The sequence below is a fragment of the Microtus oregoni genome, unplaced genomic scaffold (assembly GCF_018167655.1).
Source record: "Microtus oregoni isolate MIOR12 unplaced genomic scaffold, Mior012 000058F_ref0000040, whole genome shotgun sequence".
NCBI classification, from domain to species: Eukaryota; Metazoa; Chordata; class Mammalia; order Rodentia; family Cricetidae; genus Microtus; species Microtus oregoni.
In genome coordinates, this window is record NW_024543834.1 from 983,975 (window position 1) to 1,112,633 (window position 128,659).

General features: G+C 49.5%; 1 protein-coding gene across 1 annotated transcript; it reads left to right on the forward strand.

Moving 5' to 3' along the window:
• Nucleotides 1-7,933: 7,933 nt before the first annotated feature.
• Nucleotides 7,934-112,828, forward strand: LOC121438940 (hippocalcin-like protein 1). Its single transcript, XM_041639453.1, has 5 exons — nucleotides 7,934-8,180; nucleotides 90,220-90,307; nucleotides 106,988-107,389; nucleotides 108,901-109,006; nucleotides 111,804-112,828. The coding sequence occupies exons 3-5, from the start codon at nucleotides 107,012-107,014 to the stop codon at nucleotides 111,899-111,901; spliced, it is 582 nt and encodes a 193-aa protein (XP_041495387.1). The 5' UTR covers nucleotides 7,934-8,180; nucleotides 90,220-90,307; nucleotides 106,988-107,011; the 3' UTR covers nucleotides 111,902-112,828.
• Nucleotides 112,829-128,659: the final 15,831 nt, after the last annotated feature.

Sequence of the window (128,659 nt, forward strand, 5' to 3'; positions counted from 1 at the left end):
CCCCAGGAGAGTGGCACTATTAAGAGGTGTAGCCTTGTTGGAGTAGGTATGGTCTTGTTGGAGTAGGTATGGTCTTGTTGGAGGAAGTGTGTCATTGTGGGGGCAGGCTTTGCGGTTTCAAATATGTTCTGGATATCTCCCAGTGTCTCAGTCCACTTCCTGTTGCCTTCTGATCAAGATGTAGACATCACCATGTCTTTCTGCATGCCACCATGCTCCCTGCCGTGATGATAATGGACTGAACCTCTGAACTGTAAGACAGCCACCCCAATTAAATGTTTTCTTTTGTAAGAGTTGCCATGGTCATGGTCTCTCTTCACAGCAATAAAAACCCTCACTAAGACACCCAGCATGTGGTCTCACAGGGGTGCCTCTAGTCAACAGTGTTACCTCTGACTAGTTAGAGGGATGGCTCCCCAGTGATTACTGTCCCTGGAACATTGACATTCATATGACCTGGGTATGGTGACACACCCAAATCCAGACTTACAGAACGAAGGAATGCTCAAGGGAGGGTATTCATGTTACTTTAAGAATTATTTTAGGAGCTGGAGAATAGGGCTAAGGCCTTAAGAGCACTGACTTCTCCAGAGGACCAGGGTTCAATTCCCAGCACCCACATGGCAGCTCACAACTGTCTGAAACTCCAGATCTACCACTCTCACACAGACATACATACAGATGAAAGCACCAATAAAAATATTTAAAATAATTATTTTATTATTTTATATGTACGCATGTGTGCCTTAATATATTAGTGGATCAGGTTTTCATCCACAAACAGGAAGTGGGAAAGGGGGAGATAAGAGAAAGTAGGGTGAGGTTATCAACCCTCAGGTCTGGACACATTTCCTCCAGCAAAGTTCCACCTCCCACAGGTTTCATAGCCTCTCCAAACATTGCCACCAACTGGGGATGAGGTATTCAAACACACCAGCCTGTAAGGGGACATTTCTTACTCAGACAATCACCAGGACCTTTAATACATTTGTAGCGAAGCGAATATACTTTGTATCATGATGTACAAAGACAAATAGTAACACAGTTCAGACTCGCAGCCTATTCTTCTGTATTGGTTTTGAGATCTGCCCGCAGACGCTGGCATTCATCTAATCGATCTGACCTGCAGGCTCTGGGAGTCTGTGGTTTCCATGTCACCGGCTTCAATCAACATTAGTTCCTCCAGAGTTTGCGGTGACATGCTGACACTGGGCTGTGGGGCTTCTGAAGCTCTGTCAGGTTCTCTAAGGAGAAGCACAAATGCTGTCCTGAGTTAGGGGATTGGCCTCGAAGTCTCTCCTGGATGTGGCCAAACAACTCTTCCAATTCATGATTCTTATGACAGCATGGGGTGTACCCTTGCCCAGAGGTCTTCTCAAACCCCACTGTACTATTGCTTATATTGTCTTTCCTGGCCGCAGAGGAGGCTGAGAATCTTGCCTGTGTTTATTGGCCAATGCCTACTTTTGTTTTCTTCAGTGAGATCCTTTTTTTGTTCGCAAGAGGCTTTTCAAGCCATGTCCCTGTTATACTCATGACAGCGGAACCCCGCAGGTCAAGTGAGGCAGGGGGAAATCCACTTAGATGTCTGTACTCTGGGGCCTACCTCCCACTTACCATTTATTATTTATGACTTGAAGTAAATGTCTTCCTCTCTGATGTTTCCAGTTTATTCATTCGTGCAACGCACAGCTCGGTAGGTTTTTGTGGATGTACCATGTATGAATCACTGCCTGATGTCAAGAAGAAACCCTGTACCCAGCAGCTGCCATTCTCCTCACCGCTTTTCCCATCAGCCCCTGCAAACAGGAATTTGTGTCAGTAGTCTCTGTGGGTTATCTTTTCTGGGCATTATGGAAAGATAGACTGTACAGTACATGGTCTTTTGTATCTGGCTGCTTTCACTTAGCATGGGGTTTCAAGGTTCAACACCTCACAGCAGGTAGCTGGAGCCCATCACTTTGGTCCATTGATGACCCTTTCTTTGTAGATAACACTTGGTTAACACATTCGTTAGCGGATAGATTTGGGTGGTTTTTAGTGAATCCTCGACTGGATTGTACACACATTTTGTTATTTATGGTCCTCAACCTGTGGGTTGTGACCCTTTTGTCAAACTTCTATCTCAAAAAATATTTATGCTATGATTCATAACAGTAGCAAAATTACAGTTATGAGCTAGCAGTGAAAATAATTTTAGGTTGGGTGTCTCCACAACATAAGGGACTGTATTAAGGGATCGCAGCATTAGGAAGGTTGGAACCACTGCTGTTCAGAACCCTGTCCCATACAAAATGGACCTGATGGGTCATAAGGTGACCTGTATGCTTAAGTTGTTGACTGTCTAACTGCTCTCCATAACCAACACTGAGCTGCATTCTTGTTGGCAGTGACTTTCAGTCTTTAGTGCCCAGGTCCTTATCTTTATGATCCTAGGCATACTGGGAGGGACAGAGAATTCGCCTTTATGTTCTTCGAAGTCTTGAAAATTTAAATTATACTACTTACTTAATTTTTTTATTATTATTTGCTTGTGTTTTGGTTTTCTTTTGAAACAAATCTCATGTAGTCCAGGTTGGCCTCAAACTCCTTATGTAGCCAAGCCTCTGATTTATGTTTCCCGATGTGCCATGGGGTCAAAGTTTTTTTTCATTTGCTTATTGGTCATTTATATAAAAAGATACCAACCTTCAATTTCAAGTCATGAACACTTAAAATTTTTTTCTATGAGTTTTATAAGTCATTGATCTAGTTCGAGTTACTTTTTGTATAGGATAAGAGGTAGGAACCTAAATTTATTCTTTTTCTGTTTGTTTATTTGTTTGTTTGCTAGATTTATTTTTGAGACAGGTCTCATGTGACCCAGGCTTGCCTAGAACTTGCTGTGTAACTGAGGATGACCTTGAACCTCTGGTTCACCTGTTTCTCCTGAGTGCTGAAATTACAGCACACACACACACACACACAGACACAGACACACACACAGACACACACACACACACACACACACACACACACACCTGGTCTTCCAGGTGTCCCAGCAGCGTTTGTTGAATACACTGTTCTTTCTCCCATTGAATTATCTTTATAGTCATGACAAAAGTCACTTGACAATGTGCCAGGGTTTATTTCTGGACTTTCAGTTTTAATCTGTCCACCCAGATGATAATTTTGACACCAGAACCACACTGGCTTGATTACTATCGCTTTGTAGTGATGACGCTGCTCTTCCATATGGGAACTAGAAAGTGCATTTACTACTTGCCTTGGAGGAAGAGGTGGCAGGTGGTTCTGAAAGTGTAGTCCCTGGACCTGCAGCATCAGCATCAACTAGAGCAGTGGTTTCAAACCTGTGGGTTGCAGTCCCACAGGGGATCACCTATCAGATATCCTGCTTGTCAGATATTTGTATCACGAATCAGAACAGTCGCAAAATTACAGTTATGAAGTAGCAAGGAAAATCATTATACAGTTGGGGGGGGGGTGTCACCCACAACATGAGGAGCTGCAGCGGTAGGAAAGTTGAGAACCATTGCTCTAGACACTGGTCAGAAATGCCCTCTCTCAGGCAGTGCCCCAAGCTTGCTCCACTAGAAACTGGGCCTGTGGCCCAGCAGTCGGCATCCTAACAGGCTCTCAAGGGATGCTGCTGGGCGCTAAGGCCTGGCATTCATTGCATTGCATCTGCACTGTCTTGATGTCCACGGAGACAACCGCAAACACATATGGTTATTGATTGAGCACTGGGGTTGTAGTCAATCCAAACACACTCAATTTCAAAGTTAATGTGGAACGAGAATAAAAAATACCTCATTCATGATTCTCACATTGATTTTTCACATACGTACAGGATTAAGTAAAACGCACCATTAAAATTGATTTCAGGTTCCAGGGAGATGGCTCAGTGGTTTAATGCAATTACCAGACAAGCACGAACACCTGAATCCACATCCCTAGATCCCACATGTTTTAGTTCGCTTTCTCTGTTGTGATAAAATATTCTAACCAAAAGCAGCTTAGGGAAGAAAAGGGCTTATTTAGTTATACTTCCGTGTTACAGTCTACTGAGGGATGTCATGGCAGGAACTCAAGCAGAAGCTTGAAGTAGAAACCGTGGAGGTATACTGTCTGCTGTGGATACTTGCTGGATCAGTCTCTGGCTCACTGGCAAGTGGTGGTGTGCACCTATAATTCCAGCGCTCAGGAGGCAGAAGCAGGCAGAGCTCTGTGAGTTCGAGGCCAGCCTGGCCCACATAGAGAGTTCCAAGCCAGCTAGGACTCCACAGTGAGATATTCTTTCAAAACAAACAAAAACAAACAACCCCTCCAAAAAATTGGGTGGGGGTGCTTGCTGGAAAGATGGCTCAGTGGTTAAGAGTGCTAGCTACTCCTGCAGAAGATTTGATTCCCAGTACCTACATAGTTGCTCACAACTGTCCATGACTCCAGTTCCTAGGGATCTGACACCCTCTCCTGGCCTCCAAGGAGCCCTGGCGTGCACGTGGAGCAGACATATATTCAGGCCAAACAGCCATACATATAAAATAAGTTTTAAAAAAAGAAAGAGAAAATCAAAACCAAAAACCCCTGATCCCTGTGTGAGGCATGTACTAAGGTCTCAGGGCATCAGCAGCTCAATTTCCTGGAATAGAGACTACACTGAGAACAAGGGGTGGGTGGATGGGGGGGCGGCAGGCAGGTCCTTCCCAGTTTACACTGGTTCGGAACAGTGGTCAGGGCCATTGTTTGTATTTAACTTTGGAGTTTAACTTCTCCCCGAGGGATCTGATTCACACAGAACCTGAGCTAGCTCTCATTTTCAGACAAGGAAAAGCCATCAACGCAATGCACAGAGCAGAGCCTCGTGTCAAGGCTTCTGATTCCTGTGGGCGGATCCTGACAGGCTGGGGACTCTCCCTCCAGCCAGCTGTCAAAATCCACAGTAGCACAGACCTGTAAACCCAACTTGGTGACCATGGAGTGAGTGCTCCAAGATCAACATTTGCAGTGGCTGAAGTACACTTCATGGTTTATGGAGCCATTTCCCACTCCTTAGTGTGTCTGAGCCGACCTGCCTCTCATCAAACCTACCTGATGGTGGAGTAATCTCAAAGCCATCAGAGTCTTGTCCTGTAACACTGACCAAACGTGGTACAGCTGGGGCTAGCCCCGGGCCTCCTAACTGACATGTTGGTTTTCTATATATGTGCTGCGTGGTCAGGCTGATGGAAGAGGACATAGTGGGCCTGGAGGAAGAGGCCAATGAAGAGGAGAGAAATGCGCCTATCATTTCCTGGATACTTACTACGCTGTAGGCCCTGTGTGTACACCACCTGTTTAAAAGCATCAATATCCATCCACATTTAGGAACTAAGAGCAGGAGGGGGAGCAAGATGTCACAGTGGGCAAAGGAGCTTTTCTGCCAGACTTGATGATCTGAGTTAAAATCCTGGAACCCACGTGGTAGAATCAAAGAACCAGCTTCTGCCAACTGCCCTCTGATGTCCACACACATGTCGTAGCACATGAACACTCACACATGCACACACAAATAAATAAATGTAAAAAGTAAAAATAATAAAGGGATGCTGGAAACCTCGATCCTGGGTCAGTTGGGGTGACTGCAGAGAATGTTCCAGGCCTGTCAAAGCAGGGGTGGGAGGATGGTAGCTAAGAAGAGGTAAGGGAGGGAATCATTATGTCTCCCAGACACCTCATGAGGTATGTCTTAAGTCCTGAAGGTCCCGCCCCTCTGTCCTGGTGCCTCAGCATCCAAGGTAGGACAGAGGAGTCCCAAAGATGCAGGGGTAAGACCTCCTTAAAGCCATGAGTAGGTTCTGGGGCCCTAGCATCAAGACCAAGGAGGGGTGATAGGTATAGATTAGACTGGCCAAGTGCTGGGTTTGAAGGCAGGCCCCACTACATATAGCTACAACCAAGTTTCTTTTCTTTTAATCTTTTTTCTTCTTCTTCTCCTTTTTTGTTTTTTGTTTTTCAAGACAAGGTTTCTCTGTATAAAAGCCCTGGCTGTTCTGGAACTCATTCTGTAGAATAGGCTGACTTTGAACTCACAGAGATCTGCCTGCCTCTGCCTCCAGAATGCTGGGATTAAAGACATAAATGAGCCACCACCAACCGGCTACACTCATGTTCCTTAAAGTACTATATAAGTTAGCTTTTTATTTAATCTTAACATTAAATTTATTTACTCTGTGTATGTGTGTGTGTTGTTTGACTGGGCATCCAAGAAAATCGTAACTCCCAGAGTCCCTCACAACCAAGTAGGTCCATATGACTAATTCTGGATGTGAGCGTAAGCGGAGAACTGGGCTAAACTACTTCCAGGCCTGGCACCCCAAAGACCTCCCTGAAGTGCTGCTGGTGTTCTCTTGGCGTCCTCTTAAAGGATGTTGCAGACTGGTGGAAACTGGAGGGTTTGCTGACATCCCTAGAGAGAAGCTAGACGGTTTCTGAATGTCTGAGTGGGGGCTCCCTCTTCCAGGCTGAACTGCAACCTGGAAGTGGATGAGTGACCATAGTACAAAGCACCCTGCCTGGACCGACTGGATCTCTGAAGTCCTCTGCCTTTGTCCTCCACTTGCTGGGGTGAGGCTGCCAAGGGCTTCTTACCTGTAACCCGACATATCTGTGCAGTTGGAAAGGGACAGAATGACCTTCGATTGGGCCTTTACTGGGTAGGAAGTCGTCGTGGTCCACGGGACCACGACAAGCCCGCTAGCATCATTGTACAGGTGTCCTGTAACCCTTGCAGCCATCATCCCCTTGCGTCTTCTGGGTTTAGCTTTGCCCTGTTGCACTAGAAGCTGGAAGGAATGGAGGAGGCCCTGGGGCTGCCCTTCACCCTCCTAGCCGCTCCACTACCGGTTCCCCTGGCAGCCTCCTGTATAGTAGGAGTTCACTCGCATGTTTTTGTGGAGGAGGATTTGAAGGAGGGATTTGAGTTTTTCCCTAGAGACGCCAGAGAGACAGTTTTGTCTCTGCACAACAGGCTCGCCCAGCTCCTCATATAAACTGTTTCTGTGGTTACCTGTCTTCTGGGATGTTTGCAGTGGGTGGGCATGGCAGGTGCGATCTGCCAGGGTATGCCGGGAGTTGATGAAGGAGCTACCGTGCCCCTCCCTGGCACCTAGAAGGCCAGCTGTCCCTAGTATGGGAGATGTCAACCAAGCCCCCCTCCTCACCAGGAAACTGAAACCACACTGAATGTCAAGGGAGGCAAAGCCCCAAAGAAGGATCCTGGCCCTCCTCACTGTTTTATAGGTGGGGAAACTGAGACTGAGAGAATGAATCTAAGGGTTTTCTTGGCAAGACCATTGAATGAGTTGGGAGAACTTCAACGGGAATCCAGGTCTTTCTGCCTCCAGGCCACGCTCTCCTCTTTAACGAGGCGCGGGAAGGTGGGTGATAGGTGCACACAGGACTGGCGTGGAGAGGGAGGGAGGAGGGCCTGGCGGGCGGCCCAGAAGGTGCTGGGGTGCCTAGGGCGACTCAGGCCTCTTTTCCACTTCCCTGGCCACCAGGGCCGCACTTCCTGCCAAGAACTGTGGGGGCGGGGGGCGCTGGAGTAAAGCCGGCCCCTCCGGGCGCCGCCTCTCGGCCTCTCCCACACCCGCAGGCTAGAGGCCAAGGGTGAGGGAGGTGGGACCAGCGCTCGGCCCCTCCCCTGCACCAGAGTCCCGTGGGACTGACACCCAGCCGGGAATCTGCGAGCGGTCAGGGTGGTGAGAACCAGGGGTCGCGAACCGAGGGTCCAGCAGTGGGTGTGTCACAGGACGGGGGCGTGGTCGGACTGCAGCCGGGGAGGGGCTCAGTCTGGGGGCGTGGTTGCGGCGTGGGGGGCGGATCCTTAGGAAACTTGAGTGCCCGCCCTCGCCGTGTGCCCCGCCCCGGCCTCCGCCTCCGGGTCCCGCCTTCTCGTCCCTTCCTTCCCGGGCTGGCGGCGGCTGCGGGTGGTGGACCTGCGGATCGGCGGCGGTCGCCCACACCTCGCTCCCTCCTGAGCCGGCGGATCCTTTTGTCTCTTCGAGCGGCGAAGGTCGCAGGGCCGACGCAGCGGCTGCGGGCGCACGGACGCCCGAGCTCCCAGTCACTTCCCTGGCCTCAGCCGCCGCCGAACTTGGTCTCGAGAAGCCGGCGGACCGCGTCCAGTGCCGGAGCCGGTAGGAAAGGGGCTACTGTGGGGCCGCGGGGCTGCGTGGAGGGAGCGTGTATGCAACTGCTCGTTGCGACCCAGCTGTGTGAGTGCGCGGGTGTGTGCGCACCGGTGCTGATGGTGCCTGTTTCTCTGCGTGTTGGACTTGCAGCAGACCGCGGACCATGGCGTGGCTCTAGAATGGCGTGTCCTCGTGGGGATCGGTGTGCTCGGTGGGATGTACACTTTTCAGACTGCGTTGGTGAAATTGTGTGTCGGGGTGCAGTTGCCGGTGGGGACTAGTACAGGGCAAGTATGGAGGGGGAGCCGCTGTGCGCAGCGTGGGAGTGGAGGGGTGGGCGTGGGCGGTCAGGCCCCCGCAAGCTGAGCCCCCGGTTGTTGTCGCTCGGCGCAGTGCGTAGCTCAGGAATATGATGGTACGGTTAGGACCCGACCTGCATAGTGCCTGACTCATGGGTAGCGGGAATTAATCCTTCCCCACGGGGATGGGGGGAGGCCCACAGGGTCCACGTGGGACGCTTGTGGGCTTCTAAAAGGGATGGGGACCCACGCGGTAGTGATCAGCCCTGGGACAGTGGGAAAGATCAACCCAGCCCTGGCCTTGCCGTTACCAGCCCTGAGACCTGAGCCAGACACGCCACCTTCTTGGGTCGCAGTTGGCGTCTCTGTCTTATGGGTACGGTCCCTCTGGAGCTGTCCTTTATGGAGCTGAGAACGCACTATGTGCAGTTCTTGACACAGAGTCTTGCACACAGTAGGTGCTCTTCACTGGATTCTCATCTCTTTAAAAAGAAATTTGTTTTGTCTATATTGTGGATGACGCTCTCATTTCCTCCTCTGCTGTGGTTTGTGCCTCCTTCCTGGCTCTAACTTGACAGTGAAAGCTTGGGAGATTCGAGAAAGTTTAGGCGGCTGGGTGCGCTGCCTTCTGTCCTTACCGCGGGCTGCGTGGCGCGGCCTTCGCGGGTGTGGAAGCCCGCCGTGCAAGGCACCACCCAGCGTCTGCGAAGAAGGTTCCAAAAGCCTGCGACTACAGACTGGAGCCCTTTTGTTCAACAAGTGCCTGGAGGGATGTCGCTCTTGGAATTCGAGTCGCTGTGTGAAAGTGGCGGTCTCCGTAGACACGCAGTCTATGGTTCCTGGAGCCTTCCTCCCCGCCTGGTCATTGGGGAGGCCACCCTCTGTTCTCCGAGCCACTACCGAGCCCCCCCCCACCCCCCAAGAGGAGGGTATTTGCCAGGACTCCAAACCCTGTTAGACACCGCCCCCCACCCCCAAGCCCCACCTGCCTCTGCTCCCATGCAGTCATCCCGATGCAGGAGGCCGAGGTCCGCGAGGCGCCCCTCCTTCCAGTTCCACTCCTTGATTAAAAAAAGAAAAGAAAAAGATATATTTAATAGTATTAAAACATGGTTAAAAAAACGCACTGCCTGGATATGCATACTGTTCTCTACTCAGCCCATTGCCTTTCAACATTTGCTCTGTGCCAGTCCGAGTGGCGTGTGGGGCTCTGCTGCTGCGGCCCTGCCAAGTCCCTTGATGGCTTTCTTTCGCTGCCTTCTTCTTCTTAGTACCCTTCCCAGGTTAAAAACAGCCTTTTAGCAAGGGAGGAACAGAACCTTTTGGTGTCAGGGACTCTCAAAACAGAGCTCTGGTGGGGACTGGGCTGGGCTGGGGATGCCTGCCACCTGCCCTTGTATGGGATGCTCCTAGGTGCTCTCGCAAAAGACCTAGCAGGCACTGAGACACGGAAACATAAACCTCTGGTTTGGGTCCTTTGGTTTGTCTTCAGAACCCTGAGGTCTTTGAGATGATGGCCATCCAGGGATGTCAAGCTGGTTTATCATCCTGATTTGATGTCGGGGACTTTAGAAAGCCACCTGTTCTGAGCCTTAGCAAATTATTTTATATCCTAAAGAGAAAATGGCTTTTGACTGGAATCTTATCTCCCCCAAATCAGATTTAATAATCATTTTAAAAAATCAGTCTGACTTTCTCGGCTCAAAAGACAGACCCAAAAGCTGTCTTGTTTTGTTTTGCTTTCCTGGTTAAAGCCAGCCCTTTGTCTCAAGCAAACCAGTATTTTGGCCTTGGATCTATTTCTGTTTCACTTTTGAAAGCGCCTGTAATTACGGAGCTCTTGAGGTTTTATTGGATAATGTGCCAATGGGAAGACCCAGGGGCTGTGCCTCTCCCTGTCTCTCAGGATGTAGTGCCACTGCCTAACGTGGATTCCTTTGAGCCCTGCTTTTACAGTGTTTCCTAGGTGAAACATAACTGTCAATGTGTCTTAACAGGTCAGAAGCCATGTCTTTGAGAATGGATGTCTGGAGGCTGTTGGCTTGTGAGAGATCGGAGCAGGTGGACAACCCAGATGAACAGGGGTTTGCCCAAACTCTGGCTAGATGCTTACTTATGACCAACAGTGTGGGGGAGAGAGAGACAGACACACACACACACACACACACACAAACACACACACACACAGAGATAGAGATAGAGAGAGAGAGAGAGAGAGAGAGAGAGAGGAGACAGAGATAGAATGAGAGAACGTGAAGGAATTGTTTTAGATGTAGACCCAGTCCCCCTCTCTGGCCACAAGGCTGTGCAGAATTAGAAATTCCCATGGAGGAAGAAGGTCCAGGGCCTCTTGCTAGGTTAGCTCCATCCTTACCCAGAGAAGCTGTTTTCTTTTGTTAGGTGGTAGACCTGTTTCTCTTAGGTTTTTTGAACTCAGCACTCAGGATCCACATCCAGTTCCACACTGGCTAGGCAGCAGGATGCTTTCTGTGGCTTCCTCTCAAACTTCCTCTCAGACTCTGTATTGCCCCTGATAAATGGTGGGACTCTGGGTGTACCTGTAATCCAATGATAATCCCAGGCCGTCCCAGGGAGCCTCAGTGTTTCCTTGGGATTGAAGGTTAAGCTATTTGGCAACTTGGTTCTTTACCTAGGTTAGGATCTGGTTTGTACTGGGTCCCAAGCCAGGCTTGTTTGGTGTGAGGGATGCTTTCAGTTTACGAGTTGCTGGCCCAGGCTTGATGGGGATTATGTATGTTTTTGGAGTTTGTCAGGATCTGATGTAATCGTGCTAGGGAAGGGAGGGCCCATTTGGAGTTAGGGTGAGCCGACACCTGGAGCTTTTGGTTGTGCTCTGCTTGGCCCCCCTCCCGCTCAAACCTACAGTCGTTTGGGGCTACTTTGGGGTGTCTGTGTGTCTTTAATTCTCACATTGTTCTTGTAGTGAGATCCTTTTAAGTTGGGTTCTTAATCTGTGGAGGATGTAATTACATATGGAGGTATCAGGATGGGCTGAGGGGCTAATCCCTTAGTGCCCCTTGTTCTACGTAAGAGGAGAACAACATTCACTTCAAAACCACCTACTAGTGGGGCAGGTTGTAATATATAACTGCAGATAATATAGTTTGACAGGTAAGATGTTTCTTTAGTGCTGATGAGCAAGGCGTGAGCTTAAAGAAATTACACACACACACACACACACGTTAGAGAGCCCTATCTTGACCATGTTGGTTCAAGTAAAAATGAATTTCCAAGGCAAAGCTTTACACCTCAGCATTTATGAACCATGACTAACTGAACCCTCTCTTCTCCCAGGCTTTCCCGGCTCACCGTCTCCCGCCAGCCTGAGGGTAGGAGGTGGCGCTGCTGGGAGCTCTTTTCCTTTACCTTAATGACTCTGGCGCAACGCTTGCCAGCCTAGTGGTTCTGCTTTCCTGGTACCCTATTTGTTTCTTTGTGGTGTTTTGGGTGCAGCCTAAGTTGGCAAGCAGCCAGGAGCCTGGAGGTGGAGGTGCCAGTTCAGCTCTACCTCTTTCCTTTCAGCAGTCTTCTCCAGGAGCCGGCAAGGGGCCTCTGACTAAGAAAGCGCAAGACTGGTTACCACAGCTCTGTGAAGATTCCCATGATCCTAAAGAAAAGGAAGAAAGGGAGTGGGGCTGTAGCTCTGTAGTAAAGCTCTTGCCTGCCTTGCCTGACGCTCTAGGCTCCACCCCCAGGATTGCCAATTAAGTTTAAAATGGAAGAAGGCCTGGGTCAGGGGGTAGGGGAATTCAACTTGCACAGCCTTCATGGATTTTGCTTCAGTATCCTCGGGTCTCTATTGAAACCCTTCCTTTCTCTAAGTCTGCCTCAGCCGAGGCTGAGTCCCTTAGTATGAGTAGCATAGGCAGTGCACCTGCCGAATCCCCTAAACTGGTAGGTGACACACATCTATGTCAATCCCTTGGCTGCAGCTCTGGTTCCATGTTCCGGGATAGGATATAGGGTTCATGATACCCATCCCAGCTGGTCCAAAACTGTGTTGAGCCCACATTTTTTACCTATCATAACTAGACTATCTTCTCTCCTCAGCTGTGGAAGCTCTGTGTCGTAAGTAGGGACGAGGGCTCTTTTCTGTCCCTCATTGCTCTTGGTGAATCTTCAAAGTGAATCTGGACTGCCTGCCTCTTCCCCTCAGCCAGAGCCACTTCCTCCCTTGTACCGTGCCTTCTGGTACTCTCGCTACAGCATTGCCACAAGCAGCTCTATGTAGGGGTGCACATTCGGGCATCTTGCTCCCCCAATCAGGTTTGTCCTCTTACAGAGTAAGTGCTATTTCCCATGCCTCCTGCGAGCCTCTTCCAGTCAGGGTCTGGGAAGGCTTAAGCTGAGAATGGGGTGGGCAAGTCATCAAAAAGCCTTTGGAGGTCAAGGGACCCATGTAGGAGAGCCTCTGCCTAGGAGAGGAGCAAGGGAGCTTCTGGGGGGTCGGGTGGGGATGCCTTCTAAGTGGGAGATGTGGGGAGAGTAGAGGGGCTGGGTGGTTTGCTAACCTCTCTCTCTCCTCCAGAATTCTGTAACTACGAGATTTCTACCTCTGCAATGCTGTACTATAACTCAAATAAAGTTATGGCCCTTTTAAGCGTACAGCTCAATGATATTTCTCTCAGTCTACAGTTACATAACCACCACCATCATCTGGCAAAGGCTCCTGAGTCTTTTCCGAGTGAGACTTCATGCCCATGGGCAGTGACTCCCTGGCCCAAGCTCCATCCACACAGCCCCTTGTCACCAGATTCCCTTGCTTTTCCTTTTCTCCCTCCTTCGCCTTCCTAGGTTTGAGCCAAGGGAGCTCTTCCTCGGGGTCATTTTGGAATCTTCCAGGTAGAAGTGACTTGAACCGGGCGCTTGTCCATCTCATTTCTACATGGCGAGCTCTCTTATTGGCTTCCCTGGCCTGTACCTGGCATAGTCCTGGTCCCTAAGATGGACTCCGAGGACACGTGCCGGACTGACTACAGTTGCTTCCATCCTAGTTCTTTCATCTAATATCTAGTAGATGAGTGCACAGCGGAGTGTTGGAATTTGGGGTACAGGGTATATGTGCCTGAGATGCTGTGGGGGCCTTGCTGCAATTACCGTCTCCTTCATGAAGAACCTGGGAAGCAAATGGCATCAAACCCGTCTCTTAGAGATAAGAGCTGAAGAGGCCCAGGACAAAATAAAGAGCCTCAGACTGTCTGTGTCCCGAAAGGTGAAGACCCAGAGCTAAGCCAGGCCTTGTCCCCTGCTTTGGTTGTCATTATGTGCCTGGTGTGACCTGGCCTGGGCCGTCTTCTTGTACGGACTCCTCATCATTTCCTAAGCTAAGGTAGCACCTTCCGGGGCGTGAGTGGTACACGACGTGTCTTCGTTTGCCTCCATGTCTGGTCCAGCTGGCAGCTGGCAGCAGTAGCTGGACTGTGGCCATGTAGAGGGTTCTCTTGGGACGTAAGTGGCGAGGGTGGGCATCCTTGGGCGGGGGAGTGCTGGAGTATTGAGGTGTGCTCCAATGCCTTCCACATTTCAGAAGGAACACTCTCCTTGCGCTTGCGGGTACTAAGGAAGCCAGCGGAGGAAGGTGCCCTGTTTGACCGGGCGCACCAGCAGAGGCATGAATTGGCACAGACACCCATGCGAGCAGTGCTCAGACCTGAGACCTCCAGACACACCGTCAGGTCCCAGGCTGCTGCTTTCCCATTGATACGGGCAACTCTCATGGTAGACAATGAGGATGTCTTGTTTCCTTCCATTTGTAAAACAGCTTGGGAGAAGACAGGGACCTCTGGCCCAGCCACAGCATGTGCTCTCTGGTGTATTGTCTGGGAGGGTTCTGGGCCCACCTGGACCTTCAGAAGAAAGGTGGCAAGTCTGTGGCCACTGTCGCTGGTTAAGCCTCCTTGGTTGGCAGCACCTCTGTGCCGTTAGATATTTTTCCAATTCATGTTGAAGGGACTGACACGTGTGTGTGTGTGTGTGTGTGTGTGTGTGTGTGTGTGTGTGTGTGTGTAAAGGCTACTGGAAGGGAGCCGGGAATGTCTGGGTTTGGAGTTTGGAAGACCATTTTGGGTCTTCTTGATCTCGTGGCTTCTGAAATCCCCCTTCTTGGGTTTCCTCTTGCATCTACAGGGTCGCTAATATTGGGGCTTCCAATATTCCAGATGACTCTGCAAGTTGCTTCTCATGCTCAATGAGGCTGGGCCTCCTGCCCCTTGCCCAGGTTTTCAGGCCGAGGAGTTTTGCTTGCAGTGCTCACAGTCAGACCCAGAGCGGTGTGCTCACGAATCATACCGTGCTCCTTCTCAGTGAGAGAATGCTCTGTGCTCTGCTTTCAGTCTGCAAAGGGTGGTGCTGCCTGGAAGCAGAACCAATGGCAGTCCTCACCCCTCCCTGCCCCTCCCTGTCACTCCCACCCTTCCCATTTGCTTCCCTGTACATAATTTTTGGAGGGAACTGAGAACCTCTTAAAGATCTGTCATTTCCAGCACCATGCAGGGTTGTTTTTCATTTGTTTGTTTTCCTGCTTACTATTGTTGATAGATGCTGTCCTGGGGCTGCAGAGGTGGCTCAGCAGTTGGGAGCACTGACTGCTCATCCAGAGGACCCGGGTCAATGCCCAACACCCGCATGGCATCTCACAACTGCCTGTAACTCTAAGATCTGACACCCTCAACACACACATGCAGCCAAAAACACAATGAACATAACTATAAATAAATAAAAAAATAGATGCTGTCCAGCCTGGGTTCCAAGCAGGGTTTTCCCCCACACCCTTGCCCAAGTGTAGCTGGGTAGAGATGTCGTTTGTTAAAAACCCCTCCACAGTGTCTGCGTGGGTCGTGTGCTTGGTGGCACAGCCTGGACAGGGGCAGAGCCATGGCTTCCAGGTGGGGTATGTGACCTGTAGCTGCTGCCTTGGCATTTTCAGCTAGTGAAGTTAGAAGCTAGCCCGTCTGGGAGACAGCCATGTCAGAACTCTGGCCTGCCTTCATCCTGGAGTCTTAGACAAAGACTTGCTATCCTCTGTTCCCAGTGCTACTCTCTTGCTGAATCTGACATAGTGTGGCCTGATGGTCCCCTGACCCCACTGTCAGGTGAGATCCTGGAGTTTGGAGATATCAGTGAGAATGGGGCAGATGAAATAAAAGCACAGGCGAGGGGTTCAGGGCCTCTCAGTCAGGGGACCCCACAATATAGGGGTTCTTTGCACCAGGAGCTCCCTCCCATAGCTTGTCTTGGGGAAGTTACTGACTTTCTAGGAAAACCATGTCACTAGGGTCATCACTGCTCATAGTTGTTACCACCACCTACCGCCACCATCAGACCCACCGTTATCATTACTACCATCACGACAGTCATCAGTGTTATTATCCCCACTGTCACCGTCACCACCACCACCATTGTTGTAGTCACTACCACCACCACCACCACCATCATCATCATTGTGGTCACCACCACCACCACCACCACCGCCACCACCACTACCATCATCGTTGTGGTCACCATCACCACCACATCACCACCGCCACCACCACTACCGTCATCGTTGTGGTCACCATCACCACCACCACCATCACCACCGCCACCACCATTACCACCACCACCACCACCACCATTATCATTGTGGTCACCACCATCACCACCACCACCACCACCTGTATTTACTATCACCACCACATCACCACCACCGCCACCACCATCGCCACCACTATCATCACCACCACCACCATCACCACCACCACTACCATCATCATTGTGGTCACCACCATCACCACCACCACTACCATCATCGTTGTGGTCACCATCACCACCACCACCACCATTACCACCACCACCACCATCACCACCGCCACCACCATCACCACCGCCACCACCATCACCACCACCACCTGTATTTACCATCACCACCACCATCACCACCACCACTACCATCATCATTGTGGTCACCACCATCACCACCACCACTACCATCATCATTGTGGTCACCACCATCACCGCCACCACTACCATCATTGTTGTGGTCACCATTATCACCACCATCACCATCACCATTATTGTCATAATCATCACCTAGTCTCGGCATTGACTCAGCCTTTGGGCCATGCTCGTGCCTTGTGGTTACTGGTAGTAATTATGAGGGACCTTGCATAGGATGACTGTAGGCATAGGTATCTCGAATGGATGTGTGGTGGAATATTATTCTGAGACTGGCTCCAGAATTACTGATCAGGAAGCTTCTGGAAAAAAAAAATCCATCCATTTTTTTTCAGGCCAGTGTTGTCTGGCTTGTGTGTTCTCTATGCCCCTCTGGAGAGCCCAGCTGTACTGGTTAGGCACTGTTTGCCCACCTGTCCCGAGGCAGTGGGCCTCTGAAGCTGGAACCCTGTAGATTCCTCCTGGTTGGCATTCCCTTACTGTCATAGAGCCAGGAGCACGATGGATGCCCAGATGTGTGCTGGAGCAGCCCCCACTTGCTCAACTATAGGATGGTGATTGCATTGAATTATTTAAAATCTCCACAGCTTGCCTGAGGGTTGTTCTGCAGGCTTGCGTGGCCAGGCCAGTGCACTAGTGACATTTCCTATGTGTGTCACTGATGGGTGTGTGTTTGTTCTGGGCATTTGTTAAAACTGTGACATAGCGGTCTGGGAGCCATCGAGACTTATGGGTTGCTGAGATGACCCCTGTCCGGCTAATGTCTGGCTTTGACTTGGCATAGGAAGCTTTCCTCTCTAGATTTCAGTCTCCTCATTTGTCAAATGGGAGTTTATGGCTGGATAAGTTCCAAATACCCCGTCAGCTCCACAGTTCAGGAAAAAAAAATGGTTTAAAAAAATGTAAACATGTGTGGTAAGACATATCCAGTGAAGAGTGTACTGAGAAATTTATGTAGCTAGACTGACTGCAGAAAGAAAGAAAGAACAAATTAACGAAGAACCTCCTAGAAAATGCAGACACCTTGGCACCCGCTGTGTTGAGCTGCGGCACAGCAGAAAGTGATGCTGGGAGGGGACCCACGAGTGGGGCACAGGCAAGACAGAAGCAGGAGTGGGGGGTGTGGAAGCCGGGGAGCTGAGCTCTGAGGCTTTTCTCTGCTGGTGCCACCATCCAGCTTTTGCTCTTAGCTCCCTGGCAGGTGGGATAACAAGGTGGGGCTCCTGGGCAGGAGGTGGATGGCAGCCTTGCCCACAGTGGGAAGCCACCAGAGGTTTGCATGTAAGCTCAACCCTTGAGCTCTGGACTCAGTGCCTTATTTAGAAGCTGTGTGCTATTCCCACTGGATGCTTTAGCAAGGAAAGCCACTGTCCAGGATGCGGTCCTCCTCATTCTAATGACGGGTTTTCATACTTGGGAGAGTCTATGCTGATGATCTAAGAGACTGGGAGGCGGTGCTTCTTATTGTGATTAATTGTTAATTAGGGACATGGCAGCTCCATGAAGTATTGCAGAGGACAAGTAATCATACTACTTTTCAGACCAAAGTATATTTAGTGATGTAAAACTCTAACCAGATTTTGCTTCAAATTCATCTTGTGAGAGAACTCCTAAGAATTCCTTTAATATTAGCGCACAGTCGGATAGTAGGAGTTAGTTCCTGGAGTTGAACACCGGGAGTTTAAGCGTTTCCTAAGTATAGGGTTGGGAACCAAAATATGCAATTATACAGACAGCTTCATTTTACTTATGTTTGAGAGGGAAAAGCCAGAGGAGGCCCATGGGAAGGAGGTGCTAAACTGAGAAGAACAGGCATTGAGTATGGCTGGGAGCTGAGTGGACGTGTCTTCCCTGCTCCTCTGTGTTTCTGCGTAGTCTGAGTTTTCCGAAAGTCTGTGGCTTTTGTAATTAGAAAGAAAAGCAGGCTGGAGAGATGGCTCAGCAGTGAAGAGCACTGACCTGGGTTCTGTTCCCAGCACCCACATGGTGGCTCCCAACATCTGTAACTTCAGGTCCAGGGCGTCTGGTGCCCTCTTTTGTCCTCCACGGGCAGAGACATACACTCAGGTAAACACTCGTTCACATAAAATAAATAAATCTAAAAAAGAAAGAGAAAGAAAAGGAAAGAAGTAAGGAAGGAAGAATGAATAAAAGAAAGGAAAGGAAGAAAGAAAGGAAGAAAGAAAGAAAGACAGGCGCCAGATGTTGTGACCCATGCTTGTAATTCCATTTCTTAGGTGGAGGCAGGAGGGTCAGTAGTTCAAGGCCAGCCTCAGTGTCAGTGAGTTTGAAGACAAACTGAATCTTGTCTAAGAAACAAAATATCACCACCACCAACAGCAAAAAAAATGAAAGGAGGAAGGAATGAAGGAAGGAAGGCTGGTTGGCTTTTAAAGGAGCCTTGACACAAGTCTTCCTTGCTCATCTCTTCCGTGGCTTACTCTCTTTAATTTGTTTACCCGACTTCCTCCTTATCCCCAGACTGTCTGGAACCCGCACGGTCCATACTTGTGGCTGTGTGAATTAATGGAAATGTATCATAAATACACCATTAGAATTTGCTAACCCAATCTAAACTCAATACTGAGTAAAATGCATTAGCTGGATATAAGGGGCAATGTCCAGAGTCCTCCAAGAAATCGGCCTTGTCCCTGCAGCCGAGTGCAGTCTGTTCCTGATCCACACTTCTCCACTCCTGCCTTGTTTGTTTGGATTTGAGCATTCGCTTGTCTCTTGATCTGAAGAAGGCTTCCAGCTCCTCATGCTTTTATATGGAGCATTAATTTAAAAAAAAAAACTTACTTATTTTGTGTGTGCATCTCTGTGTGTGCAGTGTGTGTGTGTGTGTGTGTGTGTGTGTGTGTGTGTGTGTGTATGTATGTGTGCAGTTTGGGAGGTTAGAGGACAACCTGCCAGGGCCAGTTCTTTCCTTCCACCATGTGGGTCCAAGGCATCAAACTCAGGCCGCTGGACTTGGCAGCAGGCACCTTTATCTCCTGAGCCATCTTGACAGCCCTCACTTGGGGTATTTTGAAGCCCTGGTGCCAGGGGTCGCAGTTCACTTTTTGCTGTCCTTACTTCTTCAGATACTGTCTCTCGTCCATCCGCTCATCAGACTGGCTGATGTGCCCAGTTTCCCTTTCAAGAGTAACCTTTCCCTTATGACCTGCTGGCATCCTGCCTTGGGAACCAGAGGGCTCCCCGTGAGAATTCTTCATTTTCTCCTTTGACTGAGATGGTGCAGGCTGCTGCTGACTGTTGCGGGGCCATCTCAACCTTAGTTTGGGTCAGGCCAGACTTTTGGTGGCGTCCCTCCAAAGGCTGTTATTCCCTGACGTTTCTCAGTAGTTCAGCCTGCCAGGGCCAGGCTGTTGAATCAGCAGTGGAAAGTTAAGGAGATGAGGCCGCCATGAGAGAAATGGGCTAATATAAAAATTAACTTTAGGGTGAATGAGGGAGAGAGGTGTTGGGAGCTGGGCTGCCTCCAGGCAAGTAGCGTTGCTGTGGCGTGTGGGAAACCCAGGGTTGCCTGTGCGGCCAGTCAGTGGCTACTTATTGTTTCTTGGATTAGATGTGTTTCAAAGCACAGTTTGAAGGCCTAGTCTCTGTATTTATGATACGGAGAAAGAAAACTGCACTTGTCAGCAATATTCCACTTCAAGACCTTCGCTGTAAGGAAACCAATTTTAAAAAAAAGAAAGAAACTGAAAAAAGAACAGGGCTCTGGTGTTCAGAAATCGCTCTTCCTCATGCTGGGTCCTCTGGCAATTCCAGCACCAAGGCAGGAAGTCTGCCTGCCCATCACTGAAGACAGGTATGTTTCTATGGCAACCAGGTAGCGACTGTGGTTTCCTGGGTACCCCAATCATCCCAGAAATGGAAGAAGCCCCACCTTAGGCATGTGCGTGAATTAACTTTCTCTAGGCAGAGGCGATCTGTTCATTTTACTCGCAGTGTGGCTCCTGACGTCACTTTGCTTTCAGTTCTCCTCTGTTTAATTATTGATAGCCCCCCTTCTCTGCCAGGAACACTTGAATGCACTGAGACCGTCTATCCAATACAACACACCTTTGGAACCTTTTGCTAGAGCTAGGAAGCTTGTTTAGTGAGAAGGATGAGTTCCCTGTAGATCCCAGCAAATGAGTTCAACCATTACGGGCTGTGAGCCCAGCCTTGAGCCAGGGCCCAGTACACTATAGGAGCTGGGCTGCTGAGCCTCTGTTATGGCCGTCGTCCCTACATTCCCAGTGTTCTTCCATTAAATACCCGAGAGAATATCCTTAAAAGGCCAGGCGTGGTGGCACACACACACACCTTTAAACCCAGTACCTGGGAGGCAGAAATGGTGGCTCTCTGGTGACTTCAAGGTCACTCTAGTTCTGTTTAGTGAGTTTTAGGACAGCCAGAACTACATGGTGACAGCCTGTCTCCAAACAAACAAAAAGTCTTGGAAGACAGAGAGGGGCCAGCAGAAGGCTTAGTTAGTAAGGACAATTGCTACCAACCTTGACAACCTGAGTTCCATCCCTGGGCTTGCATGGTGGAAGGAGAGAATTCACTCTACAGGTAGGTATGACTTCTACAGGCAGTAAATAAATAAATGTAAAATTAAAAAAACAGAGGTGGAGAGGTTTATTCGGGTTCACTATTTCAGAGGTTTGTGTGACTAGTCATTGGCCCTGTGGTGTGACACAGGAAGTGTTGTGGTTGGGGGGAAACAAAGGGAGAGGAAGATGCCAGGGTCCCATTGTTCCTTTTGGGGACATGCCCTTGATGACCTACCTGACTTCCTTCCACTAGGCCCCACCTTTTGACTGGTTCACCAAAGCCTGCAGTGTTGTCATTATTGGGTTTTATCAACCTGACCCAAACCTAGACAAGGCTGGAAGGAGGAAATCTTAATGGAGAAAACGTCTCCATTGGATTAGCCTGTGTGCACGTCTGTGGGCATCTTTTCTGGATTAATGATTGGTATGGGAGGGCATGCCCACAGTGGGCAGTGCCGCCTCTATGCAGGTGCTCCTGGGCTGTATAAGGAAGCAAACTGAGCATGTCAGTGAACAGCGCTCCTCCACACCGTCTGCTTCAGTTCCTGCCTCCAGGTTCCAACCCTGTTCCCTCAGTGATGGACTGTGATCTTAGCATTCCAAGATGAAGTAAACCCTTTCCTCCCTAAGTTGCTTAATGTCCCGGATTTTATCACAGCAATAGAAACCTTAATTAAGACGGAAATGGGTACCGGGCTGGTGGGGTATTTCTGTGACCAACCTGATCACGTTTTGGGGGAGGATTTGGGTTGAAAAGGCCATTGAGTGCTCAAATTTTAACGGGCTGTTCTCTGGGAGCTTATGTAGTTTCAGAGGGAAGTAAAGACTATCAGGGCTGTATCAGTCATATTTTGAGTTAGAGTCTGTGGTTCTGGCCAGCTGTGATGATCGAGACCAGAACCACTCAAGTGAAACCTTTGCGCAGCTGAGACAATCAATACTGGTTATCTGGGGCTGAAGAGTCAGCCGTGATTAAGAAGAGACCAGCATCATTGAGGAGAAGTCTTCTGGGAAGTGTTTTCCTCAGAGTAAACATATAGAAGCTGGCGTGCAGATAGGCCAAGGCTGTACCTCATGCTTGTGGATGAACTTCATAATGTTTAGGAGTCTTCCATGTGGTACAAGTTTTGAAGGCGTGAAGGGGTCGTGGAGAGCAGCTGAGGTCTGGCCCTGTGAGAGGCCAGGGGAGGCCACTGGTGCAGGTGCAGCCTTAGTTGCAATAGAAACCTCAGGATTGAGAAGATCATGGAGAGAGAAGTTGATGCTTGGCAGCGTGTGGCAAGGTCAGAGTCCCTGAAGAGAGTCTGTTGGTGAAGCTGCAGCCTGGTTGCACTGGAGACCCCAGCATTTTGAAGATGCTGGTACCGTGGGGTGACCGCCAAAGGGCAGCCACAGGTCTCGAGTGGAGCCAGCCTGAGCTGTGAGATGAGAACTATGTTCTGTGCTGGGCAGAGCCGAAGAGGTGGAACTGCACAGGCCTAGAAGGTGACGAGTGAGTCCCAGATGTCTGATAGTGAACATTTTTGGACTTTGATTTCAATGTAACTGTGTCCTGCTTTCTTCTTCTTAGAGTAAGAAATTATTGAACTTTTTATTTTACAGGAACAAAATAGGGTGTTTTGAAGAGACTGGACTTTTAAAGTATTGGAAAATCTAAAGACTGTGGAGCTTTTAAAGTTAAGCAATTTTTTTTTATTGCTATATCAATAGCCGATCTTGGGGACAAACGAGAAAGGAAAGGTTGTAGTTATAGTGATGTGTCTATTTGTCAAGCTGGACATAGCTGAGGGAATCTTGAGAAAATGCCTTTTTAACAGTGGCCTGTAGGCCAGGCGTGGTGGCACAAGCTTTTTATCCCGGCACTTAGGAGGCAGAGACAGGAAGAGCTCTGTAGTTGGAGGCCAGCCTGATTTCCAAATAATTCCTAGGGTAGACAGAGCTACACAATGAGATGCTTTTTGTTGTTGTTGTTGTTTTTTTTTTTTTTTTTTTTTTGGTTTTCTGAGACAGGGTTTCTCTGTGGCTTTGGAGCCTGTCCTGGAACTAGCTCTTGTAGACCAGGCTGGCCTCGAACTCACAGAGATCCGCCTGCCTCTGCTGGGATTAAAGGCGTGCACCACCACCGCCCGGCTGTTGTTGTTTTTTTAAAGTGACCTATAAGCAAGTCTGTGGGTGAGGACATTTTCTTGATTAATGGTTTCTGTGGGTGAAGCCTCCCCTGGATTATACCATAAAGCAGACAGAGCAAGCTGCTGTTTCGGTTCCTGCCTTGGCTTCCATTGAAGATAGGCTGTGACCTGTCAGCTAAAATAAACTCTTTCCTCCCCAGATTGCTTTGATCTGGGGGTTTAACCGCAGCAATAGAAAAATTAACGAAGTATATGGCCTTTGGGGATACTTGGTCTGAGCCATCATAGCCAGGGGGCTCTATGAAGATGATAGGCTCTTGGCTCCCTGCCGACCTGTGGGTGGAGAGGGAGTACATGCCTTGCTGGGATGATCTAGCAGCTGTGTGGTGGGTCTGTTGTGATTCCTAGGCATCTCCTGTGTATTATCTGTCTGCTTGCTTATGGTTATTTTATATACTCGGCAGTTCATGCCTACCCTGGGGAGCCCCCTTCACAATTTCTCAATATCTTTTTATTATTATTATTATAGTGTAGTGTCTGTGCTACTAGGTGTACTACGGTCCTGTAGCACCTGAACTATGTGTACTACACTTGTAGCTGAGAAAGGGGCTGGAGATTTAAATACATACACACACAGAGACAGAGACAAGGAGACATGGGTCATCCTTGAATTCCCCAAGTCTGCCCCCTTTATTGAGTTCCAGGGGAGCTTATATATGGATCCTTAACTGATAGCCACGCCCCAGCCAAACCCACCAGAAACCACTCCCCTGCCATCAGGAACTCCTGAGAGTCTCGTGCTCAGAGCAGCTGCAAGCACAGGAAAACAAGTTGTTTACTCTGGCAGGCAAGGGGGTCACAGGAAATTCAGGGTCTGAGGGTCTACAGTCCCCAACATTATAGTTTTATTTATTTTCTGTGCATGTGTATGAGTGCATGTATAAAGGTCAAAGGACCTGCAAGAGGGTTCCCTCCTTCCACAATATGGGCTCTTAGGGTTGAACTCAGGTCATTAGGTTTTATGCATGGAATCATCTCGTTGCAACCCCCTCCCTCAACATGAATTTCTAAAGGCAGACATGAATGATCGGCTATGCAATGATTGGCTGGGCTCTTGCAATGCTTAGGTCTCTTCCAATACTGGCATTTCCCTTTCTTCTTTCATCCTAGCTGGGCTTTAGAATCTTCCAGTCCATGGGATCAACATCCTTAGCCTCTGTGGTAGAATCTGAGGTGGGTACCTCCCTCTGCCCATGTAGGCAAAGGCTGCTTGTTTGTTTCCGGCTACCCAGACTTGAAATAATCACACAGAAACTATATTAATTAAAATACTGCTTGGTCTATTAGCTCGGGCTTCTTGTTAACTAATTCTTACTTCTTAAATTAACCCATTCCTATTATTTTGTGTTTTACCATGAGGTTCATGGCTTATTGGTAAGGTCCCGGGCATATGTTTCCTTCGGCAGTTACATGGCATCTCCTCGACTTTGCCTACTCTCTCAGAGATGTACCTCTGTTTGGATTTTACTCTCAGAGATGTATCTCTGTTTGGATTTTCCTCCTGGCTTTACTCTGTTAAGTCATTGGCCAAAAGCAACTTCTTTATTAACCAATGGCAATAAAGCATATTCACAGCACACAGAGGGAAGCCCACATCATGCCCACAGGATGCTGCTACACTTCTGTAGCAAATTAATAAAAACCCAGAGACAGAAATTGGGGATCAACTTGAAGGTCAGAGCAAAACAGTGAGCCATTGGCTCTTACCTCTACCTCAGTCTGAAATGGTGATTTTGCCTCCAGGAATCTAAAGTAGTGATATTTCATCTGTATTTTAATAAATAAAGCTTGCCTGAAGTTCAGAGAGTAAAACAGCCACACTGATCAGCCTTACAGACCAGGCAGTGGTGACACATACCTTTAATCCTAGTAACCACCCTAGTTTACCATGGAAACCAGGTGGCATTAGTGCACGCCTTTAATCCCAGAGGAATATAAGACAGGAGTAGGCAGGTCTCTGACACAGCCTCATTCTGAGATTCCTGGAGGCAGGATCACCATTTTGGACTGAGTTAGAGGTAAGAGCCAGTGGCTGGCTGGCTGTTTTGCTTTTCTGAACTTCAGGCAAGCATTATTTATTAAAATACAAATGAAATATTACTACATTTCCTCTTTTTGTCTAAAAATAAAAAAGAAGGCTATAACTAATATAAGAAAAACTACAATAAGTTCAATGACTATATACAATGTATACAGGCAATAAACATCAACAATGTCTAGTTCATTTGCATTTGACAAATTCAGAGAAAATATTCCATATATAACCTATCTCATTAGGTATGTTTTCAAGATCAAACAAAGATATATTTTAGATAGACAGATTATCTTCAAACACTTCAGAGATCTACAGAATATGGCATTTAAGATGTTTTAATAACATAGTCTTTTTATGATAATGAGACATGTCTGCTCCTGGCAGCACCAATCTACTTCAGAGAAGATAATGGGCATTGAAGAAATGCCACATGGAGTTTACTTTCTTTGTGGCAAAAGTAAACTACTGGCCAAGAAAATGCCCTTGCCTTAACTGCTGACAGTATGCTGTCCTAATTGGACAAGCCGGACACAAAAGAAAGTGACTGTCAAACATTGTCAAACAAGGTAGGACAGCCCTTCAGAATATCCTGCTTCACAGAAACGTGTGTTGGATATGCTAGGCCTGTAGACCGAAGAAGGATGCCCCAACATTGCAGAGGAACCTTGGATAACTATCCAGGCAGCCAGCCATTTCTGTCATTACTCATATGTTTTGGAAGTTGCTTACTTGCACTTCCTGCTTACTCAGTTAATATTATGTCCTTCTTGGGTCTCTGAGGGAGTTGAATACTAAATAGTTGTAGTTATAGTTTTCCTTGTTTACCTGATACAGAAGGCAAGTTATGATAGAAAGCAAATTAGGTACAAGGCTTTGGAAGGAAAAGAATGAATTAAAGTGTAATTCATATACCACAAGTGTCATTGTTTAAAAAGTTCTGTGATACTAGAGAAATGGCCCAGCAGTTAAGAGCACATGTTGCTCTTATAGAGGGCCTGAGTTTGATCCCCAGCATCTACATGGTGTCTCACAAACTCCTGTAACTCCCAGGCACTCATGTGGTACATATTCAAACACATAAAATAAATCTTAATTTTGTAAATGCACAACTCTGTCATTTTTAGTGTACACACAAAGTATATTGATACAAATTGATACTGTCTGCTTTTGCTGTCTGTCCATCACTCCAAGAAAGACATCTCGTAGGCATCATCAGTCCAGTCTCTCTTGCCCTAGGCCTGCAAACCATATGTTCTGTTTGCATGGATTTGCCAGCTCTGGACATTGCAAGTAAACAGAACCATCAAACATGTAGCCTTTTGTGTCCAGCTACTTTTATTGAATATGCTTTGGTGCTTCTTGTGGGCATGTAGTACCACATGCAGAGGTGCTCTGTGGCTTTACATGGCACTGTAATAGTCCACTGCAGGTGTGTGTGTGTGTGTGTGTGTGTGTATCCCTGGATGATGACTTTGACCTGTAAGGTAAAATAAACTCTTTCTTCCCCAAATTGCTTTGATCCAGTTATTTAACCACGACAACAGAAACCTAACTAAGACTAGTATATGGGTCTTTGGGAATATTTAGTCCTAACCATCATGGCCATAGGCTCTATGAAGATGATAGGCTCTTGGCTTCCTGCTGACCTGTGGGAGGATACACACACACACACACACACACACTCACTCACTCACACACACACACACACACCTTTCTCTCCTTTGGATTGTTGATGAACATTTGGGCTGTTTTCACTTTGGGACATTTGCTTACAAGTCTCCATGTGGACATAGGTTTTGTTTCTCCTAGGCATATAGTGAAATTCACTTTCATAGAGTGTGACCCAGGGAGGCAGATGGAAGGTGATCTTTGAGGCTATTGGCTGCCTGCAAGCCTCAGTTTGTGGGGTTGCAAGTGCAGAAAGCCCTTCTGCACAATATTGGGAAACAAAGCCTGCCCTTAGCCACCCCCAGCCAGGGAAGCCTAGACAGTTTAGCCAGGAGACATTCAAGGTCAGTGGAAAGGACTCCTGGTTCCAAAGAAAGCCCCCCAATCCCAAGGGCTTTCAGAGCATCTATCTTATCCTGCCTGGAAAGCTGATATAATTTCTGGAAGTTGGGTGGCCTTTTTGTGACTTTATGACTGATGATCCTGGATCAAGACCAGCAAAACAGATAAACAAAGTAGGTCTTTGCTGGCCTTTCCACTCTGAGTGTTGTAGTGTGATGTAGAGAAACCCCTTTCTGTCTACGCCACTGTTTGTAACCAAATGTGTTCTTCCTGGATTGCATGCTCAATGCAGGGTGTTTCATTTCCAGGTCCCCCTGCTGCTAGGCACGTATCGTGGCCGGCTTGGGAGACTTTCTGGTCCCTTCTGTTATTTCCCTCCCCTTAGCAGGCTAGACTGTCGGTTGGTCACCAGGGTGAGGGGTTCCCCCAGACCGACATAAAGGACTTTGATAATCACCATTTTGCTGCTTTGTACTTTCGGACATAGTGTTCCTTCTGCTGGGAACACCATTCCCCCTCCACCTATCTGTACCTGGCAGTTGGCTATGCATCCTTTTGGTGCTGTGCTGAGGAATGGCTCAGTGGGCAAGACCACTTGTTTGAATCCCCAGCAAAGTTAGACATGGTTTGTAACCCCAGTGCTGGAGGCTAAGCAGTAACAGGGGGATCTCAGGAGTAAGCTGGCTGCTAGGTTCAGTGAGAGACCCTGACTGGAGAGAATAAGGCCGCATGTAATGGAGCTGGATGCTAGACCTCTTTGGCCTCTCTGTATGGATGGGGGTGTGTGGATCTGAACACACACATTCTAATAGACCACACAGGCAGACATTCGTGCACACAGATACAAATTTAACAAGATCCAATGCCATAGGCCATATCACCTTCTTCCTGGAGTGTCTTGTGTAGCTTTTAATCAAAATGGTGGAATGGCATCTTCTAAAGAAACTGAATTTCTTCCCAGTTGATGGAGTCCCCAGAAGTCCCCAGAGAGCAGGGCCCAAACAGGCCCTCTTCTTCTCTCTGCACCTAGTCTTGCTCTGGTCTTCATTCAGCCTGGGATGGAAGGAGCTGAGGCAGAGGGAGGCTGAGACTATTGCAGACGCTGATTTGTTAGGTACACACACACACACACACACACACACACACGCACACCTGCTACCATGTGCCCGTACTCCAAAGCTCCCTGCTTTAGCAGCCATGAACTACAGCAGCAGTGACAGAGTCCACTGTCTGAGCTTCTTGTGTGCTAGCCTGGGCAATGGTACCTGTTCATCACACAAATAGGAGTGCCTACCGCATGCCTGGGCTCCTTCCAGGCCTTTGGCTCTCACCAGTGGAGAAGCATCCTTCTCTTCTCTGAACGTCACTGTGGCTCCTTCAGAGACACCCTGGGTGTTGGCTCCTGTCTTCTTATCTTTCGTTCCTCAGTAGGCTCCAAGAACATGGTCTAAAGGATGGACTTCAGGCGCCAGCGAGATGGCTCTCTGGGGAAAGATCCTGCCTCTAAGCCTGATGTCCTGAGTTCAAACCCCAGGACCCACATGGTGAAGGGAGAGAACTGACTCCTGCAAGTTGTCACCTGAGCACCACACGTGTGCCATAGCATGCATGCAAGCACACACATGCAATAAATAAATAAATCATATATAGATATCCCCTGTAGCGCCTGCACTACGGGATGGTACGTGATCTGGGAGCTAGGCTGGAGATTTAAAAACACATGCACACAGATAGAGACATGGGGATACGGGTCATCCTTGAAACAAGAATGCCAAGAATGCCCACTTTATTGTGTTCAGGTGTAGCTTATATAGTGCTCTGGGATTTTTTAGCTGCAGCCACCAGAACTCACTCCCCTGTCTTGTGCTCAGAGCAGCTGCAAACACAGGAAAACAAGTTAACGCAGATGAGGGCAGCTCCGAGCATCTGCAATCAAGTTGTTTATAGGAAATTCAGGGTCTGGGGGTCCACAGCCTCCAACAATTCCCCAAAGGTTGAACATCAGCAAACTAATAGCCGTCTCAGGAAAAGGAAAGAATATTGAGCACAATGAGCAAGTCCCATTGTTGCATCATGGCCTTTGAAAAGGACCAGCTACATCTTGCTGGTTTGGGGGTGGCGGTGTCTGGTGCTGTAGATTCACTGGTCCCTGTCTTTAGGGGTGAAACCTAAAGATGTTGTTATGTAAAATCCAATTAAAATAAAAATTAAATGCAAATACTGATTCATTGTAATGTTAATTTTGAGCCCTGGATCAATCAGAGGCTGTGGAAATGCCAAAGTTGTTAAGGCTGTGGTTGCCATGGTGATGGTGCTGCACAGACTGGGGGGGGGGGCTGTGCAGAGCCTTCTGGGGGATTGCTGTCTGCTGACCTCTGCAGGGCAGGGTAGAGCTCTGCAATTTGGCCTGGGCGTAAGGAGACCTTGTGAACATGCTCTCAAGACTCGGTTCACCTAGAACTACCTGGTTTTCTTGGGAGAGAAAGTCACCCTTTCTGCCTCAGTTTCCCGTGCTTTAGAAGTAGCCACCCAGCAGTTTGAGTACCAGAAGCCATCGAACTTACTAGGAAATTATTGTGTTTATTGGTTCTGAATATGCCCCTTAAAGTCCTTAGCTCAGAGGAGGGCAGGGACAGACCCTGACATCCTGTCCAGCTACCCTTGATGACAATGGCAGTGTTTCTGTTCTATGGTCCATGGGCAGATCTCTACGAGAGGTGGCTGCTTCTGTGGGCCTCACTGGGTTTTGACTCCCAGTGCCCCTTGCCAAGCATGAAGACCTGAGTTTGGTTTCCATAATCCATGTAAAAAAGCTGGATATAGTGGTTTGTGTGTGCAATCCCAGCCCTGGGGAGGCTGAGACAGGTAGACTCCTCTGGGCTTGATAGCCAGCCAGCTCAGCCACTTGTTGAGTTCCAGGCCAGCAACAGATCCCGCCTCACGAAACAAACTGGATGGTACCTGAGGAATGACTCCTGAGGTTGACCTCTGACCCCTCCACATGCATAACCAGTACATGCACACCCTTGTGTACCTGCACGCTCGTGAATGCACACATGCACGCGCCACAAAAATATTGGGGTTCAGAAGGTGACTTGTCTGTGTTTCCTGGGCTTCATGGTGGCAGTGCCAGAGTAGGCACGGGGTCTCAGGCTTTGGAAGGCAGCGATGTCTGCTGCTATACCGCTTTACCTGCCTCTGTATCACTAACACACACGCTCTCCTATTCACCCTGTCCTTAGAGTGAGTCTGCGGAGATGTTCGTTTTAGTGTCACGTAGATTGGCTTGGCGTGGAACAGTGCTGGATCCAAGACGATCTTGGTGTGTTTGAGGGAGTGGGTCTGCTGTGGCTTCCCGCCGCAGCCTGTGCCTTTAAGATGTGTGGTGCACAGCTGCAAGCACATACTAAACACCTGCCTGGGGTGGACCTGGCTCCCAGCCTTTATCAGAGGCCTGCTTTTTCTGCCTCAGCTGGGGCTAATTAGTGCCTCTACCGGCTGGCGTTGGGTCCACTTACTGGCTGTGTGAAACCGGCCTGGTCTTTCTCCATGCTCCGTGAGGCCGTTGGGAAATGAAGCAGCTGTTGGGGGACTTTTAAATTGTGTGGGAAATAGACTGCGGTTCTGATATCTAACCTGCACAGCCTCTGAACCGTCGTCTTCAGTGCGGCTGTCTTTCAGGGCCCTGGTACTAAAGAATGGATGGTGGTCCCCAGAGTGCTGTGCTGTGTCCCCCGCACACAGCGACTAGAGTCCACAGAGCCCTCATGAGAATGAAACTGGGAGATTACAGGTTCCACAGGGAGCTTTGCTCGCAGTCTGGCTTGTGGTTGTCAGGGTTAATTAACAAAGCTGTCTTTCCTCTGAGTTTCTCCTCCATGTGGGTGCATGTGGTGGGGGTGGTGGGGTCTTCCTACCCAAAGGCAGTGGCCAAGAGGCTATGAATAGATGCGCCCAGCTGCCGGGTGGAAGGTGACTTGGGTGTGTGTTAAAGGAGACTGGCATGTCACCCTCGGGTTGTGACAGGAAATGGCAGAACCCTGTGATAGGACCTGCTTTGAAAAATCTTAATGGCCCCTCTTTGGAGGTGGGATTAGGGACAAGGCTGGGAATTAGCCACATGAGAGTTTACGCTGGCCTGCCTTCATCCATATTGCTGCCCTGATCTTACCCCTCACCTGTGAAGGTAGGCGTGCTGGCTGGTTTTATGTCACCTGACACAAGTTAAAGTCATCTGAGAGGAGGAAACTTCGATTAAGAAAATGCTTCTATAAGATCAGGCTGCAGACACGCCTGTAAGGCGTTTCTTAATTAGTGATAAATGGGGAGGGCCAGACCATGTGGATGATGCCATCTCTGGGCTGGTGGTCCTGGGTTTCTGTAAGAAAGCAGGCTGAGCAAGCCAGTAAGCAGCACCTGCGTCAGCTCCTGCCTCCAGGTTCCTGCCCTGCTTGAGTTCCTGTTCTGACTTCCTCCTATGATGGACCACCAAGTGGAAGCCTACACTGAATAAACCCTCTCCTCCCCGAGTTTCTTTGGTTGTGATGTTTCATCACAGAAGCAGTAACCCTAAGACAGCAGGTGAGGGCATCTTGGCCAGAGCTCCAGGTTAGGGTAAACTGGCCTCCTGCCTGTCAGCTGAGTACTAGCCTAGGAGGAGCTTCCACTGAGCCTCCCTGGTACTTGTTTCTCTGTCTCCAGCCTTAGTAAGGAAACGATACTCTTGTGATTGCTCCCTTTTGAGCAGAATTTCGACCACGCACACACACACCCCAACCCTGTGTGTTAGAATTGGCCAGCACTTGCTAACAGATGCCTGAGGCTGCTAGCATGGGTGGCTGGCCATCACAGCCTCTCCTCCCATGTCCACTCTGTCTCCCAAGGAGTTGGACAGCCGCCATTCACCAGATGTACACCTCTCCCGTCAGGCCCCCAGCTTTTGGTCAATTCATGCCCTTCTTCACAGAAAGAGTACCTCGGCCTGGGGGACTCCCTCCATGAACCTGTGGTCCCTACGCTGAAGAGGGGGAGGGAGGGAGAAAAGGAGGGAGGGAGAGAGGGAAGTACAAGCACCTCTTAGCAGCAGTAACCCATTCTATGGCCTCCCTGTGACCTCACGCTCTGTACACCGCACTTGGAATCTCGCCTCACCTGCCAATGACGTGCAGCCGGAGCTGAGCTGAAGGAACGCTTCTCAGTGCTCAGCTAGAGCTAAATGATTCCAAACGCGCATTCTATAGCGCTTAGTCCTGCTAGGGCAGACTTGGCAGTGCCATCCCTGGGGTCACTGGCTCTCTGGAGTGACCTGTGGGAGGCCCAGGTACTTCTGTTTCTACAGAGTGGAGAGTGTGTTGGAGTTGGACCTCTCTTTGTTTCCTGAGTTCCCAGTCAAGATGCATCTCTGAGCCTCAGTTTCCCTATGTGTGAGTCATGTTGACTTGCTTGGAGTGTCGTGGGGGATTCTATGAGCTTTCTTTTTTTATCATGCTCAAGTGAGTTCCTTATTTCGGTAGCACTGGAGAGGGGTTGTTTTTTTTTTTTTTCTAATTTTTATTTTTAAGCCCAGGACAGGATCCAGTTTGTCAGAGTCATCTGTGGGTGTTGGTAGCCTTACCTTCAGCAGGACTTGAATTTGGCCAAGAGCCCTGGCTTATTCCCATGGAGAACGGAGTTATTTAGAGCCAAACTGTGGGGGGCTTAATTCTCTGGGAAGCATTTGCTGCAGACAGCAAAGACATTAATGACTTGCTATATATGTCTTCACAGGGGAGTGATTTGTGGCCAACGCCAGACCCATAACTTCCCATTTCCTGAAGCTTCATTTTTAATGGCCCCTTAGATTTAGGAAGTGTGAAGAACTTGAGCTGATGGGGTTTCAGAACAGGACTGCTGTGGGGGGAGCTGGTCCTGTGGGACACTGAGGGGTAACCACAGAAGACATCACTATCTCTTCAGGAATGGTCCGCAGTGGGCAATCGATGGCCAGAAACCAATATTATGGAAAAGGACCCAGAGACCAGAGGAGGTTCAATGATTTGACCAGGTTAACAGCTCCCAGGTGACAGGACGGTGACACCTGTGACCCTCAGTCTGAAACAGAGCTTCATGCAGGGCAGCTGTGACGTTTGTGTTCCAGCGTGATGGCTTGTTCACGTGCCAGCTTGACTGGGCTAAGGGGTGTCTAGGTAGATAGTAACGTGTCATTTCTGTGTGTTGCTCGGGAGAGCAGCTCGGGAGCCAGCAGATAGAACAGAGGCATTTGGGTCAACAGATTCCTCAGAGTGAGTGAGTATGGTGTCTAAATAGACACACTAACCAAATGTATTGGTTATTTGTCTTGTTGATATGACAATATAATTTACAAAAGTGTTTACTTGGGTTTGCAGTTTGAGGGTACAATCCATCATCGTGGGGATTCAGGACCTTGAATGGGCTGGTCACGTTGCATCCAATCAGGAGGCAGAAAGAGAAGCAGTGGTGGAATGCTGGGCTGGTACTCAGCTCGCTTTTCATATTTTGTCCGGGTCCACATTCCAGCCAACGGGATGCTGCTGCTCACATCGGGGTGGGCCTTCCCAACACAGTGTAGTCACTCTGGAAACGCCCTCTTAGATACACCCCGAGTATACCACCAGTCTCCATGGTGATTCTAAGAAGTAGACAATGAAGATTAATTATCACCCAGCGGGGAGAGTGGACATCATCGCTCCTCTTTGGACACCAAGCTTCTGGTTCTTGAGTCTCTGGATTTAGGTAGAATCCCCAACCAACTGTTTCCCCTGAGCTCCAGTTTGTGGGCAGCAGGTTGTGGGACCTCTCAGCCTCCATAGCCATGCAGACCTCATCCTCTTGCTGTAGGTCTCTAGCTTACAGCCCCTGGATCCTTGAAAGCCCTCACCGGTCACAGCAGGATTTGAGTTACTTTCCAACCCACACCTTCTCCATTCAGGATGTTTGGTCATGGGACAGGGAAGTGTTGTTGGGGACCTAATTATGAAAATTGATTGGCTTCTGTCGTACTGGGGCTTAGGGTGTGACATATGGACTTTGGGGGAGCACACTCAGCCTCTTACACATGAAAGTGATAGTTTGCCTAAATAAGCGGCAGGTAGCATTAACCCTAGAGAAGGGTACCTGTCTTGTTCTCTCTAGGAATTAGCTCCCTGCCCACCCCTGTTACCTGTTGAGACAGTTTCCTCCAAGCTCAGGATCTGCCCGTCTCTATGTGTGGAAATGCAGAGTCCCCAGACCATGCCTGGCTTTGCCAGCCAGTAGCTGCTGGCGGCTGAGCAGTTTACACTTTCAGTGTAGATTCTCAGCCCTCTCAGCAACTCCTGGAAACTCCCTTCTTCGCTGTGACAACCCTCGCTGTCATAGCTTGGGACAAGGGCTGTCCCCACCAGTGCTGTTCTCTAGCCCTGTGTGAGGCACACAGTCCTCAGACCGCTCTTTGGAGATTTGCCTGCAGGCCGCAAAGTGCAGTCCCCTCTCTGGGACTGGCTGGCATCTCTGTGCTACACTTGGGGTTCTGGCCACTTTCCCAGGAGTCCCTGGCTGCCTGCTGTTAGCTGAACACACAGCCTCCTGCCTTTGGAGCCTTGCCTCTGCCCTCTGATCTTGGAGACTGTTTTTTTTTTTTTTTTGGCCTCTTCTATCCCAGAAGAAGAAAGGGTACCATCTCCAAGCACAGGACTGGATTCTTTCTTTAGTGTTCTTGTCACCTGGAGCCCCTGAGAAGTGTTAGCTTATAGGATAGATGAAGTCAGTGTGGTTCTCGGGGGCGGGAGATGTATTCTCGGGGAGCGGGCCGGGGCTTTCCCTTAGAAGCAGTAGCATCCAAGCTCTAAGATAGCTCTGGTGTGTGCATCAGTCTGGGTGCTCTGTCTGTCTGGGTAGTTCACTGGCCTCCACTAGGGCTCCAGCACACTCCTCTGCTCCCTTTCTCCTCCCGAGGAAGTCTTTCTAGTCATCTATGAACCTGGAAATATGGCCATGGGATGGTGTTATCACACCGACTCTCAGCCCCCAGCTGAGCTGACTGTCCCTACTGGGCTTTGGCAGGGAGGGGAGCCCTTGTCCCTGATACCATTTCACAGGGTTGGATCTGCTTTGCGGGTCCCTAAGCTGCCGGCCCCCCGAGGCTCTGCTTTCCCTCAGGCTTGTGAAGGGCTCACAGAAGAAGCTGCTTACTGTCTGTCTTTCAGCTGCTCTGAAGGGGGGCTGCTGGGGCTGCAGAGGACCAGGGCATTTGAATGGGCTCACTGGCTCTGGCCCTCCAGAGTGTGTGTTTTATTCATGTTCCGGAAAGGTTTAATTAATACAACCCTTAGCCCAAGCTGGCGGTGTAACTCAGTTGGTAGAAAGCTTGCCTGGCATGCCTGGAGCCCTGCATTTAACTCTTGGCACTGCAGAAAGCCAGCTGGGGTGGTGTGAATCTGTAGTTATATTCCAGCACTCAGAGGTAGAGGCAGGATGAAGTTCAAGGATATCCTTGGTTACATAGAGACTTCAGGGATAACCTGGGCTATATGAACCCCTGTCTCTGCTGAAGTTTGGAGACCACTAAGCAGGACAATCTCCAGGCCCTTCCACCTCTCACCCATTGCTCTGGAAACCTGTGTCTCTTCTTTTACACCTTCTGGCATTTCCAAGACGTCATAGGTTAGGCTGGGCGGCCTTGGGTCTGTGACAACCCTGACAGCCATGTAAGATAGTCAACAAGCAAAGTACTTGGTATGTGGGAAGAGCCTGTGACAGGGAGACTAGCATCTGTCCCTCACATGGCCTTCCCACACGTCCCAGGCGGAAGACACTCTGTAGAGGGGCAGGCAAAAGCCACACTCCTGCTCCAGGGCGGTGGCCAGGCCTTGGGCTGCCATTATCACTGACCCTCTGCCCTCGGCCTTGTGGATAAGGGTTACCCTAAGAGGGGATGAACATGGCTTTGGGAAAGAGTGACACATGGGTTCCCTCTCAAGCTACATGGAGGTGGCAGATGCTGGGAGCAGGATGCTGCCATGTTCCCTGGTCACTAGGAAGGACACCAAGAAGAAACCTATGATGTTTCCATCTCACTGACAAGACCTGAGGTAAACTCAGCTCAGTGCCAAGTGAGCAGCTTCCTCAACAGAGCCAGTGTGGGAAGACTGGGTTCAGAAGCCTTTAGTCAGGGGGGTTTACCCTGTCAAGCGCTTGTCAGTTCTCTAAGGACAGACACGGGGCACCTCAGTCAGGGCTGTGAGGGGATTGTAGAGTCACAGCCTGAGGGGTTCCTGGGACATTGATTGAGCTGGGCCATGCCTGAGGCCTACTGCAAGAGGCCCACCCTGCTTGGCCTCTGCCCTTGTTCTTCCCCAGCCCTCTGAGCCCTGTGGATGATAGAATTTTCTCATTTTAAAAGTGATTGATTCCTCTGGGCTCTAGAGGGTTGGACCGTAAATCAGGGGGCCAAAAGTCATGGTCGGGCCTTTCTACCTGAGCTCAGGGGTAGAGATTAGTGTTTTTCTCACCCCTGTTCCTGTTGGCCTAAGTTGCAGGTCCAGCCGGTGCTGGAGCATGGCTTTCCACACCTGCCCACACCTCTAGGTCAGGGACTTCCTATTCGTCACCTGGCCACACACCCAGAGTGGGAGATCCCTGTGTTCCAAGTCTTCACTGCTCAAGGCTCAGGATCTCACCTCTGCCCCTGCTGTCTGGTTTGAGCTGGAATTCCTTAGCACTCACTCTCAAAGACCCTGCGTTCTGGAGGTCAACCCTGGCCATTTTGGTTTTGATTTGGTTTTATTTATTCTTTGACACAGTGTCTTATGGGTCACTCTGGGCTGGCCTGGGACTTGCTATATTGATAGACAATGCTAGCCGTGAACTCACAGAGATCTGTCTGTCTCCTTATCACTAGTTCTGAGTGAAAAGATCTGATCTGACACTATGCTCAGCCTTGGTTTTGATATTTGAAGAAAAAAAATTACAAAATTTTGTTTTGGTTTTTTGCTTTCTCTGCTTAGCCCTGGCTGTCCTGGAACTAGCTCTGTAGACCAGGCTGGCCTCGAACCCACAGATGTCCACCTGCCTCTGCCTCCCAAGTGCTGGGATTCAAGGCGTGCCCCACCACACCTGGTTTGAAGAAAAATTTAATTCAGTTCTTACACACAAATTTTGGTTAGACTAGAAAATGCAGAAAAGCAAATTAAAAGACAATATAAAGACCCTTTTCTCCATGGCCAGCGAGTTGGCTCAGCAGGTAAAGGCACTTCTGTATTAGCTGTGACAACCTGAGCGTGTCCCTAGGATACTCATGGTGGAGCGAACTGACTCCTGTATGCTGACTTCACGCATGTACTTTGGTGTGAATCCCCCCAGACACATAAACATACACACACACCACACACAGATACAGTTCTGACAAGTCTTCACAATTCTCCCGACTGTCTTGGTTGTACCCTGACTAGCATGCTGTTTAGCTTGTCTCTCCATTTGTTTCTGTCCATGAAAGGAGTCCCTCTGTCTGGAAGTAGAGCACACAGTCCAGCGGCCTCCAACGGCGCCCGGCTGGGAAGGGGTCAAACCATCTTATTCTCGCCCAGGCTCTGTGGACACCCGAACATATGATAAATCAGTGTGTGTGTGCTTCAGCTAAAACCCGAGCCTGCTTGCCCTTTATTCTGGTGGAGTGTCTTGCGGAGACCAGTACTATCACAGAGTAGACTCCCTGCCTCCCTCGTTCCTTGCCCTATGTCTGGGGAGGAGCGTGGGTCATACCCACATGACTGTGTCTTCTCTCCACACACGTGCAGAACCGTAAGTGAGACGCAGCGTCTGCACGTTAGATGTACCTGTATACCACTCTTCCTGCCAGATTGTCTTTTGCCCGGACAGAGCATTCAGTGATGTTTCTGTCTTGTCCATGTTAACACTGTGGTCCAGGGTTGGGGGGGGGGGGGGGCGGCATGTGGTAGACAGTGCTTTGCAAACATCGGTTCCTCTTCTCCCTTTGTCGTCTGCATTTGGGTTGGTTCAGTAGCTGTGATGAACATCTAATTCTCATGCATGGGAGACTGCCTCCCTCTGCCTCCCTGTGTCTGCACCCTTATGTGGTCTCCATCCTGGTGTGGCCCGGCCTTAATGGTTTGAGTCTAGAAAATAAAATACTGTTGGGGAACAGGTATCACTGATACCAGGGTCTAAGGCTGGGGCCATCATGCTGGGTCTTTACTTCTTTTAAAATGTCTTTGTAAAACTGGGATGGAGCCCAGGACCTCATGCATGCTGCACAAGACCTCTGTGATGAGCTATATCTCCAGCTCCTCTTGTTTTCTCTGGGATCGATTGCCCTGGAGGAAGCCAAATGCCCTGTAGAAGAACCTCATGTAGAGTCCCTGCCTATGGGAGGACCCATCAGAGGATGAGCTCAGGGCTGGCATTAGAGCAAGGCTTGGACCCCGCCCCCTCCCTGCACTTGACCTAAACAGCTGTGGTTCCAGGGTCTGCTGCAAAGCTCCAAGTGCAGGCAGGACCTCAAGAAGGCCCAGCCGTGTCCCCACAGCACCATAGGGGCTGCCCTCTGGCAACCAGTGATTTGCAGCTGAACGGCTTAATCTGCATTAAGGTGTTGCTGAGCATCCTTGGGCTTGGGGGACAGATTTGCTATTTTTAGCAGGGAGTGTGATAAATCCTTTTAGTCTACACAGTGGAAGAGAGGGGTTGTTTATTGTGAAGAGTGGCATAAGAACTATCACGACGACTCTTCTATGAGACCCTGCCTATGCCACCCCACTTATATGAGATGTTCCAGGTGGACCAAGGTGGACCTGTTGGAATTTCTGTCCAAATGCTGAAATGCTGTTCAGATCTCCGACCAGACTCGTTAATTTATATTTCCTCCTGGGACCCCATGGAACTTCAAGTCTCTGATTTGGGGGCCAGAGGAGAAACTGAGCCAAGAATAGTGTAGCCCGGGCTTTCCTGTGTAGGCTCCTCATCTTTGCGAATCTCGTCTCTAGCTGTCCTTACACGGCTGCAGTGATGAGCTTCAGGGACAACACAGCGACACAGTGTAAGCTCCGGATGTTGTGTGTCACCCCAGGATGGTTCGAACCCGGCACCGACAATGACAAATGACAGTGGAGCCATCGGGACCCTTGTGTCTCGCCAGAGGGAGTGAGAAGCAGTGCAGCTGCCTTGAGAAGCCCTTTCACGGCTCCTCAGATGTTCGCACAGAGCTGACAGATGACTTCCATGGTTCTACCTCCAGGCAAACAGTAGAAAAGTGTGTGCACACAAAGACATGGATGTTCACAGCAGCCTCATTCCTAAGAGGTCCCAAAGCGGGAACAGCCCAGGTGTCCACCAGGCTAAATGGATAAACAAAATGAGGTAGATCCACACAGTGGAATATCACACAGCCACAAAAAGAAAGGAGACGCTGACTCATGCTTCCACATGAGGGAATCCTGGAGATATTATATTCGGCGAAAGAAGCCAGACACAGATGACGGTATATTGTGTTACTTAAATGGAACTTCTGGGATATACAAATCTAAAGACACCAAAAAGTAGAATATATTTTGGGGGCGGGGAGGAGGGGAACCAGAAGTGACTGCTGATCTTCCTTTTGAGACAACAAAAGAATGTTCCTGGGGTTAGACAGCTGTGGTAGCATACTACCCGTGAGTCAGCTGGACACCGTTGGGTTGGATAGCATCTAACAGTAAAGAACAAGTCATTTACTATACATGCACAGTGGCTGGGGCTCAGGTCTCCACACAGAAGCCAGGCAGATGCAGTGGTCACCTTAATCCCAGAACTCAGGGCAGGCACAGGAAAGTGCTCCCTAGGACAGTCAAGTTGGACAGCTGAACCTGCCCGCATGGGTGAGCTCCAAGCTCAACCCTGCCTCTGTGAATGACGTGGAGAGTGATTGAGGACACTGCATGTTGACTTAGGGCCTCCGGACATACATATCACACATGTGCACATGTGGGAAGAGGAGGTGGGGGAGCAGGAGCAGGTCACCTTAGCAGTACCACCACAACCGTGCAGACATGAGCAGACAGCACTTTGACAGGCAATGGGGAGTCCCATAAGGGAGGTAAACTGGGGGATGTTATCCTAGCTATGAAGAGGAATGCATCAGGCAGGTATAGCTGTTAGTTTTACAGGGTTATAAATGAGCTTGCTTGAGCTATCTTTTAGCCTTGCCTTTCGCATCTGTAAAGTGGGATTACTCCCACTTTGTCGAGCTACTATAGGCCTGGGGGCTGAAGATGGATGCCCCAACGTTGCAAAGAAACTTTGGGTGACTGTCCAGGCAGTCAGCTGTATCTGTCATTTCTAGAGGTTTTGGAAGTCATTTGCAATGCACTTTGTTTATTTAAGCAATACTTTAAACTTCTGTTGTCTTTGATGGAGTTGAAGACTAGATAGTTATAGTTGTAGTTTTTCTTAGATATGCTAGAAAGTAAGTTAGGTATATAAAATTTTGGATTTACTAAGATAGGATAGACTGTGGCGTATTTTCTTTAAACTTACCAGACACAAATGAATTGGAATTCAGTACACTGTGAACGTAATCTTTACTTGATAATTGTATACAGTCTTACTATGTTAATGTGAAAATTTTTCATTTTTGTTTAGAAAGACAAAAGGGGAAATGTTGGGGTCTATTATGTTCAGGTGTGTGACTTTTGTTTATGCTGCATTTGTTTAACTCTGTGAAGCTGTGACTGTCTAAAACACCTGATGGTCTAATAAAGAGCCGAATGGCCAATAGCGAGGCAGGAGCAAGGGTAGGCGGGGCTGGCAGACAGAGAGAATAAATAGAAGGAGAAATGAGGAAGAGAGGGAGCAATGAGAAAACAAGAAGACATTAGGGGCTCACTCCCCAGCCACCCAGCCACCCCCGCCACCCAGCCACCCCCGCCACCCAGCCACCCCGCCACCCCGCCACCCAGCCACCCCGCCACCCAGCCATCCCGCCACCCCCGCCACCCAGCCACCCCGCCACCCAGCCACCCCGCCACCCCGCCACCCAGCCAGCCATGGAGTAAGAGTGAAAGCAAGATCTACAGAAGAAAAGGAAGAAGTCCAGAGGCCAAAGGCAGTCGGGGATAATTTAAGTTAAGAAAAGCTGGCTAGAAATTAGCCAAGCAAAAGGCATTCATAGCAAAGACCAAACCTCCGTGCGTGATTTATTTGGGGACTGGGAGTCGGGCCCCCAAAAGAGTATGACATCACACAACGTACGGCTGAAGACTTTCTGGGGTGATATAGTATGTGTCTCCCTGCTCTGGTAGGTGTCACAGAGTGGTGGTGACTCTGATGATTGTCCGTTGCTTGTGCCCAGCACGGGACTGAGTACCAGGTGTGTGTGAGGAAGGTGGAACAGTGGCCAGACCCCCACCTGTACCCAGAGTCAGCTTGCAGGACCCTTTGACCCAGCCCGCTTGGAGCTGTGGTCCCAGAGAGCTTGTCTCACTCCCACGTGCTCACTTGAAGCAGCTCAGTCAATCAGTGCTGTCTCTGCCTGATAAGGGACAAGAAAGTGGTTCCACAGCAGAGCCCCAGGCAGCCAGAGAACCGCAGCAGGGGGCAGGGCCAATATTGGCTCATAGGTGAGATAACAGCAAGGAGAATACAAAAAGCATGCTGAATGCCTCCTGCATGCCTCCTCCTGGCACCCGACGATGTATTAGCACATATAATTGTCCAGGCAACTCTAGGACATGCTGAAGCAGCCGCCAGTGAGTGACGGGCTGTCTGTGTCAAGTTCTTTAGAAGCACTGCACAGGACAGTGTGCAAAAGAGGGCACAGTTGCGATACGCTGTGACCTGGGGACAGGGCACTGAGTGCTAAAAGCCGTGTCTCATACAGGTTTCTGTATCTTGAAATCTTTGTGGAACAAAATGGTTTTTTGAGACAGTCTAACTATGTAGCCCTGGCTTGCCTGAAACTCACTACATAGAGCAGGCTGGCCTCAGACTCCCAGAGATCGGCCTCTGCCTCTCCGGTGCTGGGATTAAAGGCGTGTGTCACCACTGCCCTGTCTCTGTGTTTTAAGGGAAATCAGGCCTTAGATCAAGTAGTTCTCAATCTTCCTAACGCTACAACCCTTTAATACAGTTCCTCATGTGGTAGTGACCTGCCCCTGTGATTATTTTCACTGCTATTTCATACTTGTAATTTTGCTGCTGTTGTAAGTCATAATGTAGATATCTGATGTGCAGGGTTTCTCATACGTGACCCCCATGAAGGGGTTGTTCGACCCCCAGGTTGAGAACTCAGCAGGTCTCAGAATCTGCTTGCTCACCCTGTGCACAGCGGAGCTTAGCAACAGGTCCTGAGGAGCAGTCCCTGGGGCTCACAAGCCTCCTGAGGTGACTAACTGTTTGTCCTTCCTGCTGTTGGAGCATCAGAGGCCCTGGGGCTTCTGCCAGGTTTTAAGAGGGGAGCAGTTTCCTTTGTCTCATGATGTGGGGTATTCTTGGTTAAGCCCAGATTAAGATGTTTCTCTTGGTACTACAAAACCAAAAAAGTTTTTGTGTTTTTGCATTTGTGTGTGTATGTTTGTGCCTTAGATAGGGTCACTATTGCTGTGGTGAAACACCATGACCAAAAGCAACGTGGGCTGGAAAGGGTTTGGCTTACATATCTTGAATCCTGGCTCCTTGAGGGAACCTCAGATAGGAACTCAAATCAGGCAGGAACCTAAAGACAGCTGATGTAGAGGCCGTGGAGGGAGTTGCTTACTGGCTTTCTCCCACGGCTTGCTCAGCTGCTTCTCTGTAGAACCCAAGCACCACCCATCTTGGGCTGGGCCTTTCACCTTGATCACTAATTGAGAAAATGCCCTACAGGCTTGCCTGCGGCTAGATCTTGAGGCGGCAATTTCTCAACTAAGGCTCCCTCCTCTGGGATGACTCTACAGATGGTGACAAGTTGACATAAAACTAGCCAGCGCATCGTGTGTGTGTGTGTGTTCCCACAGTCACATACAGTGACTTCCTACCACCCTTCTCTTTTCCTTGCTGATATTTGGGAATGAAATGGGGAGTGGCTAACCCTCTCCCCTCCAAGCTCCTTCCAGAAGCCCGTCAGGGAACCATGGCCACAGCTGAGCTCTTAACCAACTGAGGGGGATTGTAAAATTTCCTAGTCTCTGTGAGCCAAGTGTCCTGAGGTGAACAGGAGGGAACAAATGTTCTTGTGCTGACTGTCCTCAGTGTAGCTTGGGACCCAGGCCATGGAAGATGAGGCAGGACATCGTAGACTCTGGGCTAGAAGTTGTGACAAGGACTTAAGCCTGGTGTTTCCAGAAGGTGCTAGGGGAATGTTCCAGTTGTTAACGTGCTTTGCATACCAGGTGACTCAGAAAATGCCCTTTACCATGGCAGAGGGTGGCTCGGAGGTCAGCAGCAGCGGGCACTGGCTTACTCCCTTGGTATAGGAGGATAAGGTGTGGAGGGGACTGAGCTGGGGACACAGTCTAGATGGAAGGGATCAAGTCTCACACAGGCCAGAGCGCTGCCCCCCCCCCCCCACACACACACTCTAATTTCCTACAGTGATGGCCTTTCAGATGCTGGCTCACCTCTCACCAGGTCCTTATCTCCCTGTCTCCACATTCTATGTGGTCCCCGACCCCTGGAAAATCAGAGCTCTCCTGATCATTCCACCCCTGTCCCAGGCCTGGACTTACTCCTCTGGGTTAAGCCGTCCCACTTTTTCCTCTCCTAGCACAGCATCTGGTCTAGATTCTAGACTTGGCATCGATGTGCAATAGATTGGAATAAATTATATGACCTGTTGCAGCAAGCCAAGGATCTCTTCACATACTAGGGACAGGTTCTCTAGGGGTCCTGCTTCAAACAAGCTGTCCTGGGCAGTGTCTCCAACAACCCCCAGGTCCAGATTTGTAATAGAAGTCATGGCAGAGACCACTGGGTACCATGGGGTTCCTTGGGTTCGGACTTGGCCATGATGAAGTTGGGAGGTTCGGGAGGGGAGGGAAGTGTCTTGAAGCAGAAATTCTTCCTGACACGTGGACCCTCCCAAAGCCTCAAGGAGTGGAGCTGAGGGTCCCCTTATTGTAGCATCCCGCAGTTGGAAGGGGTTGTGTAGGATTAGAGACAGTTTGTTCATTGCTAAGAAACATCGAGAACTTGGCATAGATTGAGTGAGCGCTGGCTGGGGTGGGGCCTCATATTGGAGCCTCTACATGATCTGGGCAGGTCTGCCTTGCCGTCAGTCAAGACTGGCCAGCCCCAGCTCCTGGACACAGTCCAAACAAGACTTAATCCTTAGTCTTCTTGGCTTAGCCAACGGGAGAGGGCATGTGTATATGACAGGGCCCAGAACAGAGTCACCAGCTTGGAGTACAGGGAAGTTTCCCACTGAAGAAGGCTCTGGACTGCTCAGGACATCACCATGTTGACATGGGAGGGGTTCAGCTGAGTGTGTTCCAGGCACAAGGAACAATATGTGCTAGTGTGCCGGGGCCTAGTGTGCTGGGACCTTGAGATTGGCTCAAGGCATGCCTTTTTGTGAGCACCATCAATCTCTTCTCGGGTTTTGTTTGGTCTCCCTCCCCAACTTTCCGAGTGAGGGGAGGTACAGTTCGTTCCTGCTGCCATGCAAAAGTCTCTGTTCTGAGGGTGGAATCCAAGGCTGTGTGGTCTGGAAGTAGCATTGGCCTCTCTGCTCAGAGGTTTTCCCCACCCTCCTCTTTGAGACAGGCCGTGCTGTGGAAGTAAAGTGAGGTGGGCCGCCTCGCCTTTGAAGGCTGGCCTGAAGCTCAGCATGGAAATCGGTGCCCTGCCACGCTGAGGCAAGAACTGCCCTTCATGTAGCCACGAGTGTGGGAGTTGCTCTGCTTCCAGCCCTCGGCTCCTCTGCACCCTGGAAGCCACTGTGACCACGTGTCTGTATGGAGCCAGCCATACTGAAGCCAGTGTGATCAGGCTGGTTGTGCCGCCCTGGTATTGAAATGACTGCAGTCGTGGTTGCTAAACATTCGTGCGTACCTTTTCTGGGGCCACAGACTTCCCTGTGACCCGAGGAGTTCAGGAAGCCACCCCTGGGCTGTGTGGGCTGCCAAGTTTCACTACTGGCCTTCTTAGGTAAATCTGCACTTCCCCTCTGCCTGCTAGGCAGGCACAGCTCAGCTCTGCTTTGCCCTCTGCAGTTGAGAAATCTTGCTATCTTCAAAGTGGGCAGGCTGCTGAGGCAAGGGGCCCCAAGTGTCTGACTGGGCTGGATGCCGCAACTTGAGAACAGTTCAAACGGACCTCAGCTAAAGTCAGTTTAATACTGAAGTGCTGACTTCCTCAGGATGCTACCTCTCCGGCTGGGAACCCCATGAGGCAGGAGGATTGCCTTTCTGTAGTGATCGGGACAGCTGTCATCTCTAGTCAAAGCAAGGACCAGTGTTGGACCAGAGAAAGAAAGAAGGGAAGAAAGGAAGTGGGGAAGGAAGAGGTGGAGGAGGGAGAGTAACAGGAGAGGGAGGAGGAGCAGGAGGAGGAGGAAGAGAAGGAAGAGTGTGGGGCGAGGGTGTCTTTTCTCAAAGAAGATCTGAGAATTTTAAGATTTATTTTGACTATATCTCTGTTTGTGGGTGTGTGCGCACATTTGTGAATGTGTGTGCGCATTTGTGAGTGTAGGTGCTTACCCAGGCCAGAGCTATTAGATTTCTCTAGAACTGGGGTTACAGGCAGTTATGAGCTGCCTGATAAGGGTGCCAGGAACCAAACTTGGGTCTTCTGCAAAATAAATGTTGCAGGTAGGGTTTCTATCGCCGTGACCTTGACAGCTCTTATAAAGGAAACCATTTGTCTCATTGGGGCTGGTTTACAGTTCTGAGGTTTAGACCATTGGTGTCATGGCGAGAAGCAAGGCAGCGTGCAGGCAGATATGGCTTTGGAGAGGTATCTGAAAGTTCTCCATCTTGATCCGAAGGCCACAGGAGGTGAGTGAACTGTCACACTGGACATGGCTTGAGCGTCTCTGAGAGTCAAAGCCTGTGCCCACGGTGACACACTTCCTCCACATCTGTCAATAGTACCACTCCCCCCCCCCCCGGAGGCCATTCTCTTTCAAAGCACCCCAAGCATAAGTGCTTATAACTGTTGAGCTATCTTTCCAGTCCTATTTTATTTTTTAATTATATGTGCGTGTGGGGGGGTGGGGATGCGCACACATGCAGTTGAGTGCAGTGCCCTCAGAGGCCCAGAGGAGGACGTAAGATCCCTTGGAACTGGAGTTACAGGCAGAGCTTATGAGCTGCCTGCGGTGGGTTCTGGGAACCTGCATCAGGGCCTCCGCAGGAGCAGCCCATGCTCATACCTGCTGAGCGGCAACAGTTTTAAAAGGAGAGCGTTTGCTCCCTGGCCACCTGATTTGTCCCTTGCCCACCTTTTGTCTTCCCTGCCAGAGACTTCCCTTTCCTCTAGCACACCTAACCCAGCTTCACACAGAGGCCCATCCTGCCCTTGTAACACCCTCAAGTTATGTATCCCCCTTCTTCTACCCTTTGACTGAAAGGCCCATCCTCCTGTCATGGCTTTCTTCGAGGGTCAAGACAACCTGGTGGCAATTCAGAACAACATGCGAAGAACTGACGGCACCTATTCCTATCCTGAGATGCTAAGTGGGTTTTTAAGCTTCCGCTGTCTTTGGCCACAGACCTGCCTATGCCTAAAGCTGGGTCTGCAGGGTCAGCTGGAGCTGTATTGAACTAAAGTTGAAGGACAGAAGTGAACCCAGTTCTCACAAAGGTTCTTTTGTTTGTTTTGTTTTGATTTGATTTTGACATGGATATCTAGTGACAAAATCCTCCTGCTGCTGCCTGGAGGGATTAACTGAGAGGTGGGTATTAGGGGAGAGGCTGGAGCAGGAGGAAGAATGGTCTATCTTCAGGGCTGAGCTCACGGTTGTCCGTGCTCTTCCTCAGCACATGGTTTCTGTGCAAGGCTTTCCTCACCACCACCGTGGTCCTCTTGGAGACCTGCACTGCTCTGCTTATGGGCACACCGAACTGGTTCTCCAAAGGGAGGCTGTGTAGTGCATCCTGCAAGGAGCGTCTGCAAGGAGCATCCTGCATCTAGATAGCATCCTGCAAGGAGCGTCTGCATGGGGTATCCTGCATCTAGACAGCATCCTGCAAGGAGCTTCTGCATGGGGCATCCTCCATCTAGATAGCATCCTGCAAGGAGCATCTGCATGGGGCATCCTGCATCTAGATAGCATCCTGCATCTAGATAGCATCCTGCAAGGTGCATCTGCATGGGGCATCCTACATCTAGATAGCATACTGCAAGGTGCATCTTGCTTGGAGGATCCTATGTGGAACTGAGAGCCGATTGTTTTTTTAACTAGTTGAGCTGTGTAGGACCTTGATGAAACTTCCCCCTTTGAAAGCTAAACCAAATGCAGACCGGGCGGCTAAGCCACATGGATGACTGAATGTCACTGTGAACCTTGTGGCTTTCATCTCCCAGGCTCCTGTTCCTGCACAGAGCACCAGGGACATAGTCTTTGATGTTGACCCAGGCATAGCCATCTTGGAACAAGCTAAGCTGTCACAGAGGGGGTGATAACTCTGAACCAGGACTAATTATGTAACAGAGCCTGGATCTCAGGCCCCACCTGGTCAGACCCTTTGGCGGTATGGGAACCCAAAGTGCTACCAGGTGCCTTGGGATTAGCCTGGGGCCTTTTATTCAGGAAGTGAGAAAGGGCACACATCTGCTCAGTGGAGCAAAAGCAAGCTGAGTTCCTGAAGTTGCCCCGTCATTGTTTTGGTGGAATTGTGGAATAGCTTCTTGGATGTCACTCTTTCAGGCCCTGAAATGGAGCCCTGTGCAAAGAAATGAGAAAAATGACCCGGGCATCCACAGCCCCCACTGTACCATCTGGTGGCTCAGGAATCTTTTATAATGAAATGAAGAAGGAGGCTTCTCACACTGCACATTGTATGCTCTCTCTCGCTCTCTCTCACTCTCACATGTGTGCGTGTTCATACACGTGCTCACACACACACACACAACCAAAAGCAACAGCCTCTGGGAATGTTTTGCTATGTTTTGGAGTCTTTTCTGTGTACCCTGGGTACAAAGATGATATATTTAGCCAAGCACGAGGGATAATTTGGAAATAAATGAAAGTTTGAGTTTGTGGGCACATATGACAGTGTCTGGGCCTGTGTGACAGCCAAAGCTTGTGTGTAATGCCTTGGTGTCCTTGGGTCTCTTCACCCGCCTGGCTGTCTTTGTCCCTTTTATAGGGAGGTGGGTCAGAAGAGTAGTGCGGATCGGTAATGTGGACAGAAAGACCAACTGTAGCTCATGCCACGCCAGAAGGCCCTGAGGACATGGCAGGAGAAACTTTAACCCCAGGAGGAGGTAGAAGGGGTCAGACCCGGCCTGCTTCAGGCTCTTGAAGCCCACAGGCCTATTCAGGGCTGGCTCTGGATCCCTGGGGAGGCGGTTCCTCATCACCAAATTTGAACATGTCTGCCTGTTTCCACCTCCACCCCAAAGTGGTGCCAATTCTGTCCTCTTGGCCACTTCAGCAAAAACAAACCTCCGAGGAGCTTGGAGTCGACCCGTATCAGGAGCCAGTCAGGGTGTGAACGGGCTGTACAATTGGGCAACTAGCCAGTCAATTGCCTCAGACTGGAACCAGTGGTATGTCCTTGTGTTGGCAAATGCTAGCTAGCGTGGAAGGCCTGGGCGGGTTTCCACCCTGACACGAGATAACAGCAGCACTCAGTCGTGCCCCCCCCTTCTGCTTTTCTGTTTTTATTGCAGCCCTCATCCTACTCCCTAAACAGCCCCGCCTCCTCCCCTCCCTCCTCCCTGCTCCCTCCTCCCTCCTTCTGGTGGGGCTCAGGCCCTCTTGCAGATGGGAGAGTTTAAACACGTGTTCTCCCGCTCTCTGCACCCCACCCACCTTTGGCTTGCAGAATGCTGCAAGCTGTTTATCCTCCTCAGAGGAACACTGCAGCAGTAAACACTCAGAAGTCTCCCAAACACTCACTCACCCTTCTGGGCGCTGCTGGCGGTATAGACGCCACTCGGGTGAGTTCGGCCCTCGTGGGTAGTGCAGGTGCCACCTGGGGAAAAGGATGATGCCTGCTCCTCGGGTCTGGGCACTGGACGAGTGTCCTCCAGGACTTTGTATCTCCTTGTGTTGGGCCCGCAGTGGAAGTGGGACCCGGAAGACGTGAATCATAAGGGTTTCATGAGTGAAACGTGCCTCTCTTTGCTTCACTGTGGTCTCCATCACATTACCCTCCACTCCAAGCTCAGGTCCCAGGTGTGGACCAAAGGGTGGTGGAGACGGTGGCAGGGAGGAGGAAACCCGGTTTAAAACCTCTGTGCCAGGGCCAGAGGGATGGCTCAGCAGTTAAAAGCTAGGCTCACAACCAAAATGATAAGAACTCTGTGTCCACTGACCGACTAACTCTTCTTTCGAAGTGGCTCCTATCACTCGGGGCTTCCAGGATGTGATTGCAAGGGGTGGGGTACCATCCCCAAGGGGATGCACCTGCTTTTGCAGGCTCCCCCAGACTCTCTCGAACCTTCTGCTGGCCCCTATCTTCCCAGGTATGAGCACATGTCTGTCATCTGACTTATCCTGCACTTAGGGGAGAAGGCCCAGAATCCCCCAGACCTCCTTTGTGGTATCAGACTCCACCAGGTACCTGACCCCCAACATGGACACATCAACTTACCATCTAATCCCTGGGTTCCTCCTCTCTCCGCCTTCACCTGCATCACACCTACGCCTCTTCATCTCCAGAATTCACACAACCCAAGGCTCGGCGCAGTAGACCATTTCAGACCCTTTTTGAAAGTAGTCACATGGCCAGGGAGGGAAGGGCAGTGTTAGGACCACCTCAGAGCCCAGCACGCAGATATGTGTTCCTTCGTGCCTTGATTCGGTTACTAGATGCCTGCCGTAAGCCTCGCCTGTGCTGGGGATGGAAAAAGGAAGGCTAAGGATTAAGAGCCAGCGAGACAGACTTGGAGCCAGCAATTTTATACACTCTAAGCAGCAACATTGTGTTTCTTTTTAAAGTCATCTGGTTTTGGCCGTCTCCCAGGAAATCGGATGTGTGTGGTGTGATGTGGTTCACGCCTGTTTGGTCTAGTAGCCCAGCATCTTTGCCAAAAGCTCACTGTGAAGTCCCCAGCAGCTGGACCACAGAGGTACATGAAGGTACCCAAATTTCAGGCAAATGAAGGAATCTGTTTCAGCACTGATTAACTCCCGCTGAGAGCAGCCCGCTGATGGACGCTCGGTCGGTCGCCCTCTAATGTTTCCTTTGTATTTTGCTGTTCCAGCACCCAGGAATTTTCTTGGCTCCCATGATGCTGCAGGCCATCGCAATGGGTGTTACTGAATTTCTTCCCAATATTACTGTGTCAGAATGGAATGCAAATCTTAAAAAAGAAATTTTATCATGGTTTTCCACTACTCTAAAAGCAATAACAAGCCAGGCATGGTGTGACTCATGTCTATAATTCTGGTCCTTGGGCAGCTGAGACAGGAAGATTGCCATGAATTCTAGGCCAGCCTAGCCTAGAATGCTTGACCTCCATCCTTTAAAAAAGAAAAGGTTAAAAAAAAAAAAAAAAAAAGGAAAAGGTAGGCCTTGGGATGTGGCGAATGCTTGCCTTGCGTGCACAAGGCTCTGGATTTGAACCTCAGCCCCTCATGTACCAGGATTGGTGGCACATCCCTATAATCCCAGAGCTTGGAAGATGGAGGATCAGAAATGCAAAGTCTGAGAAAAAAAAAAGAATAAGGTTGGACTCCATTTCATGCTCTATAAAAGAATTAACTCAAAATATACCCCAAACCTACATATAATAAGTAAAACTAGAACACTCTTAGGAGGTAAATGAACCCAGGTTTGACCTTGAATTGAGCCATCAATGCTTACATAGGAAAGAACAACATCCAAAGAAAACACAGGCAAATAGCTGTGCTTCAAAGGATGCCATCGTGAAGGCAAAGAGAGGAAGAGCCAGGCTGCTGAGGCTCAAGGATGCTGGACTTGTATCTGGACTATGCAGGGAGCTCTTAGATGGAATCGCAAAAGACCCTCACAAAAACGTGGGCTTTTGTCTTTGCACTGGCAAGATGTTTACAAAAGCTGCTTAAAGAAGAACGTGTGGCCATGGGGACTTAAGGTGTCTGGTCACATTGCTCTTGCAGTCAGGAGGGGGGGAGAGAATGGGGGGGCGTGCTGGTGCTCAGTTCACTTTCTGCTTTTATACAATCTAAAATCCTAGCCTATAGATGGTGCTCCCCACAGTTACGGTGGGTATTCCCACTCCAGTTAAGTCAACCTCACAGGTATTCCTCCCTCAAGGTTGTTTTCTATGTGGTTCTAGAACCTATCAAGTTGACAGTCGTTGTTAGCCATTACAGGACCCGAGAAGACGTTGCTCAAAGAATATATATATATATGAGATATGATATGCAGGGGTGTGACACCAGTACCCATAGTTAGCTGTCATGAGAGACATGCAGTCTAAAACCACCAGGGCCCGCCCACATCCACTAAGAGCCTGAGAACAAAGTTGGGCAAATACAAGTGTAGGAGTGGATATGTGGACGTCAGAACCCTTGTCCACTGCTAAAAGAAATGCAAAGGGAATGGTGCCATCTCAAAAGATGGCAGATCGTGTCATTCCATTTCTGTGAAATCTCCGGACCAAGGAACTCCAGAGTATGGACACTCGTGGTTACTTAAGATGGCGTGGGGGGGGGGGGGGGGACGACAGGAACTGAGTGGTAATAGGTATAAGATTTTGTTGTGCAAATTCTAATTGGTCTTGATAATGAAAACCCAGAGTCAGATATTAGAGGGTGAAAGCTGAAAGATCAGAAAGCAAAGCAGCTGGTCACTAATTCTTACCTCTATGAAATCCCCAGACCGAATGGGGTATCCTGCTGTCTCTACAAAACCTCAGCCTGAATCCTGAGCTCCTGTCTCTCTGTCTTATATTCTCTCCATTCGGCCATATCATTCTCCTGAGTGCTGGGATTAAAGGTGTGTGCCACCACTCCTGGCCTCGATGGCTAACTAGTGGCTTAGCTTTGCACTCTGATCTTCAGACAAGCTTTATTTGTCAGAGCACAAACAAAATATCACCACAGGGGTTCTTCTTACAACACATTTTATTTGGTGTGTGTGCGCATTGTCACACATATGGAGGTCAGGACAACTCTGCTTGCGACCATGTAAGTCCCTGTGGAACTGAGCTGTGGTTTCCGGCCTGGTATGCTAAGCACATTCACTCACCAAGCCGTCTCTCTAGGGCAGATGTGAATTTTCTTAGGAGGGAGACTAACATGTTCTACCATAGACTGTGGTAATGACCTCACACCTCTGAAGCTGCTACATCCTTCCGACATGTGAACCGTGTGCTCTGTGTGTTATCTCTCGATGGAGAGCTGGGTTAGTTGCATCGTGCACCAGGCAAAAATCAGTTTCTGGAAGAAGGGTTAATTTTGGCTCTCAGTGTGAGAGGGCACAATCCCGTCATTGTGGGGAAGGCATGGCGGTGGGGACCCGAGGCAGCCACAGTCAGGAAGCAGATGAGTGCTGCTGCCCGCGGGCAGTCACCTTTTCATTCACTCTGGGACTCCAGCTCGATCAGTAGTTCTCAACCTGTGAGTTGCGACCCCTCTGAGATTGAGCAGCCCTTTCACAGGGGTCACCTAAGACCATCAAAAAAAAAAAAAAACACAGAAATTTACAGTATGATTCATAACAGTATCAAAGATACTGTTGTGAAGTAGCGATGGAAATAATTTTAGGGTTGGGGGTCACCACACCACGAGGAACTTTATTCAAGGGTCGCAGTATTAGGAGGATTGAGAACCACGGCTCTAGGTCATGGGATGGTGCAGCTCACATTTGGGGTGAGGCACCCCTTTTCAGTAAAACCTCTTTGGAAGCAGCCTCCTAGATACGTGCCCAGGGGTGTGTCTCCTAGGCAGTTCTAAACTCAGTCAAGTTGACGGTGAAGATTGACCAACACAGGAGATGGTTGAAAACCTTCAAGGACTTAGCACAGGAGCTCTGTTTCCACTCATCCTTTTCTTTCCTCAGCTCACACTCCAGCTGGAAGAGATTTCCTTCCGTGTCTTCCCTTCAGCCTGCCCGGGACCTTCCTTTCTTCCCTCAGAAGGAACCTTGTGTCCATGCTCATCTTGCTACAGTGTTACACCCCAGTCCTAGATCTCTTTAGGTTCTTCCTCCTGGGCTGCTCTCCCAATGGGGCTTGTGTGGAGATCTGAACTAGTTGTCCTTGGGACTGGGTGACTGCATCGCCGTTAGCGGTCGAGGCTTTGCAAGCTGGGGCGAGATCCAGGCCTGTAAACTTCTTCGGCAGCTGCAGCCATCCCCGAAGTTCATCTCTGGGTGTCTGAGCATCAGGAGAACCCCAGCAACTGGTAGGCGCTGGGGGGAAGGAGCTTCACCTAGCGTTTCACCAGCAGGCGTCAATCATTAGGGCCTTCTGTGCATCATAGCAGAGAGAAAATCTGCATCCCGGCCAGCTAGGGTCCTCTTTAATAGTGAATCCTGTTCCTTACATGTGACACTAGCAGAGTCATCGGAGTGGGTTGGATCCTTTAGTAATTTTTGATTTGCACTGGTCAATGAGAAAGCAAACTTTGAAAGGGTATGTCAGCTGTCTGAAAAAGTGGGTTGGACATTGGTTGACCAGTCTGAGCAATGTAGAAACCAATCTCAATCAATCAATCAATCAATCAATCGATTAATCAATCACGGTGGCAGAGAAGAGCCAGTGCTACCCAGTCCAACAATAGTATCTTTGTATTCAAGGTCAAGGTGGAATGGAAGGGAAGACCAAGACCAGGCCAACATTGGCAGGTAACAGCCACCTGGCCAAATTCCCAAACCCCTGGCTTTTCTCTTTCTCATGTGCCTATTTCCCCATGTTTCCTTATCTTGTACCTTTTTCTGCCTTGGGAGCTGAGTGACATGTGGCCCGTGTGTCATCTGGCCAGAAGGCTATGTATGGCAGATGTCGCTGAGTAACCCTGCAGGGCTGCCAAAGGGAGGACCCCCGAGGTTCAGTACCCTCAGGATCCTCTCTGGTTCAAACATCCGTGATGACGTGTCTTCTAAAACACGCTAGCAAGAGCGGAGATGCCTCCATATCTTTATTAGATCAGCCAGCACGAAGCCAGTGTTCTAAACATCACGACGTTGCTTCCTTCCCGCTCCCCATGTCTCCTCCCCACTCCTCTGAGCTGTTCGCAGAACATTGTTATTTACCCCCGTTTGTTTTCTCCGCCTGATGTTTGGAGAAGAAAATCAAGAGATCGTGCTTTCCCTCCTTCCTCACCCCATTCCCAGCATTGCTAACAATAAGACTATCTTCCTATGAAACAGCAGCCTTCTCTGTGCAGAAAAAGGTGTGTCTTGGCAGGAGAGAGGAATTATAAAGGAGCGCTTGGGAGGGCTGGAGAGGCATAGGAGAAAGCTGTTCACTTGTGCAGGACCCTGGCTGTGGCCTAGGGCCCTGTTGCTCCTGGACAGACTCTGAAACGTACTGAAGCCTCACCCTGCCTGGAGACTCCCTCCAAATTTACACCTGACCCACCTTGATGCCTTGTGGTTAGGCATCCCTGAGAAGGGGCCTCCTCTTTCCTTAGAAGAAGAGTAAATGCTAGATATGAGGAGCATGTGCAGGCCCCGTTTGTAGCCTGAAACATGGCTACCACTGCTGAATGCCGATGGCCTCAGTTTGGTCAGTAGAAAATGGGTGTATAGTACCAGCAGGGTGTGAGACAGCCCTGTTTCTTCATGGAGAACGGGGGGAAATTGACAGTGAAGGAGACTATCCTTGGAATTTCCTAGTAACCATGGAGTAGTCTCATGGTGAACAGCTGTGTGCAGGTGGCATGGGGAGGTGGGAGGAGCCTCCCTGGATGTATGATCGGCAGGGCTGGCTGGGTCCACCAGGCAGGCAGTTCTTAAGTAGAGAATGAGAAGGTGAAAAGTGCTGGCTTTGTTCCCAGAGAAAGTGTCTTTAGGTGCCTGGCTCATGGCCTCTCTCTCCCCGTTTCTCCCATGTATCTGTGGGCATTCTTTACTGCCCTTGGCTTACTCACCAGCAGGATGGGGCCAGCAGACACCTCATGATGCCAGGCTTTGCCTTGAGTTGGTAGATCCCTCACTGCAAAGGCATGCCATGAGCATATATGAGTCCTACCATCTTGGAGCCTACCCAGACTGTCAGCTGGGTAGGCTAAAGTGGCCTCCACTTAGACTACTACTCAGGACCAGGGAGGCTGACTGTTGGGGACTGCCCCAGGGCACAGAGCACTGGAACAGCATGGTGCCCGGACCAGGAAGGCTGACTGTTGGGGACTGCCCCAGGGCACAGAGCACTGGAACAGCATGGTGTCCGGACCAGGAAGGCTGACTGGGGGGGACTGTCCCAGAGCACAGCACACTGGCACAGCATGGTGCCAGGACCAGCAAGGCTGACTGTGAGGGACTGTCCCAGGGCACAGCACACTGGCACAGCATGGTGCCCGGACCAGGAAGGCTGACTGGGGGGGGGACTGTCCCAGGGCACAGCACACTGGCACAGCATGGTGCCCGGACCAGGGAGGCTGACTGTTGGGGACTGCCCCAGGGCACAGAGCACTGGAACAGCATGGTGCCTGGACCAGGAAGGCTGACTGTTGGGGACTGCCCCAGGGCACAGCACACTGGAACAGCATGGTGCCTGGACCAGGAAGGCTGACTGTGGGGGACTGCTTCAGGGCACAGCACACTGGCACAGCATGGTGCCTGGACCAGGAAGGCTGACTGTGGGGGACTGCCCCAGGGCACAGCACACTGGAACAGCATGGTGCCTGGACCAGGAAGGCTGACTGTGGGGGACTGCTTCAGGGCACAGCACACTGGCACAGCATGGTGCCAGGACCAGGGAGGCTGACTGTGGGGGACTCCCCCAGGGCACAGCACACTAGCACAGCATGGTGCTTCAAGGTTTTCCACAGGCCCTTAATGGTAATCAGTTCACAGGGAGACCTTGGTTAGTGACAGAACAGGGAGGGGTTAGCCAGAGAGGTGGTGGAAACCAACTGGCTTTCAGTTTGGGTCTACCTTATAGTGAAGAAGCCACCAAGGCATAAAACTCCTTCCTTCCTTCCTTCCTTCCTTCCTTTCTTCCTTCCTTCCTTCCTTTCCTCCTTCCCTACCTTTTTGTCTTTTTTTCTTTCTTCACGGGGTCTTATGTAGCCCAGACTAGCTTTGAATTCTCTGTGTAGCTAAAGATGGCTTTGAACCTCTGACCCACTGACCTCTACTGCCTGACTGCTAGGAGTACAGACGTGGATCGGCACACCTGGTGCTGGAGGGTGGGTGAGCCCTGAGCATTCTGCCGACTGAGCTACACTCCCCTGACCTTTTTCTAGAATCTCAATCTGTGTTCCTAATGGCCTTCAAATAATTGGAAGGGAGGAATTCCAGAGAAAGATCTGGAATATCCCATCCTCAGACTGGACCCGTCCTGCCTTCAAACTTGAGTGATTCTTGGAGTTAGTGCTGGGATCAGACAGGGAGGACCCAGTACTCCAGGTTATCAGCCAGGACATATGGGGACAAGAAGATGGTAGCAAGCAAAGCCTTTAATGCCAGAGTCCTGGTTCCCCAAGAGGCCAAGCCTCGAGTTCCTTGGTGTCTGTTTCCGTGGACACACACACAGGATGGGTGAAAGGCTAGAGAAGGAGAGAATGGGGCAGGGGGCTTTTCCGTCATGCCCCTGCCTCTGGCTTGCAGCTTTCGTTCATTGGGGAGGTGACCATGATGGAGGAGCCTGCTCTGTTTCCAGCCCTGAACATTCAGAACTGCTGCTCGCTATGCAGCCTGAGTGGAAACAGTCAGTCCCTACGCTTGTCTGCAGGGGTCAGCGGGCTTCGCCCTTGTATGAAGATGGTTTCTTTACAGCGGGTTTCCTGCCCCTTCCCCAACCCAGACTCTGAAGCTGCTGGCTGCCTGACGTCTGTTGGCCAGGCCACCAAGGGATAAGGAGGTTTGAGCCAGGGCTTGGGCATATTTATGGTGGTCTGTCTTACAGGGTATGAGTCAGAGGGCTCCTGGGCAAGGAGGGGCTTCAGGGCCCTGTGCATCATGGGGAAATCAGGGGAGCTGGTTTCCCAGTGTCACACAGCCCTTCTGTGGGTTTTTTTTTTTTTTTGGTTTATTTGTTTGTTTAATTCCAACACAGTATTTCTGAAGAGTGCAAGGTATGTTGGGCCTTTTACTTTTCCAAATGTAATATCGAGAGTTGTGGGCCCCTTTGCAGTCTGACCCCTCTGTGGTCATGTGACATCATGGCAAGGGAAGTGTTTAGGACTTGGAGTGATCTGTCGATGCATGAGTGGGCAGAAGTCTAGCCCCCTTACGTCAGCTACTCTGATGACTCTGAGATTCCGTTAGCCTTGCTTAGGAGTTTCTGGAATGGGTTCCTCGGGAACTGTATTAACACATTGACACCTGCACCCCCTGATGTGGCTTTCCAGTACAGAGCAGCAGAGGGCTTGGGGGGCAGGGTGCTAGGGACAGAAGAGTTGGGGGACAGGATGTGAGAAGCAGTGTGCTGAGGAGGAGGGCACAAAGTTAATCCTCTCAGACTTACGAAGTGTCCCGATTGGAGCCCAAATCCTTCATTTAAGAATATTTTATTTTAACTGGGTTTGGTAGCACACACTTTTTATCTCATCCCTCCCAAGGCCAGCCTGGTCTACAAAACAAGTGCCAGGAAAGACAAGACTACACAGAAAAACCCTGTCTGAAAAAGCAAAACAAAAAATATTTTGCTATTATTTTTTTAAGTTATGAGTTATGTGCATGCATTTGTGTGTGTGTGTGTGTGTGTGTGTGTGTGTGTGTGTGTGTGTTGTACACATGAGTACAGTGTCCTCAGAGGCCAGAAGAAAGTTTCAGATCCCCTGGAGCTGGACTTGCACACAGTTGCGAGCTCCCTAGCATGGTCACTGGGAATTGAACTTGGGTTCTCTTGAAGAACAGTTCCCACTCCCAACCACTGAGCAATCCTCCAGCCCTGGGAATCTTTATTTGGAAGGTGCTCAGGTCATCTCTGAGGTCTCTGCAGCTTGGACACCCTTGGCCAGGTCAAAGGGCTTGTTTACTCTCCATGTTACCCCTCGGGGCTGTGGCTAATGAACTCCTACTTCTGGACCTTGATCCTCTTGTCTGTTAAACAGATTGTCACCCCTTTCCTGTTTGCTGTCTGTTGGGGTCACCTAGGGTGTACGGAACATATAATGCCTCAAGGCTGGCTCCCTGTGTGACCTGGGTGAGTGGTATCTATACTGGGCTTATGAAATGATGGGCAGGACCCGGTGACTCAGGGTGCCAGGATGTGGGAAAGTTTCCTGGGGAAGATGCCAGGCCAGGGTCACAGGGCAGGCCCTCTGGAGGAGTGAGGAGACTGCATTAGATCCTCAAGGGTGCCTCGCCTAGAAGTGGATCCTCTGTCCTTCCTGAGAACAGGCTCCCAGCACCCAAGATGAAGAGGGCACAGAGCAGAGCCATGAACTGTATCCTGCTTGGGGTACATCCTAGCAAGTGTGGGGGTTGGACCTGGGGCTCACAGTCTGGCCCCTACCAAGGTGACTTTCTGAGCATGAAGGAGTGGCTTCAAGCTAGTTACCTGGGGATTAGGCCCTCCTGGGTGTTCTGGGATGTCAGGGAAGGGAGGGGATGATGGTAACCCAGTTGCTGGAATGTTGTGGTCCAGAGGTAAAGGCTGGGGCTTTGTGGGCTTACTCAGGAGGCCGATGGGTAAGTTCCAGGAAAATGCCTGGTGAGGTGGATTACTGATGGGACTCCTTTCCACTGTAAAAAAAAAAGTCCTTGCTCCATGCCACCTCACCCCCCATGCTGCGTCACCCCCATGCCTCCTCACCCCCCCCCCCATACCGCCTCACCTAAGTGACTCCTCTTCTCACATCCTTTCCTCCTCGGAGAGGAACCAAGCCCCCAGCACCCGTTACTGCCTTCTCGGTGATTCTCTGACATCACCCAGGTGCCACCAGATAGGCAGCATATGGCCTGATTCCGCTGAACATAACTTGAAAAAGACCCCAAGCCCCAGCCGCAGGGTGGCAGGAATTTCTTGGTGCCTTAGCCTTCCATGCTGAGTTCTGGAATTTAGTCAGTCAGCTTGTCTACACAGGGAGGAATGAGGTCTCCAGGAGTCTGGGTCCTCTGGCTCCTGTCCAATGTGGGGTCCTCAGACAGACATCAGGGCTCTTGGTCATCTCAGTGGGTCCTGGGGTAGGATGGCCCTGCTGTGAGCCCCATCGGGTAGGATAGAGCTGACAGAGTTGGGGTGTGTGTGTGTGTGTGTATCTGCTGTTGGGACAGGCAGCACAGAACCAGGTGAAGATAAGTAAATCTTCCCTCAAGGGGCTCTTTCTGGGGGCCGAATCCCAGGGTGGCTGCCCCTTTACTGTCTGGTGGGTATGATTCTCTTCAGCCCCTGTGTTTGCCTTCTCTTAGCTGCTGACTAACCCAAGTTCTCACTGTAGCTAACCCTGGGTCCTCACCTGGACTTCCCACTGTGGGCAAAGGGGCCTTTCTGTGCTCTCTTCATGAGTGAGCGAGACTCATGATGGCTCATATGGGGTGCACGGTTGGTCCAGCAGCCAGGTCAGGATCTCTGCATTCTGAATTCCTTTCCTCTCCCTGGCTGTGTATGTTTTCTCTTGCTGGGTGTGTTCTGTGTTCTGAGAGCCTCTCATTGAGCTCAGGCTAGACTTGCATATAGACCAGGATAGATACCAAATGACAGAGGTACTCATTGCCTGGGTCTAGAAAAGGACTCACAGCTTTCCATGGCCTGGCATACTAACAGCCATTCCCGGGGGTCATCTGAGATGTTTTACGCCTGATCTTACCATGCCTGGCCCTTTTGTGATTGGTTTCTCCCCCATAGTCTACTATGTGTCTTTGCCCCACCCAAGCCTCAGCAGCTCTCATAGAAACAACTTCAGGGGCTCTGCACCTCGTGCCCCAACTCTGAGAACCTTCACCAAGTGCTGTGACCGCTCTCGCTAACCTACATCTGGAGCGCTCGCAACTCCAGTTCCATGCGCCCTGCAGGCTGGCAGCCCTGGGTATCCATAGTCCCGAGCATCCTGCATTGGGGTGCCTACAGCTCTAGGTTCCTATGGCCCCCTGCCTCAACAGCCTGTGTGTCTCAAGTCTCAGATGCCTTTTACCTCATATGTATGAACAGCCCATGCATCGTGGTACCCACAGCCCCCAGTCTTAAGCATATTCCTAAGCACCCCCCCCCAGTTTTCCCAATAGCACGTAGCATCTCCAACCCTGCAAATCCTGCCCCATGGCACCCACAACCCTAGACTCCCACACTTCCTTATCCTGAAAGCTCCAAGTATCCTCTACTCCAGAACTTGTCCTCCCAACAGCCCTTGTGTCCAGAGCCCTGAGCTTCCTGAAACTCATGTCCTGACAACCCTGAGTATTCTGACCCCAAGTTATAAGAGCCGTGGGCATCCTGTCCCCTGTGCCCACAGTCCCAGGCTCCCTATACTACATGGTGCCCTGACTTCTTGCTTCTTCACCAAACCTAGCTTGATGTGATTTTCCGGCATACCTGTCTTAGAGCAGAGCCTCTAGCTCAGGGGAAAATAGCCACAATTGGGGTGCCTGATCTAAAGTCAGGGCAGCCTTGACTTTATCTACATATGCCCAGGAGTTTGCTAAGATGGGAGCAGCCAGTGCTAGGTTGGTGCAGGGTCCTTCTGTGTGGGAGGATAAGGCTGTTTGCTGGTACTAAGAGAGGGTGTGGGAGCCACACAGTGATTGACTGATAAGGACCTGGCAGAGGAAGCCAGGAGAGGGACTGAACGGTGCCCCTGAGGCACGGGAAGGAGACATTTCTGAAGGAGAGTTCTAATTGCTTCTCTGATATGCTGTCATCTGAAGGGTCTATGTCTGAACACACTGACCTCCTCCTGACAGTTAGATGCGGAATTATACGGGATGTGAGCAGCTGGCATGGGGTTCTGGGAAAGGCATTTTATTTGCATTTTCAAACTAAACTTAAATATTCTTATTGTAAAAACTTCATGAATATCCAGAAGGAACTTGAAAAGTAAAACACTAATAACCACTACAAGCTCGCATGCAGATTTAGAGGTAAATGTTAGACTTGGCCAAAATTGCCATATAAGTGCCAGAGAAGTCACGGAGCCCCATGGTGCCTGGGCAGGTCCCACAGAAGACCTTGGAATTGATGTCACAGTGAACCCTGTGGTGAAGGGGAGGGGCTGGCGAAAGCTGTGACAATTGTCATTGCTAACCAAACAGTAAGCTGAGCTTTGACACTCATCTGTACTCATCGCCACCACCACTGGCCACCACCTCCCCCCTACCCCCACTCCCACCCCCACCTCTACCCCTGCAGGAGTCCTCAACCCTCTAGGCATGCCTGTTTCCTTTCTTGGAACTTGGGTCACATTCTTTTTGGTTGGCATGCCTCCTGAACCTTGGCCAATATTTAGCCACCCTCCTTGAAGTCTTCATCCTGTGCCAAGGGTTCCTTGGACCTTGTGGCCTTGACCATCCATGGTCGCATGGGCTGGGGCTGAAGGTCAGTGTGTGCAGGGGGACCCTGACAGGAGCCTGTTTACTGAGCCTCTGTGCTTCCTGCGCCCGCAGCTCCAAAATGACATTTCAGGAATTGAATTACCGACATTTCAGTACTTGCAGAATCCAGGAATAGATTATTTGATTATATCTGTTGGAAGTCATCCCCACAACCGACTTTGGTTTCTCAGCCAACAGCTAAACCGAGTGAGGAGGGGGAGACAGCAGGGGAAGGCCCTCATTATGTGGCTCTCCCAAACGCACATCTCACAAGCTGGCAGCAGCTGGTGGCTTGCCCCCGGTCTGGAAAAACTCCTGAACTCCGCTGCACCAGGCTGGACCCAGACTGTCACTGCATCGCAACAGGCACAACATTACCGCGCCAGTGTGTGTTACACTGCTGGTCCCACACAGACTAAAAATGCCATTTTGATGGTAACTGCAGCAGCCAGAGAGAGGCACCTCTCTCTCTTGCTTTTTGGGACTAGGAAGAAGTGGGCCATTTAGGTCTGCTGTGTAAAGTCAGGATCTGTGGCCTGATTTCTGTGACAAATCTTCCAGGAGTTGTCGGTCTTGGGGCTCCCATCTTTCAGGGCCCAACAGCTATTGAGGAAATCTCTGGTTTTCCTTGGGCTCAAGGTATCTACAGAGTATATGGAGGTCCCAGGAGGCGCTTCTGGGTCCTGCAACAATGTCTCCGTTTGGAGCTCTTATCCCAGCAACAATGTTTCTCTTTGGAACTATAACCAGCTTGAGATGGGAACATAGACACTTGGTGCTGCTATGTTGGGGCGCTGGCTTTCTTGTTGCTTCATAAATGGAACCCATTGGAAACACTTGTGAACACTTGCCCTGGGTCAAGAGCAAGTTCGTGAGTACCAGAAGAATGTAACTCTCTCCCCAGGGCTCCCAACACCCAAGCTCATCTCTGGCAGGGCCTGATGGTAGCCTAAGTACAGTGGGGGAACAAGCTTTGTCCCTTGGAAGCCGTCACCGTTTGCCTATTAATCAAATAATAATTAATAGCTCCTCCGGGGAAAGCTGAAATGAGCTAGAAGGAGGCACAGACTCAACCAGGCAAGAGCTCGTTATTCAAAGAGGTCAACTTAGAGTTTTAAGAAAAGGAGGCCTGTCCTCATTAGGCCACCCCCAGCGTGTCCTTGAAATGTGCTACTTCTTGACATCCTGGAAAGAAAGAAAAAAAACCAACTCTCATTGTGCAGGTGTCTACCTGGGCCACTTATCTTCTAGAAACGACAGAGTTAGGCCTTTGGAGTGGTGGGGCTCAAATAGGATGCTGGCATCCGGCCACCTCGCCTTTTGTAGAGCCCTGGGAGCTGCATAGCAAACCCAGGTCCCCTTCCTGTTTTTATCCCTCAATATCCTCTTCCTTTCAACCCAGGGAACTGCCTTCCTGGCCGCCTCACTTCAGCTCCTTCCACTCTGTTTCCCATCATTCCTAGAGCAGGCACGGTGCCTTCATGGTGGAGGAGGGGACAGGCAGGCAGTTGGGTCACCGGCTGTGCCTGCGGGTGTATGTGAGGAAGTGGCTGAGGGAGATTTGGGGAGTCAGATGTCTGGCCTGCCTTGACCTAGGCTATGCAGTGACTTTGTCCCCAGCTGTGAGAGCCTTAATTCCTCATAGTTCATCCAGGAATTCCCAACTGGGTGCAGGCAGGAAGAGGTGCCGAGCCACAGGGAGAGACAGGTATAGGGCATATTCTGTTTTGTCTCATGCTTGCCAACCCCAGAGCTTGGCACCTCAGAACTGAGTGGCACCTGTGAGCTAGCTTTTGGTCAAGGCTACTCTGTAAAGTCTGGATACTCAGGGCAGGTTCCAGTCAGTGAGGTGAACACTGGCCATGACCTCTTGTAAGACTAAGGAACGTATAGCGTGGTTGAAAACTCCCAGCATGCTTTTCTGTGTTCTGTGGTGCCCTGCCTCTGGGAATACCCAGTATCGATGATGTTGGGGAAGACTTGTACTCAGGTTCTGTCTCTGCGCCCTCCAGCCAGCTGGCCTCCATCTCCTGCTTCAGTTTCCTCATCTAGAAAGGAAAGCGGGCTATCTTAGGTCACACAAATGGGACCTGCCCCTGGACTGCGACTTTGCTGTATCTAAGGTAGAGGGAGCCAGCATGCAGTAGAGGTGGATGTGTGGGCAGGGGAGTGAGCAATAGAAACACAGCCATAGGAGTGGGAGGGACCTAGTAAATGACATGCTTTTAGCAGTGGGGTGGCCTGGGGGGGGGTGTCCTGCTCTTGTGCTAAGGTGGGGTGTGAGGGTCATGTGAGGCTGGCTGGCTCTTCACTTGGAGGAGAAGCTGGTCTAAATGCATCAGCATCTTAGAAGGGATCGTAGCCCTTGAGCCATGTGGATGGTCCAGCGGGAGTCCACATCTGTCTTGCAACCTTGACCCAATTCCCGGGATTCTTACCGCATCATTTACCCTGTCACTTTGTGGTTCTCTGTCCTCTGAACTTGGCTCCACCTGGGCTCAGAGGCCTGGGTAGAAACTGACTTGGTTGTTGCACAGGAGGGAGACTGTGTGGGCTCTGTAGCCCCACATCGAGTGGCTATCTTAAGGTATGGCCTCACCCGAGGGCCCTGCCTTGAGGTCCCAGAAAGCTAAACCTTATTGCAGTACAAGATCAGAGGGCAGGGGGTGGGACTTCCATGTTCTTCCCCCATGGGCAGCCCCCCTGAGCCTTCCTGTTTCAATCCCATGCATCTGGAGGCCACCTCTCCAGTCCCCTCCTCCTCTCCTGGAGGGCTCACCAGGGCCAGTGCACCTCTCCCCTGGATGGCAGTGGTGAGAAGACAGGGCAAGCATGGGCCCTTGTAGGTCCGAGTTTCTCTGCTGCCCCCCCCCATACCAATCCCTGCCCTTCCTTTTCCATGATCTTTAAAGATGAAAAGATGCGCACAATGCTTTCTTGGGAACCTTGTTGCCACTGTCCACCATGCAGTGAGGTGTACCAATCTCTCAGCTAGTCCAGTTTGGGCTTTACCTCTGATCAGTCTTCCACTGGAGAGAGATCCAAACCATCACCTTCCCGTGGGCTGAAGCACAGCAGGGGAGCTGTGTGGTACCTTAGCTCTGTGGAGTTGAGATTGGAGAGGAGCCTATGAGAGACAATCTACTGGAGTCTAGCGAGTCTACCAGCACATATTGAGCACCTACTGCATGCATCCTTCAGCCATTCACTCAGCGCTTATTCTGTGTCGATGGTGTATCCAGGTTGGTGGGTTCAATACTGGGTGAGCTTTGATCCCTCAGGGGGCTCCCAGGTGAGAGGTAGGTGATTGAGCAGGTGGGTATGATACAGGGTGACAAGTACAGTCACCAAGGCAGAGCTCAGTAATAGATGCCACGTGCCACCCAGGACCGCTATCGTGGGCAGTCTTCCGTCCCACCCGACTGGATATCAGCATGTTCCCCTCGCTCCTGCACACCTGTGTTGTCCTTTGGGCTGCTACTACTTATGGTGGCTACAAAGAGCCTCTCCTGTTCCCCACCTAAGGACTGAACTCCAGGTGTATTCGGAGTCACTTGTCCCAGTTCCGTGATCCAGTAGCCATGACTCCCTGCCCTTTTCTGACTCCATCATGCCAGTGATCCTAAGGAAAGCAAGCCAGTGCTGGGCGGCCTCCTTCCCTAGGCCTCCGCCTGCCCTCCAACCAGTGCAGCATCAAGAGGCTTTGAGTGGTGCAGTCCGTGACAGGTGAGGGCAGCAAGTCCCAGAGGTGATTGGGTAATCAGAAGCTGATAATGGATGCCCGGAAGGAGATGAGGGCACTCATTCCAGGAATGTCGTGAGTGGGGGTGGATCCCTAGACTTGGGATGAGGATCCTATGGGGAAACTGAGGCATGAGGTTGCAGGAGGGGCAGCACAAGGCTGGGGCCCCAGGAGGCTCTCTGCCTCTGACACCCACGCCTCCTGTTCATGAATAATGCATGAGGAGGGGGAGGGGCCTGCGCTGTCATCCTCATTGTCTGACTCCATAATAGAAAAATTAAAATTTAAAGTGTTGGAAAGTGACGAGTGACAGAAACGTTCCTAGAAACTGGAGATGGTGCGGCCAAGTAGCTCTCGGCGAAGATGACATCAGACACCCGCGTCCCCGAGAGTGGGTTTTTAATGTTTCAGTATTTGAAGCCAAGGACACACATGGCAGCCTTTGTTCTTTGAGCCCCTGGAAGGGGTGGGGGCTCTGTTCTCACCACCAGCCTCAGGAAGCAGCTTCATCTCACTGTGGTCCCTATGCTTTGTGATACAGGCGGCCTCAGCAGCCCTGGCCAAGCTCACCAGTGCTCCTCCAGGAATCCATGCCATCCTGTGCTGGGAAAAGAGCCTTTCCAGTTTGTCTCTAGGTTCTTAGCCTGAAGCCAATACTTTGGACCCCAGGGTCCTTGGGAACTTTGACTCCAGTCCCACTTCCTTCCTGGGGTGGCTGCAGGGTTGGCAGGGTGATGGATTTTGGCTACAGGGTTCTGGTTGGTGTTTTTTGTTGCTTTAGTGTTTCGAGACAGAGTCTTGCTCCAGAGCCAAAGCCGGCTTTAACTCTGCCCCTGTCTAAGCCTAAGCAGTGTCAGGAGGGTAGATCTGTGCCATTATGTCAAGGACAAGGTCTGGTTTCCTACATGGGCTCTAGGAAAATCTAGAATCTAGCCAAATCCCTAGTCCCCACCTACTCCCAGGAGCTCAAAGTAACCTGGCTGGGCCTGCCCAGGGCAAGCACTTGTCTTCCGCTGGCCTGCTGGGCTCCAAATGCTCTGGGCTCCCTCCTGAAGAGTGTTCCAAGTCCTCCCCCGTGAGTCAAGCTGAGTCCTCAGGTCAGTGGGGCAGAGTGCCAGAGCCCCAGGGACAACGGGCTGCACAAAACACTTACTTTAATTAGAAGAATTATGTAAAACAGATCAGAAAGTTGGCAAAAAATATAGGACACACACACACACAAAAGTCACTGAGGGCCACCTCCTGACCCAGCCATGCATTTGCCCCGCCCTCTGGTGTGACTGTTTGCTTTCTCACAGTATTGGCATGCACACTGGAAAGGCCACGCGTGGTCAGCTTTCTTGAAGTCTGAGGATTATGGGAGGGAGACGCTGTTTTTCTCTGGGATGAGATACAGCTCGTCCGCCTGGATGGAGGCAGTGGGTGGAGTCCCATCTGTAGACACTGGTGTACCGGGTTCACAAATGTTAAATAATATTAAATATTACAGAGTGAAGCCCCATCTGTAGACACTGGTGTACCGGGTTCACAAATGTTAAATAATATTAAATATTGCACAGAGTGAGGTTCTGAGTGAACAGAAGAGCTGAGGTGGCTTTCTGCAAGGGGCAGGTGTGAGGTCTGGAAAGGAATTAAGAGAGCGACATTGGACAGACATCTGAACCTGATGGTATCGAGGCTTTGCCCACCCCGCCCCCCACCAAATCTGGAATCCTCTTGATTATTGGCTCTTACTGTTCTGTCAGCTGTACCCCAGGTAGAGTCTGAAGTTCTGTGAGGTGTGGATGTCTAGGACTTCAGCACACAGAGCTGATACAATGGGACTGCTGGATTGAGGAACAGAGAGGGAAACAAGCAGATGACCATGTAGTGGGGGAGGGGGGGAGTCCACAGGCCATGGAAGGTTGGACAGAGTTCTGGGACTGAAGGTGCTAAGCCCTCCTTCCCAATGAGCTGTTTATGAAGATGAATACTTGACTATAAAGGGGAAGGGGAGGGAGGGAGAGGGACCTTTTTTTTTCCTATTATTTATTTATTTATTTATTTATTTTTGGTTTTTCGAGACAGGGTTTCTCTGTGGTTTTGGAGCCTGTCCTGGAACTAGCTCTTGTAGACCAGGCTGGTCTCGAACTCCCAGAGATCTGCCTGCCTCTGCCTCCCGAGTGCTGGGATTAAAGGCGTGCGCCACCACCGCCCGGCTTCCTATTTATTTATTAAAGATTTCTGTCTCTTCCCCGCCACCGCCTCCCATATCCCTCCCCCTCCCCCAATCAACTCCCCCTCTCTCATCAGCCTGAAGAGCAGACCAGGTTCCCTGCCCTGTGGGAAGTCCAAGGACCTCCCACCTGAGGGAGAGGGACCTTATTGTTTCAGCAGGAGTGGTAACTGAGGCGGCTGCCCTGTCCAAGGTCTCCAGTGTGGGTGCTTACTCTTGCAGACCTTTGACATCGTCCATTATCTTTTGCTTAAAGCCCGCCTTTTCATCTAGTAGCATTACAACCCTCCAGAGAATTCACTAGACAAAGGAGCCTGGGGTGGATTTGAGGGTGCTTGGGAGCTTTGCTCATGTCAGAGCTGAGGAGTGGCGGGGTGTCTGTGTATGGGAGAGGCAGAGGGCGTGGATCCAACCTTCACCTCAATGCCCTTTGAGACACTGAGGCTGTGTGTGCGGTTTAGGGAAGGACACGGATGATACAATGACTTTTTTTTTTTTGTGGTGTGGCTGTTGGGGACAGATAAAATACGGAAGTGGAAATCAGCCCTGGATGTGAGCCCTAGATCTTCCTCTTAGCAGCTGCCTGACCTTGGCCAAGTTATTCAATTTCCAGACTTTGCTTTCTTCATAGGACTGGACAGGGTCACACCCTCCCACTGAGTCAGAGGGACAGCAGGCTGAAGTCACTCTATACAGAGTTCCCGAGCACCGAGGCACCAAACAGGGGCTGACTCCTGGTCTGCCTTGTTTTGTATTTTGAGGGGAAAAAATGAGAGAATCAATTGGAAAACCAGCAATTAATAAAATAATTTAGGAGAGTAATTGGGGAGGTGATAAATATTCATATATGCTAAACCACTTATTAGCATGAATTTAAAAGATTCCATTCTCCTGCTAAGATTGTGTTGGGTGGTGGTTACAGAGCAGGGCACATTTGTCAAAACTAAATGAATTTTAGTTCATTTCACTTAGAAATGGTGAAATTTATTGTAGGTAAAATAAACTTGATTTTTTTTTTTTTAAAAAAAAAGACCTTTTCTTAGCCTGGTATAGTGGCACATACCTGTAACCTGTAATGAGGAAGCTGAGGCAGGAAGATTAGGTAAGTTCTAGACTAGAATTAGTCCCAGTCTTAAAAACAAAACAAAACAAAACAAAACAAATTTTCTTTTTAATGCAAGCAATCTGAATGGAAATGTCAGGGTCTAATATTAAGGGGAAGCATATCTGATCTCGATGAAGAAAAAGACATCTAATTTTTTAAAGAATTTTTAAAATTCTTTTTAATTATGTGTACATGTGTGTCTGTGTGTGGAAACAGGTGTATCTCACATGGGTGCAGAGTCCTTGGAGGTCAGAGGCCTCAGGTCCTCGAGAGCTGGAGTTAGAGGCAACTGTGGGCTGCTAGCATGGGTCCCCGAAACCAAACTGTGGCCCTCTGCTAGAGCAGCCCATGTTCTTAACCACTGAGCCACCTCCCCAGCCCTGACATCTAATATTGCTAGTACTTTCCCTTGTGATAGCTCAGTGTGCTTCTGGGTGGGCGGTAACACACACCTTTAATCCCAGCACATGGGAGGCAGAGGACGATGGAGACCTGAGTTCGAGGGCAGCCTGCTCAAAGAGCGAGTTCTAGAACAGCCAGGGCTACACAGATAAACCCTGTCTCGAAAAAATAAATTAAAAAAAATATTTTAAAGATTTACTTTCCTCATTGCAAAGTTAGTCCCAGGCCCCATGGCCTCTGTCTCTTGAATTCCATAGCATATACATTTTTCTTAATGCTTACCATACTCAGAACACACACACACACACACACACACACACACACATACACACACACACACACACACACACACACTTTAGCCTGTTTAACCTAAACATGTCATCAACTGTGTGTTTCTGTTTTATCAGAAGTATCCTTTGTGGCCCAATTTCGAAGAACTGGCAGGGTTCCTACTCTGAGGATGTACTGTAATTTATTTAACCCACACCCTGCTGTTCACAATTTAGGCTGTACCCTTCTAGAAGGTTCTCCCGAGGAGGCAGTGAGAAGCACAGGCTGTGCCTCACAAATGGTGGGTGGAGGGTAGCTAAGTAGAGCTGCAGCAAGGATGCAAGTGACCCCGTTTGCCGGCCCTGTGGGGACGTTTTAATGTCCCTCTCCATTGACTTTATGTTTAGAGACACTTGTCATGAGCTAGCACTTGCTTCCGGGCTATGTATGCCCTGACACAGCTCACAGGCTACCTGCTAGTGTCCCAGTATCGGCAGCACAGTCTTGAGACCCAGGACTCTGTCTTTTTACGTGTTCTGAGTCACCTTGTGTGATTTTTCCACCCTCTCGGCTGGCCCTACATCAGCCCTTCAGAGCTACTCTAGTGCCTGCTTTCCTGGTGGCTTCCTCCATCCTTTCCCACTGATGTAATGCAGTACTTCCAGAAGATTCCTGGAAAAGCCTCAACTCAGGAGGCCGGAGTGTAAGCAACTCCTTGTGACCTCCACACACCTGGCTTGCGTCTACCTTGCACCACCAGGCCAATGTGGCGGGACATGGAAGTGGCCATCTGGCCATGGGGACTCACTAGTCTGAGGATCTACCAGTCCAGAGTGAAAAGTAAGCCTGAGGCACATGTGAGGATCACAGCTAGCTGCCTAGGGCACAGCTAGCTGCCGAGGGGGCAGGAGAATACCCTGGGGTCACAGTTGGAAGGAAGGCAAGATGCATACTTTATGCTGAGCGCATTTCCTCTGCAACATAATGACAGACCTGTGACCTGGAGTGAACCGAGAAGAGGGGGCAGGGTGGTACTAGCGCTTGGGGTTGCCTTTGCAGGATTCCAGCTCTGGGCGGTTTGGATCATAGCAGGATGCTAAGTGTGGCCTCCTCAATAGCATTCTCTGGCATGTTTCAGTGTGGGGGTGCTGTTCTGGATGCTCAGGGGGAGTGGTGAAGGCAGCGTGGGATGTCTCTGTCTCGGTGGTGGACATTTGGAAGACATGGGGGCTTCAGAGAGACTTGGCTGTGGCCTTAGTCCTCCTGTATCTGCAAAGAAGGCTTAAAATTACAACTCAGTGGTGCAGAGCTTGCTAGCACACGTGAGGTCCTAGGTTCAATACCCAGTTTTAAAATTATATAATGGTAATAATAAATACATAAAGAGAACTTTTTTGAAACAGGGTCTCATTATGTAGCCCTAGCTGGCTTTGAACTTGCTCTGTAGACCAGGTTGTCTCTATGTCCAAAGTATTGGAACCAAAGGCACAAGCCCTCATGCCCAGCCTTGTAAACAGAACTTCTGATGGCAAGTTCCAAAAGTGCTTGGACTTGGACATGACTCGGCCCTCCCAGTCCTTACGCCCCTTTCCAGAGCTATCAGGGCAGTAGACACCACCACCCTGATTCTCCCCATGGACCTTCACGGAACTGCAGTGTGCAGGCAGGAGCAACCCTGCCGTTTCCCAGTGACCACTGCTTCTTCCTCCTCCTCCCTGTTCTAAACTCTCATCACATCCCTTGTTTCTCCAAAACATTGTGAAGATGAATAAAAAGGGACTTGCGAGAGAAAAGGCATTTGGGACCCAGTGGCCCTGGGAGGTGAGTGCTGCTGCTGCTGCTGCTGCTAGTGGAACCCTTGAGGCTTGACAGACTTGGGGGACACAACAGACCGGGCTCCCTTCTGAGCTGTGGATGAAACAGTTCGGATTCTACAAACGATGACTGATCTTTCCTCAGTGGCAGCTGAGCGGGGCTCAGTTGATGGCCTGCCTTGCTGTTGGACATCTGTTCGGTCCAGCTTTGTCTGGACCACATCAGCAGCTTCAGCCTCCACCTTTATGATGTGGTACCACTTATCAGATTGGCCCAGGATGGGAGGCCGGGAAGCTATTAAAATTCCAGAAGTGTCAGTGGGCTAAGAAGACGAGACAGGAAGGAGAGGGAACGTGATAGGGCTAACAGCAGACTTTGCACTGTACTTTTAACATGTAGTTGCTTGTTCACGGGAAGACAGGAGCAAGAAAAATGCAAGAATGCCTGGGATGTAAGGGGATGCTCAGAACCGGCACTCATTCTCAGCCCAGCTGCCCAGGGTGACTGCAGCCCTGAGCAAGAAACAGGAGCCCCTGGTGCCATCCCCCTCTACCCCACCCCCCCAGAACAGGCATGCCCACCTAATTGTTAGGGTGGACCTGCTGCCCCAAGTCTCCCTGGAGGTTCAGTCAGAAGGGATGTTGAACTCGGCAAAGCCCTGTGCATTTTTCTCATTGTACATATGCTATGAATCAGGCTGGCTGTAAGTCTACCTGTTCTGCCCTTTTGTGATGGTGGCTACGGTTTAAAAACTCCAGCTGTCATTCAGCGAGCTGGGCAATTGGCTTTGCTGACATTGGAGACACCCCAGGCCTATGCTCTGAGGATGGGGAGATGTGTGGGTGGATGGATGGAAATTCATGTGTGTGTCCTGAGATCTTGACGGTTTGAGGTCTGGAGTGAACAGGGAGGACCTGCTGGACCAGGGCAGTGAGAGAGCTTTGTTCTTTTGTCTGTGAGTTGAGGAACTCCTGGACTTTATGTCTAGCTGTTCCTGCTGGGGCGAGCCTGTAGGCGCTGGGCCAGAGGCTTACCTACTGTGGTCTGTTCTGGACCAGGGAGCTGAGTACTGACCACAACTGTGCCCCACTGAGTGCTGCGGGTCACAAGCCCCAGCCTCCCCAGAGGATGCAGCCTCCTGGTTGGGTGGAGCATTTCCTGGAAAGCTTCTGCCAGGACTGCCGCACCCCACACCCACCTCCCCCATATTAACAGTCACTTGCTGGCTCTTATTCAAGACTTTGTGTGTTACCTGCTCTGGGAAGCTTTCCTTGACGCTAGGTTAGGTTGGAGCTCCCTCTGTGGCTTCTGTCACTCACCTACCCAGGACCCATAGGGTTCCTCTCAACCTCTTGGAGCTGTTGCTTCAAGGAACAGGAATCATCCTTGTTCCCTGTTGCATCCCAGACATTTAGGACAAATCCTGACACACCACTAGGAGCCCGGTTAAATGTGATGTGGATACGTGAAAGGAAGGGCAGATGGGTACCATCGCTCTGATGGAAGTTCACATATTGTGGTGTCTGCGATTGGGTCCCCAGGATCACTGCTTATGTGGGGGCAGAGGCAGTCCCCAAGGCCTTGCAGGAGCAGAAAGGAACCCTCTGTGCAGGTTCTGTCTAAGCTGTCCAGGAGCCCCCTGTGGTGACTTCTAGGACCTACAGGGACCTGATACACTGGCTGGGCGCCATCTGAAGCTCTGAAAGAATTCCATGAGGACTGAACAGCGGGTGGCCTATCCAGGGCCTCGCAGTTCCTTCCTCCCATTGGGAGACTTTCATGGTTAGCTAGGCTGAGACAGTGTTAATGTGTTAGATGGGACTCAAGGGACCAGAGTGTTGGCCCCCCTTTCCCTGAACAACTTGAGCGTGTCCTGATGTCCTCTGTGGCAGCTCCTACACTGGTCCTCACTGCCACCAAGGTATGGTGGCACTGCAGTCCCCAGACAGACTGGTCTGTAGTGAAGATTGGTCCCACGGTTGAGTGTGATCCAGGTGCATTGTGGGAATGTGTATGCTGTCACAGTGCGGCCCGTTATGCTATGCAGTTAATATGCCTCAGGAAGAGCCTGAAGTGACATGATTATGACTTGGTTTGTTTGTTTTCCTTTTAAAGGACTGGTCCCATGTGATCTGAAGTATGATGTAGCAGTAAATTAAGGATAAGTAGATTGAAGCAATGAACTACCACTGTGTATCTACTAGAATGGCCACTGTCCAAACCTTTGGATAAAACAGCTAGTAGTAGTCTCAAAACATTAAATACGTTCTTACTCTACGATCCAATAGTCATCCTCACCCTTATTGCTACCCAAAGAGGACCAGATATATGCCCACAGGAAGCTCACACACGAGGACCCCAAGTCCAGCTGCTGTGACCTAAGTTGACCTTCCCAGCCACAGGATCCCACCATAACCTGCCATGTTGCCTCAGTTCCCAAGCCACAGGGTCAAAGAACCATAGACTGAGCTTCTGAGACTGTGGCCAGAGTAAACACTTTCTGCCTCGGACACTGATTGTCTCGGGTGTTTTTGATGGAAAGTTGATTCCATCGTACCTTTGCCGCTGGAGTCTACCTACCATCCTCAGGTTGTGGGGTCCGCGCATGTCCAGGCGTCTCTGCTGCGACCCTGTTGGTCTTTTGGGCTTTGCAGTTCTTAGAATGGGGCGAGCTGCTGTTTGTGTGTAGCTCATTCTGCAATCCATGAGATGCCACAGATAGCCTCTGAACAGCCTCCCCCCATTGGTGAGAACAAGGAATGTCTTCACTCAACGACCACGTTTCCCTCTGAGAGACAGGAAGCCACTCACTTCCATTGAAAGCTGCTAAAATTAAAATACGTATGCATAGTTTATCCACGTGTGCACCCGTTTCTGCCCACGCGCATGCGAGCACACACATACACATGCCTTTATAATGGTAACTCAAATGGCGTGTCTGCTTTAGACCCAGAACCTGAGGTTTGCCCCAGCCTGTAAGCCACACTTTTAGTCATGTGTGGGTTGCAGACAACTATGGGCCTCCACGCTTGAGGGCGGGGACGGCTGGAAGATCCTTTCCTTCAGCCACATGCGTAAGTCGCTTCTCACACAAGTAGTGGACATGAGGCCAATGTGAGCCTGTGTGGCTGCTGCAGAAGACTCCTTGTGGAAGCTTAGGGACAGAGGGACAGGATACTCCTCCATGGGGATCAAGATGGGTGCAAAGCCCCAGCCCCAGGAGAAGCCCCGTTCCCTATGGAGTGTTCTCTAATACCCTCACTGTTTCACTGCGAGGCAGAATTCCAACCTGTTCTGGACAGGTGAAGGAGGGACCTCCAGACTTAGGCACAGTTGCTCTCTCTGTGCCGGAAGGTGTGCTGGCTGCCAAGCAGGGCCCTGTCCTCTGCAGTAGTACCTTCCAGCAGGGCTACAGTTGCTAGCCCCAGGCGGGTAAGAGATGTCACCAGTGTCGAGTGGACAGTGAACCTCATGGTACAACAGGAATGGGGTAGGAGACAGGAGCTTGGGGCCTCTGTAGAGGGAACCTCAAGACCCATGTGAAGAAGAGTTCATCGAGAAGTTAGGGTGTGTTCTGGGTAGAGGAAATAGTCCCTGGCATGCCAGAACTTGGTGAGAAGACCTCAAGACTGTCAGCTGTGGTTAAGGCCAGGAGGCCCGCTGGGAGGCCTGAGCACGTGGATTGTTTTGTGAATGACCTCTTCTTTCCAGTACCTGCTGGTCCCCTGGGGTCCTGACCCAAGGCTGTTAGTGGTGCATGGCTGCTGTTGTGATTGCTGGGTGGCCTCAGTTCCGTGTGCTTGTGTGGCTGGGAGCTGCTAAAATTACAATATGTATGCATAGTTTATCCATATGTGCGCACATTTCCACCCACGCATGCGCATGTGTATACACACACACACACGCACACACATACACACACACACACATGCTTTTTTAATGGTAGCTCTGGATTGGCAGGCCTGCTTTCAACTCAAACCCATTTCTGGAGATTTGCCCCAACCTGTAAGCTCCAGGCTTCTTTCCCCGTATGGAAGGCCGTGTGTGCTCTCAGCACGCTCTGGATACAGTGATTCCGGGGAGCTGCCCCTATGGCTTGAGGCTGTCCTGAGTCAGGACTGTGTTAGCTGAGTTGGGCTGTTTTAATTTGTGATACTGAATGCACACAGTGTGGACAGATCCTGGGGAGCTGTAAAGATGGCCATGGCCGAATCTACCCATGTCGGCATGGCTGAGCAGTGTCGCTAACAGGACTCTCATGCCTTTGGGGTGCCCGTGGTGAGCCGGCTGTTGCAGGAATGTGGAGGCTGCTCATTTGTGGGGAATGAATAATTTATTTCTGTTTTCGCATGGCTTACCCCTTCATCGCAGCCAGCATCCTGCAGGTTCCTGATTAAGGGGCTTTGCAGCCTTAATCCCCGTCTTTGTGATGTGTTTCCAGGCGGATGCTTCACAGGCAACACTTCAGGGGCGTCTTTGTGTTCTCTCTCTCTCTCTCTCTCTCTCCCTCTCTCTCCTTCACCTACCCAATAATTCATCAGCTCTCTGCCTCAGGTACGTTGTCTCCAGTGTTTGTATGTGAGAAGCTGGAAGCTGCTCATGGCCACACACCCCCCCCCCCCAGATGATGGTTGGCCATGGACCAGCTTTAGCCCCTGCCCAGATCACTCACCCGTCTCCTCTGAGGTCCCTCTGGCATGGGCCCGGGCATATGCCGTTCATCCTGCCCAGGTTACTATCCTGATTCTCCTCCAAGTCCATCATTCAAGAATCCACCGTGGCTGAAGACAGTCTGAATTCTAATATTCAAAACTGTTTATAACTAGCTGGGATCCTTCTTCTGAGCTGTCTGTTGATTCGTTGTTCAAAGTTTAGGAACAGTCTTCTCTAAGAGGCATTTGGAGACTTGTGAGCCTAGGAACAAGATGCCACCCTTTGCCCACTCAACTCCAGGACAAGATCATGAACACCCAGGTGGCTGGCAGGCCCAGTAGCTGGCTTGGCCCTGGATAGGACCTGAAGGGACATTGTTTGCTGTGGATGGGCCTGACGCTGTGGTTCTGTACACTGCACACAGCAGGGTGCTGCTCCCAGCCTTTAGCATGAGTGTCCATGCATTGAGAGGGTGTTTGTGGGTTCATATTCTCATGTGGTCTCATGGCTACCTGAGGAAGGACAGGGAAGAGAGACCAGAGGAGGGACAGCGACCGTCCAGGGCCACCCAGTGACATATCGAAGTCCATGTTCAGCATGCTTTAGATTCCGTCTGTGTTGAAGGGTTCACCCCCACCTCACCTTCCACATTCCTGGTACTCTGAGAACCTGGGGTGGACTCAGGACAGCCACTCTAGGGACACTGTGGCCATTGTGCTCCTGAGTAGACTATAGTGATAATTTGTTCCAAGCCGAATACCCGCTCTCCATCCTCTCCTCCAATTTCATTGCTAATAAAGCTGCCGGCATGCCTAGCAGCAGCGCTCACAGAGGCCTGCAGCCCTGGCTCGTATGACAGGTGACCACTGAGTGACCGCAGGTGATGTCAAGTGCACGTTTTGGAAAGGGCACTCGTTCAGGTAGGAACCTTGATGTCGCTGACCAGCAGCAAATGGAAGCATCTGCCTCTCCCAGTAATTTTGTTTTTTCATGCTACCACACCTGGCCATATTGGCCTCACCTGGGCACTCCTGGGTATATGGCCTGGCCACACCTGGCCGTACTGGTCTTAATAGGGCCACTCCTGGTTATACATCTGGCCACACCTGGCCCTGTGAGTTGGTGCCAGGACTCCTTCTTTCCTCTTGGAATCCTCTGCACAATGGCAAAATGGCAGGGTTGGACCAGATGGGTGTTCTTTCTCTTTGCCTTACCCATGGAAGCCTTGGCTAAATGTCTGTGTTCATAGATGCTGTGGTCCCACAATGGAAGGAAGGGCAGACTACTTTTCCTTCCCATCCTCTTGAGACGCTAGGCTCTGGAGAGAGGTGTCCTGCTGAAGGCCTGTGTCCCCTCAGCTAAGATGGGAGAGCCAACGCCATCGGGAGCAATCACCCCACCTCCCCAGGCCCATCACTGTTCCCACCATGGCTGCCCATTCAGTGTTGGCAAAGATTTTTGACAACCTCCATTCTAGAGTAGGCACCCCTTGAGAAGAATGCCAGAGTGGGTATCTTATTGCTCCTGTCCAGGGTCAGCAGTATTAGGTAGCCATGGTAGGAGGTGACAGTGGCCCTGGCTGGGGAGGGGTCCCAGAAAGCCTGTTAGGAGAAATGGGCCACCTTTATTCCTACCCCATGGAAGGACATGAGTGGGTGAGTATCCGTGTTTGGTCTCATAATGTAGAGATGGTGCACTCGCATCCAACGAGACAGAGCCAGAAAGTCTCAATTCACTGCTATCCTGGGATCCACGGACCCTTTAATCTTTCCCTCTGGTGCCTGGCATTTTGTTTCTAGTTTTCAATTTCATGAATGCCAGCCACACTGGTGAGGGGCGTGCAAGCAGGAACCACCGTTAGGCACTGCATAGTCTTTGGAACTTGCGAATTTTTATTGTCAAATTCCCAGGATGGGCATTGACCAGGACTCTGCCTTGCTCAGGGTTGGGCTCAGCTCACTGCTGAACCCAGCAGTCCTCCCAGCCCCTTCCCCTTCTGTGAGCCGGGCAGCCTGAGTGTTCTCATCCAGATTTGGCTGCCACTGTGTGCCATGGGATACAAGCTATTGACATCTGCATGACCTATGGTCTCCTTTATGACCCCGTTGCTTTATTATTTATTATTAATATTGCTACTTCTTTTTGTTTGTTTGAGACAGAGTCTTGCCATGAAGCTCAGACTGAGCCCAGACTAGCCTGGAACTTACAACCCTCCCACCGTAGTTCCCAACGGTAGGGTCACAAAGTGTCTGCCATCATACCCTGCTGTAAGTCAGTTTATTGAACGGTGAAATGAAAGAAATGTCTCTACAGAGAGAGGTCATTATCCGAATAGTATCCGAGGGTATTCTGTGAGTCACTGTGCTCATTACCTGGAGACCATGGTTGGCTGAGTCACTTCCAAACCATAGTCACTCGGGAGTCATCAGAATCCCAAACCATCTATCTTGGGCTTCAGAGCCCACAATATTTTTTTTTCCCTCCCTAAGGGACTTTGCTTCCTAATTAAGTTGAGCTTCAGAATATATTAAGACAATTTGTCATCTCTTGAGCACACATCCGGTCTGTGGGAGCAGGCTGGAGAGGCCGTTTCCGGGTTCCCTGCAGGTCTTGGAGGTAGCACGATGCATGACCTGGGCAGGATTGTTTGGGGGCTGGGGAGAGACTTCTCTAGCTGAAGGCAGGAACAAGCAGTTCTCCAGGTCTGGGCCATCGGGAGGCCCCAGCCACAGAAACAGCCAAGGACTCTGAAGATTCTTAGGCTACAGCTGTAGAGCGGTGGGTGCAGCTGGGATCTCTTATGGACCACGTATCCTGAGGACTGGCCCTGCACAACACCCCCAGATCCTGGAGCACCCTTGAATAAGAATAAGGAGACCCCCAAGAGCTTGTGTCTAGCAGCCTGCCTAGCATCAAGTTTATATCTGAGTGAACCTATGTACTTCTCAAAAATGAGGAGGTGGCCCTGGACCTAATACACATGCTGGCTGGCCCTCAGCCTGCGCGCCCGGCGATGCTGGGGGTTCCCGAGGTACCATGTTTTTAGGGCTGTGCCCTGGATGGGAAGCTGCCTAGTTCTTGACATCAGCTAGATTGGCACACCTGCTCTGCACTGCACTGTCCGTCTGTGAGGGGTGATGGTGCGGCACTGGGAAGCCCTGTCTCTTGTGTCCTTTGTCCTCTAATGTAAAATGGTAGAAAGACTTTGGCTTAGATTCCCTTTTTCTTTTGGCGGGTGTCTTAGTTAGGGTTGGCATTGCTGTGATGAAACACCATGACCAAAATTAACTTGGGGAGAAAAGAGTTTGTTTAGCTAACACTTCCATATTGTAGTCCATCACTAAAGGAAGTCAGGACAGGAACTCAAACAGGACAGGAACCTGGAGGCAGGAGCTGATGCAGAGGCCATGGAGGGGTGCTGCTTACTGGCTTGCTCCCCATGGCTTGCTCAGCCTGCTTTCTTATAGCACCCAGCACCAGCAGCCCAAAGATGACACTATCCACAATGGGCTGGACCTTCTACCATCAATCACTAATTAAGAAAATCCCTACAGCTGGATCTTAGAGTGGCGTTTTCTCAGTTAAGGTTCCCTCTTTCCAGATAACTCTAGCTTGTATCAAGTTGACATAAACTAGCACCATGGGGCTTGGAGATACAGTTCCTATATCCTAAAAATTTCCACGTCTATATGTAAGGCAAAGTAAAGGTAGCATACCTAGTTCAGTTGGTGGTGGTCTTTTCCCAAGTGTGTCCAGCCATTGCCATAGTCATTTTCAGAATACTTTCATCGCTCTAGAGGAAACCTAACACTTCAGGCTGCAGCCTTGTTCCCCCAGCTCCAAGAACCGCTAACGGGCTGGTGATATGGCTTGGTGGGTAAAGGCACTTGCCTTTACCTGGAACCCACACGGTAGAAGGAGAAAACCAACTCCCAAAAGTTGTCCCCTTAACTTCCATATGCACACACACACACACACACACACTACCTCAATAAATAATAAATAAATAATAAAATTTGTAAAAGAAAAGATAGTCTTTCGTGTCAGATGGTTTTGACGTCCTTATTAAACTGTATGTGTAGGGTCAGTTGGTTGACTTTTGAGGCATGGATGGAACCCTAGGCCTTGCTCATGCTAGGCAGGTGCTCTGTCTCTGTCCTGCATCGATAGCCCCAAATGTACGTGTTTATTTCTGGACTCTTGATTCCACTTCATTGCTGTGTCTTTCCGTTGGGAGGTGTGGGTAGATAGCTCAGATGGCTGTGCTGTGCAAGTGTAAGGACCAGGGTTCAGACCCCGGAACCGGCGTCAAATGTCAGGCGTGCATGGTGGCTCTGAAGGTCCAGATGGGATCACTGAGTCAGCCGGCTACCTCGACTGGCTGTACCAGTGAGCTCTGTGTCCAACTGAAAGCCCTTACCTCACCGAGCAAAGTGGAAAGTGACGAGGGAAGGTGCCTGACGTCAACCTTGGGCCTCCACATGCATGCGCCTTCACACACACAAACTGCACGTATGAACACACTCTGCACACACAGAATATAAAGAAAATTGAGAGGCATGAGTAAGTACTCTCTTCTTTTTTATAACTATTTTTTATAACTTTTTTGGCTACTCTGGGTTCTTTGCAATTCCATATGAATTTTAAAACCAGTTTTTCATTTTCTACAAAGAAGTAAACTAGGTAGGGGCTGCTGACAGGAATTGTCTTAAGTCTGTGGATCAGTCGGGAGAAAGGCTGGCTTACCATAGTCTTCCAGTTTGTAAACAGAGAATGCATCCGGAGTTATTCAGATCTTCCTTGTTACCTTTCAACAGTGTTTTTCCTCCCCCAGGCCTGGTGCTGCCTAGATCTTTGGAGGCTGAAGCCAGAGGAGGGCTGTGAGCTTATGGCCAGTCTGGACTGGACGGCAGGACCTAGGCTAGTGTGGGTTATGTGGCAGAACTTGGTTTTTGTTTGTTTTTATTTTTTGTTTTTTAATGAAATTAAATAAACAAGCAAAACAATGTCTTGTTATTTCCAGAGCAGAATTTTTTTTTTGCATTTCTTATTGAGTATTTTTTCTTAGTATTTTTTGGAGGGTAGGATGTCATTGTTTGGAATTATGTATTCTAATTATTATTGTCATAATTTCCACTGTTTGAATTTTGAATTGCAAATTTCTAAACACAGTTATTTTTATCTATTGATCTTGCCTCTAGCAGCCTTCTTGAAAAATGAAGCGGATTCATCAGAAGTGCTAATTACCAAATAATAGTATCAGAGAATGAAGTAGCGTGCCTCTTCCATCCTCATAATAGATATCTTTCATATTTGCATTTCTTTTCTTTATTGCCCTGCTGGGATCCATATGATTTGGACAGATACGGCTGAGGAGATGGCTCTGTGATTAGAGCATGAGGGACAGAGTTTGTATCCTCAAAACCCCTAGAAATGCCAAGTGGGTCTGGCAGGCAACTTGTAATGCCAGCTGTCGGGGACCAGCTTCAACAGGTATACCACTTGCCAGGGTAGGGACATGGGGATTAGAAAAGTTAGTAAAGAGAATGAAGACGCCAGTAAAAATAATAAAACAGAAACCTAGGATAGTACCGGGAGGGAGTTCCAGCGAATACTGAAATTCGCCCACGTTTCATTTTCCATACACTTTTATGCCTTAATAAAATAAAAAGGCAAAAGACTGCTTTAACATGATGCCGAGGACAACTAGAACAGTCACTTGTTTCAATACTTGAGACATCAAGTCATTAATTCTTGAGAAAAGCGTTCTGTCGTTTAGACGGTGAACCCACCTATACCAGGTATCCTGAAGTCAAACCTCTAAATTCAAAAGAAGGAGCAGAGTGTGCTTGAATTCTCTAACCTTTGATCAGGGTGGAATAGATCTACCTCCATGGGCCATCTTAACGTCCAAACACTAAATACACACACTAGGTCAAGCTCAAACTCTCTGACCTTCAGACAAGGTGGAAAAGGCTCGCATTTCGGGGCCTCCACAGCCAGCAAGTGGAAAGCAGAGACAGAGCGACGCTGGCTGGACAGGCGAGCTCTGGGTTCAAGAAAGAGACCCTGCCTCGATGAGTAAGGTAGAGAGCAATAGAGGAAGACTGGGGACATCAGCCTTGGGCCTGCACACACGTACACGTGTATACGCACGCACGTGTATATGCACACACATGCACATGGGGAGAAAGAAAGAACTACCGAGAACAAAGAGGCACTACTGTATGAGTCTTCATCCTAGGGGCATCACTGCCCATTGTAATGTTAGCTGCGGTTTTTCTTTTCATAGCTGTCTTTTGTCAGATTGCAGGGGTTCCCTTTCGTCTCGTCCTGTTAGCCACATAGAGTGTCTTCATCATGTAAAGGCATTGGATATTGCCAAATGCTTCTTCTAGATCTGTCTGGGTGAGCACGTGCCCTTTGGTGGTTACTGCTATGATATACTACATCAGCGTATGTAGAGGTGCTTCAGACAGGCTTGATTGGCATGGCACGGTGCACATAACGTATGCTCAGAACCAAGGCTGTAGTGAAGTCGCACAGTACAACATGTCTCATAGATTATATGTTTGACTTTGATTTGTTTTTAGTCATTGCATTTGAGCCTCCAAACCTTCTTTTTTTTTTTTATTGCCAGATTTCTCAACCCTCACATTCAGTGGCTTTATATGAGTTTGTGACACACAGTTTAAGGGGCTGGGTATGAAAGTTTCTCAGTGGATAAGAGTATTTGCCACCACGCCTGATAACCTGCGTTTGATCCCTGGGATCCACATGATTGGAGGCAGTAACCAGCTCTTCAAAGTTGGCCTCTGACTTTCACACACGCGCCGTGGCACACACGTGCTTCCACATATGGAGACATACACATATACAAACACACAAATTCAATTGCAAAAAAAATTTTTGATTTTCAGATAGTAAATAACAAAGCTTGCACTCCTGGGACAGACATCACCAGGCATGTTGCTGCATTTGACAAGCAGTTTTGTGAGGGATTTTTGACGCCATATTCTTAATGAGAACGGCTCAAGAATTTTATTTTCCCTTGAAGTCGGTCTCTGGTTCTGTGTCATGGTAGTGGCGATCTTTTTCAATGCGTTAAGAAGCATACCCTCTTTTTCTGTCTTCTGAGGAGTTGGTAAAAAAAACTTCAGGGGCTGGAGAGATGGCTCAGTGGTTAAGAGCATTGCCTGCTCTTCCAAAGGTCTGGAGTTCAATTCCCAGCAACCACATGGTGGCTCACAACCATCTGAAATGAGATCTGATGCCTTCTTCTGGCCTACAGGCAGACACACAGAATGTTATATACATAATAAATAAATAAATAAATATTAAAAAAAACTTCAGCTCTTTACAGTTCTGGCATGAAGCCATTTGGGTGTGGGCTTCTCATTGTAAGGAATTTTCTCATTTCTTATTCAACCTCTTCATTCCTTGAGTCTGCTTGTGCCTTTTCTTTTTTCTTGACAAATGATATTAGCTCCTTTTCTCATTGCAGTGACCAAATACCTGACCAGAAGTGACTCAGGAGAGGACAGGCTTACCTGGGCTCAGTTTGAGGGGCTACAGTCCATCACAGTGGGGAAGGTGTGGCAGCAAAAGCATCAGGTGCTCGCTCACATCTGAACAGATCAAGAAGCAGAGAGCTGAGTGAGAAGAGGCTCCAGGCTCCAGCCTCATAAGCCCCCTCACCCCTAAAACTCTACACCCTCCCCAAACAGGCCACCAGCTTGGACCGTGTGTTCAAACACGTGATCCTATGTGGAAAGTGGGAGGGGGAGGTTGTGCTATCTGAATACTCCATCATCAAACAGTAATACGGGTCTTGCTTTGTAGCCTGAGCTGGCCATATTCACAGTCCTACCCCGAGTGCTGGGATGTCCGGCCTGTGCCACCACACACTCAGCTAACTGTGTCCCTTTTCGGTTGGCCTAAACTCCCCAAACCCTTCCAGAGTTGTTTTGAGTTTTTCCTATGTGCTGTGTGTGTGTGTATGTGTGTGCACTAATTCACATAATTTTAACTTAAAAACTTACAATTAGGAGGTGTCATTATCGCATCAAGAACTGGAATAACAGGTTGGGGCCACCCACTGGGGACAAGACTCTGAGCTGGCCAGAGGTTCTCCTTGCTCTCTCTGCCTGTCCCCTTCCCCTCCATCTGTCCCCACTCTGTGGACCTAGATAGATGGGTCAGGCTTGGCCACAGCCGGCCTTAGGTCTGCCAGGCACAAAATGCTGGGCTCCCACAGAAAAGGGGAAGTGTGGAAAACTCCCTGCTAGAGACTGGGCTCTGGTGCGGCAGCCCTGCCCTGCTCCACAGCGGCTCCACACAAGGCTCCTTCCTGCCCGATGCCTGTACATCCCGGGCTCTGCATGACTCACCCATCTCTCCTTCAGAGGAAGAGACAGTCGCAGACAGAATCAGGATCCACCAGACGTAGCTCCTCATAATTATTCCCTCCTAATGACTTCTCCTCGAGTCCGTCTCCAGTGATGACTGCAGTCTTTATCTCTCACTGGAAAGCCAGGGAGCCCCTGTGGCTGAATGATAGGGCCAGGAAGAAATTTGCAATTCAAGTTAATGGAGTGTTCACAAGCAGCCTTTAGGGTCTCTGGAATGGAGGGTTCTGCTGCAAGGAAACCTGGGATCCGAGCTGGCTGGAAGGGATGGTAGGGGCAGGATGGGGGATCTTCCTCGGAAATTCTTCTCACTTCCCTAGTCTTGTTAGTTATAGCGGAACAGAAGACACAGTCGAACACTGTGTCTTTAAGAGTTTCGTTATCCTGTAGGGACCTTTGTTCAGGTACAGGCAGATCCTTGACTTCCCCCAGCAAAAAAATTTCAGCACAAGGCAGCATAGAAAGAGACTTGGAGTTTATTGAAAAGAGTTTTTGTTTGAGACAGGTTCTTGTGTATCCCAGACCGGCTCTGAGCTTGTGATCTTCCTGCCCTGCCCCCTTGTCAAATGGTGAGATTATGGCTGTGTGCCACCATGTCTGGTTTTATGATGCTGAAAACCGAATTGAGGACCTCATGTCCAGTAGAGAAACCCTCTCCCTGAGAGGGAAATTTTGAATGTGGACTTACAGGCAGCGGTGGCTTTAATCCCAGCACTCAGGAAGCAGAGGCAGGTGGATCTCTGTGAGTTCAAGGCCAGCCTAGTCTACAGAACAAGTTCCAGGACAGCCAAAGCTACACAGAAAAGCCCTGTCTTGAACCCGCCCCCCCTGCAAACAAACAAACAAAAAAAACAATTAAAAAGAACAAGAGTTGCTACAAGGAGAAGCAGGGCTGTGGAGGTGGCTAGGAAGATAGAGTATTTGCTGTACAAACATAGAGACTGCCTTTGAGTTCCCAGAACACATATGAAAAGCTCAATGCAGTCATGAGCATGTGCAGTCCGAGCATTCCTACGAGGAGACGGGAGAACCCCAAAGTTCACAGGCCAGTGAGCCTGGCCTAGTATGTAGGTTCTATCTCAAGTAAGGTGGAAGGCCTGGGCCAACACCTGAGTTTCTCCTCTGACTATGCACACATGCACCGTGGCACAAATGTGCCCTTATTCACGCGTGTGAATGTACACACATACACATATGCTAAATAAATAAGTCAGACAGAACGGCAGCCTGATGGGTCACAAAGGTGGCTTGGGCCACCAGGATGTTTCATTGGAAGCGACACTTAGTGATCTTGTCTGGGAGATTTCCAGAAACTAAAGAGGAGCCAGGCCATGCTCAGGGTCATACAAACTCAGGCCTTGGCTGTGGATCATTGCTGTGTAAACGAAATAGCCTTTCTCTGTTGGCACCCTCCACAGTGAGTGTTCTCTGTTCTTGAATTCTTGATTCTCAGCAGGACAGCAGCTTCAGCCAGGCTACTAGTGAAGTGCCAACTCTTCCGGGTGGCTCCTTGGCCTTTGTGGCTGAGGTCACTGGGTGTGCCCAAGGTCGTTCACTGACTAGGCCTACGTGAAAGAACTTCCCCTAGGACTGCCCTGACCCAGCAGGTTCCCTTTAAGCTTGGGAACCTCTCTAGGGGACAGGGATGGCTGATACAAAGTGCTCTCTTGGGTTGGGAGTCGTCCTCTTTAGTGAGCTGTGATTGGCATGTGGTCCCTTGGTGGTCACGTAGAGCTATTCCCAGAAGGCTGGCTATGGTGGGCTTTTGTCGCTGAACAACCAAGGTCCCTGCAGCTGACTGAGAGCCAAATGCTTTATTAGTCAAGGCTCTTGAGAACTGTGGTTCTCAGCCTTCCTACACTGTGACCCTTTAATACGGTTCCTCAGGTTGTGGCGACCCCCCCCCCACCATAAAATCATTTTGTCATTACTTCAGAACTGTAATCTTGCTACTGCTGGGAATCATAAGGTAAACACTGATATGCAGGCTATCTGATAGGCGACCCCTGTGAAAGGGTCATTCACCAATCCCAGGGGTCGTGACCCACAGGTTGAGAACCACTGCTCTAGAGGCCTGGCTCTGATAAAGTGGATACATCTCACCAAGATGGCTTTAGATTACACCATAGGACAGTGTAGTCCAACAGTGGCTGGCTATACACTGAGATCCCTTTCTGCTCAGAACACTGACCTGGATGTGTTAACAGTCTCAGTCTGGTCCTGAAGGTATGGAGGTTCCTAGAGAGCTGCTGGCCTCCAGTATATCCGGGGACCAAAAGCCTGGGCTCTGATGAGTGAGGGATGGAGACAGCATCGGAACCAGGGTACACACACTCGCCAGCGAGGAGGGCAGGCAGGCAGGCATAGGCTGCCCTTGTGTCCGTGATGCCCACTCCCGGGGAGGGTCTCAGCCTGGTGAGTCAGTCTGCCAGAAAACACACTTATAGACTCACCCACCCAAAGGTGTGTGTTGCCCACAGATCCAGTCAAGCTGACAACCAAGATTAGCTATCACAGACACTAATGGTGCAGTGTCTCGGCAGGCTGAGAGAGGGGGACCACCCCTCACATACCCACACCCCTAAAAGGAGGTGGGGTGCTTGTTCGCTGCATCCTATAGTAACTTTTTTAAAAATTAAAACAATCTTTTAAGACTCATTTTTTAATTTTTATGTGTATATAGATATAAGTATGTATTATGAGTGTATGTATGTATGTGAACCTGAGTGCAGGTGCCTGTGGAATCCAAAAGAGGGCGTCAGACCCCCCCTTGGAGCTGGAGTTGCAGGCATTTGTGAGCTGTCTGTCATGGCTGCTAGGAACAGAGCTCACCCCTCTGCAAGGGCAGTATATACACTCCTAACCACTGAGCACTCTCCAGCCTGAATCTGTAAACTTTTTTGGTTAACATCTAAAGTATTTGGTTTTCTCAAAGTGGGTTTCTCAAGGTCACCATCACACACATGTGCCATTGTCCATTGTTCTCATGTGTTCCCCTCTCTCTGCCTCCCGCCCCCTCCAGCTGGTTCCCTTCCTTCTCTTACTTAGCGCTTTCTGTTTTCATATCCTGTGTATCCTGACATGTACCCCACTTCTTCCCTTTCATATCCTGTGTATCCTGACATGTACCCCACTTCTTCCCTTTCATGTCCTATGTATCCTGACATGTACCCCACTTCTTCCCTTTCATATCCTGTGTATTCTGACATGTACCCCACTTCTTCCCTTTCATGTCCTATGTATCCTGACATGTACCCCACTTCTTCCCTTTCATGTCCTGTGCATCCTGACATGTACCCCACTTCTTCCCTTCCTTGGATCCGTTTCCCTCTTGGGCTCCCCTTTCTAGTCATACTCATACATACATACACCCCATCACCACCAGCACCATGTGCGCGCGCGCACATGCACACACCTTTCTGAACATGACTTTTCCTCTAGCAACAATTTCTAGTTCTTTCCATTTTTGTGCAAGTATCATGATTGTGTGAGCTCATAGCTGTATGCCCTGTTCCCTTGGTTAACGGCAGTGAATGCAGGAAGTGGGGGTCTGGGCTGAGGATTTGCATTTTGGGTGTTCCACTTAGCCACAAATGACACGGGCATGTCCCAGAGACACTCCCTCCTCAGTAATACCCTGGGAGCCTGGCTCTCGGCCAAGGTTATGGGGAAGGCAGAATGAGGAAATCGTGACTGGCTGTACACCTGCCTGGTAAGGTCTGCTGCAGCCACCATGCTGTGGGTTCCGATGACCTTTCATGGGGTTCCCCTTTTCTGCCATCAGCCTGGTCTTGACCCCCTGAGTGTCAGTCAAATCAGGACTCTTGGAACTCACTGGGGCTGGGGTCTTTGAAACACCTTGAGAAAGCATGGACATGTGGAGCACAAGAGATGATGAGGTCAATGAAGCTAGCCCGTATTCAACACAGTAGACATGCTTCCATGCCCACCCATGAACCCATGAGCTTTACATGGCTCAGAGTGTGAACGCTAGTGTAAGCTGTGGACCTGAGTGACAGCAATGACAGTGATGGGACAGTATCTCATTCTGGTTTAGGGTGTGGGCCAGATGTGCCCAGGGGACTGGAGAGACAGCTCATTGCTTAAGAGCCCTTCTATCCTTTGACTGACCCAAGTGCAGTTCCAGCCCTGTTGGGAGGCTGTAACTCCTGCTCTGGGGAAAATCTGATGCCCCCTAGTGGCCTCCACAGGCACCTGCACTAATGAGTATATTCCCACACTAATGTGCACATATCTGGTGGGGAAGTGTGTGGCTTTTGTAGTCCAGATCTTGAATTTTAGGGCTGAGTCTGAGGTCAGGGCTATTCCTTTGTAAAGCATGGAGTACTAGGCACCTGCAGTTGCTGGCTGGGCATTGACGCAAGAGAATGAAGCCGACATATTCCTGACTGTGTGGTGTCCAGTCAGCTGGGCTGGGTGGGAGGAGGGCAGACGCACAGTCGCCCCCCCCCCCAGTTCCCACCTCCATCTGCAAAGCAAGGGAACCCTCAATCCTTCAGACACCGAGGTAGACCGGAACTTGGTACAGGAAGCACATAGGAACGGGATCATTGCTGCGGATAGACGGACCATGGACCTGGAGGGGAAACTGAGATTGGGCTGTAGCCAGGAAGAGAAGCTGTGCTCAGGTGACAGGATTTTCCAGGTCCCATCCTGGCTGTCCCTTGGCTATTGAGTCAGTTAGCAGCTTCTCTAAGGCCCCGTTTCCCCCACTCAAGGAAATGGATGTGACGCTGGGTCTCCCTCCTTGGTTTGTCCTGAGGACCTCAGGGGACAAGAAAAGATTTCAGTGAGGTACTATTCAGGAACATTCCCATAATACTGTTCACTTGGGAGGGGACACCAATCCCCAGACGGGGAAGAACAAGGTGGCCTACAGAGCTGGCCCTCTACAGGGGCTTTGGTTGTTGGGCGTCCTGGAAGGCAGAGTGACTCTTGATGCTAATGGGGTGTTTCCTTACCCCGGATGGTGAGGGCTTGTATGCTGTCTGAGTTGGGATGTATTGGTTTTGTTTTTTGTTTTAATGCACATTGGTGATTTGCCTGCATGTAGGTCTGTGTAAGAGTGTCAGGTATTGGAATCACAGACAGTTGTAAGCTGCCATTGTGGGTGCTGGGAATTGAACCCCGAGTTCTCCGTTAAGAGCAGTCAGTGCTCTTGACTGCCAAGCCATCTCTCCAGTCTCAGGATGTATTTTTATTCAATGTGCACATTAGAATATTTTCTGTGTACCCTGCACTGAGACAGAGAGGCCTGACTGGGGCAACTGGGACTTTGAGGAGGAAGCCTGGGTAAGCCCAGGTGGGGGCCAGACATGGATGCTCCTTTGTGCCTCCCAAACCCAGCCTGGATGTTCAACCAAGCCTCCTAATGACCAGAAGGAACAGAAAGCAGGGTACCACACACAACCGCATCTCTGATGGTCCAGAGTCACCCAGTTGAGTTATAATTAATATTTTGAGCCAGGTCTGTGTACTGGGGAGCCATGGTCATAGCGGTGCTCACACTGGTTTTGGATAATGTAACCCCAGCTGGGCGGCAGAAAGGCAGCATCTCTGAGGCTTCTGTTAATGGGAGAATGCACACATCCTCAGCCGTGCTTGGGTGCAAGTGGAGGGAACAGTGTGGGTTCATCCAGATGTCAGTGTCCCACGTGACCTATGGTCTTCTCTTCCAGGGGCATGGTCTAGCAGCCCGGTGAAGCCTGTGCATCAGCCCCCAGCAGTTCTGACCTGTGCTCACTCTTGGCCTCCACTTGGCCCTAGGTAAGTGACCCTGAGGCCAGTGGGCCTGCAGATGGTTAGGGCTGTGGGTAGAAGGGGTGGCTCTTGTAGAAACTGTGGGGACAATCTACCCAGTGCTCTCAGGGGACAAGTCGGGAAACTGAGGCTGGGAGGCAAGAAGAACCCTTTTGGGTTCTGGGTTTAGCTCTCTTCTTAGTCTCTGAGAGCATCATGTGTGCCTGTGTTTGTGCCTGTGAGCTTGTCCAGGGAGCAGAGTTGAGAGCTCCGTATAAAAGTAAGGATGGAGAACAGAGGCTTCTCTCTCCTGAGGTTCTTCTTATCTTCCCTTCCCTTTGCACCCTATATGCCAAGTCCTCCATCTCCCTTGCCTTCCCCCAGGCCATTCCTCGGAAAGGGAACAGCACCCAGAAGGGATGGGTTAGGGCACCTTGAAATTATCCTCAGAATGAACCAGGCCTTAACTGTGTGGCCAGCGCCACCACCTTTGTTTGAGAGGTCGTGTGTATCGAGGGACGATGTCAAGTGGTACTTCCATGTGGCTCTGGTAGATACAGCTCCCCAGGAACTTGGGCTGCCAGCTCCCAGAAGACCTGGGTGTGGCTGGGTTCCCCCTTCCCCCAGACACCCAAGCTCCCCTAGCATCAGGCACAGGGTGTCCTTGGGACTTCCTGTGGGTGGAGTAACTTTTCCTGCCTTCATCTCCTGCCGCCTATCACTTGCTCCCCCACATCCCCTGTACACTCTGTCCGAAGGAAATACCCAGAAAGGAGCCTCTGCCTTGGGAAGGCGGGTCTGTGGGTCCTCTTGATAGACATAATGGCATGTGGAGGGCAGAGAAGCAGTTGATGAATCTGCATGACTGAGCACCATCTACGTACATGCTCCCAGCCCCAGGGTCTTTGACTCCAGTTGCCACAAGCACACAGGGACATGGCCTGGGAATGGATGCCTGGATGCTGAGACAGACACAGAAGTCAGACGAACGGGAGTTAGAGCCCGTGGGATCTTTTCTCATCCCAAGGCCCCTTGGTATTTGATGCATACACCCCTGCACTCAGCGAGGAGGGTCTGGGTCAGGTGATTAGTTCTAAGGTGATGTCAGAACTTTGCCATGGTGTCAGGGGATACCCAGTGGGAAGACCCCCCCCCCTCCCACCACCCCGAGGATGGACAGACACCTCCTCCATTCCCACTCTGTGGAGGAAATCCTGTACAACAGGCCTGGGGCACAGCCTCCCCATTGGCTGCCCACCCTGGCAGGCAGCGCACACACACAGGCTCACCGTTTATTGAGAATATGTTCTGTCGCCAGTGAACTTGCGGGCTGTGACCTCCAATGGCAAAGGAAAGCAGAGTTAAAATTGGGACCTTAAACTCATTTTAATATGGAGAGAGGAAAAAAATTAGGTTGGAAAGAGAGGGTGAGAGGCTGCGTGTTGAGGCTTCCCTTTTGGATAAAATCTTCCACTTGGGCCTCAAGAGATGTGACTGTGAAGGTTTGGGAGCAAAGGCCCAGCAGCAGCTGTCAAAATGGATATAGAAGCCGTGGAAGGACCTGTGTGGCTGGAGAGGATGAGGAGATGGGTCACATGGATAGGAGTGGGGCAAGGTACGAGTCACAGACTCAATGAGGAGAGGGGATACAGCCCATAGCTTGAAGCTCACCGTAGACTGAACGACAGCCCTAGGTGTAGATCGTGACCTCTTACAGGTTTCAAAGATCAACACTGCTCACAGAGGCCTGTGTGGCTGGCAGCAGCATCTAGAACACCAATTCTCAGCCTGTGGGGTCGCGACCACCTTGGAGTCGGATGTTTGGCATCCTGCATATCAGATATTGACATTGCGATCCATAACAGTAGCAAACTTACAGTTATGAAGTAGCAATGAAAATAATTTTATGTCTGGGGGGTCACTATAACATGAGGAACTGTATTAAAGGTGTGCAGCACTAGGAAGGTGGAGAACCACTAGTGTAGGAGATGGTAGGAGAATGGCTGGAGACTGGCTGGACTATAGGAGCAGGTCACTAGGCTGGTCTCTTCCATGATGATCCCTACCTCAGGTGACACTGCAGATCACCGTGACCTTCCTGGGGTGAACCCCACCCATGGGGACCCTCACAGTCACAGGGTAGGGTATAGAGAAGGGAAATCTTTCCTGTGTTGAGAGTCGCGGCTTATTTTTAGGACAACAATGACTTGGCAGTATCAATTCCTCTGGGTGTCGTCTCCAGCTTTGCTGGGGAAGATCGTGCCTGGAGAGTAGTGTGAGCAGTCGTGAGAACACACACACCGACAGTGCACTTTGGACCCTATGGTGGACTTCTCGAAGGGGTGTAAACCACTGTCCGAGGGGCGGGGGTGCTGTCCCCTGTCCTTTTTGTGTATCTACTTTAGAACAGGTTTGATGTGAGCTGGTGTCCTAGGCCTCCAGTAAGCAAGGCCAGCCTGGCTCTTGGCCAGTTGGAGAACAATTCAACCTCCAGTCACCTGGGCTCAGTGACCCTATTAAGACAGAACAAGGTGCACTTTGGGAGACCTGTATACCAAATGGCTGGATTTTCCCAGCCAGAGCTGAGTCAGTCAGACACCTCCCACCTACATCCTGGCCTCACCAGGTGGGGTCCACATCCATCCTTCCCCTGGCTCACCCTGGGCATGTGTCCCTGAGTTCCTGGGGTGACCCAGGTTTCACATCCCTCTCTAGCTGATCTTTTGAATGGTCTTGGACCTCTACAACACAGTATGTCAATTTTCAGACTGGAAATACTGAGAACACAGGAGACACTTAAATGTTTGCTTGGTGGCAATTGCTGGGATCTCCAGGGTGCCCACCCTCTGGCTAGAGTTAAGACTATGGCTCAGAAAGGACGGCTGGGGTAGAGCTCAGTTGGCAGAGTGTTTGTGTAGCATGTGTGAAGCTACGTGGGTTCCATCCCTTCTGATCTGGCACAGACCTGTAATCCTAGCACTCCGGAGGTGGAGGCAGGAGGATCAGAAATTCAAGATCATCCTCAACTCCATAGCACGTTGGAGGCCTATCTGGGAAAAATGAGATCCTGTTTCAAAGAAGAGGCAGGGGCCGGGGTGGGGGTGGGCAGGCTGGACATTCCATACATGGGTAACAGGCACAGAAGTTTGAGTGGGTGAGGACAGTGCTTGTGGGCCACAGAGTCCCCATCAGTGGCTGGATCTTCTGGGACCTAAAGGAGTACCCAGGCAGCCTGTTCCCTCCCTCCGTCCCTCCCTGACTTCCTTCCTCCATAGTGAAACAATTACTGTGGCCTTCCTGTGTTTGGTTGTATGTTAATTGGTCATAAGATCTGTCCCAGCTGTGCCCTGGGGAACTGGAACCCAGCCTTGTGCCCTGGGGGTGGAGGCGGGGCAGTTGGTTCATCTTGAAACTCAACCTCTGTGTCGCCACCCTGTGCCCACCACCTGCCTGGATATGACCTGGCAGGACAGGCACAAGCTCCACACAGAAGGAGAGGGCCCAGGTCTCTCCAGTGCATCTCCCGGGTCTGCCCTAGGGTTTCATATACTAGGTATTCAGTTAAAGCCTGTTCCTGGGGCCGGGCGATGGTGGCGCACGCCTTTAATCCCAGCACTCAGGAGGCAGAGGCAGGCGGATCTCTGTGAGTTCGAGACCAGCCTGGTCTACAAGAGCTAGTTCCAGGACAGGAACCAAAAGCTACAGGAAAAACCCTGTCTCAAAAAAAACCAAAAAAAAGCCTGTTGCTGGGCCTTCACAGTCAGGTCCTTGCAGAACCTGTGGCTTCTGGCCCTGTGATAGCTGAAGGAAAAATAAAATGGGGAGAACATGACAGCTCCTGAATGTGGTGGGGAGGTTTATCATAAGTATGAGGAAGAAGATAGCCAGAGGAGGGACATCTGGGAGAGTCCAAATTGAGAGAAGTGGGTGGGAAGAAGAGGGGAGAGCCAGACCAGGAGGCCAGGAGGTAAAGGGTAGACCACAAAAGGACCGGGAACCAAAAGGGCGGATTAAATAAGGAAGGCCAGCCAGCCTCTGGGCTGGAGAAGTTGAGGGTAGGGGGCGGGGCCCTGTGACAGGAAGCGACTTCAGGCTGCTGGAAGTACCTGACGGCCAGGTCCACTTCCATATGTTAAATAGGTACCTCAGCAGTTACTTTCCCAGGGTTTCCAACAGTATCAAGACTCAAAGTAGTCAAAGGTGGCTTTTCTGAGCTGCCCACACGGTTTCTCATGTCTTCCTAACTGGGGGTCACGATTACAGCTGCTGGGGTCCCTGAGGGCTGCAGGCACAGCTCATTCCTCCACCTAGTGTTATCTGCAAGAAGTGGGGGGGGGGTGGGGGTGGGAAGTGGTGATGTATTAATGAGCATGGCTTATTTCCTCCCTGACACATTAGGCGTGAGTCAAACAGCTCCTGAGGTGGTTCCCCGGAGGAGGTTTTCTTCTGAGCTTAAAAAAATCAAACAAAAACCCAAGTTTGTGAAGTGGGTAGGGGAGCTATGCTTACCGCCCCCAGTCTACAAGCTCCATTGGGGACCACCTATCACCGGGGTCCCTTGCCCTGAGGACAGAACCACGTGTTAACACACAGCCATAACATTTAAGGTGACATTTCTTCTTTGTTAGCTTTTACCTAGGGCATGTTATTAGTGAATGGTCAAAGCCCATTCACTTGAGGTGTATGAATTCAGACTGCTCCAGTTCACTGGGGAGCTAGGAGTTGGGAATCTAGACGTCACTCAGGCGGGGGGGCCTGGGAGGAATGTAGCTTTCTTCTGTCAGCGGGGAGCAGTGAACCTCCCAGACAGGAGGGACATGAGAAAGGGACATGGGAGTCTAGATGGGAAATCAGCTTCTCAGTACCTTAGAAGTACCCTGTGGACAGGACACATTTTATAGCTGGTATCCAGCTGCTCAGGGACAGAACTGGCCAGAAGCCTCTGGAGGGAAGAGTGTGAAGGGAAGCCTTCCCAGACCTTTCTGAGGCTGGCAATGATCAGGGTACCCGGGCTAATATGGGTATTTTAATCCGCCGTTACAAACAGCTATACATCCCAGTAGCTTTGTGTTTGTGGTTTTCACCCAGACTGTAAACTTGAACCAACCTTCAAGAAAGGAATCTGAAGGCCTTGGGTTTGATGATATTTATTCCTCTCTTTCCCTCTCTTCCCCTCCTCCTCACTTTCCTCATTCATTCACTTATCCTTTCACATTGTTCTGCACTTTTCTAGACTGTTCTGGGTTATCCTAGTATGTTCTAGACTGTTCCGTGTTGTCCTAATATGTTCTAGACTGTTCCGTGTTGTCCTGGTGTGTTCTAGACTGTTCCGTCTTGTCCTAGTGTGTTCTAGACTGTGCCATGTTGTTCTATGCCAATTCTGTTACTGTTGAGTAAATATTGTGAGTCATTGATCGCACCCCTTAGTGTGCCTGGAGAGGTAACAGGCCAGAGCAGACACAGAGACCTTTGGTCCCAAAACCTGTGCCTATGAGCTCCTGGAACTGAAGAGCTATGAGGGGCTCCTGCACCCCACGAAAAAACTGAGTCTTACCCCATGCATGCCCCTAAGGTCGATGCACCCCAGATAACACATTCCACGTTCTCGCTTTCCTGCCATTTGCCTCTGAGCACACCGCAGCTCCCTCTGGGAATTCCTCTTCCACCAGTCAGCATTTCCCCATCTGTCCAAGATTCAGGTCATTCCCCTGGCACATCTTGGGGCCAAATCTATGCACTTTTGGTAATGGGAGAAACAGCAGAGGAAGGAGTGTGTGTGTGAATGAGTGAACTCATTCTTGTCCGAGTAGCGAGTTCCCAGGGGGAAATCCTACCCAGTCTGACCTGGTGCTCTGGGGACTCTTCCTGACAGTTGTGTCTCCTGGACTGTCACTGTGGCAAGGAGGGAGGGGACCTTTGGGTAGTCACTGTGTGAGGGGAGCGTGTGTGTGTGAGGCTTTGCGATGTGTACTAAGGGCCCTTATCCCTCACAATAGGGACCCATTCCTAAACAGTGGTCATTGGGGTTTCTAGCACACACCCTAACATAAGAGAAGGGGCTTTCTTCCTCCTGGAGCCCCACCGCTGTGCCAGGCAAACCCTTGACGCCTGGGCCCTGTACTAACCCTAACCTTAGCCAATGTGAGCCTCCACAGTCCCTGCCCTGTTTGCCTGGCTGCGTCCTTCCTTCCTTTCCCCTCATTTCCTCTCTGAAGTACACAAGTTAGAACATCAATGGCTCCACCCCAGGGATATGTCCAGATCATTGTGACCCCAGGCTCTCTGCCAGCATGGGACACAGCTTTTAATGCCACTGCACTAGATGTGACTGGCAAGAGGAGCTTTTCCGGGCCTGTGGCTTCCCGCCTCGAGCTGCTCAGTACTCTGATGGAGCTTGCTGCCCGAGCCTGGGATTGACCCAGGCAAAGCCCAGCCATTTCCACCACCATTCTTTTGCCTGGCGTTTCGGTTTGTCTCGTCTCCTCATAGCTTCCACTTCCCTTCCTGTCATAGAAATAGTTACGCTGTAAACTCAACAGGCAGGGACCTCCGCTCTCAGTTGGGAGGATGGGAGTCAGAGAAGTTGAGCCAGCCAGGAGCAAATGGCTAGAAGGGACTGACCCAGTAACTAAGCCCGCATGCTCCATGGTGTTCTGGCACAGTGAACCGCAGTCCCCTTTAGAGAGGCTTGGTCAGGAGCCATGAGAGGTACTCTGCTGGATGCTAGGCCTGGCTCAGCGCCCTGGGATTCCTTCTAGGCCCTCCCAGGACTGTTTGGTACTGGCCACTGGCCAGGGAAGCCTAAGTCACTAGCTACATAGAATCAGTCCTGGAAGACCTGTCCCATTCCCTTGTCCCCTAGGGAAAGGGCTCTTGTTGGCCTCCAGCCTCAGAACATCGTTGATATGAACTATCATCCCACCCATTCAGGAATCCATATGTGAGTCTTTCCACAGCAGATCCAGGATCCCCAAAGAACCTTCTGCACCAAGCCTGGTGTGCCGATCTGAGCCTGGGTGCCGGGCAGCAAGACAGAGAGGCCTCTGCTGGCTTCTTCCCACCAGAACTGACTACACAAGGCTTCCACCTGCAGAGGGGCTGGGGAGAGGAAACCGAGGTCTCTGCCCATCTCCAGCTTGCGGTCTTACACGCCCTTCAAAAGAGCACACAAAGCATGCTGTGCACCACTGATCTCAGTGGACTGAGGAGGCTCTCAAGTTCAAGGCTGGTCTGGGCTGTGTAGAAAAGCTGTCAGGAGAAGCGAAGGGAGAATAGGCTGGGGTTGGGGCTCTTGGTAGCATGCTTGCACAAAACAGATACAGTGGTGCATGGCTCTAATCCCAACCCTCGGGAAATGGAGGCAGGAGGCTCAGGAGTTCAGGTCCAGTTCAAGTCGAGCCTGGGATACCCGAGACCCTGTCTCAAAAACAAGGATTGTGGGGCGGGGCGATTCACAGAGTACTTATACTCAGTCCCTGGGAGTAAGACTGTGTCTATATGATGTGTTTGTTCCTGTGGCTCAGCCTTGAGCTTCCACTATGCAGTTGAGCATTGCTGGAGTCCTGAGCTTTTTTTGACTAGCTAATCCGCCAAGGTTTCTTTTCTATAAAGCTGGCCATTAGAAAGGAAAGTCAGGGGCTGGACATGCCTTACCTTCCATGTCTTTCCAGCTCTCCCCATTGCCAGTTAGTTCCAGGTGTGACTGGGGTGTTCATATTCTTGGTTGTGTTCCACGTTAGTTAGCCAGATTCTGTCACTTCCTCACAGGGCCGCTCTTAAATGCTGTAGAGCAGTATGCTCTCCCTAGATTTGGCCCTGGCGCTTACACACTGGTCTTTGCCTTCCCCTCTCCACTCCCCCCCCCCCCCCCCCCGCTGATAACTAAGTGCCCAGATGTCCCACTGGTCCCATGCAGAAGCAGTCCAGCCACCACCCAGAGCTCCTTGGTTGATGATAAGCTCATGGGAAGGAGTAGGAAGCCTTACTTGGGACCCCATACCTGGGTTGTCCAATTGAAAGGACAGCCACATCTGACTAATAAACCATCTCCTAGTGACACATGCCTCTGAGTATCTCCCCTGCTGTGTCTGTGCCAGCGAGTGGAGGTTTCTAGAAGACCAAACCAGAATGTGCCCTCTGTAACTGCATATCTGAAGAGGCCACTTTGTCATCCTTGTCCCTCATATTCCTGTGTCCCTAATCCTGGAGGTCACATCACGTGCTGGAGCGCTTGGGAGGGTGGGAAGAGTTCTTCATTCTCCTGGGTACCATGCTCTGTGAGCCTGGCGCTGGAGGATGCAGACGGGGCGGGGGGTGCAGGGGGAGCCTGACCCCAGGGTCCTTCTGGTCAGCTAGTCTAGACGAAACAGCACATAGTCATCTCGAGGTTCAGAGAACCCTGACTCAAAAAATGTGAGGTGGAGCTGAGGGGAGGGAAACAAAACCACAGCGAGGTAGAGAGGGATTGAAAAGCAAAAAAAAAGTAAAAATCATCCCGGGAGCTGGAGAGAGCTCTATGGCTAAGAACAAGTTCTGCTCTTCCAGAGAACCCGAGTTCGGTTCCCAGCACTCATATGCTGCAGTTTTAAGCTGCCCGTAATTCGAGCTCCAGGGCTCTGACCTCATCTCTGAGCATGTGTCCCACAGACATACACAGACATACACATGAATAGAAATAAAAAGTTATTTTTAAAAAGGAAAAATCACACCCTGATGTCAAGCTCTGTGCTCGGCACATGCTAATGGGGCAAACATGCATACGTGTGCGTGTGCATACATGTGCGTGTGCATATGTGTGCATGAATCCTAGAGGCTTCCCCAGGAAGCAGCCCCAATGCTGAAGAAATTCTCTGATACAGACAGGAAAGGGCACCGTGATGGAGGACTGTCCATGCAAAGGCCCTGGGGCTGAAACATTCTTACTAGGGTCTAATGGGGAGAAAAGCAAACAAATGATGCCCTAAAAGTCAAGGTGCTGAGAAAAGGTAGCAAGTCCCATCGCAGTGCTGAGGACAGTGATTGTGGATCCTGGGAAACCTGCCCCCCAGGGAGTGAGAGACGTTTGTGTCTGAGCGGCTGCTAGTAGGGGAGTAGGAGCTTCCTGGGAGGCTGGAGTGGGTGTGACTCTGGAGGAGAAGCCACCGCAGGGCCCTCTTCCTGTTATGGTGGCAGTTTCCTCTTGGGGGTTTCCTTTTGTTTTTCTCCACCTCTTCCTGTTCCCTAACTCATGTGGAGTCTTTCAGGTGGGAGAGTGCAGGGGAAGGGAGGTGGAGTCGCACAGGATGGGGCTTCCCATGCAGCCTTGCTAGCTGCCCCCTTTCTCTTTCTGACATTACACTTCCCCTCAGCTGTTTAAGCTGATACATTTATGTATCAGTTTGTGTGTGATGATGGCCAAGTGTCGCAGTGTGTATGCGTAGGAGAGGACAACTTGGAGGATTCTGTTCTCTCCTTCCCACATGTAGGTTTCCTCAGGGTTGGTGGCTTGGGCCTTTACCCGAGGAGCCATCTTGCTAGCCTTGCCTCTCTTTTTCTTAGAATCGCTGAGGCTTTGGGGGAGTGGAGAGTGAGAGCCCCTGGGAAATGGTTCAAGAGTCAGGAAGAGTTTGCAGTGACAAGCCCTGGCCTGGAGCGGCTCCAGCTGAGACCTGACTCTGTGACTCCTGTGGCAGGTTGGCTTTGCATCTGGGTACCCACAACACCCTTCCTCCCCTGGATCTCACCGGGGGTGACTATTGTCACTCAGAAGAGGCAGGAGCCTCTCTTACTGTAGCCCTCTGCCTCCTGACTGGGGTCAGGCTTCAGGTCCCTTGCAGCTGACTTCCATAAGAGGTCCCCACAAGCTAGGGCTGTGGACCTGATAAGGACTGAGATGCAAACATTATCTTTCACACATGGCATCAGCGAGTGAAAGCAGCACAGGACACCGTAGGGTGCTAATGGACAGGGAAAAGAATCTCTGTCTGGCGGCATTAGTTCCAGAGTTGTCAGTACCATCGCTTGGTGCTGCCCGGTACTGTCCACCAGAAGTGGACAGCTATATGCATATGTAATATGAGATTTTCCTACAACCACATGGAAAGAGGAAAGAAACGGGGATGAGCAATGTCCACAACCTGCTTGATTTAACCCATTCTATTCCAAACATGCCCAAATCCTATATATTTTACCCTGCAGGCCTGTATGAGTTTGGAACAGTGATTCTCAACCTTCCTAAGGCTATAACCCTTTAATATAGTTCCTTGTATTATGGTGAACCCCCCACCCATAAAATTACTTTCAGTTGCTACTTCATAACTGTAGTTTTGCTACTGTTATGAATCATAATATAAATATCTGATATGCAGAATGGTCTTAGGTGACGCACAGGTTGATGGTTTAGACCCATTATGCTGTCTTGCCTGGTTTGAAGATAGAAACAGGTGTCACTCTGCTATCCTGTGCCCTCTAGTGTCCGTCAGGCCTCAGTGCATCTTCTGTTACCCTTATCAGGACAGCTGATTGCCACTCTGCAGAGAGCTGCAATACAGCAGGTGGGCCACAGGCTGCTGGAGTCTCACCTCCCTATCTGGAGAAAAACAGGACATAGGTCCAAGTTGTTCTGGAAAATACAGTCACCCCCAAGACGGGGTCTCATCAACAGGAGGAACATTCATCTGCGGGTCACCATGCGGAAGAGCATAGTTGACGTCCTCGGGATTTTGTACCCAATCCCCACCATCTTCCTCCAGCGTCTATCTAGCAGCCCTGAGCTATAGCGGGCTGACTGATGGGAGTACTTTCAGCAGTGGAGGGAACTGCCACTCGTGTTTCCAGCCAGCGTTCAGCTGTGGCTAATGGGACACTGGAGCACTGGCTTCCCAAAGGCCTCTCTGGGCGATCAGCAGAATGACACCATCAGCAAGGCTTATTGACCTGTGTTTTCATAGGCTCCCCGGCTGCTTGTTTACTTCCCTTTACTTCACAATTCAGTGTGTTAAAGACAATAAGAGCGAGCGAGAGAGAGAGAGACAGAGAGAGACAGAGAGAGAAGCAGAACAGAGAACAGAGACCCAGGGAGAGGGTGTAGGAACTGTTAGCTCCCTCCCCCAATTCCCATTACGGTGAAGTCAATTTGGACTCCGTGTCCTCCACGCTCTAAGAAGGCTGCTGTCTGTCTGCTAGAAGCCCTAGTAGAATATGAAGTGTTTTAAGAATATGAAGTGTTCTTCCCGAGGACCCTCATCCCTCACCCCCTAAAAGATGAAAGCAGGGCTGTCTGATCAATGAAGCCTGGGTTCATCTGATGGCCGGGGCTAGGTGGGTCCTCCCTCTGGGAAGCATTCACAGTGATGCTCTGTCCCTGCAGAAGGGTTTGTATTTTGCCAGGTATTTTCCCAGACTGCTGAACATCAATAAGGCTGGCTCGGTTGCTTAATGAACAACAGAGGGTCATGGGGCGCGCGGCACCGAGCCCATTTAACATCCTCGGCTGCCGCCGCCTGAGTGCCTCCAAGAGAGCTAAAATGAGGTCTTTTGTATTAAATATTTTATCCAGGTCTTTGTTAGGCGCTGTGAATGAGTGCCAGGAAGTAAGTGTGAAGCTGCCAGCATTTGTGGGCTCCACTTAACCGTTTCGTGGAAGTGAGCATTAAGAGGCCATCTTGTGACGTGGCTCTGGCAGCCACTTTGCTGGCCAGGAGCTTCAGCGGATACCAGCTAAGTGCACTTGGAAACTCACTGCCATTCAGGTTGTTGGCAGGGAAGGGGCCCAGGATCGAGTCCACCCCAAAGGATGGAGCCTGGCTCTAGTCACAGTCCGCCTGACCACGGTCTGCCTTGTGTGGACAGGCATCTCCTGTCTTCCTCAGTGGGACAGCTCTGCCAACCCCCAGCTGAACTGAGTGAGACCCCTTGTGCTGGAATCTCTGTCCAGTCCTCCCTGGAGCCTCCATCATCTCCCAGCATCCTCTTTGGCCTTCCGTTTTGACTCTTAATGCCATCTTCCTAGGTAAACCACCTAGTTCTCTGCCTAGGAATGTGCCGTGGAAGCCCAGGGCACTAGAGAGTGGGGGACTACAACCCGAGGTGACTCAAGATTCTCTTAAAGAGCCTGAGTCAGGCCCTGCCCACCCGCCGGAACATGGGCTTCTCTGGAGAGCTACCCAAAGCTGTCTTAGCAGCCCAAGGTTCCACGTGCCAGGAAGGACGGGTGTGGGGCTCTTGCTGCAGGGAGTCTGCTCTCTTACCATCTCTTCGGCGCTCCAGCTATCTCATTCTCTGTGTTCCTCTGTTCCAAGTCTCTGTACAGAACCCTTCTCCCCTTTGAGTCAGAGGGGTGTCACTGTCGCTGATCACACGTGAACTGAGGGTTTCTATGACTCAGGCTGGCTGGCTGCTGGACATGCATGCATCTCAGCAGCGCTGGGCATCAGTGATGTGTGTTTGTCCATGTGGATACAGTGGGGCCTGGCAGGGTGGGAGGACTCTACTCTGTGAAGTCCTCCAGAGCTGGGGCTTTGTCTAGTGCCCTTCTTTACTGAAGTTACAGAAAGGGGCCAGTCTTACCCTCTCTTCCTTTGTATCCATACGGCATATGCTGTCAGTCCTGGGTTCTTAAGACAGCCAGACTTCTTTTCATTGGTACCTCTTTCTTTGAAGAAATATGGATGCAGGAGCAGAACTTAAAGCCATTATCTTCTCAGAGCTAGTCCTGAGGCCCAGACTGGTCCTCTTCCCTCTTCTACATCCCTGGAGCCTCGGAGCCTCAGGAATAGCCCTGATGCATGATTTGGAGGCTCTCGAGTGGTATCTTTGAGCCTTCATCTAGAGGGCCACTTGGGCTCTACTGGGTTGCGAGCTTTGTTAAAAACCTTCCTGTCCCCAAAATATTGAAGTCTGAAAGCAAGGGTGTGTGTACCATATCCACAATAGCAAGAGTGTCCCAAACCAACACAAAGCACCCCACCCGTTCTGCCAAGCAGCCTGACAGCGGGAAGATGATGAAGGGTGGGCAGAGGCACAGCGCTGAGGTCGGGAGCTGCTGCCTCTGGGATACTTGGGAAGGAGCCTGGAAATCAAGCATGTCCTCCAGCAAACGCCGAGGCTCTCTGCCTGGTGGCTTCCTCTCTGCAGACATTCGCAGAGCGGGTGCGAGGAGCTTGGCATTTTGGTAGCATCCGTAGGATGATAAATCACCGACACAGCAGTGGCGTGTGTTCAACGAGGCAAGGGGATGCTGAGCGCGTGAGCTGGAAACCCAAGGGGCTGCGGCCAGGCTGTGTAGGGCGGCTGATCGGGAAGAGGAGCCACAGGCACTGGGCAGGCTGTGACAGCAGTGCAGCTAGGACCGCATTACTCTCCCTGGTGCCCACACAGTCCCATAGCCAGGCAAGCTGGAATGAGAGGTTCTGCAGCTCCCTGGGGGGTCAGCGTCCTTGTTAGCAGGATGTATCTGATATGTGAAGTGTCTAGTGGACCCCAGTCCCGAGACAGACACATTTTAAGTCTCCCTGTGAGAATGGCTCAGTGGCCAGGGCCTTGTAGCCACACAGCTCCTCTGTGTCTAGGACCAGCTATCCCCAATATTAGTATCTGAGCAGGAGCTCCACCCCCAGCTCAGTCCAACCCTGCTTCCCTGCCTCTCACCTCCTATAGCCCCAACCTCTTCCCTGTTCTCTGGGGTCCCACTGCTAACCTTGTTTCGCACAGTTGTATCTCAAGCCTGAGGGCTTACTGAGGGCCCGCCACGAGAGTGACGTCCAGACAGCCACCCTCTTGGGCCCTTTCTTCTGCTTTTTTTTGTTTTGTTTTGTTTTTGATAAAAGGTTTCTCTGTGTAGCCCTAGCTGACCTTGAACTCAGAGATCTGCTTGCTTCTGCCTCCTGGGTGCTGGGATTAAAGGTGTGAGCCACCACCACTTCCCCCTCGCGTTCCCTGTCCTCACAGACAGGGGTGAGCCTAGACTGTCCTGTTCTGTCTGTCTGGAGGTTCTTAGACTTGACACCCCAGCCAAGGAACAGAGGCTGGGCTCCTATGGTTTGTGTGTTTGTTCCTTGAATAGACAGTGTAAACGAAGGGGCCGGGTTGGAGAGATGGTTCTTGCTGTTCTTGAATAGACAGTGTAAACGAAGGGTATTGATTTAGTCACTAGAACAAGGTCAGGAAGGACCACAGATGCTCCCCTTATCTACCTGATCACACAGCTATTCTCCTGCTATGGAATAGACAAATCACTGCTAATAACTCTTTGAATAAGCCAACCCAATAAGTTGGAAAACAACCTACAGGTCCCCCCGGGTTGGAGAGATGGTTCTTGCTGTTCTTGAATAGACAGTGTAAACGAAGGGGCCGGGTTGGAGAGATGGTTCTTGCTGTTCTTGAATAGACAGTGTAAACGAAGGGGCCGGGTTGGAGAGATGGTTCTTGCTGTTCTTGAATAGACAGTGTAAACGAAGGGGCCGGGTTGGAGAGATGGTTCTTGCTGTTCTTGCAGAGGACCCCAATTCAGTTCAGTTTCTAATTCCTACCGCCAATAGCCTTTAAGTTACCTGCCCACATGGGCGTGGCCTCTTATTTATGCCCCACACCGCCCCACTTCCAGAGTTCCCTACTACAAATACCAACAAAGTGGCTCACAACTTCTGTAACTCTAGTTCCAGGGGATCCGGCCTCCTAGTCTGGCCCCTGTAGGCACAAACGCCATATATATAGAAATACAACTATCATACACATCAAATAAATATTCTTAAAACATTGAAGAAGAAAAAAAAAAGAAAACGTGGACACAGTTTAGCGTTCTTAAAATTGCAGATACAGCCAGGCATGATGGCACATACCTGTGACCCCTGGAGGATGAGGGGTGTAAAAACTACTCAGCTACATCGTGAGTTTGAGACCAGCCTGAGCTAGAAGAGACCCTATATCAGAAAACATCAATAAATAAATTAAATTACAAAGGAGAACACAGCAAAAAAACCATTCAATGTCCCTATCTATCCAGCCCTCTCTTATCTTCAGCCAATGTTCCCATTTCTAGTAAGTTCTTCCAGAGGTGGTCGACCCAGGTATGTCTGCCTTTGTTGCGTTCACAAATGGCAACATTTGTCACTTGCTCTTGTATATGTTCTCTCTTGGACAGGGTCTCAAGTAGCCCAGACTGGCCTTGAACTCCTGACCCTCCTGCCTGCACCCTCCAGTTCTGGAATTCCAGGTGTGTGCCACCAGTCAGCTCAAAAGACAACTATTTCTTAATAAGATACAATGGACATTTGAGATACAATGGACGTTTGTGGGCACCAGTTATCTGTATAGGCGAGGGTGTGTTTAGATAAGTCTTGTGTGTTTTCAAAGGCACTATCAAGGTGTCTGTGTTGGACAAGGAAGTTTAAAGGTATCACAGTCATATAGATAAGTAAAATAAAACATGTATATACAAAGCCAACAACCTGGGAGGGAGGTGAAGAAAGGGGACAGATGTGACGAACAATACTGAAGTGTGTGGGTCTCATCCCCCTTAACAGGATCCAGCACACATTGTTTGGGATTCATGAGCCTCGAAACAGTTCAGAGTGGTTTCCTTTGAGACTTGGGAAGGGGACACCTACCCACACTCATTCTTTATACGCCTCAAAACCGGCTGAGCCCTACGCTTGTGTTACTGCCGAAGGAAGAAAGCACAATTGAGGAAGTGAAGTGAGAGCAGTGTTAATGTCCAGCCGCAAATTACCCCAGCATCTCACACGCAGGCCTCATGGGAGACTGAGTGGGAAAGGCTTTCCGATGGAGCACCGGCCTGGATGTCCACGGGGGTCTGTTTCAACTGTTAACATTCAGACCGACATTTCCCGATCCATGCTAATTCTAGATCCTCCCCGCTAGAGCAATATCTCAGGCAGGATAAAGAGCGGGGACTCCCTACGGATTTCCAGGTGCCTCTCTCCTGGGGATAAAAACAGCATGATGTTGGCTGGTGACCTTTCCTGGTCGATGGTGGGCAGGGGGCATGGGGTCTGGGAGGATATGAAGCCACCTCATCCTGCCAATGTTTCAAAGCTCTGTTAAGAATATCCGAGTCCCCGTGAAACGCTGCTCCACCCAGACAATCTGGGTAGGAATGGGGTTGATAAGCAGCATTGCTTGGAGAGTTGGGCGTGTTGGTAAGTGAAGTAAAGCTTCCAAAGGCCAGAGCCAGGCACCCGCTCTCAGCCATCATTAACCCTTCCCTGAGTTCACTTAGGATGGATGTCAGTCCACCTATAAATGTAACCGAGCTGTGTTAGATGGGAACATGGGCCACCACTACCCACCTGTCCAAGCATCATTTACTATGTGGCATTAGCAGGTGAATCTGTGACATGAAATGCGCGCGCACACACACACACAATGCCCCAAGAGAAAATGTTCAGAGCAAAGAGTCTGAGTTGGGTTCATGTTGCCCTTTTGCCCAAGCTCATAAGCAGAAGGGTTTGTCTTATTCCAAAGGATGGTTTTTCTTTTTTCCTGGAGTGTTCTCTTGTCCGACATGTTGTGTAAAACCATTGTATACTTTCTGACCTGAGGCATCCAAGACATGCTCAAAGTTGGAGTTTGCACAATTATGGTCTCGAATTCCTCCAGCCCATGGCACTGGACACAAAGGAAACCTTGCTTAGCCAGCTTTGTGGTAGGATATGATAGGAAGCCGGACCTTAGGTCCCAGGCATCCACAGCTGACCTTGTGTCTTGCAGGCTTAGTCTCCACTGCCAGCTGCCATGGGCAAGCAGAACAGCAAGCTGCGGCCTGAAGTCCTGCAGGACTTGCGAGAGCACACGGAGTTCACCGACCACGAGCTGCAGGAGTGGTACAAGGGCTTCCTCAAGGACTGTCCCACCGGCCACCTGACGGTGGACGAATTCAAGAAGATCTACGCCAACTTCTTCCCCTACGGCGACGCCTCCAAGTTCGCCGAGCACGTCTTTCGCACCTTTGACACCAACAGCGACGGCACCATCGACTTCCGGGAGTTCATCATCGCGCTGAGTGTGACCTCTCGGGGCAAGCTGGAGCAGAAGCTCAAGTGGGCCTTCAGCATGTACGACCTGGACGGCAACGGTTACATCAGCCGCAGTGAGATGCTGGAGATAGTTCAGGTACTGGCATTGGCAGGGCCCGCTGGAGCACAGGCAGCCAGCTGCAGTGAGATGCTGGAGATAGATAGTTCAGGTACTGGCACTGGCAAGGCCAGCTGGAGCACAGGCAGCCAGCCGCAGTGAGATGCAGGAGATAGTTCAGGTACTGGCATTGGCAGGGCCAGCTGGAGCACGGGCAGCCAGCTGCAGTGAGATGCTGGAGATTGTGCAGGTACTGGCATTGGCAGGGCCAGCACCCCCATGCCCAGCCCTGTACTCTTTATGATCGTCATGATACCAGCTCACTCCTCAGCTCCCTTGCTCCCATGTACACTAAACGGCTGCAGGCCCTTGCAAAAAATAATGATAAAAACCAAGCTTTCATCGATCACTTGCTAGACATCAGGCCCCCACTGAGCTCGTCAATCAGGCTTATCCTCCAATGCTATAAAAACAGGTCATTTTCTGCTTTTAATGAGATCTGAGGCTTAGATAAGTGATTGCTAAGAATTTTCAGAGCAATTGGGGAAATGGCTCAGTGGGTAGGAGTGCTTGATGCCCAAGCATGAAGTCCAGAGTTCAAATCCCAGCGCCCATGTAAAAGCCAGGAGTGGGTGAGCATGTCTGTAACCCTAAAACTAGGGGACAGGTGAGTCCTGTCCCAGAAGCTTGCTGCCCAGATTGCCTAAAAAAATGGCAAGCTTTGGGTTCAGTCAAAGACAAAAGGGAACGAGGTGGACACCAGTATTTCCCCTCTGGCCTCTGCATGGGTGTCTTTGCACACAGATGTATAACTTACAATTTAGCTTTCTCTGTAGATCAGGGCCTCCTGTAGAACTCAGAGTGGGAAGTCCTGAGTGGCACCAATACTCATGCGCCCCCTGCATCCTTCTGCCTTGGTGCTTTAAATCATCTCTATGTCTGGTCCAGTGGGGTGGTTCTGTAGGGAAAGGTGCTTGCTGCCAAGCCTGACAGCCTGAGTTCGATTCCCAGGACGCACACAGGGCAAGCGGTCCAACTCCCACAAGCAGTCTCCGATCTCCACACACACACACGAGTAAATAAAGGAGTAGATGAGTAAGGAAAAAGAAGTGTGCAGTGCTAGGCCCAGCAGGTACAGGTGCTAATAATACATTGTATTATTAGGGAATAAGAAAAAGTCTGCACCTCCAGTCATATTTCTTTTTCCAGAATATTTCCCATCTGCAGGTGCAGGACCCACAGGTGAGCCAAGCTTACTGCATTTGCCCCTGTGACCTCCCCCCTCAGCATTCCCAGCCCCCCAGATCCATTGTACCTTTCAAATACTATCCCCACCCACGCCTAGCCCAGGAGTCCTGTTACTCCACCATCCCAGCGGAGCTGTATCCTGTGCTCTTAAACACCGCCTAACTTTTCCAACTCTTTGCCCAGCATCTTGTCTCTGTGGTTTGTTCTGATCGGAGAAGGGTCCTGCCACGGAGAGGGCGCACTCGGCCCTGTCTCTGCCATCCTCCGCATTCCTGCACACACTCATGAATGCTCCTTTGCAGGCCATCTACAAGATGGTGTCCTCTGTGATGAAGATGCCCGAAGACGAGTCCACACCGGAGAAGCGAACAGACAAGATCTTCAGGCAGATGGACACAAACAATGACGGTAGGGACGTGGGGGCCGGGGGATGGCGAGCCCTGGATGTTTGGGTGCAACTGTTGCTGCACAGATGTGTTTGGGATGTGCTCTCTGCGGCCCTGCCCCCTTCCTAAGCCTGTTGTGCCCCTTTCCCCCCCCCCACTTGATTCAGCTGTGCTGAAGGAAGACTGGACATCTACCCTGCACCCGGTGCCCTCCCTATGGCTTTATGACAATGGGCATGTCCCTAGCCCCTCTGAGCTGTAGGCTTCATGCACGTTGTCTTAGGTAGGCTCACTATTACTGTGATGAAACACTATGACCAAAAGCAACTGGGAAAGGAAAGGGTTTATTTCGCCCATAGTTCCACATAGCAGATCATCATGAAAGGAAGTCAGGACAGGAACTCAAGCAGGGCAGGAACCTGGAGGCAGAAACTGGTACAGAGGCCATGGAGGGGAGCTGCTTCCTGACTTGCTCCCCATGGCTTGCTCAGCCTACTTTCTTATAGAACCCAGGACCACCAGTGTAGGGGATGGCACCACCCACAATGAGCTGGGCCCTCCCCCATCAATCACTAATTAAGAAAATGACCTGCTGGCCAGGCATGGTGGCACACCTTTAATCCCAGCACATGGGAGGCAAAGGCAGAGACAGGCAGATCTCTGAGTTCGAGGCCAGCCTGGTCCATAAAGTGAGTTCCAGGACAGCCAAAGCTATACAGAGAAATCCTGTCTTGAGAAAAAAAAAAAAATCCTTACAAATTTGCTTATAGACAGATCTAATGGAGGCATTTTCTCAATTGAGGCTCCCTCTTCTCTTGATAGCTATAGCTTGTATCAAGCGGACATGGAATTAGCCAGCCCACATGTTAACCGAGAGAGTGGTTTTACTATTTCCACAAGTATATTTAGGGAGGAGAGGCAAGGATACTGATGGTCTGAGAGGTGAGAGACTCAGAGGACTTTTGTGTCCTGGGATCCTGCGGAGCTGGCCAGGCTTCTTGCTATAACCCTGAGATGCAAGGCTCCCCAGGCACTCATGGGGGTCATCAGGCATGGAAGCCTAATCTGTCTGTGGCCATAGCACCGAGGACTTTGAGGTCCTACCATGGCTGCAAAAAGGCAGGTCTCGCCGGGTGGTGGTGACGCACACCTTTAATCCCAACACTCGGGAGGCAGAGGCAGGCAGATCTCTGTGAGTTCGAGGCCAGCCTGGTCTACAAGAGCTAGTTCCAGGACAGGCTCCAAAGCCACAGAGAAACCCTGTCTCGAAAACTCAAAAAAAAGTGGGGAGCAGTCCACGAGGAGATGGCTTATGTCCTCCTTTGCCTTGACTGTTTCTTGTAGGACCCCAGCAAGGGTGAGGTAGCTGCTCGCAGTGCGCTGATTCGGCCTGTATGTGGCTTTGTAGAGCCACGACTGATTGGCTTTTGTTCTACCAAGAAATGCAACATTAAGGGAAAAAAAGGCTCCCTGGGTTGTGCTGAGATGCAGGGTACGCTAATGCACAGGAAAGTGCCGTGCCGGGCCTCGAGTGCTCTGCGCAGGTGAGCTGAGGCCAGCACTCAGCAGGACACGAGGTTGCCGTGGAACTGCAGACAGCAGAAAGCTCTTCAGACTGCGAGGAAATGCTTTCAAAACACACTCACACACAAAGCAGACAGCCTCTGGGCTGGTCTCAAAAAACATGCTTCACTCTCTTGTCTATCATGGCTCCAAGGCTTTGATTCTGACAAACCATATTGAGGCTTGGCCTTCCTCTCCGCGAAATGGGGAGAACCCCACTTGCGTGGGTATGAGGCTAAAGCGGCACCATGCCAATGGCTCACTTCGCGTGGATGGCACACTCTAATAAAAAGCTGTGGCTGTTGTTCCTGATTGTCAAGGCCAGGAATCTCACCAGCTTCAGAGGGGACGGTGGACAGTGGGGACTGTACGTGTCCCAGTTGTTTATGTTTCCCTATGGAAGCCACTGGACAGAGAAATCATTCCTGTTAGCCTGTGGGCATGCCTGTTGGGATTGTCTTGATGGTTAATTGAGATGGGAAGGCCCATCACCACTCTCTAGGCGGGAGGGATGGGGCTGGACCGTGAGGTGAAAGGAGACAGCAGGCAGCCAAGCACCCATGCTCTCTGTCCTGTGAGGTCTTAAAGTGACTGACTCCCTGCAGTGACGGGCTGTGACCTAAACCAAGGAAACCCTCCTCTCCTAAGTTGCTTTTGGTCAGGAAATCCCCTCTCCCCACCAAAACACAGGGTTTATCTATGTAGCCCTGGCTGCCCTGGAACTCACTCTGTAACCAGGCTGGCCTCGAACTCAGAGACCCACCTGTCTCTATCTCTGCCTCCCGAGTGCTTAAACTAAAGGCATGTGTCACCACCCCTGAATTGGTCAGGGGATTTTAGCCTAGGAACAGAAATGGAATTTGATCAGCACTCATGGTTTGTCCTCAGCCGCCCCAGTGCCTGACTCTCCAGGCCTCCAGGTGGGGCAGGCAGCTTCATTCAGACCCAGAGTTCATTACCAAACCTGATGATTTGAGCTCGACCCCCAGGACCTACATTTTCATGATACAAGGAGAACCGAGTCCTGCAAGTTTTCCTCGAAGCATATGTATGCCTCAGAGGACATGTCTGCCCACACACAGTAAATAAATGTGTGTACTCATATGTAAAAAGAATTGCAAGTGCCCTAGAAGTGGATGGAGAGTGGACATTGTCCATTTTCCAGAAGGGTCCAGACGGACCTGAAGTCCTATCTCCTTTAGACGCTCAAAAAACAGAGCACGGGCTAATCCTCTTTCTCCCGCTCTGACCCCCAGGCAAGCTATCTCTGGAAGAATTCATCAAAGGTGCCAAGAGTGACCCGTCTATCGTCCGGTTGCTGCAGTGCGACCCCAGCAGCGCTAGCCAGTTCTAAGGGGAATGAGCTTTGGGACAGTTGCGGAGAAACACAGGCTTGTCCTGCCATCTTCAGCTTTGCTTGCAAAAGTGGATTCCTCCGTGATCTCTGATCTCCCCTGCTCTCCCGGGACCTGGGTCCAGGCAGCACATCACACCCGCCTGGCCTGGCCAACTCGGCTCCCCCCACACCTGACCAATTCATTGTCCCTCCTGTCCAGTCCAGGCCGGTTACTTCCAAGGGTTCAAGTGTTCTTGGCTGTCTGGTACCTCCCTGCCCACAATGGGCCTGGAGGCTATCGCGGATACCAGGCTGGACTTTTCAGAGTCTTACACGATCCCAGGTGACTTTGTGGGCTGGGTGGGGATGAAGAAGATGGGGAGTAGACAGGCAAGCCCTTCCAGTGCATGGCTCCACCTCCCTCGTTCATTTTCTCTGACCAAAGCCGCTAGCACGTATATACCGTGGTCTCCTTCCTTTTACTATGAGTTACGTGTACGGTGAAGTGGACTGTAATGTGTAGGCCCTGTATTTAATGCCTCTGACTGCCTTTGAAGCATGGTCCCCTGTGGCCTGTGTTCCCCCCCCCCCCCAAGTCTGGCTGTGCTGTGGTATTTATGCATTCTTGATTTGCCTGATTCCACAGGAGATAGATGCATGCCCAGGGCTATGAACATCTGCCCTCCGTGCTGCGAATACGGATATCTGTGTGTGCTCCGTCCTTCCTGTTGATTGGTCTGGCATATTAAAGTGATCAAATAAACCAAGGCCTGCACGTTTCCTATTTTGCCGTGAGCACCCTGTCATGGTTCTTCCCCTCTCCAATTTTTAGCAAAAATGGGTCCTTGGCATCCAGCTGTTGATGAACACAGTCCCTGGGGCACCCCGTAGTCACCACTGTGTCTATACATCTTCTCTGCCTGTTTGGCAGTATCTGCCCAATGCCAAGAAAGACCTGTGAAAATAAAGGACGGCTGTTCTTGACAGGTCTGACTTCTGACTGTGGCATGCTGCCTCCCTCGCTTCCTCCCCCCTCTGATTTAATCATCAAGGTAGCAGGGACGCTACACCCAAGAGAGCCAGGTGCGGCTCAGGGGCATCAGAGCTACTGTGAGGAGGCAGACCTGGGCTCTCAGCCTCATCTGGTGCCATCCCTATGTCTGCCATGGGGATGTTCGCCTCTTGTGCCCAGAACCCATTGAGAGCCAGTCGCTGCCTCCTTCCGTGTCCCCCACTGTCTTAGCCAGGGTCACTATTGATGTGATGAAACCGATGGCCAAAAGCAACTCGTGGAGAGACGGTTGAGTTCAGCCACAGCGCCACATCATAGTCCAGCAGCCAACACCGTGTTGGCAGGAACTCAAGCAAGAGTAGCATGTGCTCTTCATGGCTGAGCCTTCTCAACACCCCAGGCCTGCCTAGGACCCTTTTCCATGGGGTGGCACCTCCACGTCAATCACTACTCAAGAAAATGCCCCGCAGACTTGCCTGCGTGCCAATCTGATGGAGTTTTTTTTGGTAGTTTTTGTTGTTTGGTTTCGGATTGCGGGGGGGGGGGCTGTTTTGTTTTGTTTTGTTTTGTTTTGTTTTGTTTTTTGAGGTGTGTTATCACTATAGGCTTGAGTGGCCTGGAGCTTATGAAGCTGACCTCAGACTCACAAATCCACCTATGGAGGTTTTCTCAGTTAGGGCTCCCTCTACCCAGATGATGCCTGGCTATGTCAAGTGGACCAAAACACCCAAACCAGCACAATTGACTCCTTATCAACTTGACACAAATACATCACTATTAAACTACAAGCTTTCATATTTTAATTCCCAAGACCTTATGTTAATATCAGTATCACTATATAAAACACATTTCAGCATTTAAAGTCCCAATAATCCTTAAAACTTTTTAACACTTTAAATGTCCAAGTTCTCTTTAAAAATCCCAAATCTCTGGCATAAGAACAGACAGGCGGGGGCTGGAGAGATGGCTCAGCGATTAAGAGCATTGCCTGCTCTTCCAAAGATCCTGAGTTCAATTCCCGGCAACCACATGGTGGCTCACAACCATCTGTAATGAGGTCTGGCGCCCTCTTCAGGCATGCAGGCACACAGACAGAACATTGTATAAATAAATAAATAAATAAATAAATAAATAAATAAATAAATAAATATTTAAAAAAAAAAAAAAAGGACAGGCGGACCAATGGAACTGAATAGAAGACCCAGATATCAATCTACACATCTTTGAACACCTGATCTTTAATAAAGAAGCAAAAAATATCAAATGGAAAAAAGAAAGCATATTTAACAAGTGGGGCTGGCATAACTGGATATCAACATGTAAAAAAATGAAAATAGACCCATATCTATCACCATGCACAAAACTCAAGTCCAAATGCATCAAAGACCTCAACATAAAGCCAGCCACACTGAACTTTATAGAAGACAAAGTGGGAAGTACACTTGAATGCATTGGCACAGGGAACTACTTCCTAAATAGAACCCCAGCAGCACAGACACTGAGAGAAACAATTAAAAAATGGGACCTCCTGAAACCGAAAAGCTTCTGTAAAGCAAAGGACACGATCAACAAGATAAAACGACAGCCTACAGAATGGGAAAAGATCTTCACTAACCCCACATCAGACAGAGGTCTGATCTCCAAAATATACAAAGAACAAGAAATTAGACACCGAAAGATCACACAATCCAACAAAAAAAAATGGAGTACAGACCTAAACAGAGAACTCAACAGAGAAATCTAAAATGGCTAAAAGACACTTAAGGAAATGTTTAACATCCTTAGTCACCAGAGAAATGCAAATCAAAACAACTGAGATTCCAACTTATACCTGTAAGAATGGTCCAAATCAAAAACACTGATGACAACTTATGCTGGAGAGGTTGTGGGGAATAGGGAAAAGGGAACACTTCTGCATTGCTGGTGGGAATGCAAGCTGGTACAACCCCATTGGATGTTAGTGTGGCGATTTCTCAGAAAATTAGGAAACAACCTTCCTCATGACCCAGTAATACCACTTTTGGGTATATATCCAAAGGATGCTCAATCGTGCCACAAGGACATATGCTCAACCATGTTCATAGCAGCTTTGTTTGTCATAGCCAGAACCTGGAAACAACTTAAATGTCCCTCAATCGGAGAATGGATTAGAAAAATGTGATACATTTACACAATGGAGTACTACACCGCAGAAAATGACAGCTTGAGTTTTGCAGGAAAATGGATGGAGCTAGAAAACATTTTGAGTGAGGTAACCCAGACCCAGAAAGACAATTATCATATGTGCTCACTCATAGGTGGTTTTTAAACATAAAGCAAAGAAAGCCAGCCTACAAACCACAATCCCAGAGAACTTAGACAAAAATACGGACACTAAAAGTGACTTACATAGATATAATCTACATGGGAAGTAGAAAGTATAACAAAACAAGATCTCCTGAGCAAATTGGGAGCATGGGGACCTTGGGGGAGGTTTGAAGGGAAGAGGGGAGAGGCAGGGAGAGGAGCAGCGAAAAATGTAGAGCTCAATAAATATCAATTTAAAAAAAAAACCAAATCTTTTAGCCATAGGTTCCTACATAAGTCAAAAACAAGATAAATACTTTCTCACTCAAGAGGGAAGAGCCACAATTAAATCAAAGTAAAACCCCAGTCCAGAAGTGTAAATACCTCAATATCTATTATCTGGAACTTACAATCTTCTGGACTCCAAAGGGCTTAAGTGGCTCTAATTCTGGCACCACAGCACACAAACAGCACCTCTCATGGACTCAGGCTGGGTCCACCCTGCATCTGCCACTGTCCTTGACAGATCTAAAATCTAGTGTGCCAAAAGAGTACACTGTAGACAGAGGTTCCTGTCCCACGTGGTCCCACAGCCATTTAATCACAAAGAAACACATAGATGCTTATATTCATTATAAAACTGGCCTGTTAGCTCAGGCTTATTATTAACAAGCTCTTACACTTAAATTAGCTCATAATTCTTATCTATTTTTAGCCACATGAGGCATTTTCATCTTGCTTTCTCTGCTATCTAATTCTCCTTGTCTGGTCACCCCACATATACTTCCTGCCTAGCTACTGACCAATCAGTGTTTTATTAACCCAGCACAAGTGACAAATCTTTGCAGGGTACAAGAGCGTTGTCCCACAGCAGTCCTCTGCAATGAGGCTGCCCCTCTACCAATGAATGATCTCTTGACTTCTCTTCAGGAACTCCAACCCTGCTATGTGGTGACGAGCCTCAGTTTCTCTCTACGGTGCCTTCAACCCTGCAGTTTCCTGCAGCCCAAATCACTACCATATGGAAAACATATCACCAAGTTCAGCGGCCAGCCTGAGATGCACACGGCCTTCCCCATACTGGACCCAGCTTCTACATGCTCGACCCCAAGGAAACACTTCCCGGCAGAGTTCACCTCAGCAATGCTGGCTTCTTCTAAATCAGAGCTGGGCAGTGTTGTCCCAGGGAAGCAGCAGCTTGCCTCAGAGGTGCTGGTGTCTAGTTAACCGTAGCTGGTCCTGCAATCCCTTCTCGCCAGAAGCACGGGTTCTGAACACAAAGCAGTATCCCACAAAAGGCCTCTTAGGGTCTTCGCTTCCCTCTGAGGCATCCTAAACCAGGCCTTATTAATCTCTACACTCCCAGAGAACTCCCATTAAGCTTTGAGTACTCCATGGATTCTTCCAACACTTTCACAATCTCCCCCAAACCAATGTGGTCAGGTCTATCATAGCAATACCCCCACCATAACCAAAAGCTACTCGGGGAGGAAAGGGTTCATTTCTTCTTATGGTTTATAATCCATCATGTCAGGAATTAATGGAAACAGGAACCTGGAGGTGGAGACCCTGAAGGAATGCTGCTTACTGGCTTGCTCCTTTTGGCTTATTCATTTTGCCTTCTTACACCATCTATGACTGCCAGTCTAGGGATGGCACCACCCACAGTGGGCTGAGCACTCCCACATCAATCATTAAGCAAAAATATGGCCCACATATACACCTACAGATAATCTGATGAAAGTTATCTCAGCTAATGTCCACTCTTCCCAAACAACCCCAACTTGTGCCAAGTTGACAAAAAAAAAAAATCCATAGTCAATGTGATAGATGAGAAAGATGAACAGAGGATGGAGCGATGGGTAGAGGTTAGTCCGTTCATTCGCTAACCGGCTGTGTGTAGTCAATGCAGTGAAGGTGACGGAGGAGACAAGACCACCCCGATATCTTCAGCCCTGTCATTCAGCAACCCAGAGCCAACAGTGTGATTCCAGTTCAAGCTTGAAGGCACGGCAAGACCAGTGTCCATCTCGAGATAAAGAAATTCTACACACACACCACACACCACACACACACACACACACACACCACACACACACATACACCACCCACACACATACACCACCCACACCACCCACACCACACACACACACACACACACACACACACCACACCACACCCTCACACCAGTATAGCTATTTATGTCTAGTCCCAGTACTTGGAAACCTAAGGCAGGAGAATTGCCAGAAGTTAGAGGGCAGGTTAGTCATATAAGGACCAGGCCATCCAAGGCTACTTACTTGCTGACTCCATGAATAAGACCTTATATGGAGTGGGTGGAACAAGGGGGAAATAAACCAAGAAGGAAGAAACTGGCTACAGCTCCTTGTATACAAATGCAGAGCATGAGGATCCTAGTAGACACTGCCCCATCGGGAACTCATTCAATCAGTGTGGTTCCTCAGGTAAGCAGGCTGCTGCTGCCTAGAATGAAGAGGGAAGTAGGCCCAAAAGATGATGCCAAGAAGCCCAGCCCACCAGAGAGGAAGACCCAGAATGAACCTTGAACTCTCATCCAAGTTTTCTGCACGGCAGGGATCCCCTAACAGGCTCTTCAGCCTGGGTGCAAACACTTGTGGGGTGGGAGGTACCACCTCAGAAAGGCCTCTGGGCCCCCAGAACTTCTGCTGTCCTGTGCAGGCATCTGGGGAGGGATAAGGGTCTAGTGGCTGTTGAATTAAAAAAGAAGAGAGAGAGAAAGGACATGACTGGTCCTAGGTATCGTAGATAAAATGGAGACATAGCTAAGAGTGGGAACATCTGGGAGAGTGGACATGACCCCGAAGGGAAGGGTAAGGGGAGAGAGGAGGGGGGAACTAAGTGCATCAGTCAGGAGACCCCAAGACAGAAGAAGGGAACACAAAAGACAAACAGGTAAGCAACATGGTTTGATTATACAGGGTAGCAGCTGGGGGGGGGGGTCGCAGCAGCGCCTCTGGGCTGGAGAAGTCTAGGATAGCAGGCGGGGTATGCCAACCAGGAGGACCCTGAAACAGATAGTAGACCCTGAGGGATGCTGGAAGAACCTGGCAGCCAGGTCCCCTTTGATATGTTAAGTAGTCCCAGGTTGTGCGGCTTCCTTTACACAGCGGAGGGACCTGTGATTTTCCTTGCCAAGCAAGATTTCCTGTGTCCCTACTCAAAGCACCGCAGTGCCAACAAGAGCTTCAGTTTTCTGCGAGCTCTGCGTGTGATGAGCTGTGAACGAGTCACGTGACTGTTCTCCTCGGGAGCTGTGTGTTCTGAGAACTGAAGTACTGAGCAGCCCACGGACATCCTGGGGCAGATGAGGTGCCCAGAGGCAGGGTCCGACCTCAAGCTCTCAAGAGCAGGACTGAGGGATAGCTAGTGGTTGCCAGGCCCATCTCCACAAGAGTCTGACTTCTACAGGGGTGTGGCTGTAAGGAGAGCATTGGGTACTGCAGACGGGAGTGGGTAGGAGGTATGGGGGGTTATGCAGAGAAGAGAGCCTAGGTGGGCTCTGACTCTGGCTCACAGTCATTTACCTGAAACAGCTGCACTGTGACACACAAATATCTCAACCCCACCCTCAAGGTACTTTGGGGATATGTAGGCCAGATCTGCATGCAGGGTGTCTCGCGGTGTGGGCACAGGGATACCTCAGGAAGCCACCACAGCCGCAGGCATTACTCACTGAAGGGACAGGCAAAGAGATAGAGAAAAGGAGTCTGAAGAGGACCCGCTGGTCTGTCCCTGGAGGTGCTACAGCCTGAGGTAGCGGTGAAGCTTGGGCGACTCTGGAAAAGTGCTCGGAACAAGACGGGCCTGGAACCTTTTTTCAGTGTAGAGCTCAGCCCTTCGCTGTCTAGCTACATCTTAAACACTAGGTGCTGCTGCCCCCTGGTGGCTATGACCAGGAAGACTGCCCAGGGCTGCACAGCTATCGGGAACCTGGTCCTAGAGCCTGGCCACTTTCTGTTTCCCATGCCCTCTGACTGATGGAGATGCTGAGGCCCATGGGAGCACCTAACTTGTAGTAGTCAGAAGCCAAGGCCAGGATCCTGGTGCTCAAGACTCACAACCACAAATAAGGTCTTTGAATAGGGTCCAGACATTATCTTAGATTTTATTTGCTAAATATGGCCCTTCCTGCCAATACACCCAGAGATGAACATGCAGAGCCGCCAAGACAGGCCACACCACAGGCAGCCCAGGGCTTACTACATGGGCCACCTAGTAGAGGCACACTCCTGCCCAGACTTTCAGCCCAGCGTTTTCTGCCTTCTCCCAAACAGAGTACCTTGGCTATCAAGTATGGATGCCTAGCAGGCTGCACCTTAGAAATACTTAAGGTCAGCTAGGCAGTGGTGGCATATGCCTCTGATCCCCGTACATAGAAGGCAGAGGCAAGAGGATCTGAGTTAGAGGAAAGTCTGGTCCCAGAGCAAGTTCCAAGACAGTGAGGGCTGTATAGGGAACCCCTGTCTTGAAAAACCAACAAGGAAAGAAATACAGGCTCTGGTGGAAGCCTCCTACCACACCAGAGGCCAAACCGGCATTCTGAACCCCACTTAAGACCACCTCTTCTCCCCACCAGGGCCCACCCAGCATAACCCCAACAGCCCCTTCTCTCCTTGTCACCATATCCCAAGCCCATACCTCTGGTGGAAGCTTCCTACTCCATTATAGCCCAGGTAAGACTGCCCTCCAACCCTGTTGGAAACCTCCTACCCCACCAGAGATTATACCAGCTCCCTGAAAAGAAGGCAGACACCTTCTACCTCACCAGAAGTCAGGCCAGCATCCTGAACCCCAGAGCACCCTGGCCAGACCAGAGGTTGTGCACATAGCCAGAATTCCAGCCCCAAACCTGGGTAGCAACTCCCTGCAGATCCAGAGGGCTGTCCAGACCATCAAAAGTCCAGCCCCAATGCAGATAGAGACCCTCTAACTCAACCACAGACCACTACAGCCAGAAGACCAGTGAAGAATGCACCCATTCGACAAAGACATGTCCAGAAATTGGCACTTAGACCTATACTCACTCCAAATCCAGATGCCTAAACATCGGTGTAAGAGCACCATAACAACAGCCAAGGTCACATGTCACCAGAGCCCAGCCATCCCACGACAGCAAGCCCTGAACATTCCCACACAGCTGAAGCACGAGAAAACAACCTTAAAATCAACTTTCTGAAGATGACAGAGTTCCTTAAAGAGGAAATGAATAGACCCCTTAAAGAAATTGAGGAACAGACAATCAAAAATTTGGAGGAAATCAATAGATCCCTTAGCCGGGCGATGGTGGCGCACGCCTTTAATCCCAACACTCGGGAGGCAGAGGCAGGCGGACCTCTGAGTTCGAGACCAGCCTGGTCTACAAGAGCTAGTTCCAGGACAGGCTCCAAAGCCACAGAGAAACCCTGTCTCGAAAAAACCAAAAAAAAAAAAAAAATCCCTTAAAGAGCATCAAGAAAGTCAAGAAGCCGGGCGGTGGTGGTGCATGCCTTTAATCCCAGCACTCGGGAGGCAGAGGCAGGCGGATCTCTGTGAGTTCGAGACCAGCCTGGTCTACAAGAGCTAGTTCCAGGACAGGCTCCAAAACCACAGAGAAACCCTGTCTCGAAAAACCAAAAAAAAAAAAAATGTCAAGAAAAACCAAAAGTTAAAGGAAACAAAATTGTTCAAGACCTGGAAATAGAACTAGAAGTAATAAAGAAACACTGCATGAAAAAATTCTATAAATGGAAAAATCTAGGTAAGTGAATAGGAACCACAGACACAAACATCACTAACAGAATACAAGAGATGGACAAGAACCTCAGGTGTTGAAGATATAATAGAAGAAATAGACACACTCATCAAAGAATGTTATATCTAAAAAAATTCCTGATACAAAACATCCAGGATCGGGGCTGGAGAGATGGCTCAGAGGTTAAGAGCACTGACTGCTCTTCCAGAGGTCCTGAGTTCAATTCCCAGCAACCACATGGTGGCTTACAGCCATCTATAATGTGACCTGGCGCCCCCTTCTGGCTTGCAGGCACACATGGAAGGAATGCTATACACATAATATACTAAATAAATAAAAAAAAAAAAGAAAAAAAGAAAAAAAAACCATCCAGGATCTGTGACACTATGAAAAGACCAAAGCTAACAATAATAGTAATAGATAAAGAAGAATCCCAGCTCAAAGACCCATAAAATATTTTTAACAAAATCATAGAAGAAAATTTTCCTAACCTAAAGAAGGACATGCTTATAAAGGTACAAGAAGCTTATAGAACACCAATTAGATTGGACCAGAAAAGAAAGTCCCCTAGCCACATAATAATCAAAACACTAAACACACATAATAATCAAAATACTAAACACACAGAACAAAGAAAGAACATTAAAAGCTGCAAGAGAAAAAGGCCAAATAACATATATAAAGGCAGATGTATTAGAATTATACCCAACTTCTCAGTGGAGACTCTAAAAGCCCGAGGGCCCAGACAACTGTGCATCACACTCTAAGAGACCACAGATGCCAGCCCAGATTATTATACCCAGTAAAACTTTCAATCACTGTAGATGGAGAAAACAAGATATTCCATTATAAAGTCAAATTTATACAATATCCACAAATCCAGTTCTATAGAAAGTACTAGAAGAAAAACTTCAAGCCAAGGAGGTTAACTACATCCACAAAAACATGGGCAATAGAGGAAGCAAGATGTGCCTACCTCGCCAAAAGAGGTACCAAGCCACATGGCTAACACAGACAAGAATAATGGACTAATATAAGTTATAAGAGTTAATAAGAAGTCTGAGCTACTAGGCCAATCAGTTTATAACTAATGTTGACCTCTGTGTGGTTTCTTTCGGGCCAAATGTCGGTGGGACCTGGTCGGACAGAAAACCTCAGTCAACAGAATGGTGCCCAACGAGTGGACAACTGCATCCACATAAAACCTGACAGAGCTTGGGAAGTAATTCTAGACAAAAAATAATAGTGTTAAGTATGGCTTTTTCTTCCTTTTTTCCCCCTTCACCCTTCCCCTTCCCCCTTCCCCCCTCCCTTCCCCCTTCCCCCCTCCTTTCCCCCTTCCCCCCTCCCTTCCCTTCCTCCCTTCCTCCCTCCCTCCCTCCCTCTCTTCCTCCTTCCTCCTCCCTCCCTCCTTTCCTCCCTCCCTCTCTTCCTCCTTCCTCCTTCCTCCTCCCTCCTCCTCCCTCCCTCCTCCTCCCTCCCTCCTCCTCCCTCCCTCCTCCTCCCTCCCTCCTCCTCCCTCCCTCCTCCTTCCTCCCTCCTCCTCCCTCCCTCCTCCTCCCTCCCTCCTTCCTTCCTCCTCCTCCCTCCCTTCCTCCTCCCTCCCTCCCTCCTTCCTCCTCCCTCCCTCCTTCCTCCTCTTTTTCTTTTTGGTTTTTCAAGATAGGGTTTCTCTGTAGTTTTGGAGCCTGTCCTGGAATTAGCTCTTGTAGACCAAGATGGCCTTGAACTCACAATAATTTGCCTGCCTCTGCCTCCCAAGTACTAGGATTAAAGGTGTGCACCACCACAAGTATGGCTTCTTGATAGCAATACTTTCTCGGGTGGGCTCTGCTTGCTAGAGGCAAGCACTCTCATTAAAGATAGGCTTCCTGACTCAGCTTTAGCTGCAAAACCTTGCAGCACTTTTTAAAGATGTTCCTCCACAAAACACTTCAATGGTGTTGATGCAAAGCTGACTGCATGCTTTTTGGTGGTGGCAGGGATCTTGAAATGCCATAGAGTTGTGGTAATAAACATGGCTCCAGCCGGTATCTGCCATGAGGCTGAAATCTCATAAAGCTAAGGAATGGACTGGATCCAGTTCTCAAAGCCATGGCTTTAATCCTAGCCATATCATTTAGCAAATTAAAGACTCATGTGGTCAGAAAAAGATAAACGCAGTAAAGATAGTTTCAGAAGAAAAAGCCTCTAAACAGTTTACAGTGTTTAAAAATATGTGTAGACTTGGGAGAGAAAAGAAAAAAGGTTAAAGTCCTTAAAATAAAAAAGAAAAAGAGTAGTTGGGTGTGGTGGCACACACCTTTAATCCCAACACTTGGGAAACAGAGGCAGGCAGACCTCTGTGAATTCAAGGTGTGGTGGCACACACCTTTAATCCCAGCACTTGGGAGGCAGAGGCAGGCGGATCTCTGTGAGTTCGAGACCAGCCTGGTCTACAAGAGCTAGTTCCAGGACAGGCTCCAAAACCACAGAGAAACCCTATCTCGAAAAACCAAAAAAAAAAAAAAAAAAAAAAAAAAAAAGAACAGCCTGGTTTACAGAGTGAGTTCCAGGACAAAGATACACAGAGAAACCCTGTCTCAAAAAGCCAAAAATTAAAAATAAAAGAAGAGTTTAAAATAAAGCCACATAAAAATGGAAACCACACACAGAATCTGGATATTGTATGTTATTATGTTCTCTTTCAATTGCTTGACAGCTGAGGAAGGAGCAATAGCTGCTAAAAGACATTTAAATATAAATGCTGCTGGATTAATAAAACATAAACATTTTGTAAATGCCTTGACTTCAAAATTGAAGTCAAAAGATATGTTACCTTGGAGAAGAGGTTTTGTTTGTTTCCACAGAAAATGAGAGGCTATGGATTTATTCTGGGCTAAGAAAAATAAGGTTTGATCAAGAAGACCCCCTGAGAAATCTCCGACAGGAGCCGATAGCCCAGGTCTGAGTTCTACATCCAGAACAGCCTCAAGACTGCTAGTTGAGATGATCAAGCCTCACAGGATACTCCAGGATCATAATTCTAAATTTTCTTTAGGTCCCCATAAGATTATCAGCACCCCAATTCAGTAGGAAGTAGCCTGAAAACTATGACCACATTCCCAAAAAATGGACTATGGATGTTTTCCTTTGTTTAGAATGTTGATTACAGTTGTTATGGATAATGGTCAGGAAAAAAGCTAAACAAAGGATATTAGATTCAGAGTTCTTGTTCTTAAAAAAAAGGGGGATTGTTGTGGGACAATGGTTTTACTCTGTAAACATTTGTTTCTTGTACTTGTTTATTAAATGCTGATTGGCCAGTATCCAGACAGGAAGTATAGGCGGGACAACCATGCAGGAAGTAGAGGTGGGATGAAGAGAACAGGAAAATTCTGGGAAGAGTAAAGCAGTCTGCAGTGATGACCCAGCCTCAGAGGAAGCAAGATGTGACTGCCTCGCAAAAAAAAAAAAAAAAAAGGTACCGAGCCACATGGCTAACATAGACAAGAATAATGAGCTAATATAAGTTATGAGTTAACAAGAAGTCTGAGCTACTAGGCCAATAAGTTTATAACAAAAAAAAAATCACAGGCAATAAATAATCTCATACCAATATAACCAAAACACACACACACACACACACACACACACAAAACCACCACCAACTACATCAAAATAGGAGGAATTAACAATCATTGATCATTGATATATTTCAATATAAATGGATTCAAATCCCCAATAAAAGACACAGGCTAACAAAATAAATATAAAAACAAGATCCATCCTTCTGCATACAAGAAACACACCTCAACAAAGATAGACATTACCTCAGAGCAAGAAATTGAAAAAAAATTGCAAGCAAATGGCCCTAAGAAGCAAGCTAGTTTAATTATTCTAATGTCTAACAAAGTAGACTTTGAACTAAAATTAAGAGAATAGGAAAGACACTTCATACTCAAAGGAAAAATTCACCAAGAAGACATCTCAGTTCTCAATATCTGTGCCCCAGACACAAGGGCACCCATGTTTATAAAGGTAATACTGCTAAAGGTTAAATTACACATTGACTCTCACACATTGATAGTGAGAGACTTCAGTACCCCACTCTCACCAATGAACAGGTCATCCAGACAAAAACTAAGCAGAAATACTGGAGCTAACAGACATTGTGAATGAAATGGAACTGCAAGCATCCAAACACAAAAGAATACGCTTTCTTCTCAGCACCTCTTGGAACATTCTCCAAAATTACCACATACTTGTTCACAAAGCAAGTCTCAAAAGATAGAAGAAAAGTGAAATAACCCCCACATCCTATCAGACCGCCATGAATTAAAGCTAGATTTCAACAATAGAAACAGAAAGCCTACAAACTTGTGGAAATGAACAACTCTCTACCAAATTGCCACTGGGTCAAGGAAGAAATATTAAAGACTTCCTAGAATTCAACGAAAGTGAATGTACAAAATACCCAAACCTATGGGACACAATGAAAGTGGTGCTCAGAGGAAACTTCATAACACTAACTGCCTGCATAAAGAATGTAGACGAGATCTCACATTAGCAACTTAACAGCACACGTGAAAGCTCTAGAAGAAAAAAGAAGCAAATGCACCAAACAGGAGTAGACAGTAGAAAATAATCAAGCTCAGGGCAGAAATCAATAAAATAGAAACAAAGAGACCAATCCAAAGAAACAATGAAACAGAGTTGGTTCTTGGAGCAAAACAAGATAGACAAACTCTTATCCAAACTAACTAAAAGGCAGAGAGAATAACCAAATTAACAAAATCAGAGACAAAAAGAGGGATGTAGAGACTTTTAGGAAAGTCAGAATTGTTAGATCATACTTTAAAAATCTATAATCCACAAAACTGGAAAATCTAAAGGAAATGGACAAATTTTTGATAGGTATAACTTACCAAAGTTAAATCAAGACCAGATAAACAATTTAAATAGACCTATAACCCCTAGGGAAATAGAAGCAGTCATTAAAAGTCTCCCAACCAAAATAAGTCCAGGACCAGACAGTTTTAGCACAGAATTCTACCAGGCTTTCAAAGAAGCACTAAAACCAGTTCTCAACGTGTTCCACATTCTCGAAACAGAAGGAACACTGACAAAGCCATTTTATGAGGGCCACAGTCACCCTGATACCCAAACCACACAAAGACTCAAGAAAGAGAACTGCAGACCAATATCCCTCATGGACAGTGATGCAAAAATAATCAATAAAATACAAACTGAATCCAAGAACCCATCAAAAAGATCATCCACCATGATCAAGAAGGCTTCATCCCAGAGATGCAGGGATCGTTCAACATACAAAAATCTGTCAATGTGGGCTGAAGAGATGGCTCAGAGGTTAAGAGCATTGCCTGCTTTTCCAAAGATCCTGAGTTCAATTCCCAGCAACCACATGGTGGCTCACAACCATCTGTAATGAGGTCTGGTGCCCTCTTCTGGCCTGCAGGCATACACACAGACAGAATATTGTATACATAATAAATATTTTTAAAAAAATCTTTCAATGTAATCCACCATATAAACAAACTGAAAGGAAAAAAAACTCACATGATCATCTCATTAGATGCTGAAAATTTCAAGCCTTTAACAAAAACCAACATCCCTTCATGATAAAGGTTGGAAAGATCACGGATACAAGGGATATACCTAGACACAATAAAGGCAATATACAGCAAGCCAATAGCCAACATCAAATTAAATGGAAAGAAACTCAAAGCAATTCCACTAAAATCAGGAACAAGATAAGGTTGCCTATTCTCTCTGTATCTATTCAATATAGTACTTAAAGTTCTAGTTGGAACAATAAGATAATTAAAGGAGACCAAGGGGATACAAATTGAAAAGGCAGATTCAACACAATGCCCATCAAAATCCCAGAAAAATTCTTCAAAGACCTTGAAAGAATGGTACTCAACTTTGTATGGAAAAGCAAAAAACCCAGGATAGCCAGAACAATCCTGTACAATAAAAGAACTTTTGGAGGCATCACAATCCCTGACTTTAAACTCTATTACAGAGCTGCAGTACTGAAAACAGCCTGCTACTGGCATAAGAACAGACAGGAGGACCGATGGAACTGAATAGAAGACCCAGATATCAATCCCCACACATCTTAGAACACCTGATCTTTGATAAAGAAGCAAAAAATATCAAATGGAAAAAAGAAAGCATATTTAACAAGTGGTGCTGGCATAACTGGATATCAACATGTAAAAAAATGAAAATAGACCCATATCTATCACCATGCACAAAACTCAAGTTCAAATGGATCAAAGACCTCAACATAAAGCCAGCCACACTGAACCTCATAGAAGAGAAAGTGGGGCCGGGCGATGGTGGCGCACGCCTTTAATCCCAGCACTCGGGAGGCAGAGGCAGGCGGATTTCTGTGAGTTCGAGACCAGCCTAGTCTACAGAGCGAGTTCCAGGATAGGCTCCAAAGCCACAGAGAAACCCTGTCTCGAAAAACCAAAAAAAAAAAAAAAAAAAAAAAATGAAGAGAAAGTGGGAAGTACACTTGAACGCATTGACACAGGAGATCACTTCCTAAATAGAACCCCAGCAGCACAGACACTGAGAGAAACAATTAATAAATGGGGCTTCCTGAAACTGAGAAACTTCTGTAAAGCAAAGGACATGGTCAACAAGACAAAACGACAGCCTACAGAATGGGAAAAGATCTTCACTAACCCCACATCAGACAGAGGTCTGATCTCCAACATATACAAAGAACTCAAGAAATTGGACACTAAGCCGGGTGGTGGTGGCGCACGCTTTTAATCCCAGCACTCGGGAGGCAGAGGCAGGAGGATCTCTGTGAGTTCGAGGCCAGCCTGGTCTACAAGAGCTAGTTCCAGGACAGGAATCAAAAAGCTACCGAGAAACCCTGTCTCGAAAATCAAATAAATAAATAAATAAAAAGAAATTGGACACCAAAAGATCACATAATCCAATAAAAAAAATGGAGTAAAGACCTAAACAGAGAACTCTCAACAGAGGAATCTAAAATGGCTGAAAGACACCTAAGGAAATATTCAACATCCTTAGTCATCAGAGAAATGCAAATCAAAACAACTCTGAGATTCCATCTTACACCTGTAAGAATGCCCAAGATCAAAAACACTGATGATAACTTATGCTGGAGAGGTTGTGGGGAATAGGGAAAAGGGAACACTTCTGCATTGCTGGTGGGAATGCAAGCTGGTACAACCCCATTGGATGTTAGTGTGGCGATTTCTCAGAAAATTAGGAAACAACCTTCCTCATGACCCAGTAATAACTTTTGGGTATATATCCAAAGGATGCTCAATCGTGCCACAAGGGCATGTGCTCAACTATGTTCATAGCAGCTTTGTTTGTCATAGCCAGAACCGGGAAACAACCTAAATGCCCCTCGACCAAAGAATGGATAAGGAAAATGTGGTACATTTACACAATAGAGTACAACACAGCAGAAAATGACAGCTTGATTTTGCAGAAAAATGGATGGAACTAGAAAATATCATTTTGAGTGAGGTACCAGACCCAGAAAGACAATTGTCACATGTACTCACTCATAGGTGGTTTTTAAACTTAAACCAAAGAAATCCAGCCAATAAACCATAATCCCAAAGAATTTAGACAACAATGCAGACACTAAGAGACTTACATAGATCTAATCCACATGGGAAGTCGAAAGTAGAAAAAGACAAGA

Coding starts and splice junctions, on each gene's coding strand:
- LOC121438940 (XM_041639453.1), top strand. CDS start 107,012: ATGGGCAAGCAGAACAGCAAGCTGCGGCCTGAAGTCCTGCAGGACTTG. Junction 107,390..108,900: donor AGATGCTGGAGATAGTTCAG/GTACTGGCATTG, acceptor GCTCCTTTGCAG/GCCATCTACAAGATGGTGTC. Junction 109,007..111,803: donor GATGGACACAAACAATGACG/GTAGGGACGTGG, acceptor TCTGACCCCCAG/GCAAGCTATCTCTGGAAGAA.